The 144,179-nt window shown below is 42.1% G+C and overlaps 6 protein-coding genes across 10 annotated transcripts; 4 read left to right on the top strand and 2 right to left on the bottom strand.

Moving 5' to 3' along the window:
* The first annotated feature begins 77,366 nt into the window (after nucleotides 1-77,366).
* Nucleotides 77,367-80,181, top strand: LOC110616945 (3-ketoacyl-CoA synthase 11). 2 transcript variants are annotated; one of them, XM_021759480.2, is made up of 2 exons: nucleotides 77,367-77,825; nucleotides 78,445-80,181. In XM_021759480.2, the coding sequence occupies exon 2, from the start codon at nucleotides 78,451-78,453 to the stop codon at nucleotides 79,984-79,986; it is 1,536 nt and encodes a 511-aa protein (XP_021615172.1). In that variant the 5' UTR covers nucleotides 77,367-77,825; nucleotides 78,445-78,450; the 3' UTR covers nucleotides 79,987-80,181. The 2 variants fall into 2 exon arrangements, with proteins under 2 accessions (XP_021615172.1, XP_021615173.1); XM_021759481.2 differs by having other exon boundaries at nucleotides 77,382-77,826; nucleotides 78,394-80,181.
* Nucleotides 80,182-80,684: 503 nt separating this feature from the next.
* Nucleotides 80,685-83,876, bottom strand: LOC122723826 (probable histone H2A variant 3). The gene is made up of 2 exons (XM_043957598.1): nucleotides 83,224-83,876; nucleotides 80,685-81,200 (listed from the first exon to the last, which is right to left on the bottom strand). The coding sequence occupies exons 1-2, from the start codon at nucleotides 83,329-83,331 to the stop codon at nucleotides 80,904-80,906; spliced, it is 405 nt and encodes a 134-aa protein (XP_043813533.1). The 5' UTR covers nucleotides 83,332-83,876; the 3' UTR covers nucleotides 80,685-80,903.
* A 151-nt stretch (nucleotides 83,877-84,027) lies between these two features.
* LOC110616947 (serine-threonine kinase receptor-associated protein) lies at nucleotides 84,028-89,514 on the bottom strand. Its single transcript, XM_021759483.2, has 7 exons — nucleotides 89,034-89,514; nucleotides 88,557-88,692; nucleotides 87,535-87,616; nucleotides 85,535-85,710; nucleotides 85,153-85,290; nucleotides 84,927-85,066; nucleotides 84,028-84,667 (listed from the first exon to the last, which is right to left on the bottom strand). The coding sequence occupies exons 1-7, from the start codon at nucleotides 89,149-89,151 to the stop codon at nucleotides 84,405-84,407; spliced, it is 1,053 nt and encodes a 350-aa protein (XP_021615175.1). The 5' UTR covers nucleotides 89,152-89,514; the 3' UTR covers nucleotides 84,028-84,404.
* Nucleotides 89,515-89,637: 123 nt separating this feature from the next.
* On the top strand, nucleotides 89,638-94,246 carry LOC110616946 (26S proteasome regulatory subunit 8 homolog A). Its single transcript, XM_021759482.2, has 9 exons — nucleotides 89,638-89,953; nucleotides 90,668-90,765; nucleotides 91,552-91,776; nucleotides 91,873-91,935; nucleotides 92,023-92,186; nucleotides 92,611-92,767; nucleotides 92,862-92,960; nucleotides 93,043-93,153; nucleotides 93,859-94,246. The coding sequence occupies exons 1-9, from the start codon at nucleotides 89,752-89,754 to the stop codon at nucleotides 93,997-93,999; spliced, it is 1,260 nt and encodes a 419-aa protein (XP_021615174.1). The 5' UTR covers nucleotides 89,638-89,751; the 3' UTR covers nucleotides 94,000-94,246.
* Nucleotides 94,247-97,298: 3,052 nt separating this feature from the next.
* LOC110616818 (EG45-like domain containing protein) lies at nucleotides 97,299-98,433 on the top strand. 3 transcript variants are annotated; one of them, XM_021759315.2, is made up of 3 exons: nucleotides 97,307-97,529; nucleotides 97,617-97,917; nucleotides 98,010-98,433. In XM_021759315.2, the coding sequence occupies exons 1-3, from the start codon at nucleotides 97,397-97,399 to the stop codon at nucleotides 98,014-98,016; spliced, it is 441 nt and encodes a 146-aa protein (XP_021615007.1). In that variant the 5' UTR covers nucleotides 97,307-97,396; the 3' UTR covers nucleotides 98,017-98,433. The 3 variants fall into 3 exon arrangements, with proteins under 3 accessions (XP_021615006.1, XP_043813233.1, XP_021615007.1); XM_021759314.2 differs by having other exon boundaries at nucleotides 97,299-97,917; XM_043957298.1 differs by having other exon boundaries at nucleotides 97,303-97,529; nucleotides 97,617-98,433.
* Nucleotides 98,434-100,814: 2,381 nt separating this feature from the next.
* LOC110618085 lies at nucleotides 100,815-111,935 on the top strand. Of its 2 annotated transcripts, XM_021761117.2 has the most exons (7): nucleotides 100,815-101,513; nucleotides 101,798-101,896; nucleotides 102,425-102,510; nucleotides 102,609-102,755; nucleotides 103,230-103,353; nucleotides 111,124-111,410; nucleotides 111,651-111,935. In XM_021761117.2, the coding sequence occupies exons 1-7, from the start codon at nucleotides 101,324-101,326 to the stop codon at nucleotides 111,741-111,743; spliced, it is 1,026 nt and encodes a 341-aa protein (XP_021616809.1). In that variant the 5' UTR covers nucleotides 100,815-101,323; the 3' UTR covers nucleotides 111,744-111,935. The 2 variants fall into 2 exon arrangements, with proteins under 2 accessions (XP_021616809.1, XP_021616810.1); XM_021761118.2 differs by lacking the exon at nucleotides 101,798-101,896.
* Nucleotides 111,936-144,179: the final 32,244 nt, after the last annotated feature.

The raw sequence follows: 144,179 nt of genomic DNA, 5'->3' as shown, positions 1-144,179 counted from the left end.
CATCAACATTAACATCATAAATGCAATGCAACATATTCGTGAATACTAATGCAAGCAACCTATTATATCTCATGGCATTCATGATGCATGGATCATGCTCAAAATTCATATTTCATTTATTTAAAACTTAAGGTTTATTCCACTCACCTCTGGCTAGCTCTGACAAACTCTGTAGCAGCTGGCTCACTGCTGGGTCCTCGGTTCCTCGGGTCCGAACCTACACAGGTGGACTCCAATGAGGGACCAAACATACATGAACATAACTCTAATATACTCCCCAAAAACCCCCTAAAACATCATGAAACAATCACACAACAACATGCAAGAAATGGCTGGGCAGGGCACTTTCGGCGGCAGGTTCGGCGGCCGAAAGTCCCTCCAGAGCCGAAAGTCAGGCAGGTTCGGCGGCACCTTCGGCGGCCGAAACTCCCAGACAGAGACGAAACTCATGCATGTTCGGCGGCACCTTCGGCGGCCGAAAGTCCCAGACAGAGACGAAAGTCTCCCTTCGGGGGCAACTTCGGCAGCCGAAAGGCCTGCCTCACTAGCCATGTTCGGCGGCCGAAAGTGCCTTCGGCTGCCGAACCTGGTTTCTGCCGAAGGGCAGAAACTTGGCTCCCAAATGCATTTTCGCCTCCAAACTCACCAATCATGCATATACCTCAGTTAAAACATGCATACAAGTTCCTAGGGGCCTCAAAACATCAAATACCCCAACTACAACACTTCAAACACACAAAAATAACATACATTGTCCAAGACATCAAGGTTAACCCATAACTCCACATATAACCTAACATGCATTTCTACCCATCGGTCTAGCATAAAACTTATTGAAAACACATAAGGAGCTTAAGATCGGCTCTTACCTCTTGAAGATCGAGAGGGAGACGACCTAAACTTGGAGATCCAAGAAGATGAGCTCCTGAGTTCCCAAAGCTCCAAAACTTGTTTCAAAAGTTCAAAACCTTCAATGCAAGCTTAAAACTCAAGAAAAATGGTGGGGATTTGGAGGAAGAACACTAGGTTTGCAAAGGGAAAGTCGGAAGCTTGCTGTGGCCGAAAATGGGAGAAAGCTCGCCCATTTCGGCTAAGTGCCCCTTATATAGTGGCTGGCCAGGCCACGTTCGGGGCCGAATGTGCCTCCGCATCCATGCAAATGTTCGGCGGCCGAACTTGACTTTCGGCGGCCGAACCTGAACTTCCCTAACTCATGCTTTCGGGGGCCTAACGTGCCTCCAAAACGCATGCATGTTCGGCGGCCGAACTTGACTTTCGGCGGCCGAACCTGGGTTTTCCTCCAATGCTATTTTTATGCAAAAACTCATTTAGTTTCATACTTTAAAACATTAAACATGAAAACATTTTTATAAAACATGATTCTACCCTTCTAGAGGTCTCCGACATCCGAGATTCCACCGGACGGTAGGAATTCCGATACCGGAGTCTAGCCGGGTATTACAGATTCTCTCCATTGAAGCAGGCAAATCCAGCTTGTACAATACATTCCCAATCTTCTACAAGATTTCAAAGGGTCCGATGTACTGTGGAGCTAGCTTACCTTTCTTCCCAAAATGAATCACCCCTTTCATAGGAGACACTTTGAGCAACACCAAATCTCCCTCCTGAAACTCTACAAGCTTCCTGCTGACGTCTGTATAACTCTTCTACCGACTCACAATAGTTCTGATCCTTTCTCTGATAATGGCACTACTCTGCTGGTGATCTCTACTAGCTCAGGCCCTGCCAAGGTCCTTTCTCCAACTTCTTCCCAGCAGACAGGTGACCTGCACTTCCTTCTATACAAAACTTCATATGGAGCTATCCCTATGCTAGCATGATAGCTGTTATTGTAGGCAAACTCCACCAAAGGTAGATGCTGCCTTCAAGAATCGCCAAAATCTAGCACACACGTTTTGAGCATATCTTCAATTGTCTGGATGGTCCTCTCTGACTGTCCATCAGTCTGAGGATGGAAAGCAGTGCTAAAATCCAGCCTGGTACCCATAGCATTCTGCAGACTCCGCCAAAACCTGGAGGTGAACTGGGGTCCCCTATCTGACAGTATTGAAACGGGAGCCCCATGCAGCCTGACAACCTCTTCCACATACACCTGCGTCAACTTGTCCATAGAATAGCCACTCCTGATAGGGATGAAGTGAGCAGATTTGGTCAGTTTGTCCACAATCACCCATATGGAGTCCAACCTGTTGGACGTTGCCGGTAACCCCACCACAAAATCCATAGCTATATTCTCCCATTTCCACTCTGGAATCGGTAGTGGGTTAAGCATTCCAGCCGGCTTCTGATGTTCCAGCTTCACCCTCTGACATACTTCGCAGGCGGATACGAACTGTGCCACTTCTCTTTTCATAGCTGGCCATCAATAAACTCTTTTCAGATCCTGGTACATTTTGGTGGCTCCAGGGTGAACACTATATCTAGCATTATGAGCTTCCCTCATAATATCTCCCTTCAGACTCACGTCATTTGGTACACATAACCTGTTCCCATAGCGGAGGATCCCCTTGCTGTCAAATCTGAACTCTTCATTCTTGCCTGACTGAACAGCCCTGGCAATTTTCACTAACTCTGGGTCCTCATGCTGTTTCTGAGCCACCTGCTCCAGAAACACGGGTGTTACTCTCATATGGGCTATCAAAGCACCTGTACCAGACAACTCCAACTGCAGCCCTTCACCAATGAGCTTATAGAATTCTCTCACCACCGGTCTTCTCTCTGCTGTAATATGGGATAGACTGCCAAGTGATTTCCGGCTTAGGGCATCTGCCACAACATTTGCCTTACCCGGATGGTACTGAATTTTGCAATCATAGTCACTAAGCAGTTCTACCCATCTCCTCTGCCTCAGATTCAACTCCCTCTGACTCAAGATGTACTGCAAGCTCTTATGATCTGTGAAGATCTCACATTTAACCCCATAAAGGTAATGCCTCCACATCTTGAGTGCGAAGATCACAGCTGCCATCTCTAGATCGTGTGTAGGATAATTCAACTCATGCTTCTTCAGCTGCCTAGAAGCATAAGCAATCACTCTCTCATTTTGCATCAACACACAACCTAGTCCCACACGGGACGCATCACAAAACACTGTGAAGTCTTCAATACTGGTAGGCAGAGCTAACACCGATGCTGACGTCAACCTTTTCTTCAGCTCTTCAAAGCTTTCCTCACACTTCTCAGACCACACAAACCTCTGGTTCTTCTTGGTCAATCTGGTCATAGGAGTAGCAATTTTGGAGAAGTCCTGAACGAACCTCCTGTAGTAACCTACCAAACCCAGAAAGCTCTTAATCTCTGTAACTGTAGTGGGCCTAGGCCAGTTAGCTACAGCTTCCACCTTCTTGGGGTCCACTTTAATTCCCTTTTCTGACACAACATGCCCCAAGAATGAGATGCTCCTTAACCAGAACTCACACTTGGGGAACTTGGCATACAAGCCATGCTCCCTCAAGGTCTGCAAAACTATCCTCAGATGATGGGCATGCTCCTCTGCATTCATGGAATACACTAAGATATCGTCAATGAAGACAATAATAAAGTGATCCAGAGACTGACTAAAAATTCTGTTCATGAGATCCATGAATGCTGCAGGGGCATTGGTCAACCCAAACGGCATCACTAGGAACTCATAATGCCCATATCTGGTCCTGAACGCCGTCTTCGACATATCCTCTTCTCTGATTCTCAGCTGGTGGTACCCGGATCTCAGATCTATTTTGGAGAAACAACCTACTCCAGCTAGCTGGTCAAATAGATCGTTGATCCTAGGTAATGGATACTTATTCTTGGTAGTGACTCTATTCAACTGCCTGTAGTCGATACCAAGTCTCAAGGATCCATCCTTCTTCTTTACAAACAGCACTGGAGTACCCCAAGATAAGGTACTCGGTCGGATGAAACCCTTGTCTACCAACTCTTGCAACTGCTCCTTCAATTCTGCTGGTGCCATCCTGTAGGGAGGGATAGAGATTGGTCTGGTTCTAGGCATCAATTCTATTTCAAACTCTATCTCTCTAGCAGGTGGTAGTCTTGGAAGCTCGTTTGGAAAGACATCTGGGAACTCTCTGACTACGGGCACTGAGGCGGGCTCCCTAACCTGACTATCCAGCTCTCTCACATGAGCTAGAAACCCCTGACAACCCCTCCTGAGCAACCTACGAGCCTGTAGGGCTGATATCAGGCCTCTAGGCATACCCCTCCTGTCTCCCCTGAAGACAACCTCTGACCCATCCTGATCTCTAAACCTGACTACCTTGTCTCTACAATCCAAAGTAGCACCATGGGTAGATAGCCAATCCATCCCTAGAATGACGTCAAAATCGGTCAAATCTAGAACCACTAGGTCGGCTGGAAGGCATTTGCTCTCAACAAACACTGGACTAAACCGGCAGACTGACTCTGCCACTGATGGGTCACACTTGGGTCCACTGACCCAGAGGGGACACTCTAACCCAGAGACTATCAAACCCAATCTCTCAACGGTTCTCGGAGCAACAAAAGAATGAGATGCACTAGGGTCCATTAAAGCATACACATCTGAACAACCAATGATGAGATTACCTGACACCACGGTGTTGGATGTGTTTGCCTCCTGCTGTGTCATAGTGAAGATCCGAGCTGGAGCTGATGGACCTTCACCTCGGGAACCTGTCGAAGAAGAGGCGGCCCCTCTCCCTCTGCCTCTGCCACTGCCCTGTGTCACGGCTGGAGCTACTGGCTGAGCCACACTACCAGAAGCCATCTGCTGGGATGGTGCCATAAAAGCTGCCCTAGGACACTCCCGAGCCATGTGTCCCTCCTGCCCACACCTGAAGCAGGCTGTCGTCCCAAACCGACACACTCCCTTGTGTGGCTTACCACACCTCAAGCATTCTGAACCATCTAAACCTGAGCTCGAGCCGCCACCTAAACCCAGACCTGACTTCAAACGGTTCCAGAACTTATTCTTCTTGGACTTCCTCTGGCCTCTGTCCTACTTTTTACTGCCCGAAGTTGCTGCACCCAGAGAAGAGGGATCTAACTTTCCCCTGCCTGGGGTCATGGAAGCCGAAGACTGTGCCACTGTCTGCTTAACTGTCCCCTAAATAATGGCACTAGCCTTCATCTTCCGTGTTGCATCCACTATGGTGTGGAAGTCCTCTCTCTCAGCTGCTAGAATTAGGGAGGAATACCGAGGGTGGAGTCTCATGGTATACCTCCTGGCCTTTTTCTGATCTGTGTCATATGCCTGGCCCACATATTGCAGCAACTCCAGAAATCTGTCGGTATACTTGTCGACACTCATCTCCTCTATTTGCCTTAGCTGCTCAAACTCCACAACTTTTAGCTCTCTAGAATTGTCTGGAAACGCCCATCCTGCAAACTCATTTGCAAACTCCTCCCAGGATAAGCTCTCCAACCTCGGGTCCACATAGTTTTTGAACCATTCTCTCGCTTTCTTGCATTTCAGCGTGAACCCCGCCATTTGAATGGCCCTACTATCATTGGCCCCCAACTCATCTGTAATCATCTTTACCATTTTGAGATACCCAAACGGATCATCACCAGTCTTAAACTTGGGAGCATCCAGTTTCAGGTAGTCTGTCATCTTTACCTTGCTCCCCACAGATGAGCTAGGCTTGAGTGTTTGGATATCCGGGACCATGGGTTCTGCTGGAGGAGGAGGAGGTGCAGCATTCCCTGGGTTAGGGTTTGCTGTATTTGGGTAGAAGGGTGAGGGTGGATACATGGGGTACTGGGGATATGGTGGGTAAAAAGGAGGGTAAGGCATGTAGGAGGGATATGGATTAAAGCTGGAGTAATCCGATGTACCCCCCATCGGATACCTGGGGCACTGTGGAAAGGGTTGATACTGGGGTGGGTAACCAAACCCCGAGGCCTGAGTGCCTCCTTGAGATTCTCTCATGCCCTCTTCTGACATGCTCATGCCCAAACTACCATCTCTTCTATGCTCATCCTCCTCTGTTCCCCCCATATCAACTGACATTCTACCCTGAATTGTACCCCTTCTGCTTACATCAAAAGACCTTCTGGGGTCCCTTGACGTTCCCTCTCTACTTGATCTGCATGACATTGCCCTTGGCAAAATAGGGGGATGGGCATCCATGCCCTCATTCTCTGGTGGGACTCCAGTCAATCGTGCAGATCGACGAGTGCCTCGCATCTTACTTCTGAAAGACAACATACAACACATAGCATTAGCATCATATGGTTCATGTGGAAACACATGAACCCGCACCACATACATCACATAACATTAATGCACATGCACATAATCATGGCATTTCACATCATCATCAAGACAGGACTCTATATCCTATCCTAGTGGACATGATTTCTCCTATTGTGCTTGCCCTTCTATGACATCTATAAGCCCGACACTCTAGGTCCGACCATATGAACCTAGGGATCTGATACCACTCTGTAACGACCCGAAAACCGGACCGCTACCGGCGTTAGGATCCAGATCGACTTAAGGTCGCCGGGACCCGTAGCAAGCCTACTATGAAACCTGTACACCTGATAAAATCTCAGACATGATCATAAATTTTCATAAAAACTTTAAACTTTCCATATACCAAGCCTGACCTGTGCATGCACCATAATCATTAAACATACAAACCCCATACTAGAGCTCTCATCAAATGCTCTAGTGGGGCAACATAACATATGTCAAACCTGGTTCAACATAACTTATCATTAAAACATTTCATAAGATCATGTACAAAAGGGATTAACCATACATTAGGGCCAAGCACAATACTAATCCTCATTACATCACTAGACAATACCTTACATTATTTTTACATATCATGTCCACTACTAATCTATTACATAAACATATCTTTTATCCTTGACGACTTCCCGGTCTATCCTGAACCTGCAAACCTGGGGGTTAGGGGAAAAAGTGATCTACAAGAGCCCAGTGAGCATAACAATAAAACAGTTTGTAAACATATGCCATCATGAAATGCATCACATCACAAACAATTCACAACATGGATGGATTTGTCACCAATAACCCTCTACATAGTTCAACTGTGCTAGGGGCATAGTGCAGGTCTTTCTCTTACATATACATATCATAACATTATCCAACCATGCCGGAGGCATAGTGCAGGCCACACCCGGACATTCTCTTACATAGTGCCATGGGCGTAGTGCAGGCCACACCTGGTCTTCCATATCATAACATAACATATCATATCGAGGGCTAGTGGATCATCCAACATCCATCCACATCAACAGCAAATTATGCAATGCATCATATTCGTGAATTCTAATGAAACAACCTATAAACATGGCATCGTGATGCATGAACATGCTTAGAAGTTTAATTACTTTTAAAATAGGAGTAGTTCCGTTCTACTCACCTCAGGCTGACTCTGAAACAGCTAACACTGCTGGCCTCCTCGGTTCCTCGGGTCCGATCCTACACAGGTGGACTCAAATGAAGGACCAAACATACTCTATAAAGACTCTAAACAAATCCCCAAAAACCCCCCAAAACATCATAAAACATTCATAGAAAACATGCAAGGGAACGCTGAATAGGGCACTTTCGGCGGCAGGTTCGGTGGCCGAAAGTCCCTCCAGAGCCGAAAGTCAAGCACTTTCGAGGGCAGGGTTCGGCGGTCGAAGGTTCTTCCAGAGCCGAAAATCACCAACCTTCGGGGGCAAGTTCGGCGGCCGAAACCTCCCTCCAGAGCCGAAAGTCAAGCACTTTCGGGGGCGAGGTTTGGCGGCCAAAACTGCCTCCACAAGCAGGTTCGAAGGCCGAAACTGGCTTCGGCGGCCGAACTTGGGCTCTCCCAAAGGGCAGAACCCGATTCTGCCTTGCATATCCAGCCACCCACAACAACCCAACATGCATCAAACCATACTAAAACATGCATAAACACATTTCCAAGCATATAGGGGCATAAAACTAACCTATACCCCAACAAACATCACATTTAGCATACATTTAACATAAAGGGTACATAAACCCTAACATTTTACCCCTAGCCTAAACATGCATCAAAACCCTTAACCCCTTCTTAAAACTTACTTAAAATCATAAAAGGCGTGGATCGACACTTACCTCTTGAAGATCAAGAGGAGATGCAATCCCAAACTCAGAGATATGGAGGAACAAGCTCCGGGTGTCTCCAAGCCTCAAAACTTTAATCTTAGCTCAAAAATCTTCAAAACAATGTAGAACTCATAAAAAACTTGAAGAGATTGAAGGAAAACGCAAAATCAACCAAAGGAGGGCGAAATCTCATCTATGCCCGAAAATAGAGAGAGAAAACTCGCCCATTTTCAGACATGGGGCCTTTTATAGGTGGCTGGCCAGACCACCTTCGGGGGCCAAAGGTGCTTCCGTAAGAGCACCATGTTCGGTGGCCGAACATGAGGTTCGGCGGCCGAATATAAGGTTCGGCGGCCGAACCTGGACTTTTCTTCCTTGGTCTTTTCTTTCAAAACTCAATTTCTTTCTTTATTAAAACCATAAAAACACATAAAAACATTTTAGAAAACCTTTATTTTACCCTTTTAGAAGGCTCCGACATCCGAGAAATTTCGGATTCCAGTGGAGAGTCTGCTGGAAGGTAGGAATTTCGATGCCGGGGTCTAGCCGGGTATTACAGTGCTAAAGTCCAATCTCATGCCCATAGCATTTTGCAGACTCCGCCAAAACCTGAAGGTAAACTGGGATCCCCTATCTGACACTATTGATACTGAAACCCCATGTAGCATGACAATCTCTTCTACATATACCTGTGCCAATTTGTCGACAGAGCAACTACTCCTGACAGGAATAAAGTGAGCAGATTTGGTCAATCTGTCCACCATTATCCATATAGAGTCTAGTCTGTTGGACGTTGCTGGTAATCCCACCACAAAATTCATCGCCACATTTTCCCATTTCCACTCTAGAATCAGTAGTGGGTTGAGCATCCCAGCTGGCTTCTGATGTTCCAGCTTCACCCTCTGACATATTTTACAAGCGGACACAAATTGCGCCACTTCCCTCTTCATAAATGGCCATCAATAAACTCTTTTCAGATCCTGATACATTTTGGTGGTCCTAGGGTGAAAACTGTACATAGCATTATAAGCCTCTCTCATAATGTCTCCCTTTAAACTTACGTCATCTGGTACACACAATCTGTTTCCGTAACGGAGGATCCCTTTATTATTGAATCTAAACTCATCATTCTTGCCTGCCTGAACAGTTCTCGCTATATTCACCAACTCAGGGTCCTCATGCTGTTTCTGTGCCACCTGCTCCAGAAATACGGGTGTCACTCTCATCTGAGCCACTAGTGCACCTGTACCAGACAACTCTAGCTGTAAACCCTCATTAATGAGCTTGTAAATTTCTCTCACCACCGGTCTTCTCTCTGCTGTAATATGGGATAAACTGCCAAGTGATTTCCGGCTGAGAGCATCTGCTACTACATTTGCCTTACCCGAATGATACTGGATCTTATAATCATAATCACTAAGCAGCTCTACCCATCTTCTCTGCCTCAGGTTCAACTCTTTCTGACTCAAGATGTATTGCAAAATTTTATGATCTGTAAAGATCTCATATTTTACCCCATACAGGTAATGCCTCCACATCTTGAGTGCAAAAATCACAGCTGCCATCTCTAGTTCGTGTGTAGGATAATTCAACTTGTGCTTCTTCAACTGCCTAGAAGCATAAGCAATTACCCTCTCATTTTGCATTAGCACACAACCTAGTCCCACTCGGGATGCATCACAAACACTGTGAAATTCTCATCATTGGTAGGTAGAGCTAACATCGCTGCTGACGTCAGTCTTCTCTTTAGCTCTTCAAAACTTTCTTCACACTGATCTAACCAAACGAAGCTCTGATTCTTTTTGGTCAATCTGGTCATAGGAGCAGCAATTTTGGAGAAGTCCTGGACAAATCTCCTGTAGTAATCTGCCAAACCCAAAAAGCTTTTAATCTTTGTCACTGTAGTGGGTCTGGGCCAGTTAGCTACAGCTTCTACTTTCTTGGGGTCCACCTCGATTCCTTTTTCTGACACTACATGCCCCAAGAAAGAAATACTCCTCAACCAGAACTCATATTTAGAGAACTTGGCATACAAGCCATGTTCTCTCAAGGTCTGTAACACAATCCTCAGATGATGGGCATGCTCCTCTGCGTTTCTGGAATACATCAAGATATTGTCAATGAAAACAATAACAAAGTGATCCAGAAACTGACTAAAAACTCTGTTCATGAGATCAATGAATGCTATAGGGGCATTGGTTAACCCGAACGGCATCACTAGGAACTCATAATGCCCATATCTGGTCCTGAAGGCTGTCTTGGGTACGTCTTCTTCTCTGACTCTCAACTGATGATACCCGGATCTCAAATCTATCTTCAAAAAATAACCAGCTCCTGCTAGCTGGTCAAACAGATCATCGATCCTGGGTAACAGATACTTATTATAATACCCGGCTAGACCCCGGCATCAGAATCCCTACTTTCCGGCGGAAACTCCATTGAAATTTGGAATTCTAGGATGTCAGAGCTTTCTAGAAGGGTAAAATAAAGGTTTTCCAAAATGTTTTTACTTGTTTTTATTGTTTTGATTAAGCAAATTTGAGTTTTGAAAAGAAAAGACCAAGGAGAGAAATGCCAGGTTCGGCCGCCGAAAGTCAGCTTCGGCCGCCGAAGGTGGCTGTCTTTCGCTGCCACCGAACCCCATGTTTGGCTGCCGAACGTGGTGGAGGTGTGGAAGCAAGCTTTGACCGCCGAAGATGGTTAGGCCGGCCATCTATAAAAGGTCCTTTGACTGGGAAAGGGATGAGTTTTCTCTCTCTTTTCGGTCATAGGTGGGTTTTTGCTCTCCTTTGGTTGATTTCATGTTTTTCTTCAAATCTTACAAGTCTTAATCAGTTGTTAGTTGGTTTTGAAGATTTTGAGCTAAAGAGCAAAGTTTTGAGGCTTGGAGACTTTGGATCTAGTTTCCTTGACATCTCCAAGTTTAGACCATCAATCCTCTCGATCTTCAAGAGGTAAGCATGGATCCTCACCTCCCCTTATGTTTTAAGTATGTTTTGAAGGGTGTAAGGGAGTTTTATACATGTTTTAGAGTGGATCATGATGTTTAGGCTTATGTTGAGCATAAGCTATATGTGTTGTTTGTTGGGGTTTAACCTAGTTTTAAGCCCCTTTATGCATGAATAAGGATATATGCATGTGTTTGAGAGGTTGGTTGCTTGTTGTGCATGTTTGGAGAGGTTTTGGAGGCTGGAAACTTGAGGTTGAATCGGGTTCTGCCTTCCTGGAGAACCCAGGTTCGGCTGTCGAAGCAAGGTTCGACCGCTGAACCCCTTGAGGAGGCTATTTTGGCCGCCTAAACTCGCCCCCTAAAGTTTGAACTTTTGGCTCTGGAGTGGAGTTTCGGCCGCCGAACATGCCGCCGAAGGTTGTTGAGTTTCGACTCTGGAGTGGACTTTCGGCCGCTGAAGGTGCCGCCGAAAGTGGCTGAGTTTCGGCTCTGGAGGGACTTTCGGCCGCCGAACCTGCCGCCGAAAGTGCCCTGTCCAGCCTTCCTTTGCATGTTTTTCCATGCATGTTTAAGGTGTTTTAGGGGGGGGTTTTGGGGAGATGTTTAGAGTTATGATAGAGTATGTTTGGTCCCTCATTTGAGTCCACCTTTGTAGGATCGGACCCGAGGAACCGAGGAGGCCCACAGAGTTAGCTGGTTCAGAGCTAGTGCAACATTTGCTAGAGGTGAGTAGAACTGAACTATGTTTTAAAATCAATGAAAGGTTTTAGCATGAAACATGCATCATGAATGCCATGTATAAGTTAGGTTGTATTGCATTAGTATTCATGAATATGACGCATTGCATTATTTCTTGTCGGTGTGGATGGACAACAGGACGACCCTTTAGCCCTCTAGTTATTATTTCTTGTAACAGAAGTCCTGAGGAGCCCCACTGAGGGCCGGGCACAGAGTTTATGTATATAACAGAAGTCTTGAGGACCTCCTTCGAGGGCCGAGCAGAGAGTAGAGGGATTTTTGGGTCAGTCCATCCTTGATGTGCATTGTTTGTGATGTGAAGCATTTCATGATGGCATATGATATTTGAATGTTTTTATAATTCTACTCACTGGGCTCTAGTAGCTCACTCCTCTCCCTAACCCCCAAGTATACAGGGCCAGAGATAAGACAGGGTAGCAGCAAGAGCAGAGAATGTAATAGTATAGTAATGGACATATATTATAGAGAAATGATGTAATGTAATGTATATTGAGGATAGTATTGTGCTTGGCCCTAGAGTATGTTTAATCCCTTTTGTACATGATCAGTATGTATTATGTTTTTTATGATGTATTATGATGAGAACCAAGCTTGATTTATATAATGTTGACCCATCTAGAGCATTTGATGAGGGCTCTAGTATGGAGTTTTATGTTCACAGAGATAGTGCATGCACAGGTCAAGCTTGGTAAATGAAAAGGTTAAAATTTTTATGGAAATGTATGATCATGTATGGGATTTATCAGGTACACAGAATGCACAGTAGGCTTGCCACGGGTTTCGGCGACCTTAAGTCGATCTGAATCCTAGCGCTGGTAACGGTCCGGTCTCCGAGTCGTTACACTTGTTCTTGGTGGTGACTTTGTTCAACTGTCTGTAGTCAATACAAAGTCTTAGGTATCCATCCTTCTTTATCACAAACAAAACTGGAGCACCCCAAGGTGAGGTACTAGGTCGGATAAACCCTTATCTACCAATTCTTGCAACTGTTCCTTCAACTCCTTTAACTCTACAGGTTCCATCCTGTAAGGAGGGATATAGATGGGTCTGGTTCCGGGCATTACTTCAATTTCAAACTCTATCTCCCTAGCAGGTGGCAAATCTGGTAGCTCGTCTGGGAAGACATCAAGAAACTCTCTGACTACAGGCACTGAAGCTGGTTCCCTAACCTGACCACTAACCTCTCTGACATGTGCAAGAAACCCCTAACAATCCCTCCTAAGCAACCTACGAGCCTGCAGGGCAGATATCAAACCTCTAGGCATACCTACTCTGTCTCCTTTGAAGACGACCTCTGATCCATCTTGTTCTCTGAATCTGACTACCTTGTCTTTGCAGTCTAAGGTAGCACCATGAGTAGAGAGCCAATCCATCCCTAGAATGACATCAAAATCAGTCAAATCTAGAACCACAAGGTCAGTTGGAAGGTACCTACCCTCAACAAAAACTGGACTGAACCGGCAGACTGACTCTACCACAGATGGATCACATTTGGCCCACTGACCCAAAGAGGACATTCTAGCCCAAAAGCTATCAAACCCAAACTCTCTATGGCTCTCGAAGAAATAAAAGAATGAGAGGCACCAGGGTCCATAAGAGCATACACATCAGAACACCTAATAGTGAGTTTACCTGACACCACCATGTTCGATGTGTTGGCCTCCTACTGTGTCATAGTGAAGATCCGCGCCGGAGCTGAAGGACCTTCCCCGTGGGAACCTGCTGAAGAAGAGGCTGTGTAATGACCCGGAAACCGGACCGCTACCGGCGCTAGGATCCAGATCGGCTTAAGGCCGCCGGGACCCGTAACAAGCCTCCTATACCTGTTGGATACCTGATAACATCCCATACATAATCATACATTTTCATAAAAATTTAAATTTTTTCATATTCCAAGCCTGACCTGTGCATGCACTATACCATAAACATAAAACCCCAATCTAGAGCCCTCATCAAATGCTCTAGTGGGTTATCATAACATACATCAAGCTTGGACTATCATTTCTCATCATAAAAACATTTCATTATAAGAGATCATGTACTAAAAGGGACTAATCACACATTGGGGCCAAGCACAAATTCTAAACCTTAATACATTACTTTGCATTACATAACATCCTTAAACTATTTTTACAATACATGTCCACTACTAACACTATTACATAGGCATAACATACTTCAACCTTCAAGACTCCTCGGTCTATCCTGAACTTGCAAGCCTGGGGGTTAAGGGAAAGGGGGTGAGCTAAAAAGCCCAGTGAGCAGAACAATAAAACATATACAAAAATCATGCTTTCATGGAATGCATCACAACACATACATATCACATCACGGATGAACTTGTCACCAACAACCCTCTACATATCCAATGTGCCCGGCCCTCGACGGAGCTCCGCAGGACTTCCTCTTACTCATAACATACAATGCCAAGACGCGTGGACATGGGCAGCCCTGGACTTTCATTAATCATCATACATATAAAATGCCAGGACGCGTGGACATGGGTAGTCTTGGACTTTCATTAATCATCATTGTAACGACCCGGAAACCGGACCGCTACCGGCGCTAGGATCCAGATCGGCTTAAGGCCGCCGGGACCCGTAGCAAGCCTAACATACATCCTATGAACCTGTTTAATCCCATACATGATCAACAACATACATAAAAATTTGAACTTTTCTTTTCATTCATTCATTCGCCAAACTCAACCTGTGCATGCACTATACATAAACATAATCATAAACATTAACCCCTCCTTGGAGTCTCATCAATGCTCCAATGGGGTGACATAACATGTATTGAGTTTGGTTCATAATAATCATCATTAAACATTAAGATCATATACTAGAAAGGGATTGACATACTACTATGGTCAAGCATAACTCTAAACTTTCTTAAACATCATTACATTACATTCAATACTACTCTTTTACATGACTGTACTAAACATAACATATTTAAGATTTATCATGTCCACACTAGCTATTACATGACCATAACTTCATTACTCTTGCTGACCTCCTGGTCTACCCTGTGCCTGCAAACCTGGGGGTTAAGGGAGAGGGGTGAGCTACTAGAGCCCAGTGAGCAGAATAATAAAACATTATAATTAAACCACATGATAATATGGAATGCATCACATCACAACTAATCACATCAAGGATGAATTTGTCACCAATAGTCCTCAACACATTCCAATAGTGCCAGGGGCGTAGAATGGGCCTCGACCTGGTCTTTCTCTTATCATAACATACATAACATAACATTCCTATAATGCCAGGGGCGTAGAATGGGTCTCCACCTGGTCTTTCTCTTACTATAGTGCCAGGGGCGTAGAATGGGCCTCGACCTGGACTTCCATACCATACCACATCAAGTCATACCATACGAGGACTAAAGGATCATTCAACATTCATCCACATCATCAACATAATATGCAATGCAACATATTCGTGAATTCTAATGCAAACATCCTATTATATCTCATGGCATTCATGATGCGTGAATCATGCTAAAACTGATTTATTTCTATTTTAAAACATAAGAAGTTATTCCACTCACCTCTGGCTGAAGCCCTAATGACTCTGAAGCAGCTATCTCACTACTGAGGTCCTCGGTTCCTCGGGTCCGAACTTACACAGATGGACTCAAATGAGGGACCTAACACACATAAACATGACTCTGAAATACCCCCCAAAAACCCCAAAAACACCTTAAAACAATCATGGAAATCATGCAAAGGAGGGCTGAACAGGGCACTTTCGGCGGCAGGTTCGGCGGCTGAAAGGCCCTCTAGAGCCGAAACTCATGCACCTTCGGCGGCACTTTCGGTGGCCGAAGGTTCCCTCCAGAGACAAAAGTCATGCATATTCGGCGGCACCTTTGGCGGCCGAAACTCCCTTCCAGAGCCGAAAGTCTACTTTCGGGGGCAGGGTTCGGCAGCCGATAATGCTACCAAAGGCAAGTTCGGCGGCCGAAAGAGCCTTCGGCTGCCGAACCTGGTTTCTCCCAAAGGGCAGAAACTCGGTTCCAACATACACAAATGCCTCCCAACTCATACAATCATGCATTTTCCTATTCTACAACATACATACTCAAGCATACAAGCTCCTAGGGGCTTCAAACTATCTTAAACCCCATTTACAACACATCAAACATGCATAACCAACATACATTGTTCATAAACGCACAGTAAACCCATAAACTTCACATAAACCTATACATCCATTTCTACCCCATAAAACCTCATAAAACATACTTAAAACATGTAATGAACTATGGATCTACTCTTACCTCTTGTAGAACGAGAGTGTAATACCCGGCTAGATTCCGGCATCGGAATCCCTACCTTCCGGCGGAATCTCCGTTGGAATCTAGAATTTGGAAGATGCCAGAGTCTTCTAAAGGGGTAAAATGTGTTTTCTAAAAGGTTTTTACTGATTTCATGGTTTTAAATGGAAAGGAATTGAGTTTTGAAAAGAAAAGAACAAGGAGGCATTTGCCAGGTTCGGCCGCCGAAAGTGAAGTTCGGCCGCCGAACATGGGAAGGCTTCGGGAGCGCCTTTGGCCTCCGAAAGCTTTGTTTGAACGAGCCAAGGTTCGGCCGCCGAACCTCAAGTTCGGCCGCCGAACCTCAAGTTCGGCCGCCGAACCTCAAGTTCGGCCGCCGAACATGCATGAGTTTAGGGGGCACGTTAGGCTGCCGAAGGTGGTTCAGCAGGCCACCTATAAAGGGCCCTCAGATCGGAAATGGGCAAGTTTTCTCTCCATTCTTGAGCTCAGGTGAGTTTTTGTCCTCCTTTGGCCATTTTCATGTTTTTCTTCATCTCCTTCATGTTTTCATGAGTTTTATGGCTGTGTTGAAGAGTTTTCAAGCTTAGATCAAGTTTTGGGAACTTGGAGACCCAAGGAGTTGGTTTCTCCCATCTCCAAGTTAGAGCTCGCACAAACCCTCGATCTTCAAGAGGTAAGTGTGGATCTATGCTTTCTTTTACGTTTCATGAAGTTTTAAGTAAGTTTTAAGAGGTTTTAATGGTTAAGTATGGGTAGATATGCATGTTAGGCTTTATGTGGGTTTTTATGCAAATGTATGTTTATATATGTTTATGTGATGATATGTAGGAGGTTTAAGCTAGTCTATGCATGTTTTGGTAAAGTTGGGTGCTTGTTTTGGGGTGTTTGGAAGGTTTGGGAGGCTTGAATGCATGAGAAGCTGAGTTCTGCCCTTCTGGGAAGAACTCAGGTTCGGCCGCCGAAAGTAGTTTCGGCCGCCGAACCTGCCTTTGGATGCATGGTTTGGCCGCCTAACCTTGCCCCCGAAAGTTGAGTTTTGGCTTGAAAGCAGACTTTCGGCCGTCGAAGGAAGGATTCGGCCGCCGAAGGAAGGATTCGGCCGCCGAAAGTGCTTGACTTTCGTCTCTGGAGTGGGACTTTCGGCCACCGAAGGTGCCGCCGAAAGTGCCCGAGTTTCGTCTCTGGAGAGAGGGTTCGGCCGCCGAAGGTACCGCCGAAAGTGCCCTGTCCAGCCTTTTCAAGGTTGTTTTCTATGCATGTTTAAGTGATGTTTTAGAGGGTTTTTGGGGAGTTGTTTATGAGTTGTTTAGAGTGTGTTGTCACCTCATTCGAGTCCACCTGTGTAGGATCGGACCCGAGGGATCGAGGAGGCCATCAGTGTTAGCAGTTGTAGAGTCAGTTCAGCGTCTGCCAAAGGTGAGTAGAACTAAACTTAATCTTTTACTTTAAGAAAGTAAATGCCTAAAGCATGTTCATGCATGATGATTATATGTAATAGGTTGATTGCACTAGTTACACGAATATGACGCATTGCATTATTTACTGTTGATGTGGATGGACCAAGGCGACCCCAATAGCCCTAGCTATGTTATGTTAATGAAGTCCTGAGGAGCCCCTTGAGGGCCGGGCATAATGAAGTCCTAAGGAGCCCGAAGGGCCGGGCACCATGTTATGTTACAGACAGAGGGAGTTTTGGTGGTCATGTCTAATCCGTTATGTGAAATGTTTGTGCTGTGACGCATTTCATGAAAGCATGTAATTAATGAACTGTTTTCTTTGTTTCTACTCACTGGGCTTTTTAGCTCACCCCTATCCCCTAACCCCAGTGTTGCAGGTTTGAGGTCGATCGGGAAGTCTCAAGAGTAAAGGTTTTGTTTATGTAATAGTATTAGATTAGTACTTTTAGTGTGGACATGTATTGTAAATTGATATAATGTATTGTAAGAGATTGTAAAGTAGAGTTATGTTTATGTATTAGTACTGTGCTTGGCCCTAAGACTTGGTTAGTCCCTTTTTAGTACATGATGTATGTATGGTTTATTGTTGAGTTGTGTTGAACTAAACTGGTGGCATGTGTTGTTTACCACGTTAGAGCTTGATGAGGACCCTGGTGGAGGTCCTATGCTTATGATTTTTAATGCATGCACAGGTTAGTTTTGGTTCTCTGGATGTTATCCCAGCTTGATGTATGTTTTGTTGACCCAGCTAGAGTTTTTGAGGGCTCTAGTAGGGGGTTCCTTATGTTTCAGTTATGTCGCATGCAGGTCAAGCTCGGTCTCTACATCTTATGTTTCAGTTTTTATGTTAAAGTTTTGATCATGTATGGCATTTGACCAGGTGATAGGAGGTATGTTTGGCTTGCTACGGGTCCCGGCGGCCTTAAGCCGATCTGGATCCTAGCGCCGGTGGCGGTTCGGGCCGTTACGTAGGAGGGGTATCGGTTTTCGGGCTGTTACAGAGAGGAGAGACGATCCAACTCGGAGATGGGAGAGATCCGCTCTTTGGTCTCCAAGTTTCCAAAACTTGCTCTTTTTGCTCAAATCTCTTCAAATCAACATAAAGCTTGTTAAAACGTGAAAGAACAGAGGAAAAACATAAAAAACGAACCAAAGGAGAGCATGAACTCACTGTGGCCGAAAATGGGGAGAAAACTCGCCCGTTTCGGCCATGGAGCTCTTATATAGGGCTGGCAGACCACCTTTTGGCAGCCGAACGTGCCCTCACATCTCATGCAAGTTCGGCGGCCGAACATGAGGTTTGGCGGCAGAACCTTTGAGATTTTCGGAAGCCTAACTTGCCCCCCTAAACCATCCAATGTTCGGCGGCCGAACTTGAGGTTCGGCGGCCGAACCTGAAAATGCCTCCTTGGTCCTCTTTCATTCAAAACTCAATTCCTTTCTTACTTAAAATCATCAAATACCTTAAAACATTTTATAAAAACATGATTTTACCCTTCTAGAGGTTTCCGACATCCGAGATTCCACCGGACGGTAGGAATTCCGATACCGGAGTCTAGCCGGGTATTACATTCTCCCCCCTTTAAGAACATTCGTCCCCGAATGTTCACCAAACGACACATGCATAGCATAAAACATTAACATTCATACAAAGCACATAAAACTCACCTCAGAAGAGATGAGGATATTGCCGGAGCATGGACTCCCGTGTCTCCCAAGTACACTCTTCGATGTTGTGGTGATTCCAAAGGACTTTCACCATCGGGATTTCCTTGTTTCTTAGCTTTCTGATCTGGGTGTCTAGGATCCGTACCGGCTGCTCAACATAGGTGAGATCCTCTTGGATCTCCACATCAGGCTCACTAAGAACCTTGCTCGGATCCGACACGAACTTTCTCAACATAGAAACATGGAAAACCGGATGGATTCTCTCCATTGAAGCAGGCAAGTCCAGCTTGTACGATACATTCCCAATCTTTTGCAAGACTTCAAAGGGTCCAATGTACCGTGGGGCTAGCTTACCTTTCTTCCCAAACCGAATCACCCCTTTCATTGGAGACACTTTGAGCAATACCAAATCCCCCTCCTAAAACTCCACTTGTCTTCTGCGGATGTCTACATAACTCTTTTGTCTGCTTGCAGCAGTCTGGATCCTCTCTCTGATTATGGGCACCACCCTGCTGGTGATCTCTACAAGCTCAGGCCCTGCCAAGGCCCTGCCAAGGCCCTTTCCCCAACTTCTTCCCAGCAAACAGGTGATCTGCACTTCCTTCCATATAAAGCTTCATATGGAGCCATCCCTATGCTAGCATGATGGTTGTTATTGTAGGCAAACTCCACCAAGGGTAGATGCTGCCTCCAAGAACCGCCAAAATCCAGCACACACATTCTGAGCATATCCTCTATTGTCTGAATGGTCCTCTCCGATTGTCCATCCGTCTATGGATGGAAAGCAGTGCTAAAATCCAACCTGGTACCCATGGCATTCTGCAGACTCCGCCAAAACCTGAAGGTGAACTGGGGCCTTCGATCAGACACTATTGAAATAGGAACCCCATGCAGCCTGACTGTAATACCCGGCTAGATTCAGACATCGGAATTCCTACCGTCCGGGGGAGTTCGAGGATGTCAGAGGTCTCTGGAAGGGTAAGAGAAAGTTTTCTAAAATATGTGCAAGTGTTTTAAAGGTTTAGCGTAGAAAAGGATTGAGTTTTGAAGAGATATGGCCAAGGAGGCATTTTGCCATGTTCGGCCCCCTAAGGTTAAGTTCGGCCGCCTAAAGTGCCCAATGTTCGGCCCCCGAAGGTTATGTTCGGCCCCCGAAAGTTGCATAGTTTTGCATGCGATTCGGCAGCCGAACCTGAGGCGGTTGCTCATGTATAAGAGCACCGAGTGGCAGAAAAAGGAGAAGGTTTCTTCTCTCCTTCTGACCTAGGTGAGGTCTTGATCTCCTTAAAGTATTTTCATGGTTTTTCTTCAAATCTTTCATGGTTTTTATGAGTTTTACTCTTGTTTTGAAGAGTTGTGAGCTTGAAACAAGGTTTTGGAGTTTGAAGCTTTTGAAGCTTGGTTTCTCCATATCTTTGAGTTTGGATCATCTCAGCCTTTGTTCTTCAAGAGGTAAGTGTTGATCCATGGTTCTTCTGATGTTTTTATGAGTGTTGTAAAGGGAAAAGGGAGCTAGGCATGAGTTTGCATGAGATGTGCATCATAGGGTTTATGAATCCTTTATGTTTGATGTGTGTCTTGTGAGCTTGTTTGTTGGAGTTTAAAGTTATTTGAAGCTCCCTTAGGCTTGTTGAAGTGTTTATGCATGTTTTAGAAGGGTTAAATGCATGTGTTGAGGTCTGAACAGGTGATGGAGGGACTGGCAGGCGTCCTTGTGCACGAAACTGAGTTCTGGCTAAACTCAGGTTCGGCCCCCGAAAGTCCAAGTTAGGCCGCCGAACATGCCTGACTTTCGTCTCTGGAGGAGACATTCGGCCGCCGAAGGTGCTGCCGAAGGTGCCCTGTCCAGCCTTCCTTTGCTTGTTTTGCATGCATGTTTTGTGATGTTTTAGAGGGTTTTTGGAGAGATGTTCCTAGTTATGTTAGAGTATGTTTGGTACCTCATTTATGTCCATCTGTGTAGGATTGGACCGAGGAACCGAGGAGGCTCCAGAGTTAGAGTTGGCCCAGAGTTAGCCAGCATTGGCTAGAGGTGAGTGGAACTAAACTGAATATTTTATTTTGAGAAATGACACGATTCTAGCATGATCCATGCATCATAAAATGCCATGTTATGTAATAGGTTGTATTGCATTAGAATCCACGAATTTGATGCATTGCATAAGTTGTTGTTGTGGTGTGGATGAACGTTGGATGATCCTTAGCCCTTGACATGAGATAAGATATTACTACAGAGATATGGCATGAGATAGCCATTCCAGGTCGCTCCTGGATAGTCCAGGTCGCTCCTGGTACTCAGTTACAGATAGACATACAGCATAAGAGAAGACTGGGTGATGGCTCCGCCTCCCTAGCATTATTGGATTTGTTGTGATATGATACAGTACAGAGAAGACTGGGTGATGGTTCTACCTCCCTAGCACAGTTGGGTATAGAAGTCTAGGTGATGGCTCTGCCTCCCTAGCAAGTAGGGTATTTGTTTATAGTAGGGGGCTATAGGTGACAAGTTCATCCGTTTGATGATTTGTTTGTGATGTGACGCATTTCATGATAACATGTAATTAATGAACTGTTTTACTGTTCCTCCTCACTGGGCTATAGAGCTCATCCCACTCCCTTAACCCCAGTTTTGCAGGTTCTGAGATAGCTATGGGAAGTCAAAGTCAGCAAGAGTACAGAGGAAAGTTGTGCTTGAATGTATGTTGTAATAGCGTAGTGGACATGATGTAATGAAAAGAGTAGTTGTAATGTAATGTAATGTATAGATATGTACTGTCGTATACTGGATAGACCTTGTACATGAATCCTGTTTTACATTTCTTGATAAGAAATGTGTGAGTTAGGCTTAATGTATGGCTTTGATGTGATACCAGTGGATTGTGTTACAGAGTAAAAGGGTTTCAATCCCTTGATCCACAGCAGATAGTAGTCCCTGGTATAGGCCCTGAGGGCCATTTCAGATTGATATATCTGAGTAGCAGTAGTTAAGCCTACAGAGTTTTACAGGATTGTTGAGTATCTTTGTATCATGTATGGGATTTATCAGGTACACAGAGAGTATAGTCGGCTTGCTACGGGTCTCGGCGGCCTTAAGCCGATCTGGATCCTAGTGCCAGTGATGGTTCGGACCGTTACTGAGGGGTACCGGTTTCCGGGTCGTTACAGATTGGTATCAGAGCATAGGGCCTCAAGAGTACGGTGTGTTGAGCATCTTTGCTCAAGGATTAGAGATATCCCACATCGGAAAGAGGTGTTGTCTTGTATAGGATGGGAAGCACAATAGGTAAAATCATGTCCACTAGGATAGGATGTGGAGTCCTGTTTTGCATGCTGATGTGAAATGCCATGATGAGTTGCATGTGCATTATTGATATATTTAATATGTGCTGAGGATTCATGTGTTTTCACATGGATCATTTGATGATATTTTTGTGTGATGTTGTGCTTTTCAGAGGCAGGATGAGAGGAACTCGTCGATCTGCTAGATTGACAGGAGCTCCGCTGGAGGATGAGGACATGGATGCTCATCTCCCCGTTCTGCAAAGGGCAACATCAGATAGTATAAACAGAGAAGGTACATCAAGGGACCCTAGAAGGTCTGATGATGAGAGTAGAAGGGGAGTTGTCCAGAGTGGTATGTCAGGGTGTATGAGAGAAATAGAGGAGAATGAGCAGAGTAGAGATGGTAGCTTTGGCAGGAGTGGGTTGGGAGGAGATATGGGTAAGTCCCAAGGAGGCACTCAGGCCTCGAGATTTGTTCCACCTCAGTATCCACCCTACCAGTGGGGGGTAGAGTACCCGATGAGAGGTACATCAGAGTTTCCTAGTTATCACCCATATCCCACCTTTATGCCCTATCCTTCCTTTTATCCGCCATATCCACCGCCACATCCACAGTATACCATGTTTCCACCCTTCTTTGGTTATCCAAGTTTAGCAAACCCTACCTCAGGGAATGTTGCACCTCCTCCACCACCAGGAGAAACAGTAGCCCCAATTGTCCAAACACCCAAGCCTAGTTCACCTGGGGAAAGTATGGTGCAGATGACAGCTTATTTGAGGTTGGATGTTCCCAAATTTGAGACTGGTGATGACCCTGTTGAGTATCTTAGAATGGTTAAGCTAATAACTGATGAGTTGGGAGCCAGTGAGAGTAGAGCCATTCAGATGGCAGGGGTCACATTGAAATGTGAAAAAGCGAGAGAATGGTTCACCCAGTATGTAAACCCGAGGGTAGAAAGCTTATCCTGGGAACAGTTTGCTACAGAGTTTGCAGGATGGGCTTGTTCAGATAGCTCAAGGGAGCATAAAGAGAGTGACTGTGAGCAGCCAGGGCAGACAGAAAACATGAGTATTGAAAATGACCCAGAGAATAGTGCTCATTTCCCTTTGGGTGAAGCTGCTGCAAAGAATAAAAAGAAAGTGAGAGGCCTGAAAGGGTCAAAGAAAAGAGAGTTCTGGAATAGGGTAAAGTTTGGCATAGGTTGTCGCGAGGGTTCGAGTTCTGGTTGGGATAGTTCTAGATGTGTGAAGTGCGGTAGGAGGCACAAAGGCGTATGTCGGGCTGGGACAACAGCATGTTTCAGGTGCGGACAGGAGGGGCACATGGCACGAGAGTGTCCCATTACGGTCATGTCAGCACAGTTCCCACAGACATCCGCAGACAATATAATGCCACCAGAAGCTCCAGCCTCGGTACAGGGCAGAGGTAGAGAAAGAGGGGTAGTCCCTTCTTCAGGAGGTTCCTTCAGTGGACGTCCGTTAGTTCCGGCTCGGATTTTCACCCAGGATCAGCCAGAGACAGACACACGGAACACAGTGGTGCCAGGTAAACTCACTTTTGAGTGTTCTAATGTGTATAGAATATCAGTTGATGTGAAAATAGTAAAGTGTACTAGAGTTAGATGTTCAGAGCCAAAAGGTCAGAGATAAAGGTTTAGAGACGAGTGAGTCGCTACATGTTAGTGAGCCAGGAAAAAGCTTGAGAGCTATAGCCGTATGGCTTTGAAGTCCAGGTAGAGAGAGAGTGATCTCTCATCTCTAAGTGTAGACCTTAAGTAAAGAAAGAAGGCAGAGAATAGCGGAAGAAAGTGAAGAGTAAGAAAAAGAATAAAAGTAAGTAAGAGAAAAGTAAGGAAAGAAAAGAGTAAATGAGAGAAGATAGAGCAGAGAAAGAACAGAATAGACTAAATGTAAAGTAAGAAAGGTTAGAAAGAGATTTCAGTTTAGTCTGGGATTAGATGGCGAGTGAGCTTTAGTTCAGATAGTTCTGGATCCGTGAGGCGTGGAGGTTACACAAAAGTAGTCTGATGGTATGGGACTACGGCATGTATAGATGTGAGCAGAAAGGACTCATATTTTGTGAGCGTCCTACTGCGGCCCAGATTGGCACAGTCCCAGCAGATGACTTCGAGTAGTGTAACTCAGCCTGTTGCTCTAGCCATGTTTCAGGACAGTGGTTGACGCAGGAGAAGAGAGTTCTCCTTTTCTTTGGTCGGTTCCCGAAGGAAGATTCGTTAGCTTTAGCTTGGATCTTCATCCTGACTTAGTAGGCGGTTAACACATTGAACACGGTGACGTCAAATACGTTCACTTGAGGGTGTTCAGATGTGTAGGTTATAGTGGACCCTGATGTTTCTTTCCCTGTTGTTGTGAGAGCCATAAATAGAGGAGGGGTTGATAACTTCTGGCTTAGAGTGTTCTCTTTGGGTCAGAGGGCCCAAGAGTGTGATCCATCTATGGCAGAGTCAGTCTGTCGGTTCAGTTCAGAGTTTGGTGAGAGTAGTAGATGCCGTCCAGCTGACCTTATGGTTCTAGGGGTGACTGATGATGTCAACCTAGGGCGGATTGGCTAGCTACTCGAGGTACTACCTACGTCTGCAAAGACAAGGTAGGACAGGTCAGAGTTCAGAGGCTCGGATGGGTCAGAGTTAGTCCTTAGAGGGGGACAGTTTAGCATACCCAGCAGTTTGATATCAACCCTACAGGCTCGTGAATTCGTTAGGGAAGTTAGTCAGGAGTTTTCTTGCTCTTGTTTGAGCGCATAGCCAGGTCAGGGAACCAGCCTCAGTATTCACAGATAGGAAAAGAGAAAGAGTGTTAGATGTTATTCCAGACGAGTTAGCAGGTTTACCATTAGTAAACCCAGTGGAGTTGAGACTAGATGTATCTTCACCTTTTCCTTTGGAATGATACCTGTAGCATGTAAGAGTTGAAACCTATAAGAGCTAGAAAAGCAGTTACAGACTGAAGAGCGATAGTAGAACAATGTGCACTTGGTAGTAAAGGCTTCTATCCGACTTAGTACTACACCCTGGAGTGTTCCAGTATCGTTGTGAGAAACGAAGGATGAAACCTTGAGATTTTGTCACAACTGTGACTAGTTGCACAAAATCACTACCAAGGACAGGTGTTCCCATGCAGAATGGATGATCTATAGGACCAGCTAGTAGAAGCTGGTTGTTTTCCATAATAGATCTAAGAGTTGGGAACTATATGGCCAAAGTCAATTTAGCAGTTGCGTAGAGGTGAGATCTTTATGATAGTGAAGAGTCTAAACCAGAGGGAAGGGGTAAAACTGCTCAGCGACTCTGAGTATACAAGACAAGATTTACTGGGTAAGACTTAGCTGCCCTCAGTCAGATGTCGCTTATCAGTTTATCCTATAGAAACAGATAGCGAGAGAGCTAGAGATAGTCTAGCCATGTTAGAAGGGATCAAAAGAGAAGAAGCCAGTATAGTAAAGAAGAATAAAGACGGGCAAGGATCAGAGTGCGTAGCAAAATCGTAGAATAGTTTAGAGAAACAGAGAAGCATGCCCGATATCTACGAAATGTTGTAGATTTTCAGAGAACATGGCATAGAGGTCAAGTTCTGTAAGCTGAGTGCAATTTCAGGGCATGTCTGTTTCATTGTGATGTGTCACAATATAACATTGAAAGTAAGTAGAGAGAGAGAACGTGATAGCCAAGTCATCTAGCATTTCCGTAGAGTTATAAAGCCGAGAAGCATCAAAGAGAAAGGAAGATCCGTAGTCAGAAGTACAGGTTAGTATAACCAGAGGAGTGCGAATAAGCTGAGAAAAGGCAAAGAAAAGAAAAGTTAGTAGTCATATGAAAGAGTTAGGTCGTTTGTGTACAAGCAAGAGTGGTAAACACTCAGTGTAGACACAGCTTAAGCAGTGAAGGGTCAGCAAAGTCAGACAGTATAGCCAACCCGGGAGTTTTACTCCAGGGGTATCTGTGTCTCGTCGTAGAGACCGATGGTAGGCTTTCTTCTTGTTTCCCTGTATGTTTCTTGTTGTTGTTTTAACATTCGAGGACGAATGTTTTTAAAGGAGGGAAGAATGTAATACCCGGCTAGATTCAGACATCGGAATTCCTACCGTCCGGGGGAGTTCGAGGATGTCAGAGGTCTCTGGAAGGGTAAGAGAAAGTTTTCTAAAATATGTGCAAGTGTTTTAAAGGTTTAGCGTAGAAAAGGATTGAGTTTTGAAGAGATATGGCCAATGAGGCATTTTGCCATGTTCGGCCCCCTAAGGTTAAGTTCGGCCGCCTAAAGTGCCCAATGTTCGGCCCCCGAAGGTTATGTTCGGCCCCCGAAAGTTGCATAGTTTTGCATGCGATTCGGCAGCCGAACCTGAGGCGGTTGCTCATGTATAAGAGCACCGAGTGGCAGAAAAAGGAGAAGGTTTCTTCTCTCCTTCTGACCTAGGTGAGGTCTTGATCTCCTTAAAGTATTTTCATGGTTTTTCTTCAAATCTTTCATGGTTTTTATGAGTTTTACTCTTGTTTTGAAGAGTTGTGAGCTTGAAACAAGGTTTTGGAGTTTGAAGCTTTTGAAGCTTGGTTTCTCCATATCTTTGAGTTTGGATCATCTCAGCCTTTGTTCTTCAAGAGGTAAGTGTTGATCCATGGTTCTTCTGATGTTTTTATGAGTGTTGTAAAGGGAAAAGGGAGCTAGGCATGAGTTTGCATGAGATGTGCATCATAGGGTTTATGAATCCTTTATGTTTGATGTGTGTCTTGTGAGCTTGTTTGTTGGAGTTTAAAGTTATTTGAAGCTCCCTTAGGCTTGTTGAAGTGTTTATGCATGTTTTAGAAGGGTTAAATGCATGTGTTGAGGTCTGAACAGGTGATGGAGGGACTGGCAGGCGTCCTTGTGCACGAAACTGAGTTCTGGCTAAACTCAGGTTCGGCCCCCGAAAGTCCAAGTTAGGCCGCCGAACATGCCTGACTTTCGTCTCTGGAGGAGACATTCGGCCGCCGAAGGTGCTGCCGAAGGTGCCCTGTCCAGCCTTCCTTTGCTTGTTTTGCATGCATGTTTTGTGATGTTTTAGAGGGTTTTTGGAGAGATGTTCCTAGTTATGTTAGAGTATGTTTGGTACCTCATTTATGTCCATCTGTGTAGGATTGGACCGAGGAACCGAGGAGGCTCCAGAGTTAGAGTTGGCCCAGAGTTAGCCAGCATTGGCTAGAGGTGAGTGGAACTAAACTGAATATTTTATTTTGAGAAATGACACGATTCTAGCATGATCCATGCATCATAAAATGCCATGTTATGTAATAGGTTGTATTGCATTAGAATCCACGAATTTGATGCATTGCATAAGTTGTTGTTGTGGTGTGGATGAACGTTGGATGATCCTTAGCCCTTGACATGAGATAAGATATTACTACAGAGATATGGCATGAGATAGCCATTCCAGGTCGCTCCTGGATAGTCCAGGTCGCTCCTGGTACTCAGTTACAGATAGACATACAGCATAAGAGAAGACTGGGTGATGGCTCCGCCTCCCTAGCATTATTGGATTTGTTGTGATATGATACAGTACAGAGAAGACTGGGTGATGGTTCTACCTCCCTAGCACAGTTGGGTATAGAAGTCTAGGTGATGGCTCTGCCTCCCTAGCAAGTAGGGTATTTGTTTATAGTAGGGGGCTATAGGTGACAAGTTCATCCGTAACAGCCCGCTTACCGGACCATCACCGGCACTAGGATCCAGATCGGCTTAAGGCCGCCGGGACCCGTAGTAAGCCTACTGTCAACTCTGTGTACCTGATAAATCCCATACATGATCACACTTAAACTTAAAACTGTTACTTACTCTTCTCTCTCTTTTTTTTTTTTTTGTTTTCTTTCTTTCTTTCTTTGCTTGACTATCCTTTCTTTTCTTGAAACTTTTCTCATCAACTAAGCCTGGACTATGCATGCTCTGTCTGTATGCACTCGAAGAGTGATACCTGCTATGGTACCATACAGTAACTACAGAGATAGAAAGACTACCATGCACCAAGCCTAGCGCATCATAACAACATTATCTCAAACATACAATGATCATGTGCAAAGGGATAAACATACACTAGGGCCAAGCACAATTCTATAACTCAATACATAACTTGCTATTACATCATTTCTATACATTACATAAACTCTGTACTGTACATCATTATCATGTCCACTATTCTATATTATTACATATGCCTTTACCCTTGCTTTCTCTTTCTCTTTCTCTTCTCTGAGGCCCTGAAAAATGGGGTTAGGGAGAGGGATGAGCTGCTAAAGCCCAGTGAGCGGAATCTATAAAAAAATCACATTTAAAACATGCTATCATATGATGCATCACTGCACAAACATTTCACATCTCGGATTGGACATGATCCCAAAACTCCCTCTGTCAGTGCCCGGCTCCCAAAGGAGCTCACACAGGTCTTTCACTAACTACTCATGGTGCCCGACCCTATAAGGGCTCTCACAGGACTCATCCAAGGTAAATGCCCGGCCCCAAAGGAGCTCACACAGGACATACAATAATGACAGACTTATGGGCTATTGAGATCGCCTCGGTCCAATCCACATATACAAGTAATAATGCAATGCATCAACTTGATGAATACTAATGCAAAGCATCCTACATAAACATGGCATTCATGATGCATGAATCATGCTAAAACAGTTCTTAACTTTTAAAATAAAGTTCTGTTCCACTCACCTCTGTCAACTGCTGGGCAGTCTCTGTAACTCTAACTCTGTGGGCCTCCTTGGTCTCTCGGGTCCGTACCTACACAGGTGGACTCAAATGAGGACCAAACTTACTTAAACATAACTCTTAATATCTCCCCAAAACCCCTCTAAAACATCATAGGCATGCATGGAAAAATGGGCAAAAGAAGGCTGGACTGGGCACTTTCGGCGGCTGGTTCGGCGGCCGAAACCTCCCTCCAGAGACGAAACTCATGCATGTTCGGCGGCACCTTCGGCGGCCGAAAGTCTCGTCCAGAGACGAAACTCATGCACTTTCGGCGGCCGAACTCCCTCTTTCGGCGGCCGAAAGCCTCTTTCTCACCCAAAAGCCTCTTTCTCACCCAAAAGCCTAGCTTTCGGGGGCAAGGTTTGGCAGCCGAAACTGCCTCCACAAGGGGTTCGGCGGCCGAACCTTGCTTCGGCGGCCGAACCTGGATTCTCCAGAAAGGCAGAATCCGAGCACAACTCATGCTCTCAGCCTCCAAAATCCTATCAAACACCCATAACATGCATACCAACACTTCTCAACTAACACACAACATAACTCATGCATATAGAGGCCTAAAAACTAGCTCAAGCCTCAAAACAACAACAAAACTCATAGAAACTCATATGATCAACATATGCTCAAACTCATGTTTATACCCCAAAACATGCCATAAACCTCTCCAAAACTTCTAAAACTTGCTTTAAACATAAGGGGAGGTGAGGATCCATGCTTACCTCTTGAAGAACTAGAGGATTGATGATCCAAGCTTGGAGATGGGGGAAAACTCACTCAAAATCTCCAAGTGCTCAACTTTGCTTCCTTTTGCTCAAAACTCTAAAACAAAACTCAAATCAAGTTAAAACATGCAAGATTTGAGGAAAACATGAGAAATCACACCAAGGAGAGCTTGAACCTACCTTTGACCCAAAAACAGAGTGTTTAACACTCAAGTCTCGGGCAAAGGGGCTTTTGTAGTGACCAACCGACTCTTCCTTCGGCGGCCTAACGTGCATGCGAAACCATGCAACTTTCGGCGGCCGAACTTCACCTTCGGCGGCCGAACCTGGCTTTTGTCCCCTTGGCCTTTTCATTTCAACACTCAATTTTCTTAACTCAAAACATGCAAACATGATAAAAACACTGAAAAACATCTTAAAAACCTTTCTTATACCCTTAGGGCAAGCTCCGACATCCTCGAATCCCGACTTCCAATGGAAAATCCGTCGGAACGTAGGAATTCCGATACCGGGGTCTAGCCGGGTATTACATTCTCCCCCCCTTAAGAACATTCGTCCCCGAATGTTCCTCTCTAACTCAAACATACTCATAACATAACATAGGGCACATAAAGAACAAAAGAAACTAGAACTAACCTCAAAAGAGATGGGGGTACTGTTGGAGCATAGACTCCCTTGTCTCCCAGGTGCACTCTTCGATGTTATGGTGGTTCCAGAGGACTTTCACCATCGGGATCTCCTTGTTCCTTAGCTTTCTGATCTGGGTGTCAATGATCCGCACTGGTTGTTCTACATACGTGAGATCTCCTAGGATCTCCACATTTGGTTCACTGAGAACCTTACTCGGATCTGACACAAACTTCCTTAGCATCGAAACATGGAAGACTGGATGGATTCTTTCCATAGACATAGGCAAATCAAGCTTATACGATACATTTCCGACCTTCTGCAAAATCTCAAAAGGTCCAATGTACCGCGGAGCCAGCTTACCTTTCCTCCCAAAACGAACCACCCCTTTCATTGGAGACACCTTCAACAAGACCAGATCCCCCTCCTCAAACTCTATGTGCTTTCTGCGAACGTCTGCATAGCTCTTCTGCCGACTAACAGCAGTCTTGAGCCTCTCTCTGATGATGGGCACCACCCTGTTCGTGATCTCTACTAACTCAGGCCCTGCTAGGGACCTTTCTCCAACCGCTTCCCAACAAACTGGTGACCTGCACTTCCTCCCATACAGAGCTTCATATGGGGCCATCCCTATGCTAGCATGATGACTATTGTTGTAGGCAAACTCCACTAAGGGAAGATGCTGCCTCCAAGAGCCACCAAAATCTAGCACACACATGCGAAGCATATCTTCTATGGTTTGGATGGTCCTCTCTGACTGTCCGTCAGTCTGTGGATGGAAAGCAGTGCTGAAGTCTAATCTTGTGCCCATAGCCTCTTGCAGACTTCGCCAAAACCTGGAGGTAAACTGGGGTCCTCTGTCAGACACTATAGAAACAGGAGCCCCATGCAACCTCACAACTTCCTCAAGATATACCTGCGCTAGCTTATCCACAGAGTAGCCACTCCTGACAGGAATGAAGTGAGCAGATTTAGTCAGTCTATCCACAATCACCCATATGGAGTTTAGTCTGTTGGACGTCGCCGGTAAGCCCACTACAAAATCCATGGTTATGTTCTCCCATTTCCATTCTGGAATCGGCAGTGGGTTAAGCATTCCAGCCGGCTTCTGGTGCTCTAGCTTCACCCTTTGACATATCTCGCAGGCTGACACAAACTGTGCCACTTCTCTCTTCATTGCTGGCCACCAATAAACTTTCTTCAGATCTTGATACATCTTGGTGGCTCCAGGGTGAATGCTATATCTCGCATTATGAGCTTCTCTCATAATGTCTCCTTTCCAACTAATATCGTCTGGTACGCATAGTCTATGCCCGTAGCGGAGAATCCCTTGGTCGTCGAATCTGAACTCTTCGCTCTTGCCTGACTGAACAGTCCTGGCAATCTTGACCAACACTGGATCCTCATGTTGTTTCTGAGCCACCTGCTCCAGAAACACGGGTGTAACTCTCATCTGTGCAATCAAAGCACCTGTACCAGTTACCTCTAACTGTAGCCCTTCCTCAACTAACCTGTAGAAGTCCTTCACCACCGGTCTCCTCTCTGCTGTAATGTGAGATAAACTGCCTAGTGATTTCCGGCTCAAGGCATCGGCTACAACATTTGCCTTTCCCGGATGATACTGGATCCTGCAATCATAATCACTAAGCAATTCCACCCACCGTCTCTGCCTCAAGTTTAACTCTCTCTGACTCAGGATGTGCTGTAGGCTCTTATGATCTGTAAAGATCTCACATTTCACCCCATAGAGGTAATGCCTCCACATCTTGAGTGCAAAGATAACAGCTGCCATCTCAAGATCGTGTGTCGGATAGTTCAGCTCGTGCTTCTTCAGCTGTCTAGAAGCATAAGCTATTACTCTGTCATTCTGCATTAACACACAACCTAATCCCACTCGGGACGCATCACAGAACACTGTGAAGTCTTCATCACTAGTAGGCAGAGCTAACACCGGTGCTGAAGTTAATCTTCTCTTTAGCTCTTCGAAACTCTCTTCACATTGGTCAGACCATGTGAATCTCTGGTTCTTTCTGGTTAATCTGGTCATAGGAGCCGCTATCTTGGAGAAGTCCTGAACGAACCTCCTGTAGTAGCCTGCCAAACCCAAGAAACTCTTGACCTCTGTCACTGTGGTGGGTCTAGGCCAATTGGCTACAGCTTCTATCTTCTTGGGGTCCACTGCTATACCTTGATCTGACACTACATGCCCCAAGAATGAAATGCTCCTTAGCCAGAACTCACACTTGGAGAACTTGGCATATAAACCATGCTCTCTCAAGGTCTGCAGGACTATCCTCAGATGATGGGCATGCTCCTCTGCATTCCTGGAATACACTAAGATATCATCTATGAAGACAATAACAAAGTGATCCAGGTGTTCTCTGAAAACTCGGTTCATGAGATCCATGAATGCTGCAGGGGCGTTAGTCAACCCGAACGGCATCACTAAGAACTCATAATGCCCATATCTGGTCCTGAAAGCTGTCTTAGGTACATCCTCTTCCCTGATTCTCAGCTGATGATAGCCCGATCTCAGATCTATCTTAGAAAAACAACCTGCTCCTGCTAGCTGGTCGAATAGATCATCGATCCTGGGTAGAGGATACTTATTCTTGGTAGTGACTTTGTTCAACTGCCTGTCGTCGATACAAAGTCTAAGGGATCCATCCTTCTTCTTGACAAACAACACTGGAGCACCCCAGGGTGAGGTACTCGAACGGATGAAACCCTTGTCTACCAACTCCTGTAGCTGCTCTTTCAACTCCTTAAGCTCTGCTGGTGCCATCCTGTAGGGAGGAATAGAGATCGGTCTGGTACCAGGCACTAACTCTATCTCGAACTCTATTTCCCTATCAGGTGGTAGTCCTGGAAGCTCATCTGGAAACACATCTGGGAACTCTTTGACTACGGGCACTGAACTGGGGTCCCTAACCTGACTGTCTAGCTCTCTCACATGAGCTAGATACCCCTGACATCCCCTCCGGAGCAACCTACGAGCCTGTAGGGCTGATATCAGACCTCTAGGCGTGCCCCTCCTGTCTCCTCTGAAGACAAACTCAGATCCATCCTCATCCCTGAACTTAACTACCTTGTCTCTACAGTCCAAGGTAGCACCATATGCAGATAGCCAATCCATCCCTAGAATGACGTCAAAATCTGTCAACTCTAGAACCACAAGGTCAGCTGGAAGGCATCTACCATCTATAAACACTGGACTATGTCGACAGACTGTCTCTGCCAACGATGGATCACACTTAGGGCCACTGACCCATAGGGGACACTCTAACCCAGACGTCATCAAACCCACTCTCTCTATGGCTCTGGGAGCAACAAAGGAATGCGAAGCACCAGGGTCTAACAAAGCATACACCTCAGAACACCCAATGAGAAGGTTACCTGACACCACGGTGTTAGAAGTGTTTGCCTCCTGCTGTGTCATCGTGAAAATCCGCGCCGGAGCTGACGGACCTCCACCTCTGGGACCTGCAGATGAAGAGGCTGACCCTCTCCCTCTGCCTCTGCCCTGCGTCATAACTGAAACTGGTGGCTGTGGCATGCTAGCTGGAGCTGTCTGCTGGGATGGTGCCGTGAAAGCTGCCTGAGGGCACTCACGAGCCATGTGTCCCTCCTGGCCGCACCTGTAACATCCTGTAATCCCAAAGCGACAAACTCCTCTGTGCGCTTTACCGCACCTACTACACACTGGAACCTCTGAACCTGAACTCATGCCACTGCCCAATCCCAGACCTGCTTTAATCTTGTTCCAGAACTTATTCTTCCTCGACTTCTGCGTGGAAACACTCCACTTCTTACCACTGGAAGTTGCTGCACCCTGTGAAGAGGGATCTGACTTACCCCTACCTGGGGTCTTAGAACCAGAAGACTGTGCCGGCTGCTGTTTCACTGTACCCTGTATAATGGCACTAGCCTCCATCCTCCGTGCTAAATCCACCACGGTGTGGAAACTCTCCCTCTCGGCTGCATGGATCAAAGAGGAATACCTGGAATGCAGTTTCATAGCATACCTCCTGGCCTTTTTCTGTTCCGTATCATAGGCCTGTCCTGCATACCGCAGCAACTCCAGAAACCTGTCAGTAAACTCATCAATACTCATATCCTCAGTCTGCTTGAGCTGCTCAAACTCTATCATCTTTAGCTCTTTCGAGCTATCTGGGAATGCCCATCCGGCAAACTCATTAGCAAACTCCTCCCAAGACATGTTATCCAACCTCGGGTCCACATAGACGCCAAACCATTCCTTCGCCTTCTTACATTTTAAAGTGAACCCTGCCATTTGAATGGCTCTGGTATCATCTGCCCCTAACTCATCTGCTATCATCTTGACTGCTTTAATGTACTCAAACGGATCATCTCCGGATTGGTACTTAGGAGCATCTAACTTTAGGTAATCAGTCATCTTTACCTTGCTCCTCACAGATGGGCCAGGTTGAGGTGTTTGGATAACTGGGGCTTCTGGTTGTACCACTGGTGGTGGTGGTGGAGGAGGTGCAGAACTTTCTGGTGTAGAGTATGCTGGACTGGGGTAAAAAGGCGAGGGTGGATACATGGGATATGGTGGATATGGGGGGTAATACGGTGGATAAGGCATATATGTGGGATATGGGTGAAAACTCGGATAATCCGATGTACCTCCCATCGAATATCCTGGGCCCTGTGGGTAGGGCTGATAGTGGGGTGGATAACCATACCCCGAGGCCTGACCGCCTCCCTGTGATGATCCCACATCCTCCTCTGTAGTGCCAACACCTAACCCTCCATCCCTTCTTGGATCCACATCCATCTCTTCCCTTGTATCACTAGATCTTCTTCTCTGTTCTGTCTCCCTCCTGCTTTCATCAAACGACCTCCTAGGGTCCCTTGATGATCTTTCTCTGCCTGCCCTTTGGGACATAGCTCTTGGCAAAGCAGGGGGACGCCCTTCCATACCCTCATTCTCGGGCGGAGCTCCAGTCAATCTAGCTGATCGACGGGTTCCTCTCATTTTAGCTTCTGAAAACATAACATACACTTTAGCATCATATGATCCATGTAAAAACATGAACCCTCAACTCATAGCATAGCATATCATAGCATTTAAATGCACATGCATAACATCATGGCATTACACATCAAGACAGGACTCAACATCCTATCCTAGTGGACATGATCTTCCTATTGTGCTTGCCCTCTAACACAACCTCTTTCCGATGTGAGATATCTCTAATCCCTGAGCATCTTAGCTCAGCACACCGTACTCTAGAGGTCCTATGCTCTGATACCAATCTGTAACAGCCCGCTTACCGGACCATCACCGGCACTAGGATCCAGATCGGCTTAAGGCCGCCGGGACCCGTAGTAAGCCTACTGTCAACTCTGTGTACCTGATAAATCCCATACATGATCACACTTAAACTTAAAACTGTTACTTACTCTTCTCTCTCTTTTTTTTTTTTTTGTTTTCTTTCTTTCTTTCTTTGCTTGACTATCCTTTCTTTTCTTGAAACTTTTCTCATCAACTAAGCCTGGACTATGCATGCTCTGTCTGTATGCACTCGAAGAGTGATACCTGCTATGGTACCATACAGTAACTACAGAGATAGAAAGACTACCATGCACCAAGCCTAGCGCATCATAACAACATTATCTCAAACATACAATGATCATGTGCAAAGGGATAAACATACACTAGGGCCAAGCACAATTCTATAACTCAATACATAACTTGCTATTACATCATTTCTATACATTACATAAACTCTGTACTGTACATCATTATCATGTCCACTATTCTATATTATTACATATGCCTTTACCCTTGCTTTCTCTTTCTCTTTCTCTTCTCTGAGGCCCTGAAAAATGGGGTTAGGGAGAGGGATGAGCTGCTAAAGCCCAGTGAGCGGAATCTATAAAAAAATCACATTTAAAACATGCTATCATATGATGCATCACTGCACAAACATTTCACATCTCGGATTGGACATGATCCCAAAACTCCCTCTGTCAGTGCCCGGCTCCCAAAGGAGCTCACACAGGTCTTTCACTAACTACTCATGGTGCCCGACCCTATAAGGGCTCTCACAGGACTCATCCAAGGTAAATGCCCGGCCCCAAAGGAGCTCACACAGGACATACAATAATGACAGACTTATGGGCTATTGAGATCGCCTCGGTCCAATCCACATATACAAGTAATAATGCAATGCATCAACTTGATGAATACTAATGCAAAGCATCCTACATAAACATGGCATTCATGATGCATGAATCATGCTAAAACAGTTCTTAACTTTTAAAATAAAGTTCTGTTCCACTCACCTTTGTCAACTGCTGGGCAGTCTCTGTAACTCTAACTCTGTGGGCCTCCTTGGTCTCTCGGGTCCGTACCTACACAGGTGGACTCAAATGAGGACCAAACTTACTTAAACATAACTCTTAATATCTCCCCAAAACCCCTCTAAAACATCATAGGCATGCATGGAAAAATGGGCAAAAGAAGGCTGGACTGGGCACTTTCGGCGGCTGGTTCGGCGGCCGAAACCTCCCTCCAGAGACGAAACTCATGCATGTTCGGCGGCACCTTCGGCGGCCGAAAGTCTCGTCCAGAGACGAAACTCATGCACTTTCGGCGGCCGAACTCCCTCTTTCGGCGGCCGAAAGCCTCTTTCTCACCCAAAAGCCTAGCTTTCGGGGGCAAGGTTTGGCAGCCGAAACTGCCTCCACAAGGGGTTCGGCGGCCGAACCTTGCTTCGGCGGCCGAACCTGGATTCTCCAGAAAGGCAGAATCCGAGCACAACTCATGCTCTCAGCCTCCAAAATCCTATCAAACACCCATAACATGCATACCAACACTTCTCAACTAACACACAACATAACTCATGCATATAGAGGCCTAAAAACTAGCTCAAGCCTCAAAACAACAACAAAACTCATAGAAACTCATATGATCAACATATGCTCAAACTCATGTTTATACCCCAAAACATGCCATAAACCTCTCCAAAACTTCTAAAACTTGCTTTAAACATAAGGGGAGGTGAGGATCCATGCTTACCTCTTGAAGAACTAGAGGATTGATGATCCAAGCTTGGAGATGGGGGAAAACTCACTCAAAATCTCCAAGTGCTCAACTTTGCTTCCTTTTGCTCAAAACTCTAAAACAAAACTCAAATCAAGTTAAAACATGCAAGATTTGAGGAAAACATGAGAAATCACACCAAGGAGAGCTTGAACCTACCTTTGACCCAAAAACAGAGTGTTTAACACTCAAGTCTCGGGCAAAGGGGCTTTTGTAGTGACCAACCGACTCTTCCTTCGGCGGCCTAACGTGCATGCGAAACCATGCAACTTTCGGCGGCCGAACTTCACCTTCGGCGGCCGAACCTGGCTTTTGTCCCCTTGGCCTTTTCATTTCAACACTCAATTTTCTTAACTCAAAACATGCAAACATGATAAAAACACTGAAAAACATCTTAAAAACCTTTCTTATACCCTTAGGGCAAGCTCCGACATCCTCGAATCCCGACTTCCAACGGAAAATCCGTCGGAACGTAGGAATTCCGATACCGGGGTCTAGCCGGGTATTACAGGGTGATGGTTCTACCTCCCTAGCACAGTTGGGTATAGAAGTCTAGGTGATGGCTCTGCCTCCCTAGCAAGTAGGGTATTTGTTTATAGTAGGGGGCTATAGGTGACAAGTTCATCCGTTTGATGATTTGTTTGTGATGTGACGCATTTCATGATAACATGTAATTAATGAACTGTTTTACTGTTCCTCCTCACTGGGCTATAGAGCTCATCCCACTCCCTTAACCCCAGTTTTGCAGGTTCTGAGATAGCTATGGGAAGTCAAAGTCAGCAAGAGTACAGAGGAAAGTTGTGCTTGAATGTATGTTGTAATAGCGTAGTGGACATGATGTAATGAAAAGAGTAGTTGTAATGTAATGTAATGTATAGATATGTACTGTCGTATACTGGATAGACCTTGTACATGAATCCTGTTTTACATTTCTTGATAAGAAATGTGTGAGTTAGGCTTAATGTATGGCTTTGATGTGATACCAGTGGATTGTGTTACAGAGTAAAAGGGTTTCAATCCCTTGATCCACAGCAGATAGTAGTCCCTGGTATAGGCCCTGAGGGCCATTTCAGATTGATATATCTGAGTAGCAGTAGTTAAGCCTACAGAGTTTTACAGGATTGTTGAGTATCTTTGTATCATGTATGGGATTTATCAGGTACACAGAGAGTATAGTCGGCTTGCTACGGGTCCCGGCGGCCTTAAGCCGATCTGGATCCTAGTGCCAGTGATGGTTCGGACCGTTACTGAGGGGTACCGGTTTCCGGGTCGTTACACTGACAACCTCATCAACATACACCTGCGCCAACTTGTCCACAGAATAGCCACTCCTGACAGGGATGAAGTGAGCAGATTTGGTGAGTCTGTCCACAATCACCCATATGGAGTCCAATCTGTTGGACGCTGCCGGTAACCCCACCACGAAGTCCATAGCTATATTCTCCCATTTCCACTCTGGAATAGGTAGTGGGTTAAGCATTCCAGCCGGCTTCTGATGTTCCAGCTTCACCCTCTGACATATTTCGCAGGCTGACACAAACTGTGCCACTTCCCTCTTCATAGCTGGCCACCAATACACTCTCTTCAGATCTTGATACATTTTGGTGGCTCCAGGGTGAACACTGTATCTGGCATTATGAGCTTCCCTTATAATGTCTCCCTTCAGTCCCACGTCATCTGGTACACATAATCTATTCCCATAGCGGAGGATCCCCTTACTGTCAAATCTGAACCCTTCGTTCTTGCATGACTGAACAGTCCTGGCAATCTTCACTAATTCTGGGTCCTCGTGCTGTTTCTGAGCCACCTGCTCCAGAAACATAGGTGCCACTCTCATCTGGGCTATCAAAGCACCTGTACCAGACAACTCCAACTGTAGACCTTCATTGATGAGCTTGAAGAACTCCCTCACTACTGGCCTCCTCTCTACTGAAATATGGGACAAACTGCCAAGTGATTTCCGGCTTAAGGCGTCTGCCACAACATTCGCCTTACCCGGATAATACTGGATCTTGCAATCATAGTCACTGAGCAGTTCTACCCATCTTCTCTGCCTCAAATTTAGCTCTCTCTAACTCAGGATGTACTACAGGCTCTTATGATCTGTGAAGATCTCACATTTTACCCCATAAAGGTAATGCCTCCACATCTTGAGTGCAAAGATTACCGCTGCCATCTCTAGGTCATGTGTAGGGTAATTCAACTCGTGCTTCTTCAGCTGCCTTGAAGCATAAGCAATCACCCTTTCATTCTGCATTAGCACACAACCCATTCCCACACAGGACGCATCACAATAGACTGAGAAGTCTTCGTTACTAGTTGGCAGAGCTAACACTGGTGCTGAAGTCAACCTCTTCTTGAGCTCCTCAAAGCTTTCTTCGCACTGGTCGGTCCACACAAACCTCTGGTTCTTCTTAGTTAATCTGGTCATGGGAGCTGCAATCTTAGAGAAGTCCTGAACGAACCTCCTGTAGTAACCTGCTAGACCCAAAAAGCTCTTGATTTCTGTTACTGTGGTGGGTCTAGGCCAGTTAGCTACAGCTTCCACTTTCTTGGGGTCTACCTCAATTCCATTTTCTGTCACCACATGCCCCAAGAAGGAGATGCTCCTCAGGCATAACTCACACTTGGAGAACTTGGCATACAAGCCATGTTCCCTCAAGGTCTGCAAAACCAACCTCAAATGATGGGCATGCTCCTCTGCATTCCTGAAGTACACTAAGATATCATCTATGAAGACAATAACAAAGTGATCCAGGTACTGGCTAAACACTCTGTTCATGAGAGCCATGAATGCTGCAGGGGCGTTGGTTACCCGAACGGCATTACAAGGAACTCATAGTGCCCATATCTGGTCCTGAATGCTGTTTTCGGCACATCCTCTTCTCTTATCCTCAGCTGGTGATACCCCGATCTCAGATCTATTTTGGAGAAACAACCTGCTCCTGCTAGCTGGTCGAATAGATCGTCGATCCTTGGCAACGGGTATCTATTCTTGGTAGTGACCTTGTTCAACTGCTTGTAGTCGATACAAAGTCTGAGAGATCCATCCTTCTTTTTCACAAATAGCACTGAAGCACCCCAAGGTGAGGTACTCGGTCGGATGAATCCTCTATCTACCAACTCTTGCAACTGCTCTTTAAGCTCCTTCAATTCTGCTGGTGCCATCCTGTAGGGAGGGATAGAGATCGGTCTAGTTCCAGGCATCAATTCTATCTCGAACTCTATCTCCCTAGCAGGTGGTAAACCTGGCAGCTCGTTTGGGAAAACATGTATGAACTCTCTGACCACTGGCACTGAGGCGGGCTCTCTAATATGACTATCCAGCTCCCTCACATGAGCCAGAAAACCCTGACAACCCCTCCTGAGCAACCTACGAGCCTGAAGGGCTGATATCAAACCTCTAGGTGTACTCCCCCTGTCTCCTCTGAAGACAACCTTTGACCCATCCTGACATCTGAACTTGACTACCTTGTCTCTGCAGTCCAAGGTAGCACCATGGGTAGATAGCCAATCCATCCCTAGAATGACGTCAAAATCTGTCAAATCTAGAACCACAAGGTCGGCTGAAAGGCATCTCCCCTCTAAAAAAACTGGACTATACTGGCAGACTGACTCTGGCACTGACGGGTCATACTTGGGTCCACTGACCCATAGGGGACACTCTAACCTAGAGACCATCAATCCCAACCTCTCGACGGCCCTCGGAGCAATGAAAGAATGCAATGCACTAGGGTCCAATAATGCATACACATCAGAACAACCAATGATGAGATTACCTGACACCACGGTGTTGGATGTGTTTGTCTCCTGCTGAGTCATTGTGAAGATCCGCGCTGGAGCTGATGGACCTTCACCTCTAAAACCCGCTGAAGAAGAGGCTGCCCCTCTCCCTCGGCCTCTGCCACTTGCCTGAGTCACGGCTGGAGCCACTGGCTGAACCACACTACCAGAAGCTGTCTGCTGAGACTGTACCATAGAAGCTACTCTAGGACACTCCCGTGCCATGTGTCCCTCCTGCCCACATCTAAAGTAGGCTATCGTCCCAACCAGACACACTCCTTTGTGCGGCTTCCCACACTTCTTACATACTGCATTATCTGCGCTAGAGCTTGAGCCACTACCTAATCCCAGACCAGACTTGATCTTGCTCCAGAACTTGTTCTTCTTAGACTTGGCTTTACCCCATCTCTTACTGCCTGAACTCAGAGAAGAAGGGTCTAACCTTCCCCCTCCTGGGGTCTTGGAACTAGAAGGCTGTGCCATTGACTGCTTAACTTTCCCCTCGATGATTGCACTAGCCTCCATCCTCCGAGCCATATCCACTATGGCATGGAAACTCTCTCTCTCTGCTGACTGAATCAAGGAGGAATACCTGGAATGGAGCCTCATGATATACCTCCTTGACTTCTTCTGATCTGTATCCAGATTCTGCCCAGCAAACGGCAACAGCTCCAAGAATCTGTTTGTATACTCATCCACACTCATCTCATCGGTCTGCCTCAACTGTTCAAACTCAATCATCTTCAATTCTCTTGAATTGTCAGGGAAAGCCCATCCTGCAAACTCATTGGCAAACTCCTCCCATGATAGGCTATCCAACCTCGGGTTCACATAGTTCTTAAACCACTCTCGGGCCTTCTTACATTTCAGTGTGAACCCAGCCATCTGAATGGCTCTACTATCATCAGCTCATATCTCATCTGTAATTGTCTTGACCCTCTCAAGGTACACAAACGAGTCATCACCGGTTTCAAACTGGGGAGCACCCAGCTTCATGTAATCGGTCATCTTGACCTTGCTCCCTCCAGCTGAGCTAGGCTTAGGCATTTGGGTTACTGGTACAGTAGGTGCTGCAGGTGGTGGAGGAGGTGCAGCATCCCCCGAGGTAGGGTTTGCTGTATCTGGATGGTAGGGTGAGGGTGGATACATAGGGTATTGTGGGTACGGTGGGTAGAAAGGTGGGTATGGCATCTGAGAGTGATGAGGGTTAAAACTGGGGTACTCCGATGTACCTCCCATCGAATACCCAGGATTATGTGAAAAGGGAGGGTAGTAAGGTGGCTGAACAAATCCCGAGGCCTGAGTGCCTCATTGGGACTCTCCCATTCCCTCTTCCGACATACTTACTCTGAGACTGCCATCACTCCTCTGATCCACATCCATCTGATCCCCCACATCCTCTGACATATCTCCTTGCACTGTTTCCCTCACTGATCTGCTTCTACCCAGATCCAAAGACCTTCTAGGGTCTCTTACTGCTCTTTCTCTGCTGGACCTACTTGACATTGCCCTAGGCAATGCAGGAGGACGGGCATCAGTGCCCTCGTCCTGGGGTGGTACTCCAGTCAATCGTGCAGATCGACGAGTTCCTCTCATCCTGTTTTCTGAAAAATAGTACACATCACATAGAACATTAGCATCAAATGGTTCATGTGCAAACACATGAACCCGCATCACATACATCACATATCATAGCATAACATTAATGCACATGCATATAATCATGGCATTTCACATCATCATTCAAGACAGGACTCTTTATCCTATCCTAGTGGACATGATCTCCCTATTGTGCTTGACCTTCTATAACATCTATGAGCCCGACACTTTAGGTCTGACCATATGAACCTAGGGCTCTGATACCACTCTGTAACGACCCGAAAACCGGACCGCTACCGGCGCTAGGATCTAGATCGGCTTAAGGCCGCCGGGACCCGTAGCAAGCCTAACATACATCCTGTGAACCTGTTTAATCCCATACATGATCAACAACATACATAAAAATTTGAACTTTTCTTTTCATTCATTCATTTGCCAAACTCAACCTGTGCATGCACTATACATAAACATAATCATAAACATTAACCCCTCCTTGGAGTCTCATCAATGCTCCAATGGGGTGACATAACATGTATTGAGTTTGGTTCATAATAATCATCATTAAATATTAAGATCATGTACTAGAAAGGGATTGACATACTACTATGGTCAAGCACAACTCTAAACTTTCTTAAACATCATTACATTACATTCAATACTACTCTTTTACATGACTGTACTAAACATAACATATTTAACATTTATCATGTCCACACTAGCTATTACATGACCATAACTTCATTACTCTTGCTGACCTCCTGGTTTACCCTGTGCCTGTAAACCTGGGGGTTAAGGGAGAGGGGTGAGCTACTAGAGCCCAGTGAGCAGAATAATAAAACATTATAATTAAACCACATGATAATATGGAATGCATCACATCACAACTAATCACATCAAGGATGAATTTGTCACCAATAGTCCTCAACACATTCCAATAGTGCCAGGGGCGTAGAATGGGCCTCGACCTGGTCTTTCTCTTATCATAACATACATAACATAACATTCCTATAATGCCAGGGGCGTAGAATGGGCCTCGACCTGGTCTTTCTCTTACTATAGTGCCAGGGGCATAGAATGGGCCTCGACCTGGACTTCCATACCATACCATATCACATCAAGTCATACCATACGAGGACTAAAGGATCATTCAACATTCATCCATATCATCAACATAATATGCAATGCAACATATTCGTGAATTCTAATGCAAACATCCTATTATATCTCATGGCATTCATGATGCGTGAATCATGCTAAAACTGATTTATTTCTATTTTAAAACATAAGAAGTTATTCCACTCACCTCTGGCTGAAGCCCTAATGACTCTGAAGCAGCTATCTCACTGCTGAGGTCCTCGGTTCCTCGGGTCCGAACCTACACAGGTGGACTCAAATGAGGGACCTAACACACATAAACATGACTCTGAAATACCCCCCCAAAAACCCCCTAAAACACCTTAAAACAATCATGGAAATCATGCAAAGGAGGGCTGAATAGGGCACTTTCGGCGGCAGGTTCGGCGGCCGAAAGGCCCTCCAGAGCCGAAACTCATGCACCTTCGGCGGCACTTTCGGCGGCCGAAGGTTCCCTCTAGAGACGAAACTCATGCATGTTCGGCGGCACCTTCGGCGGCCAAAACTCCCTTCCAGAGCCGAAAGTCTACTTTCGGGGGCAGAGTTCGGCAGCCGAAAGAGCCTTCGGCTGCCGAACCTGGTTTCTCCCAAAGGGCAGAAACTCGGTTCCAACATGCACAAATGCCTCCCAACTCATACAATCATGCATTTTCCTATTCTACAACATACATACTCAAGCATACAAGCTCCTAGGGGCTTCAAACTATCTTAAACCCCATCTACAATACATCAAACATGCATAACCAACATACATTGTTCATAAACGCACAGTAAACCCATAAACTTCACATAAACCTACACATGCATTTCTACCCCATAAAACCTCATAAAACTTACTTAAAACATGTAATGAAGTATGGATCTACTCTTACCTCTTGTAGAACGAGAGGAGAGACGATCCAACTCGGAGATGGGAGAGATCCGCTCTTTGGTCTCCAAGTTTCCAAAACTTGCTCTTTTTGCTCAAATCTCTTCAAATCAACATAAAGCTTGTTAAAACGTGAAAGATAGGAGGAAAAACATCAAAAACGAACCAAAGGAGAGCATGAACTCACTGTGGCCGAAAATGGGGAGAAAACTCGCCCGTTTCGACCATGAAGCTCTTATATAGGGCTGGCAGACCACCTTTCGGCAGCCGAACGTGCCCCCACATCTCATGCAAGTTCGGCGGCCGAACCTTTGAGATTTTCGAAAGTCTAACTTGCCCCCCTAAACCATCCAATCTTCGGCGGCCGAACTTGAGGTTCGGCGACCGAACCTGAAAATGCCTCCTTGGTCCTCTTTCATTCAAAACTCAATTCCTTTCTTACTTAAAATCATCAAATACCTTCAAACATTTTATAAAAACATGATTTTACCCTTCTAGAGGTTTCTGACATCCGAGATTCTACCGGACAGTAGAAATTCCGATACCGGAGTCTAGCCGGGTATTACAATCATACATATTGAGGGCTAATGGATCATCCAACATTCATCCACATCAACAACATAGAATGCAATGCATCATATTCGTGAGATTCTAATGCAACAACCTAAAATATATCATGGTATTCGTGATGCATGAACATGCTCAAAACTTTGTTATTTTAATACATAGTTCAGTTCTACTCACCTCTGGCTGACTCTGATCTAACTCTGAAGCAGCTGACACACTGATGGGCTCCTCGGTTCCTCGAGTCCGATCCTACACAGGTGGACTCATATGAGGTACCAAACATGGACTAACATGACTCTAAACAACTCCCCAAAACCCCCTAAAACACCTCAAAACATTCATGCAAAACAGGCAAAGGAAGGCTGGACAGGGCACCTTCGGCAGCCGAACCCTCCTCCAGATCTGAAAGTCATGCACCTTCGGCGGCCGAAAGTTCTCTCCAGATCCGAAACTCATGCATGTTCGGCGGCAGGTTCAGCGGCCGAAACTGCCCTCCAGAGCCGAAAGTCCAAACTTTTGGGGGCAAGCTTAGGCGGCCAAGCATGCTACCACAGGCAGGTTCGGCGGCCGAAAGTGCCTTCGACTGCCGAACCTGAGTTCTTCCAGAAATGGCAGAACTCAGCCTCTCACATGCACATTGCCTCCCAAACTTTCCAAACATGCATTCAACACTTCTAAAACATGCATACCCACATACATGAGCATATAGGGGTCTCAAACTATCCTAAACCCCAACAACTACACAAATAACAACTCATACAACATACATTCACCATAAACTTATCATTAACCTAAACATGCATTTCTACCCCAAAAATCTCATAAAACTTGTTTAAAACATGGAATGAGCTAAAGATCTACTCTTACCTCTTGAAGATCGAGAGGGAAGGCGACCTAAACTTGGAGAAATGGAGGAAGAGAGCTCCTGGGTCTCCAAGCTTCAAATCTTGATCTTAGCTCCAAAAATCTCCAAAACCAAGTTAGAACTCGTTAAAACTTGAAAGATTTGAGAAAAATCATCAAAACCAACCATGGGAGGGCATGGACTCACCGTTGGCCGAAAATAGGGGAGAAAACTCGCTCATTTTCGGCCATGGGGCCTTTTATAGGTGGCTGGCCAGGCCACCTTCGGAAACCGAAGGTGACTCCAAAACTCATGCATGTTCGGCGGCCGAACCTGGATTTTCCCTTTATGGTCTTTTCATTCAAAACTCAATTTCTTTCTTACTTAAAATCATAAAATACTTAAAAACATTTTAGAAAAAACATATTCTTACCCTTCTAGAGCGTCTCGACATCCGAGATTTCGCCGGACAGTAGGAATTCTGATGCCGGAGTCTAGCCGGGTATTACAGGCTGTCCCTCTTCCTCGACCTCGCCCTCTGATACGGATTCAATAGGGCAAATTTCTAACAATGGTGTGGAGCAAACTTATGTCATTCAAATGGATCTAAAAGGAGTTCAAAATCATATTCATATGATCCATATATATTTGGGGCGTGCTTCAACTCATATGGGACAGATTTGGTGCAACACTTGCAATCATAGGCTTAGGGAGCCTAATCAAACCCATGGGCTAAAACTACACAGAGGGAAGCCTAAAGTGAAGATCAAGGCTTTTGTGAAGATTCAGCTTTGTTATGATGGGCTTGCTATATTTTTGTTATTTGAACACTTATTTTATTTTAGCTTTGTTTGGGCTTGTATTCTGGCCATATTTTATCTTTTAAGTTTTAGAGTGTTGGGCCATATTTTGGGCTTATGTTTTAATACTTGTGTTATTTTAGTGTGTGATTGGGCTTGGGCCTTATGTGTTTAAGTCAGGCCCAAGAAGAGTGTCTTAGGGTTTTATTTATTTTTCTCCTTACTATATAAGGATAAGAAACAATTGTAAGAGGGGGCTTTTAATCAAAAATTTCATAATTTCTTTCATGCCTTTGGCGTGTATTGCTTTGAGTGAGAGTGAGGATTTGCTTTCATCAATTGCACCAGGAATCTTGGCTAACTTATCAACTATTCGTTGTGGCGTTTGTCGGATTCTCATCTAAATCCTTCGATCATTGGTGTTTCAGCTTCTCTAAGTTTGGGGTGCCATAGGAGGTGGGTTTATCAAATCTTTGGATTCCATATCTACTTGTGCGTGTGGGTTTGAGGCTTGTGCCATAGGGTTCCGCGTCACCCTCTGCCCTGAGATGTGGCTAAAGCTGGTGGCTGAGCTACACTGCCAGAAACTGTCTACTGGGACTGTGCCATCAAAGTTGCATTGGGACACTCACATGCTATGTGCCCCTCCTGTCCACATCTGAAACAGGCTGTAGTCCCAAACCGACAAATCCCTTTGTGCGGCTTATCGCACCCCACACATCCAAAGCTGTCAGAACTAAAGCTTAAATCGCCGCCCATTCCCAGAACAGACTTCAATCTGTTCCAAAACTTGTTCTTCTTTGGCTTCTTAGTGGATCTATTCCACTTTTTATTTTCTGAGGCGGCTACACGTAGATCTCTGCTTTTCCTTATATTTTAATGAGTTTTAAGTAAGTTTTAAGGAGATTTGATGTATGTGTTTGGGTAGATATGCTTGATAGGGTTTATGTGAGTTTTGTACCCAATGTATGATTACATGATGTTTTGTTGGGGTTTTAAGTTAGTTTATGCCCCTTTATACATGTGGGAGTGAGTATGCATGTTTGGGAGAGAGTATGTAAGGATTTGGGGTGTATTGAGTTTGGTTTTTTGGCTTGGCAGAATCGGACCTGTCGTCTAGAGGGGATCAGGTTCGGCCGCCGAAAGGAGTTTCGGCCGCCGAACCTGCATGGGAGGCAGTCTTTCGGCTGCCGAACGTGCCCCCGAAAGCTGAGTTTCGTTTCTGTCCGGGGGTTTCGGCCGCCGAACCTGCCGCCGAACCTACCCGAGTTTCGTCTCTGGAAGGGACTTTCGGCCGCCGAAAGTGCCCTGTCCAGCCGTTTCTTGGGTGTTTTCTATGCATATTTTAGTGATGGTTAGAGGAGTTTTTGGGGGTATGTTTATTAGTTGTTTAGAGTATGTTTGGCACCTCATTCGAGTCCACCTGTGTAGGATCGGACCCGAGGGACCGAGGAGGCCAGTAGTGCTAGCAGTTGCAGAGTCAGTAAGCGTCTGCCAGGAGGTGAGTAGAACTAAACTTAATCTTTTATGTACGAAATCTAATGCCTAAAGCATGTTCATGCATCATGATTACATGTAATAGGATTGATTGCACTAGTTTCACGAATATGGCGCATTGCATTATTTGATGTTGATTCAGGAGGTTTGGACCAAGGCGACTTCAATAGCCCATTTCTGTCATTGAGTCTTGGGTAAGTCCTTTGAGAGCCGGACAAGTACATATAGGAAAGTCCCTGTGAGCTCTCTGTGGACTAGGTACCCTGTCATGTATGTGAAAGTCCTGTGTGAGCTCCTTTGGGGGAGCCGGGCACCGACAGAGGGAATTTTGAGGTCATGTCCGATCCTTGAGAGGAAAGGATGCTAGCAAAAAGAACTCTCAGAAACAGGTCCGTGGGGAGTAGATTTTGCATGAACCCCGAGACGGACAAGATACAGTTATGTGATTTCTTTGTGTTATGAAGCATTTCATGAGAGCATGTAATTAATGAACTGTTTTCTATGTTTCTACTCACTGGGCTTTTTAGCTCACCCCTCTCCCCTAACCCCAGTTTTGCAGGTCAGAGGTAGGCCAGGAAGACGTCAAGGTAAAAGGCTTGTAATAGTATTAGCTTAGTACTTTTAGTGTGGACATGTAATGTAATTTGAGATAAGGTTATGTAATGTAAAGTATAGTAGAGTTATGTTTATGGATTAGTACTGTGCTTGGCCCTGAGACTTGGTTAGTCCCTGTTTAATACATGATGTATGTTTTGGTTTAATGTGGAGTTGAGTTTGAACTAATCTTGTGGCATGTGTTGTTTACCACGCTATGGTAATGGATGAGGACCCTAGTGGAGGTCTTGTGTTGTGGTTTGATGCATGCACAGGTTAGGTTCTAGTTCCTTGGATGTAATCCCAGCTTGATGTATGTTATGTTGACCCAGCTAGAGTTTCGATGAGGGCTCTAGTAGGGGATCCTTTTATGTTTTCAGTTATGTTGCATACAGGTCAAACTCGGTATTTACATCATATGTTTCAGTTTTTATGTTAAAGTTTTGATCATGTATGGGATTTGACCAGGTGATAGGAGGTATGTTTGGCTTGCTACGGGTCCCGGCGGCCTTAAGCCAATCTGGATCCTAGCGCCGGTGGCGGTTCGGGCCGTTACAGAGGGGTATCGGTTTCGGGTCGTTGCAGTGGGTTTATCAAATCTTTGGATTCCATATCTACTTGTGCGTGTGGGTTTGAGGCTTGTGCCATAGGGTTCCGCGTCAGTTGGTATCAGAGCCAAAGTGAGGTAAATTCTGATTTATCTTAGGATCTAGGGTTTTTGAGTTTTCCTTATCTTTCTTGTTGATTTCGGTGAAAACTTCTGTATCCATGACTGCGCCTTCTTGATAAATTATCACATAATCTCTTTTGGAGAAAAAAAAATTCGAAATCTAAAAAAAAAAAAACGAAATAAAAAATCGTCTTTGCCATATTTATCTTGATCTGGCCGAAATTGCAATATGCTTCCTTTTTCATCCATATTTCCTTATCTATCTCAATTGATTGCTGTAATTTATGGGAATCAATTTGAATTTTGAATTTTGAATTGGGATGAATCCAGATTAGGAGATAAAAGAAATTCTGCCTATTTCCTAAAGTGCACATTTAGGGCAATTGCATCTAAATTGATTTGATGTCAAATCCTTCTTTTAACACCAGAATTTTCGTCCATGTTTCTGATCTGAATGAAATTTACATTTTTCTTTTCTGATTCTATTTGTGGGGTTTTGATACTTTCCTTTTTGGGTAGATTTAAATAGATCCGTATTTAATTTGCGTTGAAGCGAATTAAATCCAAACTTTTGTCCATATTCGTTTTTATTTGAATTCAAAGTTTTGTTTTTGATTTAAGCTTGCTTTTGCTTCCTTGACATTGCTGGAGTATTGTTTGCTTGGGTCTATACTCTAGTTGATATTTTTCAAGTAGCACAAAGCCTAGTTCGTGTGTTACTTTCCAAATTGTCAGTGTCTTCTTTCTAGTTTTTTTTTTGCGCACTTCCTTCTTTCTTTTAGGTTTTCTTCTTTGTTTCATTAAACGCACCTTATGGTTAGTTTGTTGACCTTAGTTTCTGAAGTGCAATTGAAGAATCAGCAAAAGAATGGTAAGAGTGCAGACACTTGAGTACTTTCTTTTTTAACACAATATTTGCTAGTTCTGTTTGTTCTTTGTTGATTTAAGGTAGGATGAGTAAAGACAAGAATGTGGTGGATCGTACTGATGGAAGTGAATCGAATATGGGTAACGATTATAAGCTCTTTAAGAAGTCAGTCAGTGGTGAGTTACAAAGGCTCAATAAGACTCTTGAGAGGTTGACTGAAACTATGGAGAGTTTGAATGTCTCACAAGCTTCCACTTCTACAAGAATACCTCAAAGAACTCCTAATTGCAATAATGATTGTGATGATTCGGATGTGTTGGTTAATAATGTGTTGATTGCTGCACATTGTGAGATGCTTGTTGCTAGGTGTGCTTTGAATATGCAGGTTAAGAAAGAAAGCCTAGAACAACGGGAAAACATATTTCACACTAGATGTTTAGTTAATGGAAAAGTGTGTACTCTCATTATTGATGGAGGTAGTTGCACAAATGTGGCTAGTGTGTATATGGTGGAGAAATTGGGCTTGGCTTCTATTGAACACCCTAAGCCATACAGATTGCAATTGTAACGACCCGAAAATCGGACCGCTACCGGCGCAAGGATCCAGATCGGCTTAAGGCCGCCGGGACCCGTAGCAAGCCTGACATCTAACATGTAAACCTATATAATCCCATACATGATCAACAACATACATAAAAATTAAAACTTTTCTTTTCATATACATCAACCATACTCAACCTGTGCATGCACTGTAAATAACATAAATCATAAACATTGATCCCTCTGTGGGATCTCATCAGTGCCCCCAAATGGGTGACACAACATATGTTGAGTTGGTTTACATAAACATCATAAAATCTCTAAGATCATGTAATAAAAGGGATAACAACCATCTATGGTCAAGCACACCTCTAACATCCATAAACATCATTACATAACTATACTGTACTTTTACATTACATCGTACTACGATTTGTCATGTCCACATTCTATCTATTACACAACAAGCTTTACTCTAACCGACCTCCTCTTCTATCCTGTACCTGCAAGCCTGGGGAAAAAAGGGAGAGGGGTGAGCTAAAAGCCCAGTGAGTTGAACTATAAAACATAATAACACTATGCTCCAATGAGATGCATCATAACACAGACAATTCACATAAGGGTTGGGTGAACTTGTCACCAATTAGTCCAAGCTAACTCTGTGCCAGGCCGTAGCATGGGGTCCTGGTCTTCCTGTCATACATACATTACTTACCATTATCCCAGGGCCTCCTCTGGGCTCCTGGTCTTTGAGTCCCATTACCGTGCCAGGTCGTAGAATGGGGTCCTGGTCTTTCCTTACTCTGTGTCAGGCCGTAGAATGGGGTCCTGGTCTTCCTGTCATGGACTAATTGGGTCATCCAACATTCACCCACATCAACAACAATCGATGCAATGCGGCATATTCGTGAACACTAATGCAATCATCCTATTGCATAATCATGATGCATGAAACATGATAAAACATTTAATTTAAAAGATTAAGTTTAGTTCCACTCACCTCTGGCTGACTTTGACAACACCGAAGCAGCTGAACTCACTGCTGGGGTCCTCGGTTCCTCGGGTCCGAACCTACACAGGTAGACTCAAATGAGGGACCAAACACACCTGAACATAACTATAAACTACTCCCCAAAAACCCCCTAAAACATCTTGAAACAACCATACAAAATCATGCAAAGGAGGCCTGGACAGGGCACTTTCGGCGGCAGGTTCGACGGCCGAAAGTCCCTCCAGAGCCGAAAGTCAGGCAGGTTCGGCGGCACCTTCGGCAGCCGAAACTCCCAGACAGAGACGAAACTCATGCATGTTCGGCGGCACTTTCGGCGGCCGAAACTGCCAGACAGAGACGAAAGTCTCCCTTTCGAGGGCAAGCTTCGGCAGCCGAAAGGCTGCCTCCCCAGCCATGTTCGGCGGCCGAAAATCCTTCGGCTCCGAACCTGGTTTCTGCCAAAGGGCAGAAACTTGGCTCCCTTTGCACATTTCGCCTCCAAACCTTTCAAACATGCAACAAACCTATTCTACAATACTCATACACAAGCATACATGTTCCTAGGGGTCTCAAACCATCATAAACCCCATCTACAATACATCAAGCATCCACATTGTCCATGAACATACATTTATACCCATAAACATAACCATAACCTAAACATGCATTCTATCCCATAGATCTACTTAAAACTTACTTAAAACATGCAATGAGCTTAAGATCGGCTCTTACCACTTGAAGATCGAGAGAGAGACGACCTAAACTCGAAGTTGGGAGAGATTGGGTTCTTGAACCTCCAAGCTCCAAAACTTTGCTCAAAAGCTTTAATCTTCAAAACAAAGTTAAAACAAATGAAAATCTTGAACGATTTAGAGGAAAAACATCAAAGATGGGTGAGGGACGGCGAAGAGCTCACCTTGGCCGAAAATGGGGAAAAAGCTCGCCCGTTTTCGGCTAAGGGACCCTTTTATAGTGGCTGGCCAGACCACGTTCGGGGGCCGAATGTGCCTCCGCATGCATGCCATGTTCGACGGCCGAACCTGGACTTCCCTCACTTATGCTTTCGGAGGCCTAAAGCACACCCGCAATGCATGCATGTTCGGCGGCCGAACTTGAGGTTCGGCGGCCGAACCTGAGTTTTCCTCCAATGCTATTTTCATGCAAAAACTCATTTTCTTTCATGCTTAAAACATAAAACACATTAAAACATTTTATGAAAACATGATTTTACCCTTCTAGAGGCTTCCGACATCCGAGATTCCACCGGACGGTAGGAATTCCGATACCAGAGTCTAGCCGGGTATTACATTCTCCCCCCCTTAAGAACATTCGTCCCCGAATGTTCCTCAACTAGCACATGCAAGGCATACAACATATTATACACATAAAACACATGAAACATATAAGAAACCAACCTTAGAAAAGATAAGAGTACTGCTGGAGCATGGACTCCCGTGTCTCCCAGGTGCATTCTTCCATATTGTGGTGGTTCCAAAGGACTTTCACCATCGGGATTTCCTTGTTTCTCAGCTTCCTGATTTGAGTGTCCAGAATCCGTACCGGCTGCTCAACATAGGTGAGATCCTCTTGGATTTCCACATTAGGCTCACTAAGAACCTTGCCCGGATCTGACACGAACATTCTCAACATAGAAACATGGAAAACCGGATGGATTCTCTCCATTGAAGCAGGTAAATCCAGCTTGTATGATACATTATCAATCCTTTGCAGGACTTCAAAGGGTCCGATGTACCGCGGAGCCAGCTTACCCTTCTTCCCGAACCGAACCACTCCTTTCATTGGAGACACCTTGAGCAATACCAGATCCCCCTCCTGGAACTCTACTTGCCTTCTGCGGATGTCTGCATAACTCTTCTGTCTGCTTGCAGCAGTCTTGATTCTTTCTCTGATTAAGGGTACCACCCTGCTGGTGATCTCTACTAGCTCAGGCCCTGCCAAGGCCTTTTCTCCAACTTCCTCCCAGCAAACAGGTGACCTGCACTTCCTCCCATATAAAGCTTTATATGGAGCCATCCCGATGCTAGCATGATGGCTGTTATTGTAGGCAAACTCCACCAAAGGTAGATGCTGCCTCCAAGAACCGCCAAAGTCCAGCACACACATTCTTAGCATATCTTCTATGGTCTGGATGGTCCTCTCTGACTGTCCGTCTGTCTGTGGATGGAAGGCAGTGCTAAAATCCAACTTGGTACCCATGGCATCCTGCAGACTCCGCCAAAACCTGGAGGTGAACTGGGGTCCTCTATCTGACACTATAGAAACAGGAACCCCATGCAGTCTGACTATCTCTTCAACATACACCTGCGCCAATTTGTCCACAGAATAGCCACTCCTGACAGGGATGAAGTGAGCAGATTTGGTGAGTCTGTCCACAATCACCCATATGGAGTCCAATCTGTTGGACGTCGCCGGTAACCCCACTACGAAGTCCATAGCTATATTCTCCCATTTCCACTCTGGAATAGGTAGCGGGTTAAGCATTCCAGCCGGCTTCTGATGTTCCAGCTTCACCCTCTGACACACTTCGCAGGCTTACACAAACTGTGCCACTTCTCTCTTCATAGCTGGCCACCAATAAACCTTTTTCAGATCCTGATACATCTTGGTGGCCCCGGGGTGAATGCTGTATCTTGCATTATGAGCCTCTCTCATAATGTCTCCTTTTAGCCCTATGTCATCTGGTACACACAATCGACTCCCATAGCGGAGGATCCCCTTATTGTCGAATCTGAACTCACTGTCCTTGCCTGACTGAACAGTCCTGGCAATCTTCACTAATTCTGGGTCCTCATGCTGTTTCTGAGCCACCTGCTCCAGAAACACAGGTGTCACTCTCATCTGGGCCACTAAAGCACCTGTACCAGACAACTCCAACTGTAGACCTTCATCGATGAGCTTGTAAAACTCCTTCACCACTGGTCTCCTCTCTGCCGTGATGTGGGATAGACAGCCTAGTGACTTCCGGCTTAGGGCGTCTGCCACGACATTTGCCTTACCCGGATGATACTGAATTTTGCAATCATAGTAACTCAGCAGCTCCACCCATCTCCTCTGTCTCAAGTTCAAATCTCTTTGACTCAGGATGTACTGCAGGCTCTTATGATCTGTAAAGATCTCACATTTTACCCCATAGAGATAGTGCCTCCACATCTTGAGTGCAAAGATTATTGCTGCCATCTCAAGGTCATGTGTGGGGTAATTCAACTCATGCTTCTTTAGCTGCCTCGAAGCATAAGCAATCACCCTCTCATTTTGCATCAGTACACAACCCAGTCCCACACGGGACGCATCACAAAAGACTGTAAAGTCCTCATCACTAGATGGCAGAGCTAAAACTGGTGCTAAAGTCAACCTCTTCTTAAGCTCTTCAAAACTCTCTTCGCACTGGTCGGTCCACAGAAACTTCTATTTTTTCCTGGTTAGTCTGGTCAGAGGAGCTGCTATTTTCGAGAAGTCCTGAACGAACCTCCTGTAGTAACCTGCCAAACCCAAGAAACTCCTGATCTCCGTCACTGAAGTGGGTCTAGGCCAGTTAGCCACAGTTTTTGTCTTCTTGGGGTCCACCTCTATCCCATTCTCTGACACTACATGCCCCAAGAATGAAATGCTCCTCAGCCAGAACTCACACTTAGAGAACTTGGCATACAAGCCATGTTCCCTCAAGGTCTGTAGAACCAACCTCAGATGATGGGCATGCTCCTCTACATTCTTGGAATACACTAAGATATCATCTATGAAGACAATAACAAAGTGATCCAGGTATTGACTAAACACTCTATTCATGAGATCCATGAATGCTGCAGGGGCGTTGGTTAACCCGAACGGCATTACAAGGAACTCAAAATGCCCATATCTGGTCCTGAAAGCCGTCTTTGGCACATCCTCATCTCTGATCCTCAGCTGGTGGTACCCAAATCTCAGATCTATTTTGGAGAAACAACCCGCTCCTGCTAGCTGGTCGAATAGATCGTCGATCCTTGGCAAAGGGTACTTGTTCTTGGTAGTGACTTTGTTCAACTGCCTGTAGTCGATACAAAGTCTAAGGGATCCATCTTTCTTTCTCACGAATAAAACTGGTGCACCCCAAGGTGAGGTACTCGGTCGGATGAAGCCCTTGTCTACCAGCTCCTGTAACTGCTCTTTCAATTCCTTCAATTCCGCTGGCGCCATCCTGTAGGGAGGGATAGAGATCGGTCGGGTTCCAGGCATTAGTTCTATCTCGAACTCTATCTCCCTAGCAGGTGGTAAACCTGGCAGCTCGTCTGGGAACACATCTAAGAACTCTCTAACCACTGGCATCGAGGCGGGCTCTCTGACCTGACTACTAAGCTCTCTCACATAAGCCAAATACCCCTGACATCCCCTCCTGAGCAACCTACGAGCCTGAAGAGCTGATATCAGACCTCTAGGTGTACCCCTCCTGTCTCCTCTGAAGATGACCTCAGACCCATCCTGACCTCTGAACCTGACTACCTTGTCCCTGCAGTCCAAGGTAGCACCATGGGTAGATAACCAGTCCATCCCTAGAATGACGTCAAAATCTGTCAAATCTAGAACCACTAGGTCGGCGGACAAGCATCTTTCCTCAACAAACACAGGACTACACTGGCAGACTGACTCTGCCACTGATGGATCATACTTGGGTCCACTGACCCAGAGAGGACACTCTAACCCAGAAGTCATCAGACCTAACCTCCCCACGGCTCTCGGAGCAATAAAAGAATGAGATGCACCAGGGTCCATCAAGGCATACACATCTGAACAACCAATGATTAAGTTACCTGCCACTACGGTGTTAGATGCATCCGCCTCCTGCTGTGTCATTGTGAAGATCCGTGCTGGAGCTGATGGACCTTCACCTCTGAAACCCGCTGAAGAAGAGGTTGCCCCTCTCCCTCTGCCTCTGCCACTGGCCTGAGTCATGGCTGGAGCTGCTGGCTACGCTACACTGCCTGAGGCTGTCTGCTGGGACTGAGCCATCGGGACTGCTCTTGGACATTCTCGAGCCATATGCCCCTCCTGACCACATCTGAAGCAGGCGTTCGTCCTAAACCGACATACTCCCTTGTGTGGCCTACCACACTTCGCACAAACTGCATTATCCGTACCAGAGCTTGAGCCACTTCCAAATCCCAGACTAGACTTAACCTTGTTCCAGAACTTATTCTTCTTACCCTTGGGCTTACCCCATCTCTTACTGCCTGAAGCTGCTGCACTCAAGGTAGAAGTGTAATGACCCGAAAATCGGACCGCTACCGGTGCTAGGATCCGGGTCGACTTAAGGCCGCCGGGACCCGTAGCAAGCCTAACATACATCCTGAAAACCTGATTAATCCCATACATGATCAACAACATACATAAAAATTTAAAACTTTTCTTTCATTCATTCCTCATACACCAAACTCAACCTGTGCATGCACTAAACATACTCATACACATGACCCCTCTGTGGGATCTCATCAATGCCCCAATGGGCGATACATCATAAGTTGAGTTGGTTAAACATAAACATCAATAGACATTAAGATCATGTATCAACAAGGGATTACAATAAACTATGGTCAAGCACACTTCTAAACCTCAATATCATTATACATAACATAACTATTCAATTGTACATCATCTTACAATTTATCATGTCCACTTTCTAACTATTACAAACATAAGACTTTACTCTTCTTGACTTCTCTGTCTAGCCCGTACCTGCAATCCTGGGGGATTAGGGAAAAGGGGTGAGCTACTAGAGCCCAGTGAGCAGAATAATAGAAAACAACATTTAAATCTCATGCCATCATGTAATGCAACACATCACAACAAATCACATCTCGGATGGTATTGTCACCAATAGTCCTCTACATTCCAAAGTGTCGGGACGTAGAATGGGTACAACCGGTCTTTCTCTTAACATAACATATCATGCATACCAATGTGCCAGGGACGTAGAATGGGAACAACCTGGACTTTCTCTTACATAGTGCCAGGGACGTAGAATGGGTACAACCTGGACTTCCATACCATATCATGTCATAACATCATCATACCATATGAGGACTAAAGGATCATCCAATAACCAATCCACATCAACATCATAAATGCAATGCAACATATTCGTGATTTCTAATGCAAACAACCTAATTCATCACATGGCATTCATGATGCATGAACATGCTCAACTGTATAATTCATTTGCTTTAAAAACATAAAGGTTTATTCTACTCACCTCTGGCCGAAGCTCTACTGACTCAGAAGCAGCTGACTCACTGCTGGGGTCCTCGGTTCCTCGAGTCTGAACCTACACAGGTGGACTCAAATGAGGGACCAAACAACTAGAACATAACTCTAAAAACATCCCCCAAAAACCCCCTAAAACACCTCAAAACAATCATGCAAAAACATTCAAAGGAAGGCAGAATAGGGCAGGTTCGGCGGCACCTTCAGCGGCCGAAAGTCCCTCCAGAGCCGAAACCCAGGCAGGTTCGGCGGCACCTTCGGTGGCCGAAAGTCCCAGACAGAGACGAAAGTCTCTTTTCAGGGGCAACTTCGGCAGTCGAAAGGCCTGCCTCCCCAGCCATGTTCGACGGCCGAAAGTTCCTTCGGCAGCCGAAAGGCCTGCCTCCCCAGCCATGTTCGGCGGCCAAAAGTTCCTTCGGCTGCCGAACCTGGTTTCTGCCAAAGGGCAGAAACTTGGCTCCTTTAAGCACATTTGCCTCCAAAACTTCCAATCATGCATTTAGCTCAACCAAAACATACAAATATACATACATTGGCTCCTAGGGGCTTCAAACTAACTTAAACCCCAACTACAACACACAACAATAACACAAATCCAACATACATTGCTCAAAACATAACATTAACTCAAAAACCTAACTATGAGCTAAACATGCATTCTATCCCATAGATCTTGCATAAAACTTACTTTAAACATGAAATGAGCTTAAGATCGGCTCTTACCTCTTGAAGATCGAGAAAGAGACGTCCTAAACTCGGAGGTGGGAGATTTTGAGTTCTTGAACCTCAAAGCTCCAAAACTTGCTTTAAACTCAAAAATCTTCAAAACAACATGAAAACTAGTGAAAATCTTGAAAGATTTGAAGGAAAAACTCAAGGATTGGTGAGGAACGGCGGAGAGCTCACCTTGGCCGACAATAGGGAGAAAAACTCGCCCGTTTTCGGCTAAGGGACCCTTTTATAGTGGCTGGCCAGGCCACGTTCGGGGGCCGAACGTGCCTCCGCATGCATGCCATGTTCGGCGGCCGAACGTGGCCTGGCCAGCCACTATAAAAGGGTCCCTTAGCCGAAAACGGGCGAGTTTTTCTCCCCATTGTCGGCCAAGGTGAGCTCTCCGCCGTTCCTCACCAATCCTTGAGTTTTTCCTTCAAATCTTTCAAGATTTTCACTAGTTTTCACGTTGTTTTGAAGATTTTCGAGTTTAAAGCAAGTTTTGGAGCTTTGAGGTTCAAGAACTCAAAATCTCCCACCTCCGAGTTTAGGACGTCTCTCTCTCGATCTTCAAGAGGTAAGAGCCGATCTTAAGCTCATTTCATGTTTAAAGTAAGTTTTATGCAAGATCTATGGGATAGAATGCATGTTTAGCTCATAGTTAGGTTTTTGAGTTAATGTTATGTTTTGAGCAATGTATGTTGGATTTGTGTTATTGTTGTGTGTTGTAGTTGGGGTTTAAGTTAGTTTGAAGCCCCTAGGAGCCAATGTATGTATATTTGCATGTTTTGGTTGAGCTAAATGCATGATTGGAAGTTTTGGAGGCAAATGTGCTTAAAGGAGCCAAGTTTCTGCCCTTTGGCAGAAACCAGGTTCGGCAGCCGAAGGAACTTTCGGCCGCCGAACATGGCTGGGGAGGCAGGCCTTTTGGCTGCCGAAGTTGCCCCCGAAAAGAGACTTTCGTCTCTGTCTGGGACTTTCGGCCGCTGAACCTGCCTGGGTTTCGGCTCTCGAGGGACTTTCGGCCGCCGAAGGTGCCGCCGAACCTGCCCTGTTCTGCCTTCCTTTGCATGTTTTTGCATGATTATTTTGAGGTGTTTTAGGGGGTTTTAGGGGGATGTTTTTAGAGTTATGTTCTAGTTGTTTGGTCCCTCATTTGAGTCCACCTGTGTAGGTTCGGACCCGAGGAACCGAGGACCCCAGCAGTGAGTTAGCTGCTTCTGAGTCAGTAGAGCTTCGGCCAGAGGTGAGTAGAATAAACCTTTATGTTTTTAAAGCAAATGAATTATACAGTTGAGCATGTTCATGCATCATGAATGCCATGTGATGAATTAGGTTGTTTGCATTAGAAATCACGAATATGTTGCATTGCATTTATGATGTTGATGTGGATTGGTTATTGGATGATCCTTTAGTCCTTATATGGTATGATGATGTTACGGCATGATATGGTATGGAAGTCCAGGTTGTACCCATTCTACGTCCCTGGCACTATGTAAGAGAAAGTCCAGGTTGTACCCATTCTACGTCCCTGGCACATTGGTATGCATGATATGTTATGTTAAGAGAAAGACCGGTTGTACCCATTCTACGTCCCGACACTTTGGAATGTAGAGGACTATTGGTGACAATACCATCCGAGATGTGATTTGTTGTGATGTGTTGCATTACATGATGGCATGAGATTTAAATGTTGTTTTCTATTATTCTGCTCACTGGGCTCTAGTAGCTCACCCCTTTTCCCTAATCCCCCAGGATTGCAGGTACGGGCTAGACAGAGAAGTCAAGAAGAGTAAAGTCTTATGTTTGTAATAGTTAGAAAGTGGACATGATAAATTGTAAGATGATGTACAATTGAATAGTTATGTTATGTATAATGATATTGAGGTTTAGAAGTGTGCTTGACCATAGTTTATTGTAATCCCTTGTTGATACATGATCTTAATGTCTATTGATGTTTATGTTTAACCAACTCAACTTATGATGTATCGCCCATTGGGGCATTGATGAGATCCCATAGAGGGGTCATGTGTATGAGTATGTTTAGTGCATGCACAGGTTGAGTTTGGTGTATGAGGAATGAATGAAAGATAAGTTTTAAATTTTTATGTATGTTGTTGATCATGTATGGGATTAATCAGGTTTTCAGGATGTATGTTAGGCTTGCTACGGGTCCCGGCGGCCTTAAGTTGACCCGGATCCTAGCACCGGTAGCGGTCCGATTTTTGGATCGTTACAGAATGGTATCAGAGCCCTAGGTTCATATGGTCGGACCTAGAGTGTCGGGCTCATAGAGGATATAGAAGGTCAAGCACAATAGGAAGATCATGTCCACTAGGATAGGATGTGGAGTCCTGTCTTGTTTGATAATGTGAAATGCCATGACTATATGCATGTGCATTAATGATATGTGATGTATGTGATGAGGGTTCATGTGTGCCCACATGAACCATATGATGCTAATGTTTGATTATTATATGCTGCCTTTCAGAAAACAGGATGAGGGGAACTCGTCGATCAGCACGATTGACTGGAGTGCCACCTGAGGATGAGGGCATGAGCGCCCGTCCTCCAGCATTGCCTAGGGCAATGTCTAGTAGGTCTAACCGAGAAAGAGTAGTAAGAGACCCTAGGAGGTCTTTGGATCTGGGTAGAAGCAGATCAGTCAGAGGAACAGTTCAGGGAGGAGCGTCTGAGGACATGGGGAATGATATGGATGTAGAGCAGAGAAGGGATGGCAGTCTGGGAGTTAGCATGTCAGAAGAGGGAATGGGAGAGTCCCAAGGAGGCACTCAGGCCTCGGGATTTGTTCAGCCACCCCACTACCCACACTTCTCACAAAATCCCGGGTATTCGATGGGAGGTACATCGGATTACCCTAGCTTCACCCCTTATACCACATAGATGCCATACCCACCCTACTACCCACCATATTCACAATACCCAATGTATCCACCCCCACCTTATTATCCAAACCCTACATCAGAAAATGTTGCCCCACCTTCACCACCTACAGAACCAGCAGCCCCAGCTACTCAACCTCCTAGACCTAGCTTAGCCAGTGGGAGCAAGGTCAAGATGACAGACTACATGAAGTTGGGTGCTCCCCAGTATGAAAAAGGGAATGACCCGTTTGTGTACCTTGAAAGGGTTAAGGTGATCACAGATGAGATTGAGGCTGATGATAGTAGAGCCATTCAGATGGCTGGGTTCACGCTTAAGTGCAAGAAGGCACGAGAGTGATTCAAGAACTATGTGAACCCGAGGGTAGACAGCATGTCTTAGGAAGAGTTTGCAAACGAGTTTGCAGTATGGGCTTTTCCCGATAGTTCAAGGGAGCTGAAGATGATAGAGTTTGAACAGTTGAGGCAGACTGATGAGATGGGTGTAGAGGAGTTCACAGACAGATTCTTGGAGCTGTTGCCATTTGCAGGGCAAAACCTTGACACAGACCAGAAAAGGTCAAGGAGGTATATCATGAAACTCCACTCCAGATATTCCTCCTTGATCCATTCAGCAGATAGGGAGAGCTTCTATGCCATAGTGGATATGGCACGGAAAATGGAGGCCAGTGCCATCGTTCAGGGAGCAGTTAAGCAGTCAGTGGCACAGCCTTCTGGTTCCAAGACCCCAGGCTCTTCTTCTCTGAGTGCAGCAGCTTCAGGTAGCAAAAAGTGGAGTAACACCACTAGGAAGCCCAAGAAGAACAAGTTTTGGAACAAGGTCAAGTCTAGTCTGGGACTAGGGAGTGGCTCAAGCTCTGGCGCGGATAACGCAGTTTGTGCAAAGTGTGGTAGGCTACACAGGGGAGTTTGTCGGGCTGGGACAGCAGCTTGCTTCAGATGCGGGCAAGAGGGACACATGGCTCGGGAGTGTCCTAGGGCAGCTTTTGGAGCATAGTCTCAGCAGACAGCTTCTGGTAGTGTGGCTCAACCAGCAGCTCCAGCCATGACTCAGGCCAGTGGCAGAGGCAGAGGGAGAGGGGCAGCCTCTTCTTCAGCGGGTTTCAGAGGTGAAGGTCCATCAGCTCCAGCACGGATCTTCACAATGACTCAGCAGGAGGCAGATGCATCTAACACCGTGGTGGCAGGTAACTTAGTCATTGGTTGTTCAGATGTGTATGCCTTGATGGACCCTGGTGCATCTCATTCTTTTATTGCTCCGAGAGCCGTCCAGAGGTTTGGGTTGATGATCTCTGAGTTAGAGTGTCCTCTCTGGGTCAGTGGACCCAAGTGTGATCCATCAGTGGCAGAGTCAGTCTGCCAGTGTAGTCCTGTGTTTGTTGAGGGAAGATGCTTGTCCGCCGACCTGGTGGTTCTAGATTTGATAGATTTTGACGTCATTCTAGGGATGGACTGGTTATCTACCCATGGTGCTACCTTGGACTGCAGGGACAAGGTAGTCAGGTTCAGAGGTCAGGATGGATCAGAGGTTGTCTTCAGGGGAGACAGGAGGGGTACACCTAGAGGTCTGATATCAGCTCTTCAGGCTCGTAGGTTGCTTAGGAAGGGATGTCAGGGGTATTTGGCTCATGTGAGAGAGCTTAGCAGTCAGGTTAGAGAGCCCGCCTCGGTGCTAGTGGTTAGAGAGTTTCTAGACGTCTTCCCAGACAAGCTACCAGGTTTACCACCTGCTAGGGAGATAGAGTTCGAGATAGAATTGATGCCTGGAACCCGACCGATCTCTATCCCTCCCTACAGGATGGCTCCAGCCGAGTTGAAAGAATTGAAGGAACAGTTGCAAGAGTTGGTAGAAAAGGGCTTCATCCGACCGAGCACTTCACCTTGGGGTGCACCAGTTTTGTTCGTGAGAAAGAAGGATGGATCCCTAAGGCTTTGTATCGACTACAGGCAGTTGAACAAAGTCACTACCAAGAATAAGTACCCGTTGCCTAGGATCGACGATCTATTTGACCAGCTAGCCGGAGCAGGTTGTTTCTCCAAAATAGATCTGAGATCGGGGTACCATCAGTTGAGGATCAGAGAAGATGATGTGCCAAAGACAGCTTTCAGGACCAGATATGGGCATTTTGAGTTCCTTGTAATGCCGTTCGGGTTAACCAACGCCCCTGCAGCATTCATGGATCTCATGAATAGAGTGTTTAGCCAGTACCTGGATCACTTTGTTATTGTCTTCATAGATGATATCTTGGTGTATTCCAGGAATGCAGAGGAGCATGCCCATCATCTGAGGTTGGTTCTGCAGACCTTGAAGGAACATGGCCTGTATGCCAAGTTCTCTAAATGTGAGTTCTGGCTGAGGAGCATCTCATTCTTGGGGCATGTAGCGTCAGAGAATGGGATAGAGGTGGACCCCAAGAAGACAGAAACTGTGGCTAACTGGCCTAGACCCACTTCAGTGACAGAAATAAGGAGTTTCTTTCGTTTGGCGGGTTACTACAGGAGGTTCGTTCAGGACTTCTCAAAAATAGCAGCTCCTTTGACCAGACTAACCAAGAAGAATCAAAAGTTTCTGTGGACCGACCAGTGCGAAGAGAGTTTTGAAGAGCTTAAGAAGAGGTTGACTTCAGCACCAGTTTTAGCTCTGCCATCTAGTGATGAGGACTTTACAGTCTTTTGTGATGCGTCCCGTGTGGGACTGGGTTGTGTGCTGATGCAAAATGAGAGGGTGATTGCTTATGCTTCTAGGCAGCTGAAGAAGCATGAGTTGAATTACCCCACGCATGACCTAGAGATGGCAGCAGTAATCTTTGCACTCAAGATGTGGAGGCACTACCTCTATGGGGTAAAATGTGAGATCTTTACAGATCATAAGAGCCTGCAGTACATCCTGAGTCAAAGAGATTTGAACTTGAGACAGAGGAGATGGGTAGAGCTGCTGAGTGACTATGATTGCAAGATTCAGTATCATCCGGGTAAGGCGAATGTCGTGGCAGATGCCCTAAGCCGGAAGTCACTAGGCAGTCTATCCCACATCATGGCAGAGAGGAGGCCAGTGGTGAAGGAGTTTTACAAGCTCATTGATGAAGGTCTACAGTTGGAGTTATCTGGTACCGGTGCTTTAGTGGCCTAGATGAGAGTGACACCTGTGTTTCTAGAGCAAGTGGCTCAGAAACAGCATGAGGACCCAGAGTTAGTGAAGATTGCCAGGACTGTTCAGTCAGGCAAGGACAGTGAGTTCAGATTTGACATCAAGGGGATCCTCCGCTATGGGAGTCGACTATGTGTACCAGATGACATAGGGCTAAAAGGAGACATTATGAGAGAGGTTCATAATGCAAGATACAGCGTTCACCCCGGAGCCACCAAGATGTATCAAGATTTGAAGAAAGTTTATTGGTGGCCAGCAATGAAGAAAGAAGTGGCACAGTTTGTGTCAGCCTGCGAAGTGTGTCAGAGGGTGAAGCTGGAACATCAGAAGTCGGCTGGAATGCTTAACCCGCTACTTATTCCAGAATGGAAATGGGAGAATATAGCTATGGACTTCGTAGTGGGGTTACCGGCAGCGTCCAACAGATTGGACTCCATATGGGTGATTGTGGACAGACTCACCAAATCTGCTCACTTCATCCCTGTTAGGAGTGGCTATTCTGTGGACAAGTTGGCGCAGGTGTATGTGGATGAGATCGTCAGGCTGCATGGGGTTCCTGTTTCAATAGTGTCCGATAGAGGGCCCCAGTTCACCTCCAGGTTTTGGCGGAGTCTGCAGAATGCCATGGGTACCAGGTTGGATTTCAGCACTGCCTTCCACCCCCAGACTGACGGACAGTCAGAAAGGACCATCCAGACTATCGAGGATATGCTTGGAATGTATGTGCTGGACTTTGGCGGTTCTTGGAGGCAGCATCTACCTTTGGTGGAGTTTGCCTACAATAACAGCCATCATGCTAGCATCGGGATGGCTCCATATGAAGCTTTATATGGGAGGAAGTGCAGGTCACCTGTTTGCTGGGAGGAAGTTGGAGAAAAAGCCTTAGCAGGGCCTGAGCTAGTAGAGATCACCAGTAGGGTGGTACCCATAATCAGAGAAAGAATCAAGACTGCTGCAAGCAGACAGAAAAGTTATGCAGACATCCGCAGAAGACAGGTAGAGTTTCAGGAGGGGGATCTGGTATTGCTCAGGGTGTCTCCAATGAAAGGAGTGGTTCGCTTTGGGAAGAAAGGTAAACTAGCCCCACGATACATCGGACCCTTTGAAATCTTGCAGAAGATTGGGAATGTGTCGTACAAGCTAGATTTGCCTGCTTCAATGGCAAGAATCCATCCAGTTTTCCATGTTTCAATGTTGAGGAAATTTGTGTCAGATCCGAGCAAGGTTCTTAGTGAGCCTGATGTGGAGGTCCAAGAGGATCTCACCTATGTTGAGCAGTCGGTGCGGATCATAGACACCCAGATCAGAAAGCTGAGAAACAAGGAAATCCCGATGGTGAAAGTCCTATGGAACCACCACAATATGGAAGAGTGCACCTGGGAGCACGGGAGTCCATGCTCCAGCAATACCCTTATCTTTTCTAAGGTTAGTTCTTGTATTTTTCATGTGTGTTATGTGTATGTTATGTGTATGTCATGCTATGAGCTAGTTGAGGAACATTCGGGGACGAATGTTCTAAAGGGAGGAGAGTGTAATACCCGGCTAGACTCCGGTATCGGAATTCCTACCGTCCGGTGGAATCTCGGATGTCGGAGACCTCTAGAAGGGGTAAAACCATGTTTTCATGAAATGTTTTAATGTTTTTGATGATTTTAAGTAAAGAGGAAATGAGTTTTTGGAATAAAAACACCCTTAGAGGAAACTCAGGTTCGGCCGCCGAAACTCAAAGTTCGGCCGCCGAACATGCATGCTTTTCGGGTGAGCCTTAGGCCCCCGAAGGCATAAGTGAGGGAAGCCCAGGTTGGGTGAGCCTTAGGCCCCCGAAGGCATAAGTGAGGGAAGCCCAGGTTCGGCGGCCGAACTTTGAGTTTCGGCGGCCAAATCTGAGTTTTCTCCAATGGTGTTTTTATTCCAAAAACTCATTTCCTCTTTACTTAAAATCATCAAAAACATTAAAACATTTCATGAAAATATGGTTTTACCCCTTCTAGAGGTCTCCGACATCCGAGATTCCACCGGACGGTAGGAATTCCGATACCGGAGTCTAGCCGGGTATTACAAGAAGTTTCTAATCTTCCCCCACCCGGAGTTTTAGAACCAGAAGGCTGTGCCATTGTCTGCTTAACTGTCCCCTGAATGATGGCACTGGCCTCCATTTTCCTAGCCATATCTACTATGGCATGGAAGCTCTCCCTGTCCACGGACTGAATCAGGGAGGAATACCTGGAATGAAGTTTCATGACATACCTCCTTGACTTCTTCTAATCTGTATCCAGACTCTGCCCAGCAAAAGGCAACAGCTCCAAGAATCTGTCGGTGTACTCCTCTACACTCATATCCTCTGTCTGCCTCAATTGTTCGAACTCTATCATCTTCAACTCCCTTGAACTATCGGGAAAAGCCCATCCTGCAAACTCGTTTGCAAACTCTTCCCAGGACATGTTGTCCACTCTCGGGTTCACATAATTCTTGAACCACTCTCGTGCCTTCTTGCACTTAAGCGTGAACACGGCCATCTGAATGGCTCTACTGTCATCAGCCCCAATCTCCTCTGTGATCACTTTAACCCTTTCAAGATATACAAATGGGTCATCCCCTTTTTCATACTGGGGAGCACCCAATTTCATGTAGTCAGTCATCTTAACCTTGCTCCCACTGGCTGAGCTAGGTCTAGATGGCTGAGCAACTGGGGCTGCTGGTTCTGTAGGTGGTGGAGGTGGTGCAACATTTTCTGAGGTAGGGTCTGCTGGATTTGGATAGTATGGTGGGGGTGGATACATTGGGTATTGTGAATATGGTGGGTAGTATGGTGGGTATGGCATCTGTGTGGGATAAGGGGTGAAGCTAGGGTAATCCGATGTACCTCCCATCGAATACCCGGGATGTTGTGAGAAGTGTGGGTAGTGGGGTGGCTGAACAAATCCCGAGGCCTGAGTGCCTCCTTGGGACTCTCCCATTCCTTGTTCTGACATGCTAACTCCCAGACTGCCATCCCTCCTTTGCTCTACATCCATATCCTCCCCCATGTCCTCTGACGCTCCTCCCCGAACTGTTCCTCTAACTGATCTGCCCCTACCCAGATCCAAAGACCTTCTAGGGTCTCTTACTGCTCTGTCTCTGCTAGACCTACTAGACATTTCCCTAGGCAATGCTGGAGGACGGCCGCTCGTGCCCTCATCCTCAGGTGGCACTCCAGTCAATCTTGCTGATCGACGAGTTCCCCTCATCCTGTTTTCTGAAAAACAGTACACATAGCACAAACATTAGCATCATATGGTTCATGTGGGCACACATGAACCCGCATCACATGCATCACATATCATAGCATATCATTAATGCACATGCATATCATCATGGCATTTCACATCATTATTCAAGACAGGACTCCACATCCTATCCTAGTGGACATGATCTTTCCTATTGTGCTTGACCTTCTATAACATCTATGAGCCCGACACTCTAGGTCCGACCATATGAACCTAGGGCTCTGATACCATTCTGTAACGACCCGAAAATCGGACCGCTACCGGCGCTAGGATCCAGATCGGCTTAAGGCCGCCGGGACCCGTAGCAAGCCTGACATCTAACCTGTAAACCTGTATAATCCCATACATGATCAACAACATACATAAAAATTAAAACTTTTCTTTCCATATACATCAACCATACTCAACCTGTGCATGCACTGAAAATAACATAAATCATAAACATTGATCCCTCTGTGGGATCTCATCAGTGCCCCCAAATGGGTGACACAACATATGTTGAGTTGGTTTACATAAACATCATAAAATCTCTAAGATCATGTAATAAAAGGGATAACAACCATCTATGGTCAAGCACACCTCTAACATCCATAAACATCATTACATAACTATACTGTACTTTTATATTACATCGTACTACGATTTGTCATGTCCACATTCTATCTATTACACAACAAGCTTTACTCTAACCGACCTCCTCTTCTATCCTGTACCTGCAAGCCTGGGGGTAAAAGGGAGAAGGGTGAGCTAAAAGCCCAGTGAGTTGAACTATAAAACATAATAACACTATGCTCCAATGAGATGCATCATAACACAGACAATTCACATAAGGGTTGGGTGAACTTGTCACCAATTAGTCCAAGCTAACTCTGTGCCAGGCCGTAGCATGGGGTCCTGGTCTTCCTGTCATACATACATTACTTACCATTATCCCAAGGCCTCCTCTGGGCTCCAGGTCTTCGAGTCCCATTACCGTGCCAGGCCGTAGAATGGGGTCCTGGTCTTTCCTTACTCTGTGCCAGGCCGTAGAATGGGGTCCTGGTCTTCCTGTCATGGACTAATTGGGTCATCCAATATTCACCCACATCAACAACAATCGATGCAATGCGGCATATTCGTGAACACTAATGCAATCATCCTATTGCATAATCATGATGCATGAAACATGATAAAACATTTAATTTAAAAGATTAAGTTTAGTTCCACTCACCTCTGGCTGACTCTGACAACACCGAAGCAGTTGAACTCACTGCTGGGGTCCTCGGTTCCTCGGGTCCGAACCTACACAGGTGGACTCAAATGAGGGACCAAACACACTTGAACATAACTATAAACTACTCCCCAAAAACCCCCTAAAACATCTTGAAACAACCATACAAAATCATGCAAAGGAGGCCTGGACAGGGCACTTTCGGCGGCAGGTTCGGCGGCCGAAAGTCCCTCCAGAGCCGAAAGTCAGGCAGGTTCGGCGGCACCTTCGGCGGCCGAAACTCCCAGACAGAGACGAAACTCATGCATGTTCGGCGGCACTTTCGGCGGCCAAAACTGCCAGACAGAGACGAAAGTCTCCCTTTCGGGGGCAAGCTTCGGCAGCCGAAAGGTTGCCTCCCCAGCCATGTTCGGCGGCCGAAAATCCTTCGGCTGCCTAACCTGGTTTCTGTCAAAGGGCAGAAACTTGGCTCCCTTTGCACATTTCGCCTCCAAACCTTTCAAACATGCAACAAACCTATTCTACAATACTCATACACAAGCATACATGTTCCTAGGGGTCTCAAACCATCATAAACCCCATCTACAACACATCAAGCATCCACATTGTCCATGAACATACATTTATACCCATAAACATAACCATAACCTAAACATGCATTCTATCCCATAGATCTACTTAAAACTTACTTAAAACATGCAATGAGCTTAAGATCGGCTCTTACCTCTTGAAGATCGAGAGAGAGACGACCTAAACTCGAAGTTGGGAGAGATTGGGTTCTTGAACCTCCAAGCTCCAAAACTTTGCTCAAAAGCTTTAATCTTCAAAACAAAGTTAAAACAAATGAAAATCTTGAACGATTTAGAGGAAAAACATCAAAGATGGGTGAGGGACGGCGAAGAGCTCACCTTGGCCGAAAATGGGGAAAAAGCTCGCCTGTTTTCGGCTAAGGGACCCTTTTATAGTGGCTGGCCAGACCACGTTCGGGGGCAAAATGTGCCTCCGCATGCATGCCATGTTCGGCGGCCGAACTTGGGGTTCGGCGGCCGAACTTGGGGTTCGGCGGCCGAACCTGGACTTCCCTCACTTATGCTTTCGGGGGCCTAAAGCACACCCGCAACGCATGCATGTTCGGCGGCCGAACCTGAGTTTTCCTCCAATGCTATTTTCATGCAAAAACTCATTTTCTTTCATGCTTAAAACATAAAACACATTAAAACATTTTATGAAAACATGATTTTACCCTTCTAGAGGCTTCCGACATCCGAGATTCCACCGGACGGTAGGAATTCCGATACCGGAGTCTAGCCGGGTATTACAGCAATGGTTGAATGATTGTGGTGAGGTTAGGGTTACATGCCAGGTGGTTATACCATTTTCTATTGGTAGGTACAAGGATGAGATCTTATGTGATGTGGTACCTATGCAGGCAAGCCATATGTTGTTGGGTAGACCGTGGCAACATGATAGAAAGGTGCAACATGATGGGTTCAATAACAAGTACTCCTTCACTCATGAAGGACAGAAGGTTATACTCACTCCTTTATCACCTCAAGAGGTATATGTTGATCAAATAAAGATGCTGGAGAGGGAGAGGGAGGCTTCGGCCTTGGCCACAAAGGGGAGTGAGAGCTTGAATTTTGCGGAAAAGATGAGAGAAAAGAGTGAGTTTGAGGGTAAAGAGGCTGGGAAAGAATCAAGACTAGTTCAAGGAGGGAAGGTGGAGAAAGAAAAGGAGAAAGAAGAGGCTAAAGTTTCAATCTCAACTTCCATAGAGATTGAAATTGAAAAGGAAGTTATAATGCATGAATCTAATGTAGTTGTTGTTGAGAATTCCATCAATGAACTTATAGAAGAGGTTGTGAATGATGAGGGACATGGGGAGCACGTGATTGATGAGGTGGAGGAGGTGAATGAGACTGTTTTGGAAGTTGTAGAGGATAATGGGTCACATCCACAAGATCTTTCTATGACTAATATTTTTATGCCTAGTTCATTTGTTCTTGATGTGCAGGTTGTTGATGAAAACATTCATGACGAAAGTTTTATCCTATTTTCCCCTATTCAAAAGGAGGTCTTTGAAGACACATGGGTTCCTAAAGCTTCCCTTTTTGATATAAATATCAGCAAGATTTGAGGACGAATCTTTTCTAAAGAATGAGAAAATGATACGGATTCAATAGGGCAAATTTCTAACAATGGTGTGGAGCAAACTTATGTCATTCAAATGGATCTAAAAGGAGTTCAAAATCATATTCATATGATCCATATATATTTGGGGCGTGCTTCAACTCATATGGGACAGATTTGGTGCAACACTTGCAATCATAGGCTTAGGGAGCCTAATCAAACCCATGGGCTAAAACTACACAGAGGGAAGCCTAAAGTGAAGATCAAGGCTTTTGTGAAGATTCAGTTTTGTTATGATGGGCTTGCTATATTTTTATTATTTGAACACTTATTTTATTTTAGCTTTGTTTGGGCTTGTATTCTAGCCATATTTTATCTTTTAAGTTTTAGAGTGTTGGGCCATATTTTGGGCTTATGTTTTAATACTTGTGTTATTTTAGTGTGTGATTGGGCTTGGGCCTTATGTGTTTAAGTCAGGCCCAAGAAGAGTGTCTTAGGGTTTTATTTGTTTTTCTCCTTACTATATAAGGATAAGAAACAATTGTAAGAGGGGGCTTTTAATCAAACTTTTCAGAATTTCTTTCATGCCTTTGGCGTGTATTGCTTTGAGTGAGAGTGAGGATTTGCTTTCATCAATTGCACCAGGAATCTTGGCTAACTTATCAACTATTCGTTGTGGCGTTTGTCGGATTCTCATCTAAATCCTTCGATCATTGGTGTTTCAGCTTCTCTAAGTTTGGGGTGCCATAGGAGGTGGGTTTATCAAATCTTTGGATTCCATATCTACTTGTGCGTGTGGGTTTGAGGCTTGTGCCATAGGGTTCCGCGTCACCCTCTGCCCTGAGATGTGGCTAAAGCTGGTGGCTGAGCTACACTGCCAGAAACTGTCTACTGGGACTGTGCCATCAAAGTTGCATTGGGACACTCACATGCTATGTGCCCCTCCTGTCCACATCTGAAACAGGCTATAGTCCCAAACCGAAAAATCCCTTTGTGCGGCTTACCGCACCCCACACATCCAGAGCTGTCAGAACTAAAGCTTAAATCGCCGCCCATTCCCAGAACAGACTTCAATCTGTTCCAAAACTTGTTCTTCTTTGGCTTCTTAGTGGATCTATTCCACTTTTTATTTTCTGAGGCGGCTACACTTAGAGAGGAGAGATCAAATTTCCCTGTACTCGGGGTTTTGGAACCCGAGGACTGTGCCACCTGTTGCTTAACTGTCCCCTGAATGATGGCACTAGCCTCCATTTTCCTAGCCGCATCCACAATAGTGTGGAAACTCTCTCTCTCTCTGCTGCTAGAATCAAGGAGGAATACCTAAAGTGGAGTCTCATAGTATACCTCCTAGCCTTCTTTTGGTCAGTGCCATAAGCTTGATCCACAAACTGAAGTAACTCCAGAAACTTGTCTGTATACTCATCCACGCTCATGTCTTCAGTTTGTCTCAATTGCTCAAATTCTATTACCTTCAGCTCCCTTGAACTGTCAGGAAAAGCTCATCCTGCAAATTTATTTGCAAACTGTTCCCATGATAGGCTGTCCAGTCTCGGGTCCACATAGTTTTTAAACCATTCTTTTGCCTTCTTACAATTAAGAGTGAACCCTGCCATCTGAATGGCTCTGCTATCACTAGCCCCCAACTTATCAGTTATCATTTTCACCGTCTTGAGGTACTTAAACGAATCATCACCTGTTTTATACTTGGGAGCATCCAACTTCAAATAGTCTGTCATTTTCACCTTGCTCCTAGCTGATGGGTTAGGTCTGGATGATTGGGCTTCAGGAATCACTAGTTCTACTGGGGGAGGAGGAGGTGGTGTAACATTCCCTGGGTTAGGGTTTGCTGGATTTTGATAAAAAGGTGGAGGCGAAAACACGGGGTAGGGTGGATATGGTGGATAGAAGGGAGGATAAAGCATGAATGAGGGATATGGGTTGTGGCTAGAGAAATCCGATGTGCCTCCCATCGAATACCCCGGTCCTTGTGGGTAGGGTTGGTACTGTGGTGGGTAAGCAAAACCCAAGGCCTGAGCGCCTCCTTGCGATTATCCCATTCCCTCTTCTGACAAACTTACACCCAGACTTCCGTCTCTTCTTTGCTCATCCTCTACTGTTTCCCTCACATCCGCAGACATCCTATCCGGATATGCTCTCCTCCTGTTTACATCAAAAGACCTTCTAGGGTCTCTTGATATTTCTCCTCTGCTAGTTCTACTTGACCGTGCTCTTGGCAGAGCAGGGGGTAGGGCATCTATGCCCTCATTCTCAGGTGGAACTCCAGTCAATCGTGCAGATCGATGTGAGCCTCACATTCTGTTTTTTGAAAAACAACATACATCACATAAACATTAGCATCATATGGTTCATGTGGATACACATGAACCCACATCATATACATAACATATCATTAATGCACATGCATACTATCATGGCATTACACATCATCATTCATTCATCAAGACAGGACTCTATATCCTATCCTAGTGGACATGATTTTTTCCTATTGTGCTTGCCCTTATATAACATTTATGAGTCCGTCACTCTAGGTCCGACCATATGAACCTAGGGCTCTGATACCACTCTGTAACGATCCGAAAATCGGACCGCTACCGGAGCTAGGATTCAGATCGACTTAAGGTCGCCAGAACCCGTAGCAAACCTATTATACATCCTATGTACCTGTTAAAATCTCATACATGATCATACATATTCACCAAAACTTAAACATTCTATGAAACCAAGCTCAACCTATATATGCATCATACTGAAAACATAAAACCCATACTAGAGCCCTCCTCAAATGCTCTAGTATGGTTAACATCACATGCCTCAAGCTTGGTTCAAACACAACTCATAATTAAAAAATTTACATAAGGATCATGTTAACTGGGATTACAATGATAAAAACTAGGGCAAAGCACAATTCTAATTCATTATACAATACATGTGCACAACTATTCTATTACATCAAACTATACCAGCTACTATGCCGGCTTCCCGAGCTATCTTCGACCCTGCAAACCTGGGGTTAGGGGAAAGGGATAAGCTACAAGAGCCTAGTGAGCAGAACATAAAAACAGTTTAATAAACATATGCTCCTATGAAATGCATTACAACACAAATAATTCACATCAAGATGGACTTGTCACCAGTAACCCTCTACATAATCCAATGTGCCCAACCCTCGACGGAGCTCCTCACGACTTTTGCTTAACATAACATAACATATCCAATGTGCCAGAGGCGTAGAATGGGCAAGCCCTGGTCTCTCCCTTACATCGTGCCAGGGGCGTAGAATGGGCAAGCTTTGGTCTTTCCGTATCATATTATATCATAACATCTCGAGGGTTAGTGAGTCATCCAATATCTATCCACATCAACAGCAAATTATGCAATGCATCATATTCATGAGTTCTAATGCAAACAGCCTAATACATAAACATGGCATTCGTGATACATGAACATGCTTAAAAAGTTTGATTACTTTAAAGCAATATATTAGTTTAGTTCTACTCACCTCTGGTTGATGCTTGCCTATCAATGACGCAACTAACTCACTGAAGGCCTCTACGGTCTCCCTGGTCTGATCCTATACAGATGGACTCAAATGAGGGATCAACATAACTAGTACATGACTCTAAATAACTCCCCAAAAACCCCCCTAAAATATAACAAAACATGCACATAAAACAAGCAAAGGAATGCTGGGCAGGGGACTTTTGGCTGCAGGTTCGGCGGCCGAAGGTCCTCCACAGATCCGAAAGTCAGGCACTTTCGGAGGCAGGTTCGGCGGCTAAAAGGCTGCCTCCACAAGCAGGTTCGGCGATCGAATCTTGCTTCGGCGGCCGAACCTGGGTTCTCCAGCAAGGCAGAACCCGAAACTGCCCTATGCACTCAGTCTCCAAAACTTCTCAAATCCTCACATCCAACCCCTCAAAACATGCATACACACTCATCAAGTATAAGGGGTATAAAAACTAGTCTAAACCCCAACAAACAACTATAAAACATCACAAGAGAAAGCATTCATCATCAAAACTAACACAACCCTAAAACTTTAGATCTAATCATTTCATGCATTTTTGACCCTTTACCCCTTCTTAAAACTTGATTAAAACATAAGAAAAACAAGGATCTAGGCTTACCTCTTGGAGATCTAAGGGTAGCAGCAACCCAAACGTGGAGATGAGTCCAAACGGTCTCCGGAGGTCTCCAAGGTTTCAAAACTCATATTTAAGCTCAAATCTTCAAAAACGAGGGAAAACTCATGAATATTTTGAAGGATTTGAAGGAAAACTAACAAAATCAACAATGGGAGGGCAAGAACTCACCTTTGCCCAAAAATGGAGAGAGAAACTCTCCCATTTTCGGACTGGAGGCCTCTTATAGATGGCTAGCCAGACCACCTTTGAGGGCCAAAAGGAGAGCTCCCGCGGCAGCACCATGTTCGGCGGCCGAACCTGGTTTTTCCCCTTCAAAGCATTTTTCTTTCTTTTAAAATTTTTAACATAAAACTCAACAGTAAAACCATAAAATTCATTTTGTGAAAAACTTATTTTACCCTTCTAAGAGGTTCCGGCATCCGAGATTCCTGATTCCAATAAGGATTTCGTCGGAAAGTTGAAATTCCAACGCCGGAGTATAGCCGGATATTACAATAATAACTTCTAATCCTAGAAGAATTTAGCAGATAAATGTATGTTAATCATGCTATTATCTTCTTGATCTTTTAATTTTCATATTTTTATAGCGTATATACTACTTAAATATCATAAAAGTTACTCATATTATCTTTCTTTTCACATATATCTGTTATTATTACTCTAATTCGTAAATCTAACTTTGAATGTTTGAGAGTTTCTATCAGAAATATCACCAATAGACCCCTTATCATCTTTTACTTATCGCTTCCTAAAAGGTAATTTCTATTAACTAGTTAGGAGTAAAACCTGAGATCTCTCAGACTTACTCGAATGCAGCGTAAATTACTTCCCTTCATTTTTTTTTAGAAAATATCCTTTTTAAATTTTAAAAAGGTAGAAAAATATCCAAATTAAATAAATATATTAATTTTCTAGAAATTTAAAATTTTTTTAGTGAACTTAATCCCTAATAAGGTCTAAACTTAGATATATATACTTTCAAAAAGAATTGAATAGTACCGATAATGATAAAATAAAAAGGAAAAGTGAAATTACAATACATACGAAATGGGTAGCACTACTATGTATTTTTAATTTTTTGGGCCGTTTGTTTAAAATTAATTACATTAATAATCATAATAAAAAGGCCAAACGGCCAGCCAGTTCCGTGGACGGAAAACACAACCTCTAGAAACAGGGGAGTGAGAGAGAGAGTCAAAGATGAGATTTTGAAACCTGGTTGGCGCCGCTGTTGCTTCCTTGCTCTTTCTCACTCTATTGAAACCTCAAAGACGCGTCCACTTCGGAGGCTTCTCAATTCCAAGCTGGCTTCCTCTCTAGTCTCCGCTGTATGAATATATATATATGTGTGTGTGTGTGTGTAAGATACCCTATAATTTTATTCTCATTTCTCTTCACGCACTTCTTTCTTTCTCTTCTCTTCTCTACCTTATTGCCCTTTTCGTTTATTTTTTATTCATATTCCTCCACCCAAAGATTCTAGTTTAATTTTAGTAATCTCCTCCATTCACATTCCTATATCTTTTCATCTGCCTGCCCCTCACTCCTTGCTCTCTCTCCTCTTGGACAGGGGGATTTCACTCTTTTATCTGGGGATTTGCCATTCAAGGTTAGTTTTTTTCTTTTTCATTTTTTGGGATTTGTTTTGCAATGCAACTGATATTATTTAATTTGATTTTGTTTGTGTCGTGATTTTTTGGATCTGGGTAGGTTCTTTATTTGGTTTTGAATGAGAATGGTGATCTGGGTTTCGATTTGTAGTGTTTGTAATTGCTTGACAGTTCTACTTTTGATGTGAAATATTGATCTGGGATTGCTGTGTTCCAACTAAGTTTGATCCGTAATGGAAGAGTATTTTTGGAGTTAATACAAACTGGAGATATTTCTTATATGAATAAAAAAAAAATTATACTTGTTGATTTTGTATTGGTGGACGAAATTAATCTTGAGATATTCACCACTTGAATCTTGTCGATTAAAGAACCCAATTTTCAAAATTTTAATTTGAATTCCAAAAGTTTGGGAAAAACGGGTTTAGAAAAATGAAATACTCTTGGCACTGAACTTGTGCAGAAGTCACTTTAGAATTGAATTCCAGATTACTGTACTAGATCATAGGATCTTTATGAGTTTTTGTCTTATATTCGGTAGCTTTTGCTTCTTCATGTATTCTCAAGTTATCTCACACGTATTCTCAGTTCTCGTCTAAATTAATTGATCTTCAACAGGGAGAGATGGCGGAGCCAAAACCAGCAGCACCCTTGGTTTCACCATCATCATCACGAAAGCTTCCTGATTTCAAAACATCTGTGAAGCTAAAATATGTGAAATTGGGTTACCATTATCTCATCTCCCATGGAATGTATCTTTTCCTTTCCCCTCTTGTAGTCTTAATTGCTGTTCAGCTGTCAACGTTTTCTCTGCAAGATTTTTGTACTCTTTGGGAGCATCTACAGTACAATCTCATATCTGTGATCCTCTGCTCAACACTCCTTGTTTTCCTCCTTACCCTCTATTTTATGACTCGTCCTCGGCCTGTATACCTTGTCAACTTTTCCTGCTACAAGCCTGAAGAATCTCGTAAGTGCACAAAAAAGATTTTCATGGATCAATCTCGGATGACTGGAACTTTCACGGAGGAGAATCTTAGCTTTCAGCAGAGGATCCTTGAGAGATCTGGCCTAGGGGATTCAACTTATCTTCCAGAGGCAGTCCTTAATATTCCTCCTAACCCTTCAATGCAAGAAGCTCGGAAGGAAGCTCAGGCTGTGATGTTTGGTTGTGTTGATGAGCTTTTGGCCAAGACCTACGTTAAACCCAAAGATATTGGAATCTTGATTGTGAATTGCAGCTTGTTCAATCCTACCCCATCACTTTCTGCCATGGTTGTCAACCATTACAAGCTTCGAGGCAATATAGTTAGCTACAATCTAGGTGGGATGGGTTGTAGTGCAGGTCTGATCTCAATAGCTCTAGCTAAGGATCTTCTTCAGGTCTATCCCAACTCCTATGCACTGGTTATCAGCATGGAGAACATCACATTGAATTGGTACTTTGGAAATGACCGTTCAAAGCTCGTTTCAAACTGTTTATTTAGAATGGGAGGGGCTGCAATTCTCCTCTCGAACAAATCGCATGACAGAAGAAGGTCAAAGTACCAATTGGTACATACTGTCCGTACTCATAAGGGTGCTGATGATAAGTGTTTCACATGTGTTACCCAGGAAGAGGACTCCAATGGGAAGGTTGGTGTTACTTTGTCGAAGGATCTCATGGCAGTTGCAGGTGATGCTTTGAAAACTAACATTACTACATTAGGGCCTCTTGTTCTTCCAATGTCCGAACAGCTACTATTCTTTGCCACATTAGTTGGTAAAAAGCTTTTCAAGATGAAGATCAAGCCTTACATCCCTGATTTTAAACTAGCTTTTGAGCATTTTTGCATTCATGCTGGGGGAAGGGCAGTTTTGGATGAACTGGAGAAGAACTTGCAGCTGTCTGATTGGCACATGGAGCCATCAAGGATGACACTTTATCGGTTCGGCAATACCTCTAGCAGTTCCCTTTGGTATGAATTGGCGTATTCAGAAGCCAAAGGAAGAATCAGGAAGGGTGATAGAACATGGCAAATCGCATTTGGTTCCGGGTTCAAGTGTAACAGTGCAGTCTGGAAGGCTTTAAGGAACATAAACCCTGCAAAGGAAAAGAGCCCCTGGATAGATGAGATTGACCAATTCCCAGTTGATGTTCCAAAGGTCTCAGCTATCTAAGCTTGAAAATGGTTGGTTATGATGCAAGATTTGTTGAGGACAATTGATTTACTGTTGTATGACAGGATTTTTTTTTTTTTAAATCATTGTTAGAATCAGGATGATGTTTGTTTAGTGGACCAGAATTGGAATTTGTAACTGATTTGAACTGGAAATCTGCTTCTGCTTTCAATGTGATCGTCAAAAACTTGCTGCTTTAATGCGTCCATTTTTGTTCAATAATGTCACTGTGCATTACAAATGGAGTACTTAGAGGCAGATGATGCCATGAGCGTTGATCAAAGCCAGAAGGTGATGAAGAAGTATATCTTTGTTGAGTTGCTACTTAATTCCAGTGGTTTATTATAGAATTCAATTGAGACAAATAGGAACGAGAATGAATCTGGACTGGTAATCTATAGCCATGTGCTGTTACAGCAACTTGCTTGACACAACAAATTGTCAAATGTTGATAATTTCTTAATCCTGTAGCTTGTCACGTATTGATCATTGCTTGTTGCAACAGAAAAGAATTTCAGAATTGAAATCGTTAACATCCATCCTGGAATTGCCAGAGAAACCTTTCAATCCAAGTAAACGAAGAAAGTCTTATCCTAAGATCAACAGGTTTAGAAAATACAATGCCCCTTTGGCCTTTTTCATCAGAAGGACATCACTGGCACAATACCAAAATGTATAGCATTTAAAGCAGCTAGCTATGCAGAAGATATATGAAACAATACCCAAATATGCTCCCATTCTAATATGAACTGTTAATATTACTAAACAAAAAGATTAGAATTGCCAAGTGAGCTATTATCCACACCTCCACAACATATGAGAAACAAGTATGAAGCTTAGAAACTCAAATGCCTGATTCCACAAGCAGATTTTCGAACAAATCATCCTCGTAGCACGCAGGATCGGTGCGCGTAAAGCTACTCCTTGGAGGATTTATTGATAAGTGATTTGTGGATGTGAGGGATGACTCCACCACCAGCAATGGTACCCTTGATCAGAGTATCAAGTTCTTCATCGCCTCGAATTGCAAGCTGCAAATGCCTTGGAGTGATACGTTTCACCTTGAGATCCTTGCTAGCATTTCCAGCCAACTCCAACACCTCTGCAGTCAAATACTCTAAAATTGCAGCAGAATAAACAGCAGCTGTTGCTCCTACCCTTCCATGAGCTGTGGTCCTCGACTTCAGCAATCGATGAATACGCAAGTGAGAGAAACAACAGTATGCAGATCATCCTCCAATGAGGTTGCTATTCAAAATGTACTTCACCAGAGATCGGAAACCAATAAAAATAAAGAAGAAAACTATGAAAACCATCTACAGAAAGAGAAGCCGTCAAGAAAAATCAAATTAGGAAGTGTCACCCACCTCCCACTGCCTCATCAATAATAAATAAAATAAGCAAAACCAAACTATCCCGTCTTCAATAACTAAAGCTTGTTTCCTACGCAGTAAGCCAATTGACTGAAATTTTCATCCATGCTCACTGAACTTGATCACTGATTTATTATAATCACTCAACTTTAATTTATTTCAAACAAATTATCAATATTTAAGCATTTACATAAAATAGTCACCTAGTTAAAATTTCAGCAGATTTTTATTGAAATACATGTGACTTATTTTAAGTGGTTTAAAATAATAATAAAAAAATTTATTTACCATAAAAAATAAAAAGAACAAAAATATCTTTTTAGCCTAATCTTACAAAGAACCTTCTTTCTCATACGCTTTTTCACTGAGAATTGTAAAAATAAAAAACCCACAAAATTAAAGCCTTCCCAAAAAAGTCTAAATGATGTAACATAAAGAAGAATTGAGTCTTTTCGTTTTTTTTTTTTTTTAATTATTCAATCTAAATCTTTTTATTTGTTTTCAATGAAAAAATTAAAATTTTTTTATTTTTTATTAATTAAAAATTAATTCATTAAAAATACTATAAAATTATCTATTTTAAATTATTTTAAAAAATATTTTAATATCATCTTCGATTATAAAAATTATATACCGTAAAAATTTAATAACTATTGCAATTGAATTCTCTTTAATTTTATTAATACAGTTTTTTTTTTTTTTTTAATCCTAAAAAATTTATAGGCCTATATTTTTTAAATTTTTTTAATCACATCAAATTAAAAAAAATACACCACTAGAAATTATCTTCATATGATACTTGCTACGGCTTCCATATTTTATGATATTTATACATCTTTTTTTTTATTTATTTTGCGTATTTAAGTGAGTAGAATACAAGTATTATTTTATAAAATTAATTAAATTTTTTAAATTAAAATATATAAATAAATTTATAAAAAATATCATTTAATAATTAATTTATAATTATTATTTTTAATAAAATAATTATATAATTAAAAATAATAAATATATGTTATTAATATTTTATATTCTTATATATAAATTACAAAATAAAAATATATTTACATTTCAGGTGCCGTGTCAGTTAGTAAAATTCAAAAATTTCAAGACGATGAGTTTAGAGTAATTAAAAAAGAAGAAAAAGGGAAAAAAAAATCCTTATTATTATTTTAAATTATATAAAATAGACTGCCTCTCATCAAAAAATTCACCAATATTTTAATTGAATGACTATTTATCAAAAATATTTAAGTATTGATTTTAAAGCAATAAATAATAACTAAAGTTTGTTGAAGGTAAAAGTTACCGGCCAATTCACTCTAAAAGCTCACAAAGTTTTTTTCTCCCATCATTATCTGCACGTGGGATTCATTCATGGTACCACCTCTCGAGCGAACATCTGGATAACAAGTGACAACCTTACTAAAAAGCGAACGAATGTTAGAGGCCCTACTAGAAGAATACAACTTTGGAAACTCCAACTGTCTAAATGGCTGATTGAAGGTTGATAGTAGCAAAACAGAGTTCCATTTTCATTGAATTATTAGAATGTTCTCAAACAAATGTCAACTTCAAACCTTCGAACAAAGTCAAGAAAAGTAATAACCCATATTTTTTTTTTATGAAATTTTATTCGGACCGCATGTGTGACAAGAATTAGAACACCTAAAGAGACTTTTCCAACGTAATAATGTAAATATTAATATTAACGTATGAGCCCGAAATAGAAGAAGTTATAATAGGTCAGATGCTAAATATAAATCTCAAACCAAAACCCAGCAGTCTCAGAACCTTCAACCCTCAACTCTGCCAAAGATAAAGAGAAAAGAAAAAGAAGAAGCGTCAACAGAAAGAATAAAACCTGAAGGCCAGCTCTAGAAGAGCGAGAGATGGGTTTCTTCTTATCCTTATCCTTGTTGCTGGCTGAGGTCTTGCCCGCAATCAAACCCTTAGCACCTTTTCCCGACATCTTTACAAGCCAAAAAGAAGGTAGAAAAAAAAAAAAAAAAAAAAAAAAAAAAAAAAAAAAAAAAACAGAAACTGACGACTTTTTGGATAAGAGGAAATGAAAAATAAAGGCGGTCTGAGCCAGTGAAACAGAGAACAGAACAGAAACAAAGCTCCCAGTCTGAGGTTTATGAGTTATGAATGACAAGGGAAGGAATCAAGTCCTGAAAGACTACTTGAACTGTCACTTAACCCACTGACCAAAATGACCCTATTGTTTTATCAAATTTACCATAGATAGGTCAGTTCTGCTTGATTCCTCGAAGTTCGCGACGCAGTTATAGCTGCATTCTAGCCCCCGTCTCCACGGTTGATTCTTCTTTATAATTTAGAGTAATAGCTGCTGTTGGTGTTGTAGTTTTAGGCCCACCTTCAAAGTACTCATCTCGTGATCTGATCTCCAAATCCAAACCCATGCAAATTCATCCACAACGCATTTTCTGCCATACTGGGAAGTTGATTTATAAATGTTTTACTCGAAGCATATTTTTCTAGCAAAAAATACTGAACTTTCAGCTTCAACTTTACCAGAATAGGACAGTGCATTATTGAAGAAGAGAACAAACAATGATCACGTGTTGTGCACCTAATTTCTAATTCGAAATGAAATAGATGGGCTTACTCGAGACCTCGATTGCCCTTTTAAGAGAAGGCATAATAAAAGTCAAAAAAGTTGTAGGCCCTAGTTTCATTATCAGAGCATCACCAATTCACCAAACTTGTCAAGAAAATTTCCAGGAAATCACAACTTACAAATGGGAAAACCTGGATCCAAGCGTGTACAGGGTTTTCCGTCCATGTCAGAAACAAATGTAGACAGTTGAGGCTAGAGCGACCCGACTCTTGAGACAACCATTTTCAAGCTAGTAAAAAATGCAAATCAATATGTCCAGCCTATCTATTTAATTCCAAAGTTACTATCTAGGCCTTGTACAAATATTAGGTGTCTTAAGACTGTAGACTGAGGCCACCCCCCAACAACCACCAAATCAAATAAATAGTAAATGAAAAGATTGAGGCCAATCTTTCCCTGCATCAGTCCTTCCCTGCTTCTTCCTTGTCTTTGGCCCTCCCATCTTCTGAAATGTGAAAGCCTTCAATCTTCCGTGAAACTTCTTCTGCTGGTACCCTCACGTTTCCAATTGATCCATTTGCTGTGAATCCCTCGTTCTCATCGTGTGTCAAAGGGCCTGTCTGCCATATTCTGATGGTTCCATCCTCAGATCCAGAGGCATATGATTCCCCTCCTGGTGAGAAACGTACACAGTGCACAGGACCATGATGACCCTTATTGCATGCTACAGAGAACGTTGGAGCAAGTCACTTACAATATAATATTTGAAAACAAATATAATAACATCATGGACAAAATGTGCGGCAAAATAACATCTATCTACATGAAAAATGGACCCAAAAGAAAAGAGTTCAATAAATACAGTACCCCTATTTGCTGAAGAGTTGTCCAAAAGATTAAAGATCGCTTCAAGATTAATGTATCCACATGGAAATACCCTTATATCATTTTACTTATTCAAAGAATTATGTTGGAGAATGTACCTATCTCGTCGCCAGTATGAAAATCATACACATGAATCCACATATCTTCACCCCCAGCAATGAACTTGTTCCCGTACTTGGGTTCCAGCGAAGCTGATTCTACTGTGCAAGGCATATTGTAGCTCTTCACTAACCCGAAACTGGAGGAGAGAACAGCTCAAAATATTTTAAAACTACCAATCACATAACTTCTGATACAAGAAACAGATAATTGACCTGGACTTACTGGTTTGCATCCCAAAACTTCACTGTAGAACCATCACAAGTTGTTATATATCGACCATCTTGACTCACTTCAGCACTGGTTACAGATGACTTGGTCTCAAGGGTCTGCACTATCTTTCCACTTCTAACATCCCACAGTCTGCATGAGAACAGTTATTTCAACAGCCAACCCCTAAACCCATGCATGGTTATCTCCCACAAAACTGCACTGCTAATCAATATCTTGAGCTTATGTGCATCCAGAATATTCCACCTAAAGGAAACTTCAGGAAACAACAGTTTTTCTGACAAGATACAGTTCCGATGTACATCTATATGTACACACACAGATGCACTATCATAACAGCAGCTAGCTTTGAACATAATTAAAAGGAGAAGCTAACCTCACACCCCCCATATCAGTGCAAGAACTTAATATTGTCTGATCACTGTGAAGCCATGCAACAGTTCTCACTGAGCCAGGAGATTTATCAACTTCTCTTGGAGGTGCATCTGGGCGACTCAAATCATAAATTCGCAGGACTTTCTCCACTCCCCCAGTGAGCAGAAGGCGAGTATCCTGAGGCCAGATTGTGAACACCTTGTATGAGATTCAAAGATAAACAAAATGAAGAAGTAAAGCACACCTGCTAACCCACATCCATAAAATTTATAATATGATTCCACACGAAGCAATGCTATGAACAATACCATCTAGAATGGTCAATAAGGCTTCAACAAACAATGTGGACATAACATATTAAAAGGAAATTAAAATTACTATAAAAGGTTACTCATTTACTCTTCATCTTAGACCCCCATCCCAAGAAACTGTGGGAAAAAGATTTACCAACTCTTGAAAAATACTCAGATCAAAGGTTAATTGCTTTAGTAAGATAAATTTCAATAATTATAAATGAACTTAAAACCTAATAACAACGTCGTCCCTAAAAATCATTTGTAACAAAAAATTAAAAAAAATAAAAAACTCCACTACTTCAATTTCATTAATATTAAAGCCACTGGAAAAAAGCACAAATGATTTGCTAACCTGGAACTATTAGTTGGTTCCAGTACCATTATGAAATACATTGAAATTAACAGCTGGCCAACTTCTCTTTCCTCCTTTTCCCACTCAGGTTAGAATTATATTGCCCATCATTCCCATCTACATGCTCTCTCTGCCTAGTGCCTATACATTCTCTTTTCCTTCTAAAAAGAAATCCATGGGCTCATCAATTCTCCTATCTATCAACTAAGACAATGCCTCCACACATGCCAGCACCTCCATCCAACTTTGCTCTCTCGTCCTTATGAAGCCCTAAGAAAGATGCTAAAGACTTCTATCCTCTACAAGAACAATCAGACCAAATCAAGGAGTTGAATCTGCATTTCAATGTTGTGATTGTCTCCAATTAATCTCATTGGAGCTAGCTGCTGGTCGTCAGATGTTGCTACTTGCTAGTGACCAAGGACATGCCTGTTTCTTCCTTTTTCTAGTTTTATTCTTCCCTTTTCCTTTTTGGGTGATATCTACTACTATTTTCCTCTGTGTGTTAGGGGACTTGAAATTTGTTATCCCTTGTATAGTTGAAGTTGTGACTCAATGATGGGTATTTTGATATTTGGAATTTGGTTTTGATGGGATTGTTAATCAATGACGGGAAGCTCTGAAATTGGACTTAAGTTGTACTTTGACTTGTTGGGTTTGTGAATAATGATGGAATTGTTGGTATTAAAAAATTTCAAGACTTCTCTCAAAAGTGAGCCATAATTGGAGATGTTGCACGTTGTGGTTAATTATTTTGGAGCTTTATATCCCATTTTTTAAGGTGTTGGAGAGAAAGAAAATAAGAGAAATGTCTATCGTAGGGTCTAAGTGGTGGAAAGGAAGGAGACAAAAATAGAAGATGGGAGATGAGAAAGGGTGCGTGTAGACAGGAAAGAAAATTGAAGTGGATAGAAGATAACTCAAAGGTAAATTAGCATCCAAATTGTAAGGATAAAGAAATAAAATGTATACCAACATGTTAAACTTATTGTTTTTTATGGTGCTGGGGACATCTCTTCTCAGTTGAGTTTGGCCAGAACAAGCTAAAAGTGGCTATCCTGTCTGCTAAATTGAAGCTGGGGCAATTTTGCATTACAAATTGATAATTAGTGTCCAAGTTAGGGACAGTTGGTAAAGCTTACTTTGCTCTGGTAAATTGCCAACTTTTTCTTATAAAGATCAAGAGACCTCAAATTACAAAATTCAAAAGGTTGCCAGAGGGGGTAAATGTCACCAACTTTACATGTACATATGATCATGTCTTTAAGCATGTAAGTTCGCAGAACAGAACTTGAAAAGGACCATCCTTTTATCAATTGACAACTGTACAGGAAAAACAAATGCCAACTTCACCTCCGAAAATGCACAAGCTCGAACAATGTGCTTGTGTTCAAATGAATGCAGTTCATCTCCTGTTAATGCATCCCACACTTTCCTGCAGGAGACATTGTTGGACATGTCAAATTCTCAAACATTGATCACAAATGCTCCATAGTAACAAATCAATGTAAGTGTATTGATAATACCTATTCAAGAGTTCTGAAACTACACATCCGATCTCATAAAACATGATTATTACACTATAAGAAAACAAAATTTCATCCACCATATATATAGGAACAACCAATAGAGTACCATATGGAATCATCTACTATACACACTTTGAAAATATTAAACTATTAACTAATCATGCCTCCAGTAACAAATAAAATGACAAAATGCTTCGCCTCTAGTAACTGAAGAATGACTCAGATGAGACAGGTTTTGCAGGATCATAAGAAGCTTATACAAAACATGAAATGAAAATGCATTTATAGAAGCATCTACCTGCATAAAAAGATAAAATAGTTTGTATTTATTCATGAGCCATTTAACTTCCTTTTCCAATGACAGCTTTATTCCTATTTTACCCAGGTTTCTTTAAGTTATTTGTTTTGTTTTAATTTCCGATTTAGTAGTTATGTATTCCTACTTTGTTTATGAACATTATAACTCTACAAATACAACAGAAATTATGTATTTTCCATTAGCTTTGAATCAATAAAAACTCCTGCAGCGTTTATTCTCTCAGTTTTCATTTCATGTGTGAGTGTATGTTATCTTTGTAAGCTTCATGCTACATCAAGAAGAGAGAAAAAAAAAAAAAAGGAGCTGTGCCAGATTTTAGGACTCAGAACGTATTTTAAGAAACAATTAAGAAAACCTCTGGCTGTCAGACATTCACTGACCCAATTATGTTTAATGTTTCAAACACATTCATAACATGCATGCACATAAAGTGTGAACAGATGGAAAAGGGAGCATTCATCAAGAAGTAGAAGAAAATTGTAAAATCTTTCAGGGCAAATAAATAAAATAAATGGACTGATAAATACGCAGTAAAATCAGCAGAACCAGAAGCTGCCCGTAAAGCACTAGTATCCAAACAGCAACTCCACACCGCACCCTTATGCCCTTCAAACGTCCCAATCCAATCACCAGACTCTCCATTTCTAAGCATGGGACTAGAATCTGAACCCACAAGAGGAAAACTTCCAGATTCAGCATATGTACAATGTGCAAAAGTAGGCAAATCAAGATCATAATCTTATCAAGAAAATGATCCGGCAGTTGACATCAGAATATTGTGGTTGCCACAATCGGCGTAACTCATGATGGGCAAATGTAAATGCGAAATAAATCACCAAACAAAAAGCGTGAGATACAATTGATAATTCTCAAGGGAGATTTCACTAATGCTACAAACATACCCCGAACCATCAAATTATGAATTTAAGACAAATCGGAGCCAACAACTGAATCTAGAATTTAGCTCAACCAAAAACAGAAAAAAATAACGCATAGTTGCATACCCTTGCTCGCACTGATGAGGAAGAAGCCATCGGGAGTGATTGGACTGTAAAACAAATCGACAACAGGGCGAGAATGACCATGGCACACAAGAGGAACCGCCACTCTTTTCTTATCCATGAGGTTCTATCTCTTTTTGTTTCCCAAAAACAACTGTAGAATACCTAAATCTGTCGTAAAATTAACCAAACCTTTTGACGATTTGAAACTTTCAAGAAATTAATTATTAATTATAAAATGAAATGTGTCTGTACAGAGATTAAATTAGAGATGAGAGAAATGGCGGTATTTGACACAGGTGGGAAAAGCTGAAAATTAGAATTTAGGGATTGAAAGCTTGAATCCACACCCCCTAACCCTAGGCTCTGCGAGAATGAAATGCTTCGAGCAGTTATCAAAAATTAAAAAGAAAAATAAAGAGGACGAGATGAACTTTGTTAGACTACAGAGCTGCGAAACAGGGGCTAGGCGCAAATGAGGAAACAATGGATCTGACCTTATATAGGGTTTCTTGTGGGCTTAGGAAGCCCAATATTGTAATTGGGCTTTAAAGCTTCTGGCCCAATAACCACACTATAGATGTGCCTCAACACCATCGATGTATGGTGATACAGACGGTGGCACCGAGAACATAACATCTCGTAGACCATCAGACTTCTTCCGGAAGAAATCCCTCGAGATCGAATATCTTCTTATCATTTGAAGTTTCCGAGTCCAGTAATGGCGACGGTGGGGTTGGAGACGAAGCAAGCGGAATCAATTATGGCGGAGGAGACATGCTCCGCCAAGGCTGCAGGGAAGCAAGGGGAGGGGCTGAGGCAGTACTATCTACAACACATTCATGAGCTCCAGCTCCAGGTCCGACAAAAGACACACAATCTCAATCGTCTTGAAGCTCAGCGTAATGAGCTCAATTCCAGGGGTACGTGCTTGAAATTTGTAGTCTTTATCCGGACCCTAATGTATATTTTCTGTAATTGAATCTAGGGTTTGTGGTTGCTTTTATTGAGTGCGGTATTCGGGGTTTTATTCAGTTGTCATAGGGAATGTGGTAGCTAGGATATGACTCTGATTGGTTTAATCACCATTTTTTACTTTTGCAAAACTCTAGGTATAGACTTTGCAAGAAGCACTACTTTTTAGAATACCTTGACAACAGTTGAGAGATTATTATCTAGGACATTGAATTGTCATGCTTCAACTAGAAAACTAGTAGTGTAATTGTTATTTCACCTTGTTGAATTAAGATGCTATTGGATGAGCTGGACCATATAATTTTCAATGGTTTGCATCCCAAGCATTAGATTAAGGTTGAGCACTGGGCATTGACGTCAACTTCATGTGCCTTTCGTAATTCGCAAAGTGATTTGTAAAGGGTAATGCTGCCTGTTGGTACTTGTAGTTTTTCACAGCATCACCCATTGTTGAATAATTAGCTCTTGTAGCATGCTTCTCTTTTGAGGTACAGGTAACATGGCATGCATGGGCAGATTATTGAGCTTCAATCTCTTTGTTAGTTTTGCATCTTACCAGCATTTTACAAGTTGTTCACTAATTACTTTATAGATGAATTATTCAGGTGGTCTATTCTAACTATGGTATTTGTTAATATTTTTTCCCTATTTGAATTGGCCAGTGAGAATGCTTAGGGAAGAATTACAGCTGCTTCAGGAACCTGGTTCATATGTTGGTGAAGTTGTCAAAGTAATGGGAAAAAATAAGGTGTTAGTTAAGGTACTGAGCTTCTTCACTGCTAGCTTTAGTAATTTGGATCCTTGTAATGCATATAACTTTTTCTCAATGACCATAAAAATGATGATCGAAGGCTTCTTTTTGTTGTTGAGAAAGTAAACTCAAAAGATTCTGGCTTCTACTTTCTTTTTTTTTTTTTCTTCTTTTGCATTTTAAAATATTATTTTCCTGCCTCTTTGTAATAATTTATGGACCTGTTTGTGAATCTCCCTTAAATGTTTGGATGTGCTAGAATTTTTTTCATGTAGATCCTTGCCCATAGAGGGATCTTGCAAAATTTTTTTTCTTAAATTATGTGTTTTAATAATTTAGTATTTTTTCATATACTTGTATGGTTTGCTAATAATTTTGATAAGTCCATTCTCCCACATTTAGAGCAACTACTATATCAACTTCACAGTTATATGAAATATGTGGACATGTCTGAAAGCAGATGAAGATGTTTATCTTTATACTTTTTGTCATCCATTGCATAGTATTTTATAGGGGCTGTGAAGCATCAACTCCTATGTCGGTCATCTGTTACTTAGTATTCTGCTAACATCTGTTCATTTGGGCTTAATGAGAATGAGCTGTGTTATTGTGTAGTACAACATAGCTAAGTGTCTCAAGCTAACATAAGTTGCATAACCCCAAAATGACCTGATTTTTTGAAACAACATTCTATAATTTTTTTTTTTTTTTTGAACTTGTCTCCCATTGTATGAATGGTGAAACCTCACACGCTCCTAGGAGATCTTTTATGCTTTTTACATGCTTGTTTTCCAGGTTCACCCAGAAGGCAAATATGTTGTTGATATTGATAAAAATATTGATATCACAAAGATCACACCATCAACAAGGGTTGCCCTTCGTAATGACAGCTATGTTCTTCACTTGATCTTGCCAAGCAAAGTGGATCCATTGGTCAACCTTATGAAAGTTGAAAAGGTTCCAGATTCTACATATGATATGATTGGCGGTCTTGACCAACAAATTAAGGAGATAAAGGAGGTCTGCATATCTGCTGCCATATTCTCCATTTATGGGTTTTGTGTTATTTATTGTATCGGTTCATAGTTATAACCTGCTGTCTGTGTGTCTTTTCAGGTTATTGAACTCCCAATTAAACATCCTGAATTGTTTGAAAGTCTTGGAATTGCTCAACCCAAGGTAATATAATGTTATTATGCTATTGGATCCATTACTTAATCATGTTACTGGACATTATTTGCACTAACTTTCTTTCTCTAATGACAGGGTGTTCTTCTGTATGGGCCACCTGGTACTGGAAAGACACTTTTAGCTAGGGCTGTTGCACATCATACTGACTGTACTTTCATTAGGGTTTCTGGCTCTGAATTGGTTCAGAAATACATTGGTGAAGGCTCTAGGATGGTCAGAGAACTCTTTGTCATGGCAAGGTTTGTGTCCCTCTAACCGTTCTCCGTTTCCTGGAAGTTCTTTTAATTTATTTTGTCATATTAATTTTTTTAGTATCTGTTTCTGTCAACTTCTGTTATTTATTTGTATTGCTTATCATTTGCTTTAGGACGGGCTTTTTATAATGAAAACAAAATAAGAAAAAGCAGCTAGGTGAACTTAATTAAATTTGTAGTATTGGCACGCCACAAGGTTAATATGAGACCAAAGAGATACGCATAGACATTGTATAATTATGTATATCTTTATGGAGATGTAAGCACTGGTGATGACTGAACTAAAGTTTTTGTGCTGTGAATGTGTTAGCAGTTGCTCTTAAGTTTTAGTGGACAAATCTTCTTTCTTATAAACTTCTGCTTAGTGTTTGAAATTTTTTTGTGGTTCTTGTTTTTTGTTTTGATGCAGGGAACATGCCCCATCTATCATTTTCATGGATGAAATTGACAGTATCGGGTCTGCTAGAATGGAATCTGGGAGCGGAAATGGTGACAGTGAGGTCCAGCGAACTATGCTGGAGCTTCTCAATCAGCTGGATGGATTTGAAGCATCAAACAAGATCAAGGTAATATAAAGACCTACAAAACACAGTAGAATATTAGTGTTCTTGCAGTTTTTCTTGCTGTGTGTTACCTATTATGCCATATTCCTTTGAACAGGTTTTGATGGCAACTAATCGAATTGATATTCTGGATCAAGCTCTCCTTAGACCTGGACGTATTGACAGGAAAATAGAATTTCCAAATCCTAATGAAGAGGTATGTTCCATTTGTTGATGGCTTTATCTTAACTTTTTCAACTGTCTCAAAGAAAATAACGTGCTAACTGATGAATATGCAGTCACGTCTGGATATCTTAAAAATCCATTCAAGAAGAATGAATTTAATGCGTGGGATTGATTTAAAGAAGATTGCAGAAAAGATGAATGGCGCATCTGGGGCAGAGCTCAAGGTATTTTTCTCCCTTGTGTCAGTGAAATGTTTCTGTCCTCTTGCTTTCAGCATTCTCGACTTTTGATTTGTGATTGCCTTTTCAAAGGATATATTTCCTCAATAATGGTCTATTTATGTTGGATAGTATGGACCCCACATGCATGAATACTTGCACAGAGTCCATAATCCATGCTATAAAATCTAAGCCCTTGAGTTTTTCTCCGCTGAATTGATCTAAATTGTATATAATCCATGTCTATTTCAAAAGAGTGCAATTTGTAAGATTAACAAGTTTGTATTTAAATAGATGTGAAAGAAGAGATTTTCTTCGTCAGAGATTGAGAAGGAAAGTGATAGGTGAAATAAAAGTGAGCAGAACTAGATTTTTATTTTGTTATTTCTCACTACCATTATTGTTATTATTTTAGCAGTAATAAATTGTCATGCTATCCTCTACCATGAGTGAACTTGTCCACTGACATTTTTTCCCCTGTACGTACGAGCATTACTGATTAAAATACCTTGTTCCCAGAAATGATCATGTTATGTGCCCTGGGCAAAAATTGGGGTGAAGATTTAAATTTTGTTACATATTTTACAGAGGAAGTTCTACTTTATTGGATATATTAGAGGCAGAAGTCAGAAAGTGGCTTTAAACTTCCTTTTTTTTTTTTTTCCTTGTCATTTGGTTGATGTGTCGTCTTATCTAATTCTTGTTTCACAGGCTGTATGCACGGAGGCAGGAATGTTTGCTCTAAGGGAGAGGAGGGTCCACGTAACTCAGGAAGATTTTGAGATGGCAGTAGCAAAGGTCATGAAGAAGGAGACAGAGAAGAACATGTCATTGCGGAAGCTTTGGAAATAAATGAATTAAATTCCCATTGGGCATGTGGAGAATGTTTGCAGGACTCGTTAATGCTGGTTGGCAATCATGCATGTGCTTTTATTCACAGGGTGAATGGACCAGTATTTAAGACATCATAATCCTAGACGGGTTTCGTAAGACGGACAGTTTGTATCCCCTGTTTTAAACAGAGGATTTGGCCTGTGGATTTTCTTTGTAATCTTGGAATCTTTTATTCATACCGAGTATTACTTCTCTTGATTTTCCATTGCTTTATCCCTGCTTGCAAACGAAAATTCGAACTTGCATCCTCTTACCTTCCCGTTCGATCTATGTTTCACCTTTGAATCCGTAGGTCCCTTTGAAATTTATTATTTAGGTGCAATAATATTATGGAGAAATTTACTATTTTGTATCTCAGTTTTTAAGAACTTTAAAAATTTATTTGTTAGTCATTTGTGAGTTTTAGTTATTAAATATTTTATTATTATAAATTTTATAATTTAAAAAAGTTATTAGTTAATTTTTTAATTTTATAAATAATATATTAATTTATTTTTTATAAAATATTTAATAGTTAAAATTAATAAAATAATAAAATTTAAAAAATTTTTTAAATATCTGTTCCACGTTTGAATGAGGATTTCTTTGATATGAAAGGCGAAGACCCAAGCGGATCTAAATTAAGTAATGCGTGATGGAAGAGTAGGTGTACTATAGGCACAACAGTTAGTTTCACTATATAACGTGACTAAACAAGCAAAAAAAGTTGATCCGAGTTATATTTTATAGATGATGAAAAAACAGGCGTGATATACAAAACCTAATAACAACAACAAGACTTAACTACATTATAATGCATAAAATTCAAAAAAAAACCCCAAGTCTTAGACTCCATCTGTATAAACAAGCTAACAATAACTCGAATAACCCAAAGATAACTTGATTGCTGCAAAAACTCTCGTAGCTTCTCCACTGGTTCACCTATCACCCAAGTTCAAGCCATAAAGGAAAATCCTCTCTTCTACAGTATCATTTTAAAACTATATAAAAATAAATAAAAAAAATCTACTAAAATTCAGAGGAAGAGAGATCTGAAAGAAATAAGCAACTTAGTCATCAGAATGAGAAATACACCGACATCAATAATACATACGATTATTTTATTTTAAATAATAAAATTATATTTTTTAATTTTAATGAATTTTGAAATATTATATAATTTTATAATAATTATTTTTTTATAAAATAAATTATGCCAAAAACAAGGAGCTGAGCTTTAAGCAGCTAAACTCTCTGTTGCAATGCCTTGTAGAAATGGAGGAGAGATGCTTAACACCTTGAACCAAAACAAGCACAAAAATAGGGGGAAACTACTGTCTTCCAAGATAACCTACTTGAATTTGAATATAGCATAGCATCAATGGTTGACAGCAAGTGAGGAACGTCAACATCATCTCTTTGCCATTCGCCCCTTCATACAAATAAGCAAGTTGGTCAATATCATTAATGGAAGAATAATTTTCCACTCTTATCATTTTCTGACCAAGTCCTCCCTTCCAGAAATTTAGTTAAATAATTAATTAAAATAAATAAAACATATGAAATAAATCTCTAACTTGTTACTAGAAAATCTCCTCCCTTTTAAAAAATGATATGAAAATTCCTTAATTTTAAAAATCCCTTATCTCTATCATTTTTGCATGGTCTCCGCAGCCATGGCTGACTGCTTTTCTCACATTTCACGTTCATGCATCTTTATCAATCAATATTTTAAGAAAAATAAATTAATATAGTTAAATAATAATTTTAAATTATTTTTTTACACTAATTTTTTTTTTAAAAAAAGAAAAATCTTAATATCCACATTTACTTGTTTTTCTTATTTATGTAGAGCATAACCTATCATTGCATCTGCATGCATGTGTCAATAATTACAACAATCACGTTGGATGACTGAATTTTCAACATTAATAATTATGCCTTAACTTTAATTAATTTAAATATTATCGACTTAAATAAAAATTATAGATAAAATTAATTTTATGATTTTTTAACAGGAAGATGGTGAGATTTATTTAATATTAATCTATTAATTTTTTATTTTAAAAAAAGAAGATATTCTTTTTAAAATGATTTAATTTTTACTTTGATTAGAAAAATATTTTATATTAATTAATTTCAAATACTACAAAATATAAAAAATATATATTTTTTATAAATAGAAGAGTAAGCAATGATTTGGTCAACCATTCAAATTCAATTCACAACCAATTTAGCTGCTACCCATAATAATCAATTAACAAAAGCAACTGCATTTGATGAGCCAGCAATTTTGGAAGTCAACTTATTTGTGAAAATTATTATGAGGGGAAATTAAAAAAATTAATTATTTTAAAGTTTATATGAAAATAAATTTAATAATTATTAAATCATATATTTGTATTTAAATTCATACATTATTTTTCAGAGTTTTAATTAATTAAGTATAAATCTCAATATAAAAATTTATTAAATTTATTTCATACAAGTTTTAAACAATGTTAAATTCACTTTATATAACGTGACTTAAACTTGTTTGAAATTAAAAGCAAATGTCATTGAATTGTATTTCAACCAATCCGTTGGATATTAAGTTAAATCAAAATTTCTTAAAAATATTTTCAACCGTATGATTTGATTAACAAACAAAAATTTGAAAAATCAAATCGAATTTAAACAAGAACCACCAAATTTCGATTCCTTGAATCAAATCCACCCACTTAAGCCCGAAAATCGACCCTTGACCACCCCTGCATGCGATAGCCTGTAACGGTGGGCTACCATTTGCATCATCTTATACGTCATGTGTTTGCTTACAATATACACTAATATTAGAATATTACTCGAATATTTAATAGTTAAAATTAAAAATATTTTAAATTTTTTTATAATATTTAATAGTTAAAATTAATTAATAAATTTTTTATGATATAAAAATTTTAATATATTTTTAAAATTAAAAAATTAAATAATAAATTTTCTTATATTTAAAAAATAATTTTAATAATAATATTTAAGAACGTTCTTATAAATACTCGGATGGATTACAATGCTGTTTTTGAAAAAAAAGAAAAAGGAAAAGATTACGGTGCCCGTGACTATAACAGAAGAGGCTGAATCCGCGTCACGGCGTCAGTCGAGATGGCATCTGTCATCTATCAAAGCTGAACTTTCAAGTTTCAAGTGGCACGTAGTACGTTTTCCATACGTTTCTGACAAAAAATAACTCAATAAATAATATTATTTTAATTAATTAAAGTAATATTCACATGATCAATTCCTTTCTACAGACAATAAAAAGGAGCAGCCTATGGACGCTCAGTTCAGTACCTAGATTTCCATTTTTTGCCTTTTTTTTCTTAATAAAAAACCAAACATGCCCTTAACAACCCCGTCTAGTCTCCTTCCACGGCAACCTCTCTTCCTCTTCTTATTACTAATCTCACAGCTTCTCTCTTCTTCTCACGGTGACGTCGGCACTGCTACTCAGTACAGCCCGCCATATTTACGTAAGTACCCTTTAAACCCTATCCTCGCCCTTACCTTCACTCATCACTCCACATTTTCTTCTCTCTTAGATTTTGTTTTCCGTACAGCCACCACCTGCTTCGGCATCGACCCCTCGCAGTTTCCTTCAAATAATTTATTCGCGGCGGCCGGCGATGGAATATGGGACAATGGCGCATCCTGTGGGAGAGAATACTTGGTTAGGTGTATTAGTGCGACGGTTGCTGGTTCTTGCCGGCCGGGTCAAACAATTCAAGTAAAGATCGTTGATTATGCTCTTTCAACAACCACTCCTCCGTCGGTTAGCGGCACCACCATTGTCTTGTCGGAAACTGCTTTTGGCAATATAGCGAATTCATCGGCTAATTCTATCAATATAGAATTTCAACAGTAATTTCTTAATTTCCCTCTGATTTTGTTTCAATCCTCAATTATACATCTTCTGCTCTGCGATTGATATTGAAGAAATTATACGTATGCAGGGTATGAATACGATACAGAGAGATCGAAGAAACTGAATATGGAATGAAAAGAGAGTTCCTTTGTGGATCTGTGTGTGAAGTGTTTTGACAAATTTTGTTTCTATAGATCGCCGGAGAAGAAATTTGTAAAAATTTGTCATTGTAAATTCCGATCGTGCGTGTGGTAAATGCATGATAATTAATTAATAAAAAATAATAAAATTTGAGATCCAAAAAAATAATTAGAGTATGATTAGCTAAAGGGAAGATTTGTGGAGATTTCGTTGTTTGGAAGCTTCTGAAATCGTGTGATTCAAATTGCAGTTGGTGTATTAGCTACGCGGATGACTTTGCTTTTGGTCTTTTACGTGCTATTATTATTGGTAGGATGTAGTTTTCTTTGAGGATTAGTATCACTTTCTAGATTTTTAGAAAATTGAATTAATTCGTTTGTATTTTCAAATTATTTAATTAAATATTTTTATATTTTATAAAATTAAAATTTTCAATTATTTTATCAAATAAAGCATTTTGAATATTTATATTATTAGTCAGTGAAGCCTCTTAAGAGGCCAGTAGCACCATTACCTCCTTAAATTTTTAATTTTTAGATGAAAATATATTAAATATGATTTTATTTTTAATATATTATAATATTTACTCCACCTATTTTTTAAAAATTTAATAAGTTCAAATTTTAATTAAATTAAAATTAATTTAGTATATTTACATTGACCTTTTAAATATAAATATTATATTTTTGTCTAGATATTTGTTCTCTTTAAATATAAATATTGCATTGATGATTGTAAATGTATAAATTATAAAAATATTTTAAAGGAGTGATTTTAAAATAAATATAAACAGGTGAATTTTTCAAAAAAAAATGATGATTTTCTCTTATTATTTTAATCACTTTTTCTATTTTTCTCGACTTCTATTTATATTTAAATTTATAATTTTATAATTTAAAAATAAATTTAATATTTATGAAATTAAAATTTATAATATGATTCTCTTAAAGAAAAACTATAACATAACCCCATTTCTCTCTTATTTAAATTAATTTATTAAAAAAAAAAAGTTTCATGTCAGGGCCCGCTGAATGCCCTTTAAGCGGGCTAAGGTTCCGCGCGTTCTGCTTTTACACGCACATATATATGAATGAATGGAAAGAATAACATGATTCTCTTTTGGTCTTCCTTCCTATGTAAAAAGAAAAAATATATATATATGCTTTTAATCTTTTTTTTTTCATAAAAAATTAAAATAATTTCTACATATTATTTTAATTTTTTTCCTAAAAATTTGAAAATTTTTAATTAATTTAATTACAACCAGTCTTAAATTTTTATAATTCAGTAAATTAAATAATAATGGGCAAGTTAAACAATTAATGTTGCTTTCTTCCTTTCAATAACTTTTATTTTAAAAATGATGAATAAAGAAATATGAAAAACTCAAAACTTTAGACTTGCTTTACTCAATATTATTTTAGTAATTTTTATTAAAAATAATAGAATTGCTGATATAATAAATAACAGAATATATAAGTGAAGAGAATAAAATCAAACTGCCAATTTATTTTTTCAATAAATTTATGTACAATTTTTTTATATGTATTATGTATTTATTAATTATGTTTATCAATAATCCAATAAATTGGAAAAAAAAATGAAAGGATTTGACTAAAAAAATTAACTATCAACGCTTAAACGAAAAGTACACCCTTCAATCACGACGGAGATTTAGATGAGTGAAAAAGGAATGACTAAAATTGATAATAATTTAAAAGTTTAGAGTAAAATTATAATAAAATTAAAAGTATAAATTTTTTTAAAAAATTATTTATTTATTAATATTTTTTTAAGAGATGAAAAAATAAAAATTGAATTTATATTTTTAAATAAATTATATATTTTTTTAATTACTATATTAAATATTTAATTTATATATCATTATTTTTTAAAAAATTTATTCTAAATATTAATATAATTTAAAAAAAATTATGAATTAGTATTATATTTGAAAGTTAAAAAGAAGAATTAAAAAAGTATTTTATTATTTTTAATATTTTTAAATTGAATCATATTAAATATTATTTTAAATTATTTTTTTAATATTTAATAATTAATGTATTTAATAAGATTATTTTCTTAATGATAATAATAGTATTAAAAATAATGTTAAATAGTAAATATATTAAATAAATTTAAGAAAAATAAATAATAACTTTAGTTAAAATAATATTAAAATAAATTATTATTATTATTATAAAATTATTGATATAAATTAAAAAAATTTGAATAAATAATAATAATAATTTTTAAATATATTTAATAATAAAAAAATAATTTTATAGTTTTATAAATCTCTAATTTGATTGTAGGACGTATTTAGTTAAATATTAAAAAAATAGAATTTAATTAAAAAAAATAAAAATATAAAATGAAATCGTATAAAAGTGAAATACAATTTTTTTAATTAATTTTAATATTTGCTAACATAGAGTGGTACATGTGGTTAATATGGTAAGTAATAGTTATATTAATTTTTTAATAATATAAATAATAATAAAATATAATTAATAAATTTTAATTGATAAAAAAATAAAGTATAATTATAATAAAATTAAAAGTATAAATAATTTTTTACCATAGACTCTTTTAAAATAATTTAATAATTAATTTTTTTAAATATTATCATATTTATACCGAATCTTTAATGTATTTACACATTTGGGCCGGTAATTTTCTCGCGAACTCCTCAGTAAACTTGGGCGACTGACTATTACCATTGGACTCCCGGAGAAAATTTCTAGGTTGTTGCCAATTATATCCCTCCAAGCATCTCATCCAGAGAAAAAGGAAAATCCATACAATCATCAGCTTCCGTTTTCTTTTCTTTTTTTTCTTTTCTTAATTATTTTTATTTTAAAATAATAATATTTTTCTTATGAATCTTAATCGAAGACATCGAAATCGTTTCTTTCGCTAGAATCTTAGCTCTGTTTGCTAGCTTAGAAAATGCATACGCATTTCCAATGTTTAAAGTTCCTAATCAAATAGCAAAAATTGTAAATTTGAGATTCTTGCCTTTCCCTTTATAGGAATAATTACGCTGTATAGGGTTTTCCGATTTGCACTCTTTCCCTTTCTCGGTCGATTTGACTTGTGTTTTTGGTTTTGCTTCAATCGTCGTTTGATGTCTGCCAATTTGTAAATTTTGATCAATTAGGGTGTTATTTCCTTTGTTTAGTTGGAGCGACACATATATATTTGTGTATATATACATAGAGAGAGAGAGAGAGAGAGAGAGAGGAAGAGGGGTTATCGATGGTAGGGGAAGTGCAGCTGGAGGCAGTGGATGCAGGGAATCCGAGCGACTCTGATCCTCTGCTCCAAAACAAGGCTGATTCATCATCGCAGTCACCTGGAAGCTCGAGTGAGATTAACAATGAAGAAGACATTGAGAATAGTTCTGTTCCTTGTTGCCGCATTTGTCTCGAGAGCGATTGCGAACTAGGTGATGAACTTTTTTAACAAGTTCTAATTTTTATTTTACTTTTCCTTTGAATGAATTTTGGTATGTTCTCTTTAGCTTTACTGGAATTGCACGAGCCAAACCTTATTAATTATGATCCACGTTAATTGGGAAAACTAGAATAATCAAACCCTTAAAATAGAGTGGCTATTATGATAGCTTGATAGATGGGCTATTATGTAGTAGCTTGATACACGGTTGTTTGTCTGGTCATCTTGGCTAGTTGACTATAGACATACTAACGTAATTGTTTTTCCCCTTCCTAGATCATTGGATGCCCTGCAAAGTGGCTGTCAATTTTCTGGGGGTCTTTGCAATCTCAGCTTCCTCATTGGTAGCAACTACTGTGAACCAAGTGTTTCCATGTAATTTTTCCGTCTATTTAAATTTGAGTTTGTGAAATGAAACTGAACTTTGAGATCAGCCTTCACATGACATAAAAATCTAGTTACTAGGAAAACATCCTTCATTTTCAATTGTAGATGGGAAGTAAACTCTGCTCAATGAAGTTTTTCCATCATGTTCCCTTTTTTTCTTGTTGTTGTTGTATTGCCCTAAATTCATAATCTTGGCACTTGATTCTTATTGCTAAATTTTTGTTTTCTGTCATATATTATTTTTTCCTAAATGTTCAATTTCACCTGTGTACTTATTAGATGTTCAGTTTAGTCCATTTTCAACTTTTTGTCTAAATTAGCTTAGAAGTTTCATTTTGAGTTCAATTTGGCCTAAAATAAAATCACACGTTTTGATTTTTAGGCTAAATTCTGGGCTAATTTGAACAAAAAATTGAAATGAGCTAAATTGAATATTCTCAACAAGTACAGAGATGAAGTTGATTATTAAGCGTATTATGTTTATGTTTGCTTTTCTAATGGAATTTGATTTTATAGGTGATGAATTAATATCTCCATGCATGTGTAAAGGCACCCAGCAGTTTGTTCATCGTTCATGCCTTGATCACTGGCGCTCAGTTAAGGTAGATGCAATTATGTTGAATCAATATGTTAGTTGTCAGATGTTAATTTATTGTTGTCATTGATCTAAGAGGGGCCTTTCTTTCTTATTCTCTGATAGGAAGGATTTGCTTTCTCTCACTGCACAACATGCAAGGCCCAGTTTCATCTTCGAGTTGCGTTGTTTGAGGACAACTCATGGCGCAAAGTGAAATTCAGACTTTTTGTAACAAGGGATGTTATCATTGTATTTCTGGCTGTTCAAACCGTGAGTGCTTTCATTACTATTGCTTTTTTCCTTTTTTTCTCTCTCTTTTTTTTTTTAATCTCTTTTTCTGTTTATTTAGAGGTTGGACCTTGGGTTGTCCAGTGGGTTTAGACCTTTCTTATCTCATTACAACTCCCCATCCCAGCGTAAATTATTATAATAAAAAATGATAGATTTCATGGTCACAAAGCAAAATGGCAAACATTTCCTTTTTTCTTTTTTCTTTTTCTTTTCCCTCTTCTCGATCAGTAGAATTGAATTAAAAAAAATGAAGTTTTGTTCATGGAATCTTAACTTTGAGATCAAGAGTACAAACCAAGTTATAGGAGAAAGCAGATTGATTTAGCTCTACTTATGCACCTCTGTGTGGCTTTAACTTAAGAAGTATATTGAATTCTGTGATTGTCTGTCTACCACCTTTGTTTATATATATATTTTAGTGTTACGTTATATCTGAGAAAATCTATCTTTCAGGTGATTGCTGCAATGGGTGGTTTTGCATACTTTATGGATAAAGATGGCGCCTTTAGGAATTCATTCAGTGATGGTTGGGATCAAATTCTGTCAAGACATCCAATACCATTTTACTATTGTATAGGTAAGTTTTATGTTTTTGTCAGTTATTATTGTTTGGTTTCCTTGCTTGGATTGGAAGTTCTAGTCTAAATTTCCAGTGCTAAGTAATTGTACTGGTATGCTACTAAAATTGATTTGCTGGCATTTATACTTTATTTTGCATAATTAGGAAAATGACTATAAGAATATAGGCCACAGGGAAGAAGGCTTATTTGTTTCTTTTACTTGGCATGTTTTCTTCTAACTGGAAAATTGGTGGTTGTTACAGCGCAGTTTTCTTTGTGGCATTACACAACTTATGAAAGTTAATGTTGTCCCTCTTCTAATTTTGTTTCCAAATTAAACTCCTCCTCTGGACTTTTCTGTAATATTCCCCCCCTTAGTTCGCATGCGTTTGTTCCTTGACATACATATTCTGTTAACTGATCTTTATCTACTACTAATTTGTAGCTGACACTGACGCGGAACCCCAGCCTATTAGAGACTGAAACGACACATACCCTAGTAAAAAGAACTTAGTTCAGAAAACAATTCCCCAGTCTAAAGCACCCTTAATTAACATGCAATTAAGAACACTTATAACTGATTGATTTTAAAAACAGCAAGAATAAGAAACATAAAAGTTAGTATCGAACCTTATTCGTGATGCAGTGTCAAGAACCAAGATCTCTCTTAAGCTCTCAAAGAAGAATCGCATAAAGTAATTGTATTGAATAATTGATAATCTATCTACAATATGGAAAAAGAGATGCTTTATATAACCTAAATAAAGACCCATGATCTTTGCCACTTCCCACTACTATGCATGGACTCATGATCTATGCCACTACCCATTGCATCGATCCATGATTTATGCCACTATCCACTACTGGATAACTACCCACTACTGGTTAACTATCCATTACTGGATAACTACCCACTACTGGTTAACTACCCACTACTGGTTAACTACCCACTACTGGTTAACTACCAACTGCTAAATAACTACCCACTACTAAATAACTACCCACTATTAAATAACTACTCACTATAAATACAAACTTTGAACTGTCAATAAGAACACATTCGGCCTAATTGACTTGGAATGGCCAGATTCTTCTTCAACTTCAAAATGAACTTGCAAAGCTTCAACATATTCCTTTATGAATCTTTGAAGTGCTTCCTTCAACCTCTTGGATCTCAACCTTGTAATTGTTCCTTGAGGCAATGCTAGCTCATCAGTGTTGTTGGTTGTGCTTACATCATCCCCTCCCTCTTGAAAAGGATTCGTCCTTGAATCTGTACCAAAATCAAAAGGAGACAAATCAGAAACATTAAAGGTAGCACTTACACCAAACTCACCTGGCAGATCAATTACATATGCGTTGTCATTGATCCGTTTCAGCACTTGATATGGTCCATCCCCTCGTGCATCCAATTTTGATTTCCTTAGATTAGGAAACCTCTCCTTTCGCATATGGATCCAAACCCAATCACCTGGTCTAAATACAACTTTCTTGCGACCCTTATTGGCCTGTTTCTCATACATTTTGTTACGCTTCTCAATATGCTCACGCGCTTTCATGTGTATTGATGTAACCATTTCAGCCTTCGCTTTTCCATCTAAATTAGACAACTCGTTCAAAGGTAAAGGCATTAAATCTAATACAGTTAATGGATTAAAACCATACACAATCTCAAAAGGTGAATAACCAGTAGAAGAATGGACAGCGCGATTATAAGCAAATTCAACATATGGCAAACATTCTTCCCAAGTTTTTAAGTTCCTTCCCACAATAGCACGAAGCATAGTTCCTAAAGTCCTATTAACAACTTCAGTTTGGCCATCTGTCTGTGGATGACAAGTAGTAGAAAATAAAAGCTTAGTACCCAATTTCCCCCACAAAACACGCCAGAAATGACTAAGGAACTTAGAATCTCTATCAGAAACAATAGTCCTAGGTATACCATGCAAACGGACTACTTCCCTGAAAAACAAATCAGCTATGTTTGTTACATCATCAGTTTTATGGCATGGAATAAAATGTGCCATCTTACTAAAGCGATCTACAACAACAAACACTGAATCTCTACCACGTTTTGTCCTAGGTAAACCTATCACAAAATCCATAGAAATATCAGTCCAAGGTTCAGTAGGTACAGGCAAAGGAGTATACAACCCATGTGGCAAGGACTTAGTTTTAGCTTGTTTACATGCAAAGCATTGAGCACAAATTTTTTCTACATATTTTCGCATGTTAGGCCAATAAAAGTGTTCATTCAACATGTTTAAAGTCTTTTGCACACCAAAATGTCCCATTAACCCTCCTGAATGTGATTCTCTAACAAGCAACTCACGCACTGAACAATTGGATATGCATATTTGTTTCCCTCTAAAAAGAAACCCATCATGCAAATAAAACTTGTTAAACGCCCCATGTTCACATGCCTTAAATACATCAGAAAAATCAGTATCATTCTCATACATGTCTTTCAAATGCTCAAACCCTAACAAATTAGAACTAAGCATGGAAGTCAATGCATAACGTCTAGATAATGCATCAGCTGCCACATTCTCTTGACCTTGCTTGTATTTAATCACATAAGGAAAGATTTCGAGATACTCAACCCACTTACCATGCCGCTTGTTCAACTTACCTTGACCCTTCAAGTGTTTGAGAGATTGATGGTCGGTATGAATCACAAACTCATTAGGCAGCAAGTAGTGCTCTCACTGAAATATGCTATAGGTTGGCCTTCCTGCATAAGAACAGCACCAATACCAATCCCAGAAGCATCACATTCGATTTCAAAGGTTTTAGAAAAATCAGGTAACCTTAAAACAAGAGCAGCAGTAAGTTTTTCCTTTAATGTGTTAAATGCAAGTTCCTGTTCTTTACCTCATTTAAACCCAACAGCCTTTTTAATAATCTCATTTAGAGGTGCAGCAATAGTGCTGAAATCTCTAACAAACCTCCTATAGAAGCTTGCTAATCCATGAAAGGATCTCACCTCATTAGCATTCTTAGGTGTAGGCCATTCTTGGATAGCCTTAACCTTTTCAGTATCTACCTCAACTCCCCGTGAACTAATAATAAATCCTAGGAATATGACACTATCAGTACAAAATGTGCATTTCTTAAGATTAGCATACAATTCATGTTCACGCAACTTTTGTAGAACAAGTTCAACATGCCTAATATGATCATCATGGTTTCGGCTATAAATCAATATATCATCAAAATAGACAACCACAAACTTATCTAGGTAATCACGCAAAACATGGTTCATCAATCTCATAAATGTGCTAGGTGCATTAGTTAAGCCAAAAGGCATCACTAACCATTCATATAAACCATATTTAGTCCTAAAGGCAGTTTTCCACTCATCACCTAACTTCATCCTAATTTAATGATAACCGCTTTTCAAATTAATTTTGGTAAAGAAAACAGCGCCACATAATTCTTCAAGCATATCATCTAATCTAGGAATAGGATGGCGATACTTTATAGTGATTTTGTTGATCGCACGACAATCAACACACATGCGCATTGTTCCATCTTTCTTTGGAACCAACGAAACAGGTACTGCGCATAGACTGAGGCTCTCCCTGATATGTCCCTTAGCTAGCAACTCATCAACTTGCTTTTGCAATTCCTTCGTCTCCTCAGGATTACTCCGGTAAGCTGGATGGTTTGGAATCTGAGCTCCAGGAACAAAATCGATCTGATGTTCTATTCCCCTAATGGGTGGCAACCCAGATGGCACCTCCTCAGGAAATACATCCGCAAAATCCTGCAATAACTTAGAAAAAGAACTAGGCAATTCATTAGTAGGGTTAATCTCAATCATAAAATTGGAACTAAAACGCAACATAATCAAAGCTCTCTTCCCTAAGTATGCCTTCTTCAACTCTCTCTCTTTACAATAAAAGGAAGACTTGCTGAATTCTTCACTCTTCTCACTCAACTCTCCTTTTACCTCCACACTCACTAACGTTTTCTCTCCTGCACGTCTCTCATTTTTATCCTTTCTTGTGCAGTCACTCTCCTTTGGGCCATTTGAAACCTTCTTTTTACTACTGGCCTCTTTTCCCTCATTCTTTTTACTTGTCTCACCTCCCTTACCCAATTTAGCAGATTGTTGTAATTTCACTTGATCTGCATATACATCTTTAGGAGATAATGGTACAAGTATATGTTTTGCGCCAAGGAACGTAAAAGAAAACCTATTACCATACCCATCATGCATGACACGCCTATCAAATTGTCATGGTCTACCCAACATAATATGTCCAGCCTGCATGGGTACAATATCACAAGTAACCTCATCTACATACTTGCCAATAGAAAATGACACTTTACATTGCTTGGTTACCTTTGCCTCGCCACTATCATTCAACCACTCAAGTCTGTAAGGATTAGGGTGTTTAATAGTTTCTAGTCCTAATTTATCAACTAAAATAGTACTAGCACAATTAACTTGACTACCCGAATCTATTATCATGTAACAGACTTTACCACCTATCAAACAACGAGTGTGAAAGATGTTTTCACGCTGTTCAAGCCCCTCTTCTTTAATAGAAACATTTAAAGTACGCAATATGACCAAGGACTCTCCCTGAACAGGATACTCTTCTATCTTTACATCAGAACAATCTTCTAAAGGTGGTATTTCATTAGAATCAAAATCAGTTTCGGAGACTATCTCATCTCCCCTCACTATCATGGCACGTTTATTAACACACTCATTGGCATAATGCCCACGCCCTTTACATTTAAAGCACTGAATATCTCTAGTCCTATTAGATTTAGGGGCTGATTCATTTTTACTAAGAGAGTTGGATGTTTCTTTGGAAGGTAACATGCCTTTTTGAGTTGAAGACTTATCAAACCTTTTAGGATCAGTCTTGGTGTTCCATTTGGAACCCCATTTGCTGTTGGAGTTTTGAGCAGCCCTGTTACTCCTCCATCTATTTCGGCCTCTGTCTTTCCACCTTAATGGCAATGTTCACCAAGTCTTCCAAATCAACATATGGTTGCAAATCAACCACATCAGCAATCTCCTTGTTTAGACCACCAAAGAAACGAGCCATGGTCTGGTCTTCCTCCTCCACTATGTTTGCTTTGATCAGGAGCAACTCCATCTCCTTATAATACTCATCAACAGATTTTGATCCTTGGGTTAATCTTTGCAACTGATGATGGAGATCTCTATGGTAATAAGTAGGCACATATTTCTTCCTCATGATTCGCTTCATCTCTTCCCAACTAGCAATGGGTAACTCTCCATTCCTTCTCCTAGATTTCACAAGCTCATCCTACCATATTAGTGCATAGTCTGAAAACTCAAGGGCAGCAAGTTTTACCTTCTTATCGTCGGAATAGCTTTGACAGTTAAAAACCATCTCCACTTTACGCTCCCACTCTAAATAGGCATCAACATCAGCCTTACCATTGAAGCTTGGAATCTTCATCTTTATGGAGTTCATATTGTTATCTACATAGGGTACACGATCATTGAACCTTCTGGCTCGGAAAGGGGCTGATTGTGCCACATTTTCCTTTTCGTAGGATGGATCGTGTGTATCATCATCCCCCTGATTGGACTTGCCCTTTGAAGATCTAAGGTTGTCCTCAAGGTTATCCATTCTCAAATTTAGCTTCTGAAAGCTATCCATGAAAGCTTTATACATATCTTTAAGATCAAACGTAGAGTCAGAAATATCACCAGTATTATGCCCAGACATTATAGAAAAATTCACAATTCTCTCAACTCACGTGTTTAACTTTCAAGCACTTACTTGGTATCTCAAAAGTGCACTTTAGAATAAAGACTCAATAAGCCAAGCTTGTATGATTCAAATAATAAGGAAAGCAAGGAAAGACCTAACAAGAAAAGATAGGAAACAACACTAGATGCAAACTGACCAAAATGAACAAACGGATTGATTTAGCACACAAAAGTAAAATTTCGTGTACTAAGTGTAATTAGATGTTCAACAATGTGCAATTTGTCAAACTAAGTGTAAGGAACCAACAAACAGAAAGACACCAAATTGACAAACTAAGAATCAAAAATTAACAAGACGGATGTGCTTAACACGAAGTTATCCCTAAGCATGCAATCCTAGGTTAATTGATCTTAATATTGACTCAACAAAAACAATTCAAAGCAAGCAAACAAAAAAGACACTTAAAACAGCCAGTATTAAGTAAAACTATTTTTTGTGAAAATACTACCCAAATTTGCCCTAAACCTACCCAAACATGTATTTCGAATCCCAAACCCTGAAATATGTTCAAAGTATATGAAATATGATTTGTACCAGTAGGTATCAATATCAAAATGAAGTTTGAACAATTAACCCAAATTGCAGAAATTCTTTTTCTTTTTTTTTTCTTCTTTTTGGTATTTTTTTTTATATGGACTAAAGTAAAACACTGGAAATACTATTCTAATAGTGTTAGAATAGGAGCATACGAATTAGAGCAGAAAGCACAAACCAAACCACTGAAGATAGTAATTCTGCCTAAACAAGAATTTAGGGTAAAATACGATTTGAACAGCAACTAAACAATGTATTCGACTCTGGTAGGTATCCCAAACGGAAAGATCATGAAAAATTGAAGAAAAGACACAAGGATAGTTAAGAAATTATTACTAAGCCTAGCTCTGATACCAATTGACGCGGAACCCCAGCCTATTAGAGACTGAAACGATACATACCCTTGTAAAAAGAACTTAGTTCAGAAAACAATTCCCCAATCTAAAGCACCATTAATTAACATGCAATTAAGAACACTTATAACTGATTGATTTTAAAAACAGCAAGAATAAGAAACATAAAAGTTAGTATCGAACCTTATTCGTGATGCAGTGTCAAGAACCAAGATCTCTCTTAAGCTCTCAAAGAAGAATCGCATAAAGTAATTGTATTGAATAATTGATAATCTATCTACAATATGGAAAAAGAGATGCTTTATATAACCTAAATAAAGACCCATGATCTTTGCCACTTCCCACTACTATGCATGGACCCATGATCTATGCCACTACCCACTGCATCGATCCATGATCTATGCCACTATCCACTACTGGATAACTACCCACTACTGGTTAACTATCCACTACTGGATAACTACCCACTACTGGTTAACTACCACTACTGGTTAACTACCCACTACTGGTTAACTACCAACTGCTAAATAACTACCCACTACTAAATAACTACCCACTATTAAATAACTACCCACTATAAATACAAAGTTTGAACTGTCAATAAGAACACGTTCGGCCTAATTGACTTGGAATGGCCAGATTGTTCTTCAACTTCAAAATGAACTTGCAAAGTTTCAACATATTCCTTGAATCCTTGAAGTGCTTCCTTCAACCTCTTGGATCTCAACCTTGTAATTGTTCCTTGAGGCAATGCTAGCTCATCAGTGTTGTTGGTTGTGCTTACATCAGACACCTTGTATAGAAGTCTCCTTCATATTCCAGATTCTTCTTTGAGAACTGTTTATTTTAGCAATTTTAGTTGCTAGTGGATTTGCTACTGCATATGCTTGAACTACTTCCAGGCTTCTTGGTTTACTATCAATAATTGCTTATACTTGCTAATGTAAGATAATTTGTTATTGTGTCTATTCTCCATGGCAGCTTGGTGTTTCCTTTATTGCATCATTCCATGTATATTGTGGAAATGTAAAAATTGAAAAGATATCACTTTCTTTCATACCCCTACTGTCCTGTTGAGTGCAGGATATTGGCTGATTATTCTTTTGTATGCTGTGTAAACAAATTGCACCAGGGGTACTGGCATTCTTTGTGCTGCTTGGTTTTTTTGGCCTTATACTACATTGCTCCTCCCTCAATAGTAATGATCCCCGAATGGCTGGCTGCCAGAACTGCTGTTATGGATGGGGAATCCTGGATTGCTTTCCTGCTTCCATGGAGGCATGCTTTGCATTGGTTTTGGTTTTTGTTGTTATCTTTGCCATTCTAGGCATAGCTTATGGTTTCCTTGCTGCCACCATGGCCATTCAAAAGATCTGGCAGAGACACTACCACATCCTTGCTAAGAGGGAGCTAACGAAGGTAATCAATCTCTCTGTCCTTCGCGGTTGTCTTTTCTTATACACCATGGAGATGTTGATTATGTGAACTATTTAAGAAAGAGCTTTGGGAAGTGTTATCTCGATTGAGCTGAGCTTTGTGTAATTTTATTTTTGGATTTTTAAACTACAGTTGTATATGGGTAATCTATGTTTGGTTTGATTCTGATGGACTTGGATTTCTCAATTTAGGGATCTATGCCGACTTACTGTTATTTTGCAGGAATACATCGTAGAGGATCTTCATGGCTGCTATACACCGCCAAAGTTGGATTCAGAACATGAAGAACGTCTGAAAATGCTCAAGCTTTTATAATGATGGGAGGGTTGAAGTTATAAGACATATTCCTTACTTGTATATCAAATTAATAGGGATGTTAAAGCTTCATAATGTTTCTTATCTGAGATAAAGAACTGGCATGTTGTGTTTTGTTTGCTTGGCAAGCTTATCAAACAGACGAAGGATGAGAGCATATTAATGCATTATGACCTGTACTTTTGTTGTGAATTTGATCTTGTGGAGTTTACAATTAGCAACCTCTGCTTAAGTAAGAACACATTCATGCCCTGAAGTTATGGTTGCTCGGCCTCTGTCAAACATTTTCACTGAATTTTGCCCTGAGAATTTGAAAGAACTAAAAAGTATTGATCTTTTTAGGTGGTAATGAACATGAATGTGCCTGTCTTGGTGTTTTTTTTTTCCTTTTGTGAACTGCATGCTTAAATGCATTAAAGACAAAATTGCGAGCAGAGTAAAATATGGGCTCGAGGGCGTGAAAGTCTTGCAATCAAACAACCCTCGGAGAAGAGCCCAAACATTAACCGCAAGACAAGCTTGATCTACCATAGAAACCCTAGCCAACAATTGGCGAATGGAGTTCTGTTGTCTTGAAATAATCGATGGAACGCTGTTGTCTTGAAATAATCTATAGAATCGAAATAAGTTAAAAAATTGATTTAATTTTATATATTTTTTATTTAAATTAGTGTAATTTTAATTTTTTATTATTTCAGTTGAGTTTGATATTCGTCAGAAAAAATTTATCAAAATTACATTGAATTTTGATGACTGTCGGGTTTTCTCTATCCTGGACGAGACCGGGCCTAAGAGGAGAATAATGGTCTAAAACTTATCAAGCCCTCAGTATCTCAGGTCTTGACCCAGACACACCGGATCGGATGGGTTATTCGCGAGCCCAGACCCAGCAGGAAGAAATCCAGCTCAGCGATGTGATGTGAGGGAGAGGAGCTGGTCCAGTCATTTCGCTGCCCTGCCCGCACACGAGCCAGAGGAATTAAATAGCCGCCTGGCGTGGAGAGAGGGTCTGACACGTCCGTACGTATGGGCCTGAGTGACATAAACATGTAGCACAATAGACGTGAGGGGCAGGTAAAAAGGAGGGGGTCTTCTCTTTCCTTCTTCTTCTGGCTTCTTCCTTAGCTCCATTTTTTTTTTCTCTGCAACTCTTGCCTATCCATAGTACACTAGTTCATGAATCTGACTTGAACGTCGGAGGGTCTCCACCGGAGCATTCCCGGTAGACCCCTGACCCTCTTTCCTCATTTGGTAGGTCCTTTCATCAAATAGAACATTGAGAGATCCATTTGATGGACCCATATGATGAAGCAAGAAGAAAACCAGATATATCATGAAGTAAGAGGAAGATCAGATTTATCAATTGGCGCCGTCTGTGGGAACGAAATAGATTTTTACTATCTCTAAAGTTCTTAAATTCACCCATTGAGATCCACATGAAGGTATGAAAGTTTATACGAAAAGGAAGCTGGAGGTTTACAATAACTCAGCTGAAAAGAAAAATTCATTATGTTCAGGAATATTTTGATAGTCTTTCGAATAGTTTATTTTAATGTTTATTAAATTTTATTACTATTAACTTTTTATTTGAAATCTAGTGAAGTGAAACTTCATATCGAAATGCTTATTTATGAATATAAAATTTTAATATTTTCTATAGAAAGAAAAATAAATAAATAAAAATAAGTGATATATATATTTATTGAAATTGTGAGGTCGGCCATATATATGTTGTAAATGTTAGATGGGCAGGTCGGCTATAAGGTCCCAAGTTAGTAAATTAGAGAGAAAATTAATAAATAAATAAAAAAGAGAAGGATCTGCGAGAAAAAATGAAACAGGGTAGGTAGATCAGACAGCTCTCTGACTAGACAACAAATAGGCGAGGTCGGACTGCACAACAAATGATGAAAAGTAGATCGGCGGAAGAGTTCAGGTGAAAAGACTCCAACCGTTCAAAATTGCCTCCCACTGTGTATGCTTATTATTTTGCTTTAGAATTTTAAGACTGCCTTTAATTACTGGCAATTGTTTTGGATTAATTATTATTGAATACAAATGATTTCATAGATTATTAAAAGGTATGTTTTGCATGTAAATAATAATACTAAATTTAATTAAAGCATACTTCTCTGAGTTTAAATATCTTGATAATTACTTACATAACATTAAAATTCAAGTATTGTCATTACAATTTTATTATTAATGTTAGCACAAACATTTCTAAGAAAAAGATCATGTATTTTATAGATTGAAAAATTTTGAAAAAATTTACACATACAAAATATTATTTATTGAATCTCTAAATTGCATGAGTTAATATTGTTAGTTAGAGCTAATATTTACATTCATCTGAAATATGAAACTAAGTGACATGTGCAGCATATTATTTATTGATGAATATTATTGAATTAACAACGAGCATCCTCGTTATATACTGACGCGGAACCCTATGGCACAAGCCTCAAACCCACACGCACAAGTAGATACGGAATCCAAAGATCTGATAAACCCACCTCCTATGGCACCCCAAACTTAGAGAAGCTGAAACACCAATGATCGAAGGATTTGGATGAGAATCCGACAAACGCCACAACGAATAGTTGATAAGTTAGCCAAGATTCCTGGTGCAATTGATGAAAGCAAATCCTCACTCTCACTCAAAGCAATACACGCCAAAGGCATGAAAGAAATTCTGAAAAGTTTGATTAAAAGCTGCCTCTTACAATTGTTTCTTATCCTTATATAGTAAGGAGAAAAACAAATAAAACCCTAAGACACTCTTTTTGGGCCTGACTTAAACACATAAGACCCAAGCCTAATCACACACTAAAATAACACATAGGTATTAAAATATAAGCCCACAACATGGCCCAACACTCTAAAACTTAAAAGATAAAATATGGCCAGAATACAAGCCCAAACAAAACTAAAATAAAACAAGTGTTTAAATAATAAAACTAGCAAGCCCATCATAACAAAGTTGAATCTTCACAAAAGCCTTACTTGATCTTCACTTTAGGCTTTCCTTTATGTAGTTTTAGCCCATAGGTTTGATTAGGCTCCCTCAGCCTATGATTGCAAGTGTTGCACCAAATCTGTCCCATATGAATTAAAGCACGCCCCAAATATATATGGATTATATGAATATGATTTTGAACTACTCTTGGATCCATTGGAATGATATAAGTTTGCTCCACACCATTGTTAGAAATTTGTCCTATTGGATCCGTATCATTCCCTCTTTCTTTAGAAAAGATTCGTCCTCGAATCTTGCTGATATTTATGTCAAGAAGGAAAGCTTTAGGCACCCATGTATCTTCAAAGACCTCCTTTTGAATAGGTGGAAATAGTATAAAACTTTCATCATGGATGTTTTCATCAACAACCTGCACATCAAGAACAAATGAACTAGACATAAAAATATTAGTCATAGAAAGATCAGGTGGATGTGACCCATTCTCCTCTACAACTTCCAAAACAGTCTTATTCATCTCCTCCACCTCATCAATCATGTGCTCCCCATGTCCACCATCATTCACAACCTCTTCTATAAGCTCATTAATGGAATCTTCAAGAACAACTACATTAGATGCATGCATTACAACTTCCTCTTCAATTTGAATCTCTATGGAAGTTGACATTGGAACTTTAGCCTCTTCTTTCTCCTTTTCTTTCTCCATCTTCCCTCCTTGAACTAGTCTTGATTCTTTTCCAGCCTCGTTACCCTCAAACTCACTCTTTTCTCTCATTTTTTCCACAGAACTCAAGCTCTCACTCACCTTTGTAGCCAAGGCCGAAGCCTCCCTCTCCCTCTCCAGCATTTTTATGTGATCGGCATATACCTCTTGAGGTGATAAAGGAGCGAGTATAAGCTTCTGTCCTTCATGAGTGAAGGAGTACTTGTTATTGAGCCCATCATGTTGCACCTTTCTATCATATTGCCACGGCCTACCCAACAATATATGGCTTGCCTGCATAGGTACCACATCACACAAGATCTCATCCTTATACCTACCAATAGAAAATGGTATAACCACCTGGCGTGTAACTCTGACCTCACCACAATTGTTCAACCATTGCAATCTGTATGGCTTAGGGTGTTTAATAGAAGCCAAGCCCAATTTCTCCACCATATACACACTAGCCACATTTGCACAACTACCTCCATCAATAATGACAGTACACACTTTTCCATTAACCAAACACCTAGTGTGAAATATGTTTTCCCGTTGTTCCAGGCTTTCTTCCTTAACCTGCATATTCAGAGCACGCCTAGCAACAAGCATCTCACAATGTGCAGCAAGCAACACATTATTAACAGACACATCCGAATCATCACAGTCATTATCGCAATTATGAGTTCTTTGAGGTATTCTTGTAGAAGCGGACGCTGGTGAGATATTCTGATCTTTACTCATCCTACCTTGAATCAACAAAGAACAAAGAGAACTAGCAAATATTGTGTTAGAAAGGAAAGCACTCAAGTGTCTGCACACTTACCACTCTTTTGCTGATTCTTCAATTGCACTTGAGAAACTAAGGTCAACCAACCAACCACAAGGTGCGTTTAATGAAACAAAAAAAAAAAAAGAAAACCTAAAGAAAGAATGAAGCGCGCAAAAACTAGAAAGAAGACACTGACAATTTGAAAAGTAACACATGAACTAGGTTTTGTGCTACTTGAAAAATATTACCTAGAGTATAGCCACAAGCAAACAATACTCCAGCAATGTCAAGGAAGTAAAAGCAAGCTTAAACCAAAAAGAAACTTTGAATTGAAATAAAGACGAATCTGGACAAAAGTTTGAATTTAATTCACTTCAATGCAAATTAAATATGGATCTATTTAAATCTACCCAAAAAAGGCAAGTATCAAAACACCACAAATAGAATAAAAAAATATATATATAAATTTCTCTCAGATCATAAATATGGACGAAAATGGGCATTAAAAAAAAGGATTTGACACCAAATCGATTTAGATCCAATTGCCTTAAATGTGCACTTTAGGAAATAGGCAGAAATTCTTTTATCTCCTAATCTGGATTCAACCAAATTCAAAATTTAAAATTGATTCCCACAAATTACAGCAATCAATTGAGATAGGTAAGGCAATATGGACGAAAAAGGAAATATACCACAATATCGGCCAGATCAAGATAAATAACGTAAAGGCGATTTTTGATTTTTGATTTTTTTTTTTTAAGGATTTCAGTTTTTTTTTTTTATATATAACTAATAATCAAGAAGGTGCAGCCATGGACACACAAGCTTTCACCGAAAAGAACAGGAAAGAAAAGGAAAACTCAAAAAAAATAACTCTAGATCCTGAGATAAATAAGAATTTACCTCACTTTGGCTTTGATACCAACTGACGCGGAACCCTATGGCACAAGCCTCAAACCCACACGCACAAGTAGATACGGAATCCAAAGATCTGATAAACCCACCTCCTATGACACCCCAAACTTAGAGAAGCTGAAACACCAATGATCGAAGGATTTGGATGAGAATCCGACAAACGCCACAACGAATAGTTGATAAGTTAGCCAAGATTCCTGGTGCAATTGATGAAAGCAAATCCTCACTCTCACTCAAAGCAATACACGCCAAAGGCATGAAAGAAATTCTGAAAAGTTTGATTAAAAGCTGCCTCTTACAATTGTTTCTTATCCTTATATAGTAAGGAGAAAAACAAATAAAACCCTAAGACACTCTTTTTGGGCCTGACTTAAACACATAAGACCCAAGCCTAATCACACACTAAAATAACACATAGGTATTAAAATATAAGCCCACAACATGGCCCAACACTCTAAAACTTAAAAGATAAAATATGGCCAGAATACAAGCCCAAACAAAACTAAAATAAAACAAGTGTTTAAATAATAAAACTAGCAAGCCCATCATAACAAAGTTGAATCTTCACAAAAGCCTTACTTGATCTTCACTTTAGGCTTTCCTTTATGTAGTTTTAGCCCATAGGTTTGATTAGGCTCCCTCAGCCTATGATTGCAAGTGTTGCACCAAATCTGTCCCATATGAATTAAAGCACGCCCCAAATATATATGGATTATATGAATATGATTTTGAACTACTCTTGGATCCATTGGAATGATATAAGTTTGCTCCACACCATTGTTAGAAATTTGTCCTATTGGATCCGTATCATTCCCTCTTTCTTTAGAAAAGATTCGTCCTCGAATCTTGCTGATATTTATGTCAAGAAGGAAAGCTTTAGGCACCCATGTATCTTCAAAGACCTCCTTTTGAATAGGTGGAAATAGTATAAAACTTTCATCATGGATGTTTTCATCAACAACCTGCACATCAAGAACAAATGAACTAGACATAAAAATATTAGTCATAGAAAGATCATGTGGATGTGACCCATTCTCCTCTACAACTTCCAAAACAGTCTTGCACAAGACCTCAGTGAGGTAGGTGACCGGCCTCGGAAAATGACCTCCGGCACTACAAAACCGGCTGAGATGACGAAGCGACAGTAAGGCCAATGAGCCTAAATCCTATACAAGGCTAAAGAGCTGAAAGCGACAGTAAGGCCTAAGAGCCTGAATCTTGAGCAAGCCCTCAGTGAGGTACATGACTCGCCTTAGAAAATGACCGCCAGCACCACAAAACCGAGCTGAGAGGATGAAGGGAACTATTCTTTCGCCTTTTATTAATAAAAAAATACCATATGCTCTTAGCAAACAGCGACATACGATGACAACACGCAAAAACAACACATAAGAACACAGTTCCGACCTCACATAAAAGATTAGGGCACGGGACCATAAATGAAAAGTTAAACTCCGACCTCCCAAAGGAGCTTGAGTCATAAGGTAAAAAGACTTTGACCTCACACAACAGCCCAAAAGCCCCAAAGTGCCATGCTGATCTTAAGAGGGTGCTGGAACAGAAATAAAAAATCTAAATCCGACCTCTCGAAAGAGTTCGGATTACAGGGTAATAAGACATCGATCTTGCAAAATAGCCAGCATATAACGAAATTAAACTAAGGCGCTCCAATGCTCGTATCATGTAGCAATGCGACCTGCTAAAGGCCAATGCAAGGCTCACGGCGCTAAAGCTGTAACGACCCGGAAACCGGATCGCTACCGGTGCTAGGATCAAGATCGACTTAAGGTCGCTGGGACCCGTAGCAAGCCTACTATACATACTGTGTACCTGATAAAATCTCATACATGATCATACATTTTTATAAAAATTTAAACTTTTCATCTACTGATAGCGGTTGTTGAAGCCGTAAAAAAAAAGCCTATTATCAACCAACAAAATAATTTGCAGATAGTGGCAATAGCGTCGAACCACAGAGATTTGACACTACGAATTTTCCTATTAATGACGTGGACAAATAACAAAAGTAAATAAAAGAGGGGGGTTTGTTTTGAGAGTTAAAGCTGAATAAAAGAAAGCAGTAATTAAATGAGTAAATCAATGGGAGAAGGATTCTAGTTGAAGTATGGATCTAATTCAGTTTGTCTAGAATTGATCATTGATCTTTTTGATACTCTTATTTATTTCAATAAGTTAGTTTAGGACGTGGAAGACGCTTCTCACAATCCAAATTCCTCCTTAGTTTTAGTTTGATTAGGAAACGTTTGCTAATCAAACTCTAGTTAACAAGTTGCCAAGGAACGTCCTTGGGGATTTTAGCATCGAACAACTGTTAACTGCATTAGGACTTAGAGAAACCTAACTCTAACATTGCCAACCGCGTGGTCAAGTTCAGATTATGTAACTGATTATACTTGTGTTTAAACAATCTAAGCAATTACGGACCTAAATTATTCAAACAATATATTACTCAAGCAATTAAAAACAACAGGCCTTAATTGATTCTAAAAGCAAAGCAATAATTATAGAAGGATCAGGTTGCATAAATATTGAAGGTAAATAAGAGTTTAATAATGGAGTATTAAATCTCCCAATTCATCACAAATCTGAAATTTCCAACTTCAACTAGAAAGGAGAATTGTTTAGCCACTCATGGTGGACAAAAACACAAAAAGAAGAGAAGAAAGGAAAGAAGAGAAGCTGCTGCGTTTTTCTGCAGAATTTTTGAGGCTGCTGAGATGATCTTGCTGGTGTAGATGCTGTCCCCTTTTATAGCTGGAGAATCCTTGTCCAATTAGGTTTTGGAAATCCCAATCTTGACTTGGTCTTCTTTGTAGTCTTTGATTCCTCTTTTGTTTTTTGTATTTAATTGTGAATGAAATTCTTTAAGTGAAAGACTTTTTCGTGGCTCTTGGGACTGATCTTGTAGTGTTTAAAATGGATTTGGACTTCTCCACTTTTGAATTTCAGTTGTCTGCACTTTTTCCGCTTCTGCTGTATTTTCTGGCGTCAGTGTGATTTGGGCGGGTGATTTGGGCAAATCGCTTGCCCAAATCATTTCTGTATGTCGCCTTCAGGTTTCTGCCTTAGCTTTCTGCTTCTGATCTCTGCGGGTGATTTGGCCAAATCACTTTGACCCAATCACTTTTCCAGCTTTTCCTGCACTTTTTCTCCAACTCTCCATTTTCTTCCTTTCCTGTAAAAACATGATAAAAACCATAGATTAAGCTGAAAAATGTGTAAATAAACAGTAATAAAGATAGTAAAAATGTGGCTAAATTATGTTTGATCAAATACCCCCACACCTAGCTTTTTGCTTGTCCTCAAGCAACAAATAACTTAGTCAATCAAGCTCCTTTTTCTTTTGAGCCTAAGTACCACTTAATCAGCTCCCTCTAGACTCCCAAATTGAAGTATCACAGTATAGAGTACTTCAGACCTGAGGTTGTTCTCCCTTTTCCTTGTTTCCTTTCACCTACCATGGCCAAGAGAAAGGTTTTTGGTTCAATCATGCTTATTCTTTTGTTTTAAGCTTGATGCAACCCTCTAAGAGTAACTTGCCTTTCTTGTTAAGCACACTTTTTATTCAGCAGCACATTTTTCTTTATTCTTGTCTGAAAAAGTCACCAACCTTTTTACGCGAAGGTGCATATTGGTGATACCCACCCCCGGTTACTCAGTTGGTCACTTTTTCAAGTGGCTACTAGCTCTGTTCATAGCTCATTTGACCATTGGAACAGGTTTATGATTTGTGCTTTGTGCTGGTTTTTCTTTTTCTTTTCTTTTCATAACAGTTTGGGCAAATCAGCTCATAGGGAGTTACACTAACTTTTATTTGCATGTATTTATATTTTTATTTTCCTTGACCACAGCAAATTTAGGGATTCAATTCAAGAAAAAAACTTCCAAAGTGAAGGTAACACACTGTAATTGATTCAATTTAGACTTAAAGAAGTGGAGAATCAATGGAGTCATGAGATGGAAAGCTTTTTTAACCTTGTTATCTATGCTGAGTAGAGCAAAAGCTAAGATAAAATTCTGTGTGTGCAGAAAGTGAAAAATTTGTGCAAAAGAAAAATGTGTGAAAGGGAAAAAAAATTTGGTGTGTGTTATAGGGCAAAAAAAATGCAAAAAGAAATAAAAAAAAAAGAGCAAAAGATAATGTAATCAATGCAAAATGACCTAGCAGTACCCCCACACCTATTGCAAACATTGTCCTCAATGTGTGAAAAAAATTAAGAAGGAAAGGGAAAGGGACTTCCTGGCCTGTGGGTGATTTGGGCAGGTGATTTGGGCAAATCACTCGGCGAAATCACTGTCTGTCCTGGTCTGCAGGCAGAAAGTGGTTCTCTAGCAGTTGCAATAGTTGCTCCATATGATGCATTCTGTCCTCAATTCTGCTGAGACGAGCCTCTACTATCTGGTTTGGGGCTACGTCTTTAGGGGCTTGATTTGTTTCCTGTTGGGATGCCACTGGAGGTGGCTCATCTGGTGGTACCTATTCTGTTGCCTCTGTTGTCTCACCTGCTGGGGCAGGCTGCTGGTGTACTGTGATCTGGATGGCTTTCCTTTTCCTAAACACATGCTCATTGCGTGGTGTGAGAGGTCCTGCAGGTGAAAGAGAAAAAATGTCCCCCACTTTGCAAAGCAACCCCATATCATCTAAGGATCGAAGGTCCAGGGGGGTTGGTTTGTTGGTGGGGGTGAGGTCAGTGTGGTATGGGTGCAATAATTTAGGTTCACTGCAATGGCAGTGATCAAATGGCCCAGAATCAGGGGGTTAGTGGTACTGGATGGTACTAGAGAATTGGGTAGCAACCCAGTAACCCAGGTGGATTTTCTGGTGAGTGTGCATGCACCACAAAATATACAACTCTGTTCTGGTCAGGATGTTGGGTGCATCCTTCCTTCCAGAAAGTGTGTATGCCAAGAACCTATGAAGATATTTTAAACTTGGATTTTTGAGGTATAGATCCTTGGATTTTATGGGTGAATAAGAATCAGGGGGGTTGTCACACAATTCTAAATATGCAGAACTGGGATTAAATTCAGCAGGGAAGTCCCAGGTAGAGTCAGGGCATTCACAGCCCATGGCCATACTGAACTCATGCAAGGACAGGTGAAACCGCTGTCCTATCAGCCTAAAACCAATTGTATCTGGTGTGTGCAGGTTGTGCATGGCTAGTTTATCAAACTAAAATGTGGTGAAGAACTCATGTGTGAGTTCAGTGAAGGATGGCAAGTGAAGGAGGAAGAATTTCTCCCAACCAATAGCAGAGATAAGGGAACGTACCTGGTCTTGGAGTCTCAGTGCTTCAAGGGTGCCATGGTGTTGAGTGATGTGATCCGGGTGGGCTGGTTTGGGCAAATCACTGGGCAGATGGCCTTCTTCGTAGCTCGCGGGATGTGTGTCTATGGGTGTCTCTGGATGTCGCTCCGGGCTCGGCGGTGGTGGCGGTGAAGGTGTTCTTGGCCGTTTCTGGCCATGACTAGTAGATGGGGTGTCTTCTTGAGGCATTTCGCCTCCCTGGGTGTCCATTGCGACTGTTGGAGAAGAAGGTGGTGGTTCAATCATCCTCGCTTTGTTTCGCCGGTGATAGGTTTGGACGTCCGGTGAGTCGGAGCGCCTTGGCTCTGTTCCAGTGATCGGTGCTGTGTCGGTGGTGGTGGGGACAGGTGGAGGGTTGTCCATTGCCTCCTCATCACTGTCAGTGGAAATGTGCACAGGTCTGGGCATCCCTCATCTCCTCCACATGCCGGGACCGCCGGTGGCCATCATCTTGATTCTGACCATGGTTGTTGATGTCATCGGCGATGAAGTTTCTTGGGGAAGAAGAAGAAGATGAAACATAAAGAGATAGCGTGAGGAAAAAGGAAATAATAAAAAATTATTTAAAGTGATTTGGGGTAGTTGAACTGCCCTGATCATTAAATGCTGAGTCTCTGGCTTCGTGACAGGGTGATTTGGTCAGTGATTTGGGCAAATCACTTGGCCAAATCACTCTCTTCATTGCAGTTGCTTGGTTGGTCATGTTCACGCCCTTTGCTGTTGATGGGCTGAGCTGTCGATTTGGCCTGGTGATTTGGGCAAATCACCTGCCCCGATCACTTGTGCTTATGGTACAGTCAGACGGTTTGCCCCAGTAATTTGGGCAAATCCTTTCATCTGGGCTGCCTCCCAGTAGCGCCCTATTTTCTGTCTTGGGCTGGACAGCCTTGTCTTGCTCAGCAGGCTGGGGAAGGGGGATTCAAGGGAACCTCCTCTACAAGGTGTACAGTAAATCCCTCATAGAATTGCTTCAAGCGGTGCCCATTAACCTTGAATACTTTGCTGGTTTGTGGGCTGCGAATGTCCACAGCTCCATGTGGGTAGATGTGTTCTACCAAGAATGGCCCAATCCACCTAGACCGAAGCTTCCCAGGGAATAATTTGAACCTTGAATCAAAAAGCAAAACCTTATCACCAACCTGGAAGTGTTTTTTGGAGATGTGTTTGTCATGGAAGGTTTTAGTCTTGGCTTTATAATCCCATGAAGCTTCATATGCATCACGCTGAATTTCTTCTAGCTCTTGAATTTGCAATTTTCTGTGGGTTCCAGCTTCTTTTTCATCAAGATTACACTTTTTGACAGCCCAATAGGCTTTGTGTTCAAGTTCTACGGGTAGATGGCAAGCTTTCCCATAAATCAGCCTATATGGAGACATTCCAATTGGAGTTTTATAGGTTGTTCTATATGCCCATAAGGCATCATTGAGGTGCACACTCCAGTCCTTGCGATTTGGGCAAACTGTTTTCTCAAGGATGGACTTGATCTCCCTGTTTGAGACTTCGGCCAGCCCATTTGTTTGAGGGTAAGGAGAGTTTCCACTACCTTGTTGCAGAAATGGGTGCCTTGATCACTGATTATGGCTTTGGGCAGACCGAACCTGGAGAATATGTAGGATTTCACAAAGTCAACAACCACTTTTGCATCATCAGCCCTTGTTGCTTTGGCCTCTATCCACTTGGACACATAGTCCACAGCCAGAGGTATGTAGGTGTTGCCAAAGGAAGGTGGGAATGGTTCCATGAAGTCAATGCCCCAAATGTCAAAGATTTCACAAACCACGATAGGTGCTTGTGGCATTTCACTTCGGTTGCCAAGGTTTCCCGTTTGTTGGCATCTTGCACATGACCTACAAAATAAATAAGAATCTCTAAATATGTTAGGCCAAAATAACCCACATTCAAGGATTTTCAAGGCTGTCTTGCGTGGCCCAAAATGTCCTCCACAGCCATATGAGTGGCAGAAGGCTAGGACAGAATGTATTTCTTGATCTGGGATGCATCTTCTTATGATTTGGTCTGCACAATGCTTCCATAGGTAAGACTCATCCCACACATAATACCTTACATCTTTCTTGATCTTGTCTTTCATGTGTTTGGGCAAATCAGAAGGTAAATCACCTGTGGCAAGGTAATTTACTATATCAGCATACCATGGTTCCTCTTCTTGGACAGCAAAGAGGTGCTCATCAGGGAAATTTTCGTTGATGGGGCAGGTCTCCATCTCGGTCAGTATTCTACTGAGGTGATCAGCTACAAGGTTTTCCTTCCCCTTCTTGTCACGAATCTCCACATCAAATTCTTGTAACAGCAGTATCCAACGTACCAGCCTTGGTTTTGCTTCTTTTTTCTTGACCAAGTACCTTAGTGCAGCATGGTCTGAGTAAACAATCACCTTTGTCCCAAGTAGATAGGACCGGAATTTCTCCAATGCAAACACAACAGCGAGCAACTCTTTTTATGTGGTAGAATAATTGCATTGTGCAGCATCTAGGGTGCGTGAGGCATGGTGAATGACATGAGGAGAGTTACCTTTGCGCTGTCCCAACACTGCACCTACAGCAAAGTTGCTGGCGTCACACATGATCTCAAATGGAAGAGTCCAATCAGGTGGCTGGATGATTGGGGCAATGATCAACAGTGATTTGACCAAATCAAAGGCTGTTTTGCAATTTTCATCAAAGCTGAATAGCACGTCCTGCTGTAATACCTGCACAAAGACTGAGTTATTTTGGAAAAATCTTTGATGAACCTCCTGTAAAAACCAGCATGGCCAAGGAAAGATCTAATCTTCCGAATGCTGGTTGGATAGGGCAAGCTTTTGATGGTGTCTATTTTGGCTTTGTCCACTTCTATCCCTTTTGCTGAAACAATATGGCCTAAGATGAGGCTATGGCTGACCATGAAGTGACATTTTTCGTAGTTCAAAACCAGATTTGCCTCCAAGCATCTTTAAAGTATCTTCTCCAAGTTGGCTAGGCATTCTTAGAAAGAGTTTCCATACACCGTGAAATCATCCATGAAAACCTCAATAATTTTTTCTACATAGTCAGAAAAAATACTCATCATGCACCTTTGGAAGGTGGCTGGTGCATTGCAAAGACCGAAGGGCATCCTCCTAAATGCGAAGGTGCCAAATGGACATGTGAAAGTGGTCTTTTCTTGATCTTCAGGTGCAACGGGGATTTGGTAGAATCCTGAGTATCCATCAAGGCAGCAGTAATGGCTTTTTCCAGCAAGTCTTTCAAGCATTTGGTCCATGAAGGGCAAAGGAAAATGGTCCTTCCTTGTGGCTGCATTGAGCTTTCTATAATCCATGCAAACTCTCCACCCATTTTGCACACGAGTGGGTACTAGCTCTCCTTCAGAATTGGGGACAATGGTAATCCCAGTCTTCTCTGGTACCACATGGATGGGGCTTACCCATTTGCTGTCAGAAATGGGGTAGATCACCCCAATATCTAGGAGCTTCACTATTTCTTTCTTCACAACCTCCATCATTGGTGGATTCAATCTTCTTTGAGCCTCACGGATAGGTTTGCACTCTTCTTCCATGAGTATTCGATGCATGCATGTTGATGGTGAGATGCCTTTTATGTCTTCCAAGGTCCACCCAATTGCTTCTTTGTGCTTTCTCAACACTTCTAGGAGGTTGTCCTCTTCTTGTTGGCTTAATTGGTTGGAGATGATGACTGGAAGTGTTTTTCCAGCCCCCAAATAGGCATATTTGAGGTGTCTGGGCAGAATTTTCAGATCCGGTGCAGTTGTTGTCTGGTCTGCTACCTGCTGTCTGCTCACTGATTTGGGCAGATTATCTGGTGCTGGGTCTGGTGATCTAGGCAGATCACTCTCTGTCATGTCTGTCTGCTCCAGTGATTTGGGCAAGTCGGGATCTACCTCTACTGGTGATTTAGGCAAATCACCCGCAACCAGCAGTGAACAGTATGATGTCTGGTCTGTGTCTTTTTCGGTGCTGCTGCTGGTGCTGTCCATTTCTTCAGATCTGCATAAATCAGCATTGAGTGAGTTATCTAGATCAAAATCAAAGATTTCTTGACTTAAATCATCAATAACATCAAGACCGTAAACAGGAGAAACATCATTGGGGAATTTCATGGCATCATAAACATTAAACTTGATAATTTCCCCTTCAAACTCCATGGTTAATGTGCCATCATGCACATCAATTTTTGTTCTGGTTGTGCTCAAGAATGGTCTCCCAAGTAGGATGTCAGAGGTGGTGTTGCTCTTTCTTTCTTCACAACCTCCATCATTGGTGGATTCAATCTTCTTTGAGCCTCACGGATAGGTTTGCACTCTTCTTCCATGAGTATTCGATGCATGCATGTTGATGGTGAGATGCCTTTTATGTCTTCCAAGGTCCACCCAATTGCTTCTTTGTGCTTTCTCAACACTTCTAGGAGATTGTCCTCTTCTTGCTGGCTTAATTGGTTGGAGATGATGACTGGAAGTGTTTTTCCAGCCCCCAAATAGGCATATTTGAGGTGTCTGGGCAGAATTTTTAGATCCGGTGCAGTTGTTGTCTGGTCTGCTACCTGCTGTTTGCTCACTGATTTGGGCAGATTATCTGGTGCTGGGTCTGGTGATCTAGGCAGATCACTCTCTGTCATGTCTATCTGCTCCAATGATTTGGGCAAGTCGGGATCTACCTCTACTGGTGATTTAGGCAAATCACCTGCAACCAGCAGTGAACAGTATGCTGTCTGGTCTGTGTCTTTTCCGGTGCTGCTGCTGGTGCTGTCCATTTCTTCAGATCTGCATAAATCAGCATTGAGTGAGTTATCTAGATCAAAATCAAAGATTTCTTGACTTAAATCATCAATAACATCAAGACCGTAAACAGGAGAAACATCATTGGGGAATTTCATGGCATCATAAACATTAAACTTGATAACTTCCCCTTCAAACTCTATAGTTAATGTGCCATCATGCACATCAATTTTTGTTCTGGCTGTGCTCAAGAATGGTCTCCCAAGTAGGATGTCAGAGGTGGTGTTACTCTTATCTTCCTCCATGTCTATGACATAAAAATATGCTGGGAAGACTAGTTGGTCCACTTGCACCAATACATCTTCAAGTACTCCCTTGGGATAGACAACAGATCGGTCGGCCAATTGGATTATTATGCTAGTGCCCTTGAGTGTACCTGCATTCAACAAGTTATAAATGGAAAGGGGCATAACATTAATTGAAGCTACAAGGTCACACATGGCCTTCTTTATTCCCACATTGCCTATTTTGCATGAAACAGCGAACATCCCTCTATTCTTGCACTTGGTTGGGAGCTTTCTTTGAATGACAGCTGAAACACACTCCCCTACACTTACCTTTTCACGTTCAGCAAGTTTCCTTCGGTTGGTGCATAGTTCTTTGAGAAACTTGGCATACCTTGGAATTTGCTTGACAACATCAAGTAGAGGAATGTTGATTTCTACCTTGCAAAGTGTCTCAAGTATTTCTTTCTCCTCTTTTTCTTTTTGGGACCTCGCAAATCTCTTTGGGAAGGGGGGAGATACCTTGAATTTCTCTACTGGTTACTGGTCTGATTTCTGCCTGTGACTGAATTCTGTCTGGTCTATTGATTTGGGCAGATCAACTTCTGCCTTCTCTGGTGATTTGGGCAGATTACTACTGCTGGGCAGCTCAGTCTGCCTAGAAATTGGGTCTGTGATTTGGGCAGATCGACTGCCCTGATCACTTTCTGGCAGATTCTCCTCCATGACCTGTTTTTGCTTTTGCTCAGGCCTACTGTCTTGCAGCTCTTTTCCACTCCTCAATGTGATGGCACTAGCATTCTGCCTCGGGTTTATCTCATTTTGGGAGGGCAGTTTTCCTTGGGATTCAAGCTTACTCAAGGATGAAGCCATTTGTCCCATTTGTTGCTCAAGATTTTACACAGTGTTTGCTAGGGACTTCACTATATCTTCAAGGGGTGCATTGGATTTTTGAGGTGTTGCTGGTGCTGGATTTCTTTGCTGGTAATTTGGATATTGATTGGCCCTTGCATAACTGAAATTTGGGTGATCCCTCTAACCTGAGTTGTATGTATTAGAATAGGGATCATACCTTCTTTGCTCATTGAAACCTCCAACTGCATTGACTTGCTGGTCCTCTTCTTGAAGGGAAGGACATAGATCAGTTGGGTGGTTTATATTTGCACATATTTCACATGGCTTGGGCTGCTGAATCTGCTGGACTTATTGGGCTTGACCCACAACAAGGCTACGGACAGCATTAGTGAGATCAGAGATTTGGGATGCCAAAATTGATGTACTCACCTCATTTACCATCCTTGGTTGCTGCTCTTGGTCTCCAAATTGCTGAGAAGCTACAGCCATTGTAACGACTCGAAAATCGGACCGCTACCGGCGCTAGGATCTGGGTCGGCTTAAGGCCGCCGGGACCCGTAGCAAATCTAACATAAAATCTGTAAACCTGTTAAATCCCATACATGATCAACACATACATAAAAATTTGAACTTTTCTCATTCAATTACCAAACTCAACCTGTGCATGCACAACTCATAATCATCATTCCCCCTCATTGGAGTCCTCAACTATGCTCCAATGGGAAACATTCATTCATACATTAATTTTGGTTTTCATAAAATATCATTACATTTGAAAGATCATGTATTAAAAGGGATAAACCACATACTAGGGTCAAACACCACTCTAATCCTCAATAACATCATTACATTACATAATTATTCCATACTATTCATTACATTACTGTACTAAACATTACATTTCAACATTTATCATGTCCACCACTAGCTATTATATGACCACAACTTTACTCTAGCTGACCTTCTGGTCTATCCCGTACCTGCAAACCTGAGGAAATAGGGGAGTGGGGTGAGCTACTAGAGCCCAGTGAGCAGAATAATAAAACATAGTATTTAAAACATATGATAACATGGAATGCATCACAGCACAAACAAATCACATCAAGGATGAACTTGTCACCAGTTAGCCCTCTATACTGTCTAAACATGCCAGGGGCGTAGAGCAGGCACGCCTGGACTTCCATAGCATAACATACATATCCAATCATGCCCGTAGTGCAGGCCACACCCGGACTTTCTCTTACATTGTGCCAGGGGCGTAGAGCAGGCACGCCTGGACTTCCATATCATATCATCATATCATAACATATGAGGACTAAAGGATCATTCAACATTCATCCACATCAACAGCATAATATGCAATGCAACATATTCGTGGATTCTAATGCAAGCACCCTAGTATATCTCATGGCATTCATGATGCGTGAATCATGCTAAAACTTACATTATTTGCTTTAAAATGTAGAGAGTTATTCTACTCACCTCTGGCTAGCTCTGACAGACACTGAAGCAGCTGACTCACTGCTGGGGTCCTCGGTTCCTCGGGTCCGAACCTACATAGGTGGACTCAAATGAGGGACCAAACATACATAAATATGACTCTAAGATACTCCCCAAAAACCCCCTAAAACACCTTAAAACAATTACAAAAATTATGCAAAGGAAGGCTGGACAGGGCACTTTCGGCGACAGGTTCGGCGGCCGAAAGTCCCTCCAGAGCCGAAAGTCATGCACTTTCGGCGGCACTTTCGGCGGCCGAAAGTTCCCTCCAGAGACGAAACTCATGCATGTTCGGCGGCACCTTCGGCGGCCGAAACTCCCTTCCAGAGCCGAAAGTCCACTTTTGGGGGCAGGGTTCGGCAGCCAAAAGTTGGCCTCCACGGGCAGGTTCGGCAGCCGAAAGTCCCTTCGGCTGCCGAACCTGAGCTCTTCCCAAAGGCAGAACTCAGCCTCTTTCATGCACAAATGCCTCCCAATCCATTCACACATGCATTTACCTATTCTACAACAAGCAAACTCAAGCGAACAAGCACATAGGGGTCTCAAACTAACTTAAACCCCAACCAAAACACATCAAACAACCCACATTGCTCATAAACATAACATAAACCCATAAAACTAACAATAACCTAAACATGCATTTCTACCCCACGAAACTCATAAAACTTGTTTAAAACATACTAGAATGGCAGGATCGAAGCTTACCTCTTGAAGATCTAGAGGAGAAACGATCTTAACTTGGAGATGGGGGAGATCTCAACTCTTTGGTCTCCAAGCTCCAAAACTTGCTCTTTTGCTCAAAAATCTTCAAATCAAGATAAAACTCGTTAAAACTCTAAAGATCGGAGGAAAAAGATAAAAAATGAACCATGGGAGAGCAGGAACTCACCGTGGCCGAAAATGGGGAGAAAACTCGCCCGTTTCGGCCATGTAGCCCTTTTATAGGGGCTGCCAGACTACCTTTTGGCAGCTTAAAGTGCTTCCAAAACTCATGCAAGTTCGGCGGCCGAACATGAGGTTCGGCGGCCGAACCTTTGAAACTTTCGGAAGCCTAACTTGCCCCCCTAAACTATCCAATATTCGGCGGCCGAACCTGGAAATGCCTCCTTGGTCTTTTTCATTCAAAACTCAATTTCTTTTTTACTTAAAACCATAAAATACATTAAATCATTTCATAAAAACATGATTTTACCCCTCTAGAAGTTTTCGACATCCGAGATTCCACCAGACGGTAGGAATCCCGATACCGGAGTCTAGCCGGGTATTACATTCTCCCCCCCTTAAGAACATTCGTCCCCGAATGTTCACCAAACAAACATAGCATGGCATAAAACATAAACATTCACATAAAACACATAACACTTACTTTAAAAGAGATGAGGATATTGCTGGAGCATGAACTCCCGTGTCTCCCAGGTACACTCCTCAATGTTGTGGTGATTCCAAAGGACTTTTACCATCGGGATTTCCTTGTTTCTCAATTTTCTAATCTGGGTGTCTATGATCTGCACTGGCTGCTCAACATAGGTGAGATCTTCTTGGATCTCCACATCAGGCTCACTAAGAACCTTGCCCGGATCTGACACGAACTTTCTTAACATGGAAACATGGAAAACCGGATGGATTCTCTCCATTGAAGCAGGCAAGTCCAACTTGTACGATACATTCCCAATCTTTTGCAAGACTTCAAAGGGTCCAATGTACCGCGGAGCTAGCTTACCCTTCTTCCCAAACCGAATCACCCCTTTCATTGGAGACACCTTGAGCAATACCAAATCCCCCTCCTGAAACTCTACTTGCCTTCTGCGGATATCTGCATAACTCTTCTGTCTGCTTGCAGCAGTCTTGATCCTTTCTCTGATTATGGGCACCACTCTGCTGGTGATCTCTACAAGCTCAGGCCCTGCCAAGGCCCTTTCCCCAATTTCTTCCCAGCAAATAGATGACCTGCACTTCCTTCCATACAAAGCCTCATATGGAGCCATCCCTATGCTAGCGTGATGGCTGTTATTGTAGGCAAACTCCACCAGAGGTAGATGCTGCCTCCAAGAACCGCCAAAATCTAACACACATTCTAAGCATATCCTCTATTGTCTGGATGGTCCTCTCTGACTGTCCGTCCGTCTGTGGATGGAAAGCAGTGCTAAAATCCAACCTGGTACCCATAGCATTCTGCAGACTCCGCCAAAACCTAGAGGTGAACTGGGGTCCTCTATCAGACACTATTGAAACAGGAACCCCATGCAATCTGACAATCTCATCAACATACACTTGCGCCAACTTGTCCACAGAATAGCCACTCCTGACAGGGATGAAGTGAGCAGATTTGGTCAGTCTGTCCACAATCACCCATATGGAGTCCAATCTGTTGGACGTCGCCGATAACCCCACCACGAAGTCCATAGCTATATTCTCCCATTTCCACTCTGGAATAAGTAGTGGGTTAAGCATTCCAGCCGGCTTCTGATGTTCCAGCTTCACCCTCTGACATACTTCGCAGGCTGACACGAACTGTGCCACTTCTCTCTTCATCGCTGGCCACCAATAAACTCTCTTCAAATCTTGATACATCTTGGTGGCTCCAGGGTGAATACTGTATCTGGCATTATGAGCCTCTCTCATAATGTCTCCCTTTAGCCCTACGTCATCTGGTACACATAATCTGTTCCCATAGCGGAGGATCCCCTTGTTGTCAAATCTGAACTCTTCATTCTTGCCTGACTGAACAGTCCTGGCAATCTTCACTAACTCTTGATCCTCATGCTATTTCTGAGCCACCTGCTCTAGAAACACGGGTGTCACTCTCATCTGGGCTATCAAAGCACCTGTACCAGACAACTCCAACTGCAAACCTTCATTGATGAGCTCGAAGAACTGCCTCACCACTGGTCTTCTTTCTGCTGAAATATGGGACAAACTGCCAAGTGATTTCCGGCTCAAGGCGTCTGCCACAATATTCGCCTTACCCGGATGGTACTGAATCTTGCAATCGTAGTCACTAAGCAGTTCTACCCATCTCCTTTGCCTCAGATTTAACTCTCTCTGACTCAAGATGTACTACAGGCTTTTATGATCTGTGAAGATCTCACATTTTACCCCATAAAGGTAATGCCTCCACATCTTGAGTGCAAAGATTACCACTGCCATCTCAAGGTTATGTGTAGGGTAATTCAACTCGTGCTTCTTCAGCTGCCTAGAAGCATAAGCAATCACTCTTTCATTCTGCATTAGCACATAACCCAGTCCCACACGGGACGCATCATAATAAACTGAGAAGTCTTCATTACTAGATGGCAGAGCTAACACTGGTGCTGAAGTCAACCTCTTCTTTAGCTCCTCAAAGCTCTCCTCACACTGGTCAGTCCACACAAACCTCTGGTTCTTCTTAGTCAGTCTGGTCATGGGAGCTGCAATTTTTGAGAAGTCCTGAACGAACCTCCTGTAGTAACCTGCTAAACCTAAGAAGCTCTTGATCTCTGTCACTGTAGTGGGTCTAGGCCAGTTTGCTACAGCTTCCACTTTCTTGGGGTCTACCTCGATTCCATTTTCTGACACCACATGCCCCAATAATGAAATGCTCCTCAGCCAGAACTCACATTTAGAGAACTTGGCATACAAGCCATGTTCCCTCAAGGTCTGCAGAACTAACCTCAGATGATCGGCATACTCCTCTGCATTCCTGGAATACACTAAGATATCATCTATGAAGACAATAACGAAGTGATCCAGGTATTGATTGAAAACTTTGTTCATGAGATCCATGAATGCTGCAGGGGCATTGGTTAACCCGAACGGCATCACAAAAAACTCATAGTGCCCATATCTGGTCCTGAATGCTGTCTTCGGCACATCCTCTTCTCTTATCCTCAACTGATGGTACCCAGATCTCAGATCTATCTTGGAGAAACAACCTGCTCCTGCTAGCTAGTCGAATAGATCGTCGATCCTTGGCAACGGGTACTTATTCTTGGTAGTGACCTTGTTCAACTGCCTGTAGTCGATACAAAGTCTAAGGGATCCATCTTTCTTTTTCACGAACAGCACTGGAGCACCCCAAGGTGAGGTACTCGGTCGGATGAAGCCCTTATCTACCAACTCTTGCAACTTCTCCTTAAGCTCTTTCAATTCAGCTGGTGCCATCCTATAGGGAGGGATAGAGATCGATCTGGTTTCAGGCATCAATTCAATTTCAAACTCTATCTCCCTAGCAGGTGGTAAACCTGGTAGCTCGTCTGAAAACACATCTAAAAACTCACTAACCACGGGCACTGAGGCGAACTCTCTGACATGACTATCCAGCTGTCTCACATGACTATCCAGCTCTCTCACATGAACTAGAAAACCCTGACAACCCCTCCTGAGCAGCCTACGAGCCTGTAGGGCTGATATCAAACCTCTAGGTGTACCCCTCCTGTCTCCTCTGAAGACGACCTCTGACCCATCCTGACATCTGAACTTGACTACCTTGTCTCTGCAATCCAAGGTAGCACCATGGGTAGATAGCCAATCCATCAATAGAATGACGTCAAAATCTGTCAAATCTAGAACCACAAGATCGGCGGAAAGGCACCTTCCCTCAACAAAAACTGGACTACATTGGCAGACTGACTCTGCCACTGACGGGTCACACTTGGGTCCACTGACCCATAGGGGACACTCTAACCCAGAGACCATCAATCCCAACCTCTCGACGGCTCTCGGAGCAATAAAAGAATGAGATGCACCAGGGTCCATTAATGCATACACATCTGAACAACCAATGATGAGATTACCTGACACCACGGTGTTGGATGTGTTCGCCTCCTGCTGAGTCATAGTGAAGATCCGTGCTGAAGCTGATGGACCTTCACCTCTGAAACCCACTGAAGAAGAGGCTGCCCCTCTCCCTCGGCCTCTGCCACTAGCCTGAGTCGCGGCTGGAGCTGCTGGTTGAGCCACACTACCAGAAGCTGTCTGCTGAGACTGTGCCACAAAAGCTGTTCTAGGGCACTCCCGTGCCATGTGTCCCTCCTGCCCACATCTGAAGCAAGCTGTCGTCCCAACCAGACATACTCCTTTGTGCGGCTTCCCACACTTTATGCATACTGCATTATCTGCACCTGAGCTCGAGCCACGTCCCAATCCCAGACCTGACTTGATCTTACTCTAGAACTTGTTCTTTTTGGACTTCCTGTGGCCTTTGTCCCACTTCTTACAACCTGAACTCAGAGAAGGAGGGTCTAACCTTCCCCCACCTGGGGTCTTGGAACCAGAAGGCTGTGCCACTGACTGTTTAACCTTTCCCTCGATTATTGCACTAGCCTCCATCCTCCGAGCCATATCCACTATGGCATGGAAAACTCTCCCTCTCTGCTGACTGAATCAATGAGGAATACCTGGAATGGAGCCTCATGATATACCTCATTGACTTCCTCTGATCTGTGTCCAGATTCTGCCCAGCAAACGGCAACAGCTCCAAGAATCTGTCTGTATACTCATCCACACTCATCTCATCTGTCTGCCTTAACTGCTCAAATTCAATCATTTTCAGCTCCCTGGAACTGTCAGGGAAAGCCCATCCTGCAAACTCATTGGCAAAATCCTCCCAGGATAGACTATCCAACCTCGGGTTCACATAGCTTTTAAACCACTCTCGGGCCTTCTTACACTTCAGGGTGAACCCAGCCATCTGAATGGCTCTACTGTCATCAGCTCCTATCTCATCTGTAATCACCTTGACCCTCTCAAGGTACACAAACGGGTCATCACCTGTCTCAAACTGGGGAGCACCCAACTTCATGTAATCGGTCATCTTGACCTTGCTCCCTCCAGATGAGCTAGGTTTAGGCATTTCGATTTTTGGGACAGTAGGTGCTGCTGGTGGTGGAGGAGGTGCAGCATCCCCTGGGGTAGGGTTTGCTGTACCTGGGTAGAAGGATAGGGGTGGGTACATAGGGTACTGTGGGTACGGTGGGTAGAAAGATGGGTATGGCATGTGAGAGTGATAAGGGTTAAAGCTGGGGTAATCCGATGTACCTCCCATCGAATACCCGGGATTTTGAGGAAAGGGTGGGTACTAGGGTGGCTGAACAAATCCCGAGGCCTGAGTGCCTCCTTGGGACTCTCCCATGCCCTCTTCCGACATACTCATTCCAAGACTGTCATCCCTCCTTTGATCCACATCCATATCATCCCCCACATCCTCTGACATTCCTCCTTGAACTGTTCCCCTTACTGATCTGCTTCTGTTCATATCCAAAGACCTTCTAGGGTCTCTCACTGCTCTTTCCCTGCTAGACCTGCTAGACATTGCCCTTGGCAATGCAGGGGGACGGGCACTCATGCCCTCATCCTCCGGTGGTACTCCAGTCAATCGTGCAGATCGACGAGTTCCTCTCATCCTGTTTACTGAAAAACAGCACACATCACATAAACATTAGCATCAAATGGTTCATGTGCAAACACATGAACCCGCATCACATACATAACATATCACTAATGTAACGCCCCGGAAATCCGGACCGCTACCGGCGCTAGGATCCAGATCGGCATAAGGCCGCCGGGACCCGTAGCAAGCCTAACATATACCTGTAAACCTGCTTAATCCCATACATGATCAACCATCATACATAAAAATTAAAACTTTTCTTTTATACATGTGATCAATCACCAACTCAACCTGTGCATACTCTGAACATATACATAAATAAAGTCCCTCTGTGGGATCTCATCAAAGCCTCGAAGGGCTATACATCATGTGTTGAGTTAGTTTTGCATAAACATCATATCATAAGATCATGTACATAAAAAGGGATTAGCAATACACTATGGTCAAGCACAATTCTAACCTCAAAATCTCATTACATAACATACTGAAACTCTTACATTACATTCTTATCATTGTCATGTCCACAAACTCTAACTATTACATACATATGACTTTTCTCTTCTTTGCTTCTCTATCAATCCCGTACCTGCAAACCTGGGGGTTAGGGGAGAGGGGTGAGCTAGATGCCCAGTGAGTAGAACTATATAAAAACAAATATTTAAAACATGCTATAATGGAATGCATCATTGCACAAACATTTCATACCATGGACGGACTGACCCAAAAATCCCTCAACTCCATGCCCGGCCCTATTATGGGCACCACAGGACTTCGTATTGCCCGGCCCTATTATGGGCACCACAGGACTTCGTATATCGGAGCTATTGCCCGGCCCTATTATGGGCACCACAGGACTTCGTACACAGGGCTAGTGAGTCGTGCAATGTCCATCCTCATCAACCACAATATAATAATGCAATGTAGCATATTCGTGATTCTAATGCAAACATCCTATATTATAGTCATGATGCATGAAACATGATAAAACATTCACTTTCTTAATTTAAAAGATTAAGTATAGTTCCACTCACCTCTGGCTGACTCTGTCAAACTCTCAGCAGCTGGCTCACTGCTGGGGTCCTTGGTTCCTCGGGTCCGAACCTACACAGGTGGACTCCAATGAGGGACCAAACACATATAAACATATCTCTAATATATCCCCCAAAAACCCCCTAAAACATCATGAAAACATCACAGAAAATATGCATGAAATGGCTGAACAGGGCACCTTCGGCGGCACCTTCGGCGGCCGAAAGTCCTGGACAGAGACGAAACTCAGCTAGGTTCGGCGGCACCTTCGGCGGCCGAAAGTGCCAGACAGAGACGAAAGTCTCTTTTCGGGGGCACCTTCGGCAGCCGAAAGCTGCCTTCACAAGAGGGGTTCGGCGGCCGAAACTCCCTTCGGCTGCCGAACCTGGTTTCTGCCAAACGGCAGAAACTTGGTTCAAATGAACCTCCTGCCTCCCAAAACCATAGATCATGCATATTTCTCAACCAAAACACACATACAAGTTCCTAGGGGTCTCAAACATGCATATACCCCATCTACAACACTTCATTCACACACAATCAAGCTACATTGCTCAAACATCATCAAAACCCATAAACTCAACATATGTCCTAACATGCATTTCTACCCATAGATCTTACTTAAAACTTGTTTAAAACATAAAAAGGGTTCAAGATCGACCCTTACCTCTTGAAGAAACGAGAGGAAAGCGATCCTAGCTTGGAGATGGAGAGATTAAGCTCTTTGAACCTCCAAGCACTCAAAACTTGCTCAAAGCTCACAAATCTTCAAAACAAAGTTATAAACTCGTTAAAACCATGAAAGATCTAAAGGAAACACTCAAGATCGAGGGAGGAGCGGTGGAGACTCACCTTGGCCGACAATGGGAGAGAAAAAGCTCGCCCGTGCGGACCTAGGGGACCCTTTTATAGTGGCTGGCCAGGCCACGTTCGGGGGCCGAATGTGCCTCCGCATCCATGCAATGTTCGGCGGCCGAACATAAGGTTCGGCGGCCGAACCTGCACTTCCCTCTCTTAGACTTTCGGGGGCCTAACGTGCCTCCCAAAGTCCATGCATGTTCGGCGGCCGAAAGTGAGTTTCGGCGGCCGAACCTGGGTTTTCCCTTAAAGAAATTTTCATGCAAAAACTCATTTAAAATCATACTTAAAACATTAAAAACATGAAAACATTTTATAAAAACATGCTTTTACCCTTCTAGAGGTTTCCGACACCCAAATTCCACCGGACGGTAGGAATTCCGGTACCGGAGTCTAGCCGGGTATTACATTCTCCCCCCCTTAAGAACATTCGTCCCCGAATGTTCCTCAACTAGTACATGCATAGCAAAACAACATAACATACATATAAAACACATAGAGACTAACCTTAAAAGAGATAGGGATATTGCTGGAGCATGGACTCCCGTGTCTCCCAAGTACATTCTTCCATATTGTGGTGGTTCCAAAGGACTTTCACCATCGGGATTTCCTTGTTCCTTAGCTTTTTGATCTGAGTGCCAAGAATCCGCACTGGTTGTTCAACATAAGTGAGATCCTCTTGGATCTCCACATCAGGCTCACTAAGAACCTTGCCCGGATCTGACACGAACTTCCTCAACATGGAAACATGGAAAACCGGATGGATTCTCTCCATAGAAGCAGGTAAGTCCAGCTTGTACGATACGTTCCCAACTTTTTGCAAGACCTCAAAGGGTCCGATGTACCGCGGAGCTAGCTTACCCTTCTTTCCGAACCGAACCACCCCTTTCATTGGGGACACCTTGAGCAATACTAGATCCCCCTCCTGAAACTCTACCTGTCTCCTGCGGATGTCTGTATAACTCTTCTGCCTGCTTGTGGCAGTCTTGATTCTTTCTCTGATCATGGGCACCACTCTGCTGGTGATCTCTACAAGCTCAGGCCCTGCTAAGGACCTCTCTCCAACCTCTTCCCAGCAAACAGGTGACCTGCACTTCCTTCCATACAAAGCTTCATATGGAGCCATCCCGATGCTAGCATGATAGCTGTTATTGTAGGCGAACTCCACCAAGGGTAGATGTTGCCTCCAAGAACCGCCAAAATCTAGCACACACATCCTGAGCATATCCTCTATTGTCTGGATGGTCCTCTCTGACTGTCCATCAGTCTGGGGATGGAAGGCAATACTGAAATCCAACCTGGTACCCATAGCATTCTGCAGACTCCGCCAAAACCTGGAGGTGAACTGGGGCCCTCTATCTGACACTATAGAAACTGGGACCCCATGCAGCCTGACAACTTCATCCACATAAACCTGCGCTAACTTATCCACAGAGTAGTTGCTCCTAACAGGGATGAAGTGAGCAGATTTGGTGAGTCTGTCCACAATCACCCATATGGAGTCTAGTCTGTTGGATGTTGCCGGTAACCCCACTACAAAGTCCATAGCGATATTCTCCCATTTCCACTCTGGAATCGGCAGTGGGTTAAGCATTCCAGCCGGCTTCTGATGTTCCAGCTTCACCCTCTGACATATTTCGCAGGCTGACACGAACTGTGCCACTTCCCTCTTCATAGCTGACCACCAATACACTCCCTTCAGATCCTGGTACATCTTGGTGGCTCCAGGGTGAACACTGTACCTTGCATTATGAGCCTCTCTCATAATGTCTCCTTTTAGCCCGATGTCATCTGGTACACATAGTCTATTCCCATAGCGGAGGATCCCCTTACTATCGAACCTGAACTCACTGTTTTTGCCTGACTGAACAGTCCTGGCAATCTTTACTAACTCTGGGTCCTCATGCTGTTTCTGAGCCACCTGCTCCAGAAACACGGGTGTTACTTTCATCTGTGCAATCAAAGCACCTGTACCAGACAACTCCATCAGTAGACCCTCATTGATGAGTTCATAAAATTCCTTCACCACCGGTCTCCTCTCTGCCGTGATGTGGGATAGACTGCCAAGTGATTTCCGGCTTAAGGCATCAGCTACTACATTAGCCTTACCCGGATGGTACTGGATCTTGCAATCATAGTCACTCAACAGTTCTACCCATCTCCTCTGCCTCAAGTTCAGCTCTCTCTGGTTCAAGATGTGCTGCAGGCTCTTATGGTCTGTGAAGATCTCACATTTTACCCCATAGAGGTAATGCCTCCACATCTTGAGGGCAAAGATAATTGCTGCCATTTCCAGGTCGTGTGTGGGGTAATTCAACTCATGCCTCTTCAGCTGTCTAGAAGCATAAGCGATCACCTTACCATTCTGCATCAACACACAACCCAGGCCTACTCTGGATGCATCACAGAACACTGTGAAATCCTCATTACTGTTTGGCAGAGCTAACACTGGTGCTGAAGTCAACCTCTTCTTGAGCTCCTCAAAGCTTTCTTCACACTGATCGGTCCACTCGAACCTCTGATTCTTTCTAGTTAATCTGGTTAAAGGAGCTGCAACCTTAGAGAAGTCCTGAACGAACCTCCTGTAGTAGCCAGCCAAACCCAAGAAGCTTCTGATCTCTGTTACTGAGGTGGGTCTTGGCCAGTTAGTCACAGCTTCAACCTTCTTGGGGTCCACTTCTATCCCATTCTCTGACACTATATGCCCCAAGAATGATATGCTCCTTAACCAGAACTCACACTTGGAGAACTTGGCATATAAGCCATGTTCCCTCAAGGTCTGTAATACAATCCTCAAATGCTGGGCATGCTCCTCTGCATTCCTGGAATACACTAGGATATCATCTATAAAGACAATAACGAAGTGATCCAGGTATGGTCTGAATACTCTGTTCATGAGGTCCATGAATGCTGCAGGGGCGTTGGTCAACCCGAACGGCATTACAAGGAATTCATAGTGCCCATATCTGGTCCTGAAAGCTGTCTTCGGTATGTCTTCTTCCCTTATCCTCAGCTGATGGTACCCTGATCTCAGATCTATCTTGGAGAAACAACCCGCTCCTGCTAGCTGGTCGAATAGATCATCGATCCTTGGCAATGGGTACTTGTTCTTGGTAGTGACCTTGTTCAACTGCCTGTAGTCGATACAAAGTCTGAGGGATCCATCCTTCTTTCTCACAAAAAGCACTGGAGCACCCCAAGGTGAGGTACTCGGTCGGATGAAGCCCTTATCTACCAGATCTTGCAACTGCTCTTTCAGTTCTTTCAATTCTGCTGGTGCCATCCTGTAGGGAGGGATAGAGATCGGTCTAGTTCCAGGCATCAGTTCAATCTCGAACTCTATCTCCCTAGCAGGTGGTAGTCCTGGAAGCTCTTCTGGAAAGACATCCAGAAATTCTCTGACAACTGGCACTGAGGCTGGCTCCCTGACCTGACTATCTAGCTCTCTCACGTGAGCTACATACCCCTGACATCCTTTCCTAAGCAGTCTACGAGCCTGTAGGGCCGATATCAGACCTCTAGGCGTACCCCTCTTGTCTCCTCTGAAGACAACCTCTGACCCGTTCTGATCTCTGAGCCTGACTACCTTGTCCCTGCAGTCCAAGGTAGCACCATGGGTAGATAGCCAATCCATCCCTAGAATGACGTCAAAATCTGTCAAGTCTAGAACCACAAGGTCGGCGGAAAGGCATCTTCCCTCAACGAACACTGGACAATACCGGCAGACTGACTCTGCCACTGTCGGGTCACACTTGGGTCCACTGACCCATAGGGGACACTCTAATCCAGAGACCATCAACCCTAACCTCTCAACTGCCCTCGGAGCGATGAAAGAATGGGATGCACCCGGATCCATTAATGCATACACATCAGAACACCCAATGATGAGATTACCTGACACCACGGTGTTGGATGTGTTCGCCTCCTGCTGAGTCATTGTGAAGATCCTGGCTGGAGCTGATGGACCTTCACCTCGGGAACCAGAAGAAGAGGCTGCCCCTCTCCCTCTACCTCTGCCACTGCCCTGTGTTGTGGCTGGAGTTGCTGGTTGTGCCACACTACCTGAAGCTGTCTGTTGGGGCTGGCCCATGAAAGGTGCTCTAGGACAATCCCGAGCTATGTGTCCCTCCTGGCCACATCTGAAACATGCATTGGTCCCCCATCGACACGCTCCCTTGTGTGGCCTCCCACACCTTTGGCATTCTGCACCATCTGAGCCTGAACTCGAGCCACCGCCAAAACCCAAACCGGATTTCAGCTTATTCCAGAACTTATTCTTCTTGGGCTTCTTAGTGCTATTCCATCTCTTACTACCTGAACTCTGAGTAGAGGGTCCTGGCCCTCCTCTGCCTGGGGTCTTAACCCCTGAAGACTGGGTCACTGACTGCTTCACTGACCCCTCAACTATGGCACTGGCCTCCATTCTTCGAGCCATATCTACCACCGTGTGAAAACTTTCCCTCTCAGCTGATTGAATCAATGAGGAGTACCTGGACTGTAATTTCATAACATATCTCCTGGCCTTCTTCACATCTGTATCTAGAGCTTGCCCTGAGAAGGGTAATAGCTCCAGAAATTTATCTGTGTACTCCTCTATGCTCATGTCTTCTGTCTGTCTCAGTTGCTCAAACTCAATCATCTTTAGCTCTCTGGAGCTATCTGGAAATGCCCATCCAGCAAACTCATTAGCAAATTCCTCCCATGTCATACTGTCTAGTCTCGGGTCTACATAGCACTTGAACCATTCCCTTGCCTTCTTGCACTTCAGAGTGAACCCTGCCATCTCAATGGCTCTTCTATCATCTGCCCCTAGCTCATCAGTGATCATCTTCACTGCCCTCAGGTATTCAAAGGGATCATCTCCTGATTTGTATTTAGGAGCATCCAGCTTAAGGTAAGCTGTCATCTTCACCTTACTCCCACTGGCTGAGCTAGGTCTAGGAGGTTGAGTAACTGGGGCTACTGGTTCTGTAGGTGGTGGAGGTGGGGATGCAGCATTCCCCGAGGTGGGGTTTGCTGGGTGAGGATGGAAGGATGAGGGTGGATAGGCTGGGTACTGTGGGTACGGTGGATAGAAAGGTGGATAAGGCATGTGAGTAGGGTAGGGATTAAAGCTGGAGTAATCCGACGTACTTCCCATCGGATACCCGGGACTCTGTGCATAGGGTGGGTAATAGGGTGGAAAACCATACCCCGAGGCCTGAGTGCCTCCTTGTGACTCCCCTGTCCCTTCTTCTGACATGCCAACATCCAGATTCCCATCCCTTCTCTGATCTTCTTCCATAACCTCCCTCACATCTGAAGAACTTCCTCCTCTTTCTGTCCCCCTTCTGCTAGTATCAAAAGACCTTCTAGGGTCCCTTGATACTCTTTCTCTGTTTGTTCTGCACGACATTGCCCTAGGCAATGTGGGAGGACGGGCGCTCGTGCCCTCATCCTCTGGTGGGACTCCTGTCAATCGTGCAGATCGACGAGTTCCTCTCATTCTGTTCTCTGAAAAACAGCACATAACTCGCAAGCATTAGCATCATATGGTTCATGTGGAGACACATGAACCTACATCACATACATGGCAAACATAGCATATCATTTATGCGCATGCATATTGTCATGGCATATCACATCATCATAGCAAGACAGGACCCTACATCCTATCCTAGTGGACATGACCCTTCCTATTGTGCTTGACCTTCTATAACCTCTATGAGCCCGATACTGTAGGTCCGGCCATATGAACCTAGGGCTCTGATACCACTCTGTAACGCCCCGGAAATCCGGACCGCTACCGGCGCTAGGATCCAGATCGGCATAAGGCCGCCGGGACCCGTAGCAAGCCTAACATATACCTGTAAACCTGCTTAATCCCATACATGATCAACCATCATACATAAAAATTAAAACTTTTCTTTTATACATGTGATCAATCACCAACTCAACCTGTGCATACTCTGAACATATACATAAATAAAGTCCCTCTGTGGGATCTCATCAAAGCCTCGAAGGGCTATACATCATGTGTTGAGTTAGTTTTGCATAAACATCATATCATAAGATCATGTACATAAAAAGGGATTAGCAATACACTATGGTCAAGCACAATTCTAACCTCAAAATCTCATTAC

This window comes from Manihot esculenta, chromosome 6 (assembly GCF_001659605.2).
Source record: "Manihot esculenta cultivar AM560-2 chromosome 6, M.esculenta_v8, whole genome shotgun sequence".
In the NCBI taxonomy this organism is placed as follows: Eukaryota; Viridiplantae; Streptophyta; class Magnoliopsida; order Malpighiales; family Euphorbiaceae; genus Manihot; species Manihot esculenta.
This window is presented reverse-complemented; position numbering and strand designations above follow the sequence as displayed.

Bases quoted from the DNA above. Each gene is read 5' to 3' on its own strand.
- LOC110616945 (XM_021759480.2), top strand. From the start codon at position 78,451: ATGGCGGAGCCAAAACCAGCAGCACCCTTGGTTTCACCATCATCATCA.
- LOC122723826 (XM_043957598.1), bottom strand. From the start codon at position 83,331: ATGTCGGGAAAAGGTGCTAAGGGTTTGATTGCGGGCAAGACCTCAGCC. The intron at 81,201-83,223 runs GTTTTATTCTTT...GCATACTGTTGT, and splicing joins CTTCTAGAGCTGGCCTTCAG to TTCTCTCACTTGCGTATTCA.
- LOC110616947 (XM_021759483.2), bottom strand. From the start codon at position 89,151: ATGGATAAGAAAAGAGTGGCGGTTCCTCTTGTGTGCCATGGTCATTCT. The intron at 85,067-85,152 runs GTAAGTCCAGGT...TCTCTCCTCCAG, and splicing joins AAGTTTTGGGATGCAAACCA to TTTCGGGTTAGTGAAGAGCT. The intron at 84,668-84,926 runs GTACATTCTCCA...CGTTCTCTGTAG, and splicing joins TCATACTGGCGACGAGATAG to CATGCAATAAGGGTCATCAT.
- LOC110616946 (XM_021759482.2), top strand. From the start codon at position 89,752: ATGGCGACGGTGGGGTTGGAGACGAAGCAAGCGGAATCAATTATGGCG. The intron at 91,936-92,022 runs GTAATATAATGT...CTCTAATGACAG, and splicing joins TTGGAATTGCTCAACCCAAG to GGTGTTCTTCTGTATGGGCC. The intron at 92,961-93,042 runs GTATGTTCCATT...ATGAATATGCAG, and splicing joins TTCCAAATCCTAATGAAGAG to TCACGTCTGGATATCTTAAA.
- LOC110616818 (XM_021759314.2), top strand. From the start codon at position 97,397: ATGCCCTTAACAACCCCGTCTAGTCTCCTTCCACGGCAACCTCTCTTC.
- LOC110618085 (XM_021761117.2), top strand. From the start codon at position 101,324: ATGGTAGGGGAAGTGCAGCTGGAGGCAGTGGATGCAGGGAATCCGAGC. The intron at 101,514-101,797 runs GTGATGAACTTT...TCCCCTTCCTAG, and splicing joins CGAGAGCGATTGCGAACTAG to ATCATTGGATGCCCTGCAAA. The intron at 111,411-111,650 runs GTAATCAATCTC...GTTATTTTGCAG, and splicing joins CTAAGAGGGAGCTAACGAAG to GAATACATCGTAGAGGATCT.